The sequence below is a fragment of the Triticum aestivum genome, chromosome 2A (assembly GCF_018294505.1).
Source record: "Triticum aestivum cultivar Chinese Spring chromosome 2A, IWGSC CS RefSeq v2.1, whole genome shotgun sequence".
Taxonomy (NCBI): domain Eukaryota; kingdom Viridiplantae; phylum Streptophyta; class Magnoliopsida; order Poales; family Poaceae; genus Triticum; species Triticum aestivum.
In genome coordinates this window covers 768,633,090-768,742,730 of record NC_057797.1, presented here as the reverse complement: position 1 = coordinate 768,742,730, position 109,641 = coordinate 768,633,090, and the positions used below count along the sequence as shown (strand labels likewise).

General features: G+C 43.0%; 7 protein-coding genes and 3 pseudogenes across 7 annotated transcripts; 9 read left to right on the top strand and 1 right to left on the bottom strand.

Moving 5' to 3' along the window:
* The first annotated feature begins 892 nt into the window (after positions 1–892).
* On the top strand, positions 893–2,488 carry LOC123186602 (probable indole-3-pyruvate monooxygenase YUCCA10). Its single transcript, XM_044598337.1, has 4 exons — positions 893–1,504; positions 1,773–2,006; positions 2,093–2,215; positions 2,309–2,488. The coding sequence occupies exons 1-4, from the start codon at positions 893–895 to the stop codon at positions 2,486–2,488; spliced, it is 1,149 nt and encodes a 382-aa protein (XP_044454272.1).
* Positions 2,489–7,190: 4,702 nt separating this feature from the next.
* LOC123186601 (probable indole-3-pyruvate monooxygenase YUCCA10) lies at positions 7,191–8,787 on the top strand (annotated as a pseudogene).
* A 4,700-nt stretch (positions 8,788–13,487) lies between these two features.
* LOC123186600 (probable indole-3-pyruvate monooxygenase YUCCA10) lies at positions 13,488–15,082 on the top strand (annotated as a pseudogene).
* A 4,705-nt stretch (positions 15,083–19,787) lies between these two features.
* On the top strand, positions 19,788–21,383 carry LOC123186599 (probable indole-3-pyruvate monooxygenase YUCCA10). Its single transcript, XM_044598336.1, has 4 exons — positions 19,788–20,399; positions 20,668–20,901; positions 20,988–21,110; positions 21,204–21,383. The coding sequence occupies exons 1-4, from the start codon at positions 19,788–19,790 to the stop codon at positions 21,381–21,383; spliced, it is 1,149 nt and encodes a 382-aa protein (XP_044454271.1).
* A 4,967-nt stretch (positions 21,384–26,350) lies between these two features.
* On the top strand, positions 26,351–27,945 carry LOC123191072 (probable indole-3-pyruvate monooxygenase YUCCA10). The gene is made up of 4 exons (XM_044603838.1): positions 26,351–26,962; positions 27,231–27,464; positions 27,550–27,672; positions 27,766–27,945. The coding sequence occupies exons 1-4, from the start codon at positions 26,351–26,353 to the stop codon at positions 27,943–27,945; spliced, it is 1,149 nt and encodes a 382-aa protein (XP_044459773.1).
* Positions 27,946–34,640: 6,695 nt separating this feature from the next.
* LOC123191073 (probable indole-3-pyruvate monooxygenase YUCCA10) lies at positions 34,641–76,470 on the top strand (annotated as a pseudogene).
* A 784-nt stretch (positions 76,471–77,254) lies between these two features.
* Positions 77,255–80,838, top strand: LOC123191071 (bystin). The gene is made up of 10 exons (XM_044603837.1): positions 77,255–77,730; positions 77,821–77,947; positions 78,121–78,172; positions 78,269–78,596; positions 78,793–78,872; positions 78,954–79,001; positions 79,650–79,796; positions 80,072–80,144; positions 80,243–80,315; positions 80,458–80,838. Exons 1-10 carry the CDS (start codon positions 77,347–77,349, stop codon positions 80,535–80,537), a joined length of 1,392 nt encoding a protein of 463 aa, XP_044459772.1. The 5' UTR covers positions 77,255–77,346; the 3' UTR covers positions 80,538–80,838.
* A 3,772-nt stretch (positions 80,839–84,610) lies between these two features.
* LOC123186598 (uncharacterized) lies at positions 84,611–87,524 on the bottom strand. The gene is made up of 5 exons (XM_044598335.1): positions 87,289–87,524; positions 87,095–87,148; positions 86,124–86,227; positions 85,133–85,171; positions 84,611–85,005 (listed from the first exon to the last, which is right to left on the bottom strand). The coding sequence occupies exons 1-5, from the start codon at positions 87,362–87,364 to the stop codon at positions 84,856–84,858; spliced, it is 423 nt and encodes a 140-aa protein (XP_044454270.1). The 5' UTR covers positions 87,365–87,524; the 3' UTR covers positions 84,611–84,855.
* A 6,654-nt stretch (positions 87,525–94,178) lies between these two features.
* Positions 94,179–103,370, top strand: LOC123038261 (endonuclease MutS2). Its single transcript, XM_044462134.1, has 21 exons — positions 94,179–94,388; positions 94,482–94,578; positions 94,724–94,841; positions 94,928–95,001; positions 95,251–95,327; positions 95,439–95,475; positions 95,648–95,733; positions 95,869–95,928; positions 96,038–96,183; positions 96,325–96,451; positions 96,531–96,686; positions 96,788–96,898; positions 97,025–97,135; positions 97,298–97,396; positions 97,497–97,621; positions 97,989–98,032; positions 98,076–98,700; positions 99,419–100,346; positions 100,432–100,956; positions 101,056–101,514; positions 102,552–103,370. Exons 1-21 carry the CDS (start codon positions 94,299–94,301, stop codon positions 102,855–102,857), a joined length of 4,401 nt encoding a protein of 1,466 aa, XP_044318069.1. The 5' UTR covers positions 94,179–94,298; the 3' UTR covers positions 102,858–103,370.
* Positions 103,371–104,213: 843 nt separating this feature from the next.
* On the top strand, positions 104,214–109,341 carry LOC123191069 (MLO-like protein 14). Its single transcript, XM_044603836.1, has 15 exons — positions 104,214–105,106; positions 105,457–105,514; positions 105,617–105,864; positions 105,947–106,063; positions 106,168–106,228; positions 106,773–106,870; positions 106,994–107,068; positions 107,239–107,324; positions 107,432–107,481; positions 107,568–107,608; positions 107,700–107,864; positions 107,978–108,013; positions 108,114–108,181; positions 108,282–108,342; positions 108,517–109,341. Exons 1-15 carry the CDS (start codon positions 104,960–104,962, stop codon positions 109,033–109,035), a joined length of 1,830 nt encoding a protein of 609 aa, XP_044459771.1. The 5' UTR covers positions 104,214–104,959; the 3' UTR covers positions 109,036–109,341.
* The last annotated feature ends 300 nt before the right edge of the window (positions 109,342–109,641 follow it).

The window sequence follows — 109,641 nt, the reverse complement described above, 5'->3', positions numbered from 1 at the left end:
TTTTTAACAAAATACTTAGGGGTTTATGAGTATTCACACTCTGGTGTGCACAGTTAAAATACAATGAGCGCTCAATTTGATGTTCAGGCGTAGGACAATATACATGTACCAAAGTTGAAATATGGCCTCACATTAAACGAGTGTTCAGTATAGAAACGAAATTATATAAAAAAACTGGTTTCAAATATTTGAACTGAAGTTCCACTTTTTGTTTGTTCACAACATCGAACGGCTCGTTGTGTTGACACCAAAGATATTGTGGCAATGGTCGTCAACTGAACCGGAGGAAAAACTGGCCGTCGTACAACTGAACTGGAGGCAAAACTAGCCGGCAAAACCGGTTAACATGGTTAGTACCAAATCCTTCTTAGATGATTGTTTCACTTTGTCATCCATATTATGTTAACTTGAGAAAATGAAATAGGACTTTGCCTATAAATGTGTGTTTGGAAATCAGACTTATCCTTATCCTATATTGTATAGAAAGAGGAAGAAACACTTGAATATTAGAGCAGTTATTGTCATTGGTGACGATGCGAAAGGAAAGAAACACGAAGAATCTTTAATCTACACATCAAAAAGATGGTCGATAAGTTTCCAATAACAGCAATCGATCAAGAGTGTGTTTCCTGCCTATTTTGTATCAGTACACGCTTTCACACCAACAACGGCTCCATTTTTAGATGGAAATACTCCTACACACCAGGATTATGCCTCAATAAATATTTACCTTTTTCATCCCTCAATCCAAAACAGATTGGCCCATGAAAGATACCCGTATATATACGCCCACATAGGCGAGCATGTCATCCAAAGTTCATCGAGCTAACACACAAACATTGCAACCTACCACCAGACTTGTCCCACAACTTTGTCAACTCTTCCCTTTGAAATGGAGAGTGTTGCAGTGTTGATTGTTGGTGCTGGGCCAGCAGGCCTCGCAACGGCAGCATGCCTTAGCCAATTCGCAATTCCTTATGTCATAGTCGAGCGTGAGAGCTGTAGCGCGTCACTTTGGCGCAACCGCGCGTATGATCGCCTCAAGCTGCATCTTGCAAAGGAGTTCTGTGAGTTGCCACACATGTCATACCCTGTAGATGCACCAATATACATACCAAAAAACTTGTTTGTGAAGTACTTGGATGATTATGTTGAGCATTTCAACATTCAACCGAAGTATCTCACCTGCGTGGAGTCATCCACATATGACAATGATGAAAAATGTTGGTCCATTGTGGCAAAGGACATGTCAAAGTGCACCACAGTCAAGTTCACGGCAAAGTTTCTTGTTGTGGCAAGTGGTGAGAATAGTGCAGAGAATATTCCAATGATCCCTGGACTAGAAAGCTTTCCAGGTGATGTCATCCACTCCTCAAGCTACAAGTCAGGCAAGAGCTACTCTGGCAAGAATGTATTGGTCGTTGGATCCGGCAACTCCGGGATGGAAATTGCTTATGACCTTGCGACCCATGGTGCCAACACATCGGTTGTTATACGAAGCCCGGTATGTACATGAACTATATATTTTCATTGGGTTTATGAACGCAAATTCTTAGTATAGTTACTAATAGAAGAGATGCAATTTTAAGTGTTATTACTAATAGGAAGTATTTCACATAGAAAAGGAGATGAACTGTTTTATATTGCACACAAACAACTAAAAGACTAGAGGAACCACATGACAAAAATTGAATTCTTGAAAGAAGAAATTCTATGCAATTTTATTTATCATGCATACTTCAAAAGAGGTGTGACATGTTTTGTGGTTGCAGATTCATGTAATGACAAAGGAATTAATTCATTTGGGCATGACACTTGCTCACCATCTTCCATTGAATCTAGTGGATAAACTCCTTGTGATGGCAGCGTATTTAATATTTGGAGACCTGTCACGACATGGCATCACAAGGCCAAAAATGGGTCCAATGACCCTCAAAGCAGAAACAGGTCGATCTGCAGTGATTGATGTTGGGACTGTTGGATTGATCAAAAAAGGCATCATCAAAGTAAGTATATCCTTGACATGACATAACTTTATAACATATGTTGATTTGATATGCCAAGTTATCAATGTATTTTTTATCTTATACAGGTTCAACGGAGCATTAGTAAGATCAAGGGCAACATAGTTAAATTTCAATGCAGTAAAAGAATCTCATTTGATGCGATTGTGTTTGCAACTGGATACAAAAGCACGGCAAATATATGGCTCAAGGTAATATAGCTGGTGTTTGAACATGTCTGAGTTTGTTTTCTTGGTGTAGCCATTATTAAATCTGCTAACAAGCTCTATGTTTTTTTAATCCAGAATGGTGAGAGCATGTTAAATGGCAACGGACTGCCCATCCAAAAATATCCGAATCATTGGAAAGGTGAAAATGGGCTCTACTGTGCTGGGTTAGCGAGGAGAGGATTAGCCGGTATTGCAACAGATGCCAAGAATATCGCTAATGACATAAAATCTTTGATAGACTCTATGTCAAGTTAAATCATCTTTTAGATGTAGTTTACCATGGCAAGCATGCTAGAAGGTTGATTCTTTGAGAATATATCCATTATGTCACCTTTGTATCTAGCTTTTAGACAAGTAGATTTATGTTTATTTCAAGGTTCGTATGTACCCTGGAGAGAGATGTACTATTATACTATAATAAAGGGCTTTGTAATCTTATTGTGCAGAGAGATTTGTAATTCTGCTTGAACCTACAACTGTGTATTATATTTTATTTACTTGAAATTATATGTGCAAAAGGCATGCACTCAATACTCCATTGTCTATACCAAAATCTCTTGTGGCATGTTTACCCCATCAGTGTATGAGGTAGTAGTCACATCAACCCAAAAAAACATGCATAGTTCACTACATCCATTACAGTAGGTACTGTGGTGCTATTCAGTCTTAGAATGGCACTAATTATCAACCTGTGCAACTACATGTGCTAGCTGACTTACTATAGATCATTAAAAATATATGTGAACATATTTAAAAACTTAAAACTAAAGGTTAGAACACCATATGACGGAAAACTACTATGTAGAACATGTATTTGTGGTTACGTGATACGGGTATCCTTAACTGTTGTGGACACAGTTTGTTCTGACTGAAGAGCAGGGTTTGCAGTATGCAGTAAGTTTTCCATCGGCTGAGATCCAAGGTATCCATCCGTGTAGTCTTGGATATAAATTGCTTATGACCTTGCGACCATGGTGTCAATACTTCGATTGTTATATGAAGCCTGATATTTACAACATGCACTATATATTTTCATTGGGTACATGAACACAATTTTTTAGTATAGTTACCACTAGAAGAGATGCATTTTTTCAATATTATTATTAATAGAAAGTATTTCACACATATAAGAGATGGAATGTTTTATATCATGCACAAACAGCGAAATAACTAGAGGAACTACATGACAAAAAATTAACTCTTGAAAGAAGAAATTCTATGGAATTTTGTTTTATCATGCATGCTTCAAAAGAGGCATGACATGTCTATTGGTTGCAGATTCATGTGATGACAAGAGAATTAATTCAGTCGGGATGACACTTGCTCACTGTCTTTCACTAAATATAGTGGGTGACCTCTTTGTGACGGCGGAGAATGTCATATTTTAAGATCAATCGAGGCATGGCATCACAAGGCCCAAAACCAAAAATGGGTCGAATGACCCTCAAGTTAGGAACCAACCGACCTATCGATTGAGTTGGGACTGTTGGACCAACAAAAAAGCACCATCAAAGTATTTGCAATATTTGAAGGAATCCGCCTTAATTAGTTATATTTTTATAATTAAAAATAATAAGTAACTTTTTCTCTCATAATGTCAACTTTATTTTCTAGTTGGCACTTCTAGAGAGATCCAAGTTATCTACATAGATAATGTAGACCTGGCTCAAATACGCAATTATATATTTCACATATTAGGCACTTACATGATGAACAAGGCCGCTACTTGCATATATACCGGATGTTCATTATATTTGAAGGCATAGCAAGCAAGCAATCATTCCTTTTCTTTTTGGGGGAAACACCGATATTGTCAATGGAATAGATAGAACATCAATTGAATCAGTACAATAAGAAATGCTAAGTATTTTTTTACAAGGTGAACTGACGGAATAAAGCATATATAGGGGATGAGCTTCTCCCAATTCAGTCCATCACTTTTATCAACTGACTCGTTGGACTTTACTGACTTCCAACATTAAATATACTCGGATGGAAAAGATCGTTGATGCCAAAATTGAATTGGCTGAAAGCTACTATAACTTTTTTTGAGGGAAGAAAGCTACTATAACTAGTAACTGAAAGATGATCATAAGACTCGTGGATTGACGGAGTGTACCTCTGTATTTTATTTCCCCTTTTCCTATATTTCTTAACATTATATATTTTATATTATTATTTAATATATGTACACGAACTCCCTACTGTTCACAACAAAGAAGAAATGCAACGCTAACATCTATTATATATAAAACGTTGTTGATGGGTTAATCAGAAAAAAGATAAATAAGTTAGAAATTACCACAATAATTAGAAACATCTGGTCGTTCGTTTGGTGGACCCATAACTTAAACGACATAATTAACGGATTAGATCTAAGACCTCTAAAAAAACTAAAAAGAAAAAAAAAACTGCAGCTATCCTTAGATAAACAAAGCTAGGTACGACTTTCCTAAAAAGAGTAGAGAGGCGTGGGATTATGTTTTCTCTTGCTAGGCTAGGACTCTTTCCTTGCAAGACTAGGACTCTTAGAAAATGCTAGCGTGACATGGGCCAACACTTTTTTACGTGCGTGCATATGCATTCTTCTCTTGGTATATGGATGCATGCAAAAAACAAATACACGGCCAGCCGGCCAGGCGTGAGAGTCTATATCCACACATTAAGGACACTACTTTTTATACTTGCATTATGTATGTATCCAACCATTAAGGAGCTAGATCTGAGATATAAACTTTTTCCTTGGTGCTCATCCATATATGAACGAGAATCTATAGCTCTATATGTTGGACGAGTTGGATGCCCGTACATAGACGAAACAATCCGCCCATATTATTATTTATCTATTATTGTATATAAAAATACTTGACAGGATCACTAGAATAAAGATAATTAGTTTAGAAAATCCCACAATAATGGTTACTTACAGGGCCCCCATGTACTGAGGATTTCTTACCTCGCGATTGTAACTCGATAATTTTGGAATAAAACTCCCTTTACCCTGCAAAAAAAAGAAAAGAAACATCCAACCTTTAATTCGATGTGCCTATTTCTAATCAAAAAGGTATAACCGTTAGATATACGTAAACAAGGTGGGACGGTAACGTGAGGAAAAAAGGGCACTCCTTAATGTTCACAAAAGGTTGGACCATCCCACCAGGCCAGCATCCACAAAGAAGTAGCGATCAGTTTAACACAAAAAACTAACCCTCTAAAAAGATTAAGCGAATAGACTATTCAAAAGAAACTAAGCGACTAAGCCATTCCAAAAATACAAAACATAGGCGTACAGGTAAAACCTTAGCGATAGAAAAATGGGCGATCAAACCATCCCAAAAAAATCTAAGCGGCCAAAATATAAAAAAAACTGAGCAATTAGGTTATCCCCCAAAAAAACTTAGGCGTACAAATAAAATCTCAGTGATAAAATAATCAGCGATCAGACCATAAATAAAAAATTAAGCGACCAGACTATCCAAAAAAAACCTGAATGCTTAGGCCATCTCAAAAAACAAAAAATTAGTCGTCCAGATTGTACCATCCCACAAGCAATTGGACCATCCAAAAAAAAAAACTAACCCATACAGGGTAAAATCTCTCGGCAAGCAAACGTGACCAAAATTCTCCATGTGCCATCCAAATAAATACACTATCCTGTACATTGATGCTATGTCTCCAAATAAATCTGAGCGACCCCACAGCAAAAAAATGACCGAAAATAATGAACAATCAGCCATCCCCCCAGAAGAACTGAGTGTTTCTCATTTATAAAGATTCGACCACTCCAAATAGATTATCTCTCTACACGACCAAAATCTCACGGTGTCATACATAAAAGCCCTCGGCATCTAAAAACATATCTTTCCATCATGCAATATCTTAGTGTATAACTTCTATATCAATCTCTCCAAACAAATATAAATTCTCACCGGTTAATAAAGATGCAATCTCTCAAAAGAAAAAAAGTCCAAAGTCTCACTGATAATATATGGGGATTCAATCTCTCCAACAAAATATGTCTCTATTGTGAAAAAATCCTCTGTTTCAGTAAATTGGTTTAGTATCTTTTTAACAAAATACTTAGGGGTTTATGAGTATTCACACTCTGGTGTGCACAGTTAAAATACAATGAGCGCTCAATTTGATGTTCAGGCGTAGGACAATATACATGTACCAAAGTTGAAATATGGCCTCACATTAAACGAGTGTTCAGTATAGAAACGAAATTATATAAAAAAACTGGTATCAAATATTTGAACTGAAGTTCCACTTTTTGTTTGTTCACAACATCGAACGGCTCGTTGTGTTGACACCAAAGATATTGTGGCAATGGTCGTCAACTGAACCGGAGGAAAAACTGGCCGTCGTACAACTGAACTGGAGGCAAAACTAGCCGGCAAAACCGGTTAACATGGTTAGTACCAAATCCTTCTTAGATGATTGTTTCACTTTGTCATCCATATTATGTTAACTTGAGAAAATGAAATAGGACTTTGCCTATAAATGTGTGTTTGGAAATCAGACTTATCCTTATCCTATATTGTATAGAAAGAGGAAGAAACACTTGAATATTAGAGCAGTTATTGTCATTGGTGACGATGCGAAAGGAAAGAAACACGAAGAATCTTTAATCTACACATCAAAAAGATGGTCGATAAGTTTCCAATAACAGCAATCGATCAAGAGTGTGTTTCCTGCCTATTTTGTATCAGTACACGCTTTCACACCAACAACGGCTCCATTTTTAGATGGAAATACTCCTACACACCAGGATTAGGCCTCAATAAATATTTACCTTTTTCATCCCTCAATCCAAAACAGATTGGCCCATGAAAGATACCCGTATATATACGCCCACATAGGCGAGCATGTCATCCAAAGTTCATCGAGCTAACACACAAACATTGCAACCTACCACCAGACTTGTCCCACAACTTTGTCAACTCTTCCCTTTGAAATGGAGAGTGTTGCAGTGTTGATTGTTGGTGCTGGGCCAGCAGGCCTCGCAACGGCAGCATGCCTTAGCCAATTCGCAATTCCTTATGTCATAGTCGAGCGTGAGAGCTGTAGCGCGTCACTTTGGCGCAACCGCGCGTATGATCGCCTCAAGCTGCATCTTGCAAAGGAGTTCTGTGAGTTGCCACACATGTCATACCCTGTAGATGCACCAACATACATACCAAAAAACTTGTTTGTGAAGTACTTGGATGATTATGTTGAGCATTTCAACATTCAACCGAAGTATCTCACCTACGTGGAGTCATCCACATATGACAATGATGAAAAATGTTGGTCCATTGTGGCAAAGGACATGTCAAAGTGCACCACAGTCAAGTTCACGGCAAAGTTTCTTGTTGTGGCAAGTGGTGAGAATAGTGCAGAGAATATTCCAATGATCCCTGGACTAGAAAGCTTTCCAGGTGATGTCATCCACTCCTCAAGCTACAAGTCAGGCAAGAGCTACTCTGGCAAGAATGTATTGGTCGTTGGATCCGGCAACTCCGGGATGGAAATTGCTTATGACCTTGCGACCCATGGTGCCAACACATCGGTTGTTATACGAAGCCCGGTATGTACATGAACTATATATTTTCATTGGGTTTATGAACGCAAATTCTTAGTATAGTTACTAATAGAAGAGATGCAATTTTAAGTGTTATTACTAATATGAAGTATTTCACATAGAAAAGGAGATGAACTGTTTTATATTGCACACAAACAACTAAAAGACTAGAGGAACCACATGACAAAAATTGAATTCTTGAAAGAAGAAATTCTATGCAATTTTATTTATCATGCATACTTCAAAAGAGGTGTGACATGTTTTGTGGTTGCAGATTCATGTAATGACAAAGGAATTAATTCGTTTGAGCATGACACTTGCTCACCATCTTCCATTGAATCTAGTGGATAAACTCCTTGTGATGGCAGCGTATTTAATATTTGGAGACCTGTCATGACATGGCATCACAAGGCCAAAAATGGGTCCAATGACCCTCAAAGCAGAAACAGGTCGATCTGCAGTGATTGATGTTGGGACTGTTGGATTGATCAAAAAAGGCATCATCAAAGTAAGTATATCCTTGACATGACATAACTGTATAACATATGTTGGTTTGATATGCCAAGTTATCAATGTATTTTTTATCTTATACAGGTTCAAGGGAGCATTAGTAAGATCAAGGGCAACATAGTTAAATTTCAATGCAGTAAAAGAATCTCATTTGATGCAATTGTGTTTGCAACTAGATACAAAAGCACGGCAAATATATGGCTCAAGGTAATATAGCTGGTGTTTGAACATGTCTGAGTTTGTTTTCTTGGTGTAGCCATTATTAAATCTGCTAACAAGCTCTATGTTTTTTTTAATCCAGAATGGTGAGAGCATGTTAAATGGCAACGGACTGCCCATCCAAAAATATCCGAATCATTGGAAAGGTGAAAATGGGCTCTACTGTGCTGGGTTAGCGAGGAGAGGATTAGCCGGTATTGCAGCAGATGCCAAGAATATCTCTAATGACATCAAATCTTTGATAGACTCTATGTCAAGTTAAATCATCTTTTAGATGTAGTTTACCATGGCAAGCATGCTAGAAGGTTGATTCTTTGAGAATATATCCATTATGTCACCTTTGTATCTAGCTTTTAGACAAGTAGATTTATGTTTATTTCAAGGTTCGTATGTACCCTGGAGAGAGATGTACTATTATACTATAATAAAGGGCTTTGTAATCTTATTGTGCAGAGAGATTTGTAATTCTGCTTGAACCTACAACTGTGTATTATATTTTATTTACTTGAAATTATATGTGCAAAAGGCATGCACTCAATACTCCATTGTCTATACCAAAATCTCTTGTGGCATGTTTACCCCATCAGTGTATGAGGTAGTAGTCACATCAACCCAAAAAAACATGCATAGTTCACTACATCCATTACAGTAGGTACTGTGGTGCTATTCAGTCTTAGAATGGCACTAATTATCAACCTGTGCAACTACATGTCCTAGCTGACTTACTATAGATCATTAAAAATATATGTGAACATATTTAAAAACTTAAAACTAAAGGTTAGAACACCATATGACGGAAAACTACTATGTAGAACATGTATTTGTGGTTACGTGATACGTGTATCCTTAACTGTTGTGGACACAGTTTGTTCTGACTGAAGAGCAGGGTTTGCAGTATGCAGTAAGTTTTCCATCGGCTGAGATCCAAGGTATCCATCCGTGTAGTCTTGGATATAAATTGCTTATGACCTTGCGACCATGGTGTCAATACTTCGATTGTTATATGAAGCCTGATATTTACTACATGCACTATATATTTTCATTGGGTACATGAACACAATTTTTTAGTATAGTTACCACTAGAAGAGATGCACTTTTTTAATATTATTATTAATAGAAAGTATTTCACACATATAAGAGATGGGATGTTTTATATCATGCACAAACAACGAAATAACTAGAGGAACTACATGACAAAAAATTAACTCTTGAAAGAAGAAATTCTATGGAATTTTGTTTTATCATGCATGCTTCAAAAGAGGCATGACATGTCTATTGGTTGCAGATTCATGTGATGACAAGAGAATTAATTCAGTCGGGATGACACTTGCTCACTGTCTTTCACTAAATATAGTGGGTGACCTCTTTGTGACGGCAGAGAATGTCATATTTTAAGATCAATCGAGGCATGGCATCACAAGGCCCAAAACCAAAAATGGGTCGAATGACCCTCAAGTTAGGAACCGCCCGACCTATCAATTGAGTTGGGACTGTTGGACCAACCAAAAAGCACCATCAAAGTATTTGCAATATTTGAAGGAATCCGCCTTAATTAGTCATATTTTTATAATTAAAAATAATAAGTACACTTTTTCTCTCATAAGTTGAACTTTATTTTCTAGTTGGCATTTCTAGAGAGATCCAAGTTATCTACATAGATAATGTAGACCTGGCTCAAATACGCAATTATATATTTCACATATTAGGTACTTACATGATGAACAAGGCCGCTACTTGCATATATACCGGATGTTCATTATATTTGAAGGCATAGAAAGCAAGCAATCATTCCTTTTCTTTTTGGGGGAAACACCGATATTGTCAATGGAATAGATAGAACATCAATTGAATCAGTACAATAAGAAATGCTAAGTATTTTTTTACAAGGTGAACTGACGGAATAAAGCATATATAGGGGATGAGCTTCTCCCAATTCAGTCCATCACTTTTATCAACTGACTCGTTGGACTTTACTGACTTCCAACATTAAATATACTCGGATGGAAAAGATTGTTGATGCCAAAATTGAATTGGCTGAAAGCTACTATAACTTTTTTTGAGGGAAGAAAGCTACTATAACTAGTAACTGAAAGATGATCATAAGACTCGTGGATTGACGGAGTGTACCTCTGTATTTTATTTCGCCTTTTCCTATATTTCTTAACATTATATATTTTATATTATTATTTAATATATGTACACGAACTCCCTACTGTTCACAACAAAGAAGAAATGCAACGCTAACATCTATTATATATAAAAAGTTGTTGATGGGTTAATCAGAAAAAAGATAAATAAGTTAGAAATTACCACAATAATTAGAAACATCTGGTCGTTCGTTTGGTGGACCCATAACTTAAACGACATAATTAACGGATTAGATCTAAGACCTCTAAAAAAACTAAAAAGAAAAAAAACTGCAGCTATCCTTAGATAAACAAAGCTAGGTAGGACTTTCCTAAAAAGAGTAGAGAGGCGTGGGATTATGTTTTCTCTTGCTAGGCTAGGACTCTTTCCTTGCAAGACTAGGACTCTTAGAAAATGCTAGCGTGACATGGGCCAACACTTTTTTACGTGCGTGCATATGCATTCTTCTCTTGGTATATGGATGCATGCAAAAAACAAATACACGGCCAGCCGGCCAGGCGTGAGAGTCTATATCCACACATTAAGGACACTACTTTTTATACTTGCATTATGTATGTATCCAACCATTAAGGAGCTAGATCTGAGATATAAACTTTTTCCTTGGTGCTCATCCATATATGAACGAGAATCTATAGCTCTATATGTTGGACGAGTTGGATGCCCGTACATAGACGAAACAATCCGCCCATATTATTATTTATCTATTATTGTATATAAAAATACTTGACAGGATCACTAGAATAAAGATAATTAGTTTAGAAAATCCCACAATAATGGTTACTTACAGGGCCCCCATGTACTGAGGATTTCTTACCTCGCGATTGTAACTCGATAATTTTGGAATAAAACTCCCTTTACCCCGCAAAAAAAAGAAAAGAAACATCCGACCTTTAATTCGATGTGCCTATTTCTAATAAAAAGGTATAACCGTTAGATATACGTAAACCAGGTGGGACGGTAACGTGAGGAAAAAAGGGCACTCCTTAATGTTCACAAAAGGTTGGACCATCCCACCAGGCCAGCATCCACAAAGAAGTAGCGATCAGTTTAACACAAAAAACTAACCCTCTAAAAAGATTAAGCGAATAGACTATTCAAAAGAAACTAAGCGACTAAGCCATTCCAAAAATACAAAACATAGGCGTACAGGTAAAACCTTAGCGATAGAAAAATGGGCGATCAAACCATCCCAAAAAAATCTAAGCGGCCAAAATATAAAAAAAACTGAGCAATTAGGTTATCCCCCCAAAAAAACTTAGGCGTACAAATAAAATCTCAGTGATAAAATAATCAGCGATCAGACCATAAATAAAAAATTAAGCGACCAGACTATCCAAAAAAAAACTTGAATGCTTAGGCCATCTCAAAAAACAAAAAATTAGTCGTCCAGATTGTACCATCCCACAAGCAATTGGACCATCCAAAAAAAAATAACCCATACAGGGTAAAATCTCTCGGCAAGCAAACGTGACCAAAATTCTCCATGTGCCATCCAAATAAATACACTATCCTGTACATTGATGCTATGTCTCCAAATAAATCTGAGCGACCCCACAGCAAAAAAATGACCGAAAATAATGAACAATCAGCCATCCCCCCAAAAGAACTGAGTGTTTCTCATTTATAAAGATTCGACCACTCCAAATAGATTATCTCTCTACACGACCAAAATCTCACGGTGTCATACATAAAAGCCCTCGGCATCTAAAAACATATCTTTCCATCATGCAATATCTTAGTGTATAACTTCTATATCAATCTCTCCAAACAAATATAAATTCTCACCGGTTAATAAAGATGCAATCTCTCAAAAGAAAAAAAAGTCCAAAGTCTCACTGATAATATATGGGGATTCAATCTCTCCAACAAAATATGTCTCTATTGTGAAAAAATCCTCTGTTTCAGTAAATTGGTTTAGTATCTTTTTAACAAAATACTTAGGGGTTTATGAGTATTCACACTCTGGTGTGCACAGTTAAAATACAATGAGCGCTCAATTTGATGTTCAGGCGTAGGACAATATACATGTACCAAAGTTGAAATATGGCCTCACATTAAACGAGTGTTCAGTATAGAAACGAAATTATATAAAAAAACTGGTTTCAAATATTTGAACTGAAGTTCCACTTTTTGTTTGTTCACAACATCGAACGGCTCGTTGTGTTGACACCAAAGATATTGTGGCAATGGTCGTCAACTGAACCGGAGGAAAAACTGGCCGTCGTACAACTGAACTGGAGGCAAAACTAGCCGGCAAAACCGGTTAACATGGTTAGTACCAAATCCTTCTTAGATGATTGTTTCACTTTGTCATCCATATTATGTTAACTTGAGAAAATGAAATAGGACTTTGCCTATAAATGTGTGTTTGGAAATCAGACTTATCCTTATCCTATATTGTATAGAAAGAGGAAGAAACACTTGAATATTAGAGCAGTTATTGTCATTGGTGACGATGCGAAAGGAAAGAAACACGAAGAATCTTTAATCTACACATCAAAAAGATGGTCGATAAGTTTCCAATAACAGCAATCGATCAAGAGTGTGTTTCCTGCCTATTTTGTATCAGTACACGCTTTCACACCAACAACGGCTCCATTTTTAGATGGAAATACTCCTACACACCAGGATTAGGCCTCAATAAATATTTACCTTTTTCATCCCTCAATCCAAAACAGATTGGCCCATGAAAGATACCCGTATATATACGCCCACATAGGCGAGCATGTCATCCAAAGTTCATCGAGCTAACACACAAACATTGCAACCTACCACCAGACTTGTCCCACAACTTTGTCAACTCTTCCCTTTGAAATGGAGAGTGTTGCAGTGTTGATTGTTGGTGCTGGGCCAGCAGGCCTCGCAACGGCAGCATGCCTTAGCCAATTCGCAATTCCTTATGTCATAGTCGAGCGTGAGAGCTGTAGCGCGTCACTTTGGCGCAACCGCGCGTATGATCGCCTCAAGCTGCATCTTGCAAAGGAGTTCTGTGAGTTGCCACACATGTCATACCCTGTAGATGCACCAACATACATACCAAAAACTTGTTTGTGAAGTACTTGGATGATTATGTTGAGCATTTCAACATTCAACCGAAGTATCTCACCTGCGTGGAGTCATCCACATATGACAATGATGAAAAATGTTGGTCCATTGTGGCAAAGGACATGTCAAAGTGCACCACAGTCAAGTTCACGGCAAAGTTTCTTGTTGTGGCAAGTGGTGAGAATAGTGCAGAGAATATTCCAATGATCCCTGGACTAGAAAGCTTTCCAGGTGATGTCATCCACTCCTCAAGCTACAAGTCAGGCAAGAGCTACTCTGGCAAGAATGTATTGGTCGTTGGATCCGGCAACTCCGGGATGGAAATTGCTTATGACCTTGCGACCCATGGTGCCAACACATCGGTTGTTATACGAAGCCCGGTATGTACATGAACTATATATTTTCATTGGGTTTATGAACGCAAATTCTTAGTATAGTTACTAATAGAAGAGATGCAATTTTAAGTGTTATTACTAATAGGAAGTATTTCACATAGAAAAGGAGATGAACTGTTTTATATTGCACACAAACAACTAAAAGACTAGAGGAACCACATGACAAAAATTGAATTCTTAAAAGAAGAAATTCTATGCAATTTTATTTATCATGCATACTTCAAAAGAGGTGTGACATGTTTTGTGGTTGCAGATTCATGTAATGACAAAGGTATTAATTCGTTTGGGCATGACACTTGCTCACCATCTTCCATTGAATCTAGTGGATAAACTCCTTGTGATGGTAGCGTATTTAATATTTGGAGACCAGTCACGACATGGCATCACAAGGCCAAAAATGGGTCCAATGACCCTCAAAGCAGAAACAGGTCGATCTGCAGTGATTGATGTTGGGACTGTTGGATTGATCAAAAAAGGCATCATCAAAGTAAGTATATCCTTGACATGACATAACTTTATAACATATGTTGGTTTGATATGCCAAGTTATCAATGTATTTTTTATCTTATACAGGTTCAAGGGAGCATTAGTAAGATCAAGGGCAACATAGTTAAATTTCAATGCAGTAAAAGAATCTCATTTGATGCGATTGTGTTTGCAACTGGATACAAAAGCACGGCAAATATATGGCTCAAGGTAATATAGCTGGTGTTTGAACATGTCTGAGTTTGTTTTCTTGGTGTAGCCATTATTAAATCTGCTAACAAGCTCTATGTTTTTTTAATCCAGAATGGTGAGAGCATGTTAAATGGCAACGGACTGCCCATCCAAAAATATCCGAATCATTGGAAAGGTGAAAATGGGCTCTACTGTGCTGGGTTAGCGAGGAGAGGATTAGCCGGTATTGCAGCAGATGCCAAGAATATCGCTAATGACATCAAATCTTTGATAGACTCTATGTCAAGTTAAATCATCTTTTAGATGTAGTTTACCATGGCAAGCATGCTAGAAGGTTGATTCTTTGAGAATATATCCATTATGTCACCTTTGTATCTAGCTTTTAGACAAGTAGATTTATGTTTATTTCAAGGTTCGTATGTACCCTGGAGAGAGATGTACTATTATACTATAATAAAGGGCTTTGTAATCTTATTGTGCAGAGAGATTTGTAATTCTGCTTGAACCTACAACTGTGTATTATATTTTATTTACTTGAAATTATATGTGCAAAAGGCATGCACTCAATACTCCATTGTCTATACCAAAATCTCTTGTGGCATGTTTACCCCATCAGTGTATGAGGTAGTAGTCACATCAACCCAAAAAAACATGCATAGTTCACTACATCCATTATAGTAGGTACTGTGGTGCTATTCAGTCTTAGAATGGCACTAATTATCAACCTGTGCAACTACATGTGCTAGCTGACTTACTATAGATCATTAAAAATATATCTGAACATATTTAAAAACTTAAAACTAAAGGTTAGAACACCATATGACGGAAAACTACTATGTAGAACATGTATTTGTGGTTACGTGATACGGGTATCCTTAACTGTTGTGGACACAGTTTGTTCTGACTGAAGAGCAGGGTTTGCAGTATGCAGTAAGTTTTCCATCGGCTGAGATCCAAGGTATCCATCCGTGTAGTCTTGGATATAAATTGCTTATGACCTTGCGACCATGGTGTCAATACTTTGATTGTTATATGAAGCCTGATATTTACTACACGCACTATATATTTTCATTGGGTACATGAACACAATTTTTTAGTATAGTTACCACTAGAAGAGATGCATTTTTTCAATATTATTATTAATAGAAAGTATTTCACACATATAAGAGATGGGTTGTTTTATATCATGCACAAACAACGAAATAACTAGAGGAACTACATGACAAAAAATTAACTCTTGAAAGAAGAAATTCTATGGAATTTTGTTTTATCATGCATGCTTCAAAAGAGGCATGCCATGTCTATTGGTTGCAGATTCATGTGATGACAAGAGAATTAATTCAGTCGGGATGACACTTGCTCATTGTCTTTCACTAAATATAGTGGGTGACCTCTTTGTGACCGCGGAGAATGTCATATTTTAAGATCAATCGAGGCATGGCATCACAAGGCCCAAAACCAAAAATGGGTCGAATGACCCTCAAGTTAGGAACCGACCGACCTATCGATTGAGTTGGGACTGTTGGACCAACAAAAAAGCACCATCAAAGTATTTGCAATATTTGAAGGAATCCGCCTTAATTAGTTATATTTTTATAATTAAAAATAATAAGTAACTTTTTCTCTCATAATGTCAACTTTATTTTCTAGTTGGCACTTCTAGAGAGATCCAAGTTATCTACATAGATAATGTAGACCTGGCTCAAATACGCAATTATATATTTCACATATTAGGCACTTACATGATGAACAAGGCCGCTACTTGCATATATACCGGATGTTCATTATATTTGAAGGCATAGCAAGCAAGCAATCGTTCCTTTTCTTTTTGGGGGAAACACCGATATTGTCAATGGAATAGATAGAACATCAATTGAATCAGTACAATAAGAAATGCTAAGTATTTTTTTACAAGGTGAACTAACGGAATAAAGCATATATAGGGGATGAGCTTCTCCCAATTCAGTCCATCACTTTTATCAACTGACTCGTTGGACTTTACTGACTTCCAACATTAAATATACTCGGATGGAAAAGATCGTTGATGCCAAAATTGAATTGGCTGAAAGGTACTATAACTTTTTTTGAGGGAAGAAAGCTACTATAACTAGTAACTGAAAGATGATCATAAGACTCGTGGATTGACGGAGTGTACCTCTGTATTTTATTTCCCCTTTTCCTATATTTCTTAACATTATATATTTTATATTATTATTTAATATATGTACACGAACTCCCTACTGTTCACAACAAAGAAGAAATGCAACGCTAACATCTATTATATATAAAAAGTTGTTGATGGGTTAATCAGAAAAAAGATAAATAAGTTAGAAATTACCACAATAATTAGAAACATCTGGTCGTTCGTTTGGTGGACCCATAACTTAAACGACATAATTAACGGATTAGATCTAAGACCTCTAAAAAAACTAAAAAGAAAAAAAACTGCAGCTATCCTTAGATAAACAAAGCTAGGTAGGACTTTCCTAAAAAGAGTAGAGAGGCGTGGGATTATGTTTTCTCTTGCTAGGCTAGGACTCTTTCCTTGCAAGACTAGGACTCTTAGAAAATGCTAGCGTGACATGGGCCAACACTTTTTTACGTGCGTGCATATGCATTCTTCTCTTGGTATATGGATGCATGCAAAAAAACAAATACACGGCCAGCCGGCCAGGCGTGAGAGTCTATATCCACACATTAAGGACACTACTTTTTATACTTGCATTATGTATGTATCCAACCATTAAGGAGCTAGATCTGAGATATAAACTTTTTCCTTGGTGCTCATCCATATATGAACGAGAATCTATAGCTCTATATGTTGGACGAGTTGGATGCCCGTACATAGACGAAACAATCCGCCCATATTATTATTTATCTATTATTGTATATAAAAATACTTGACAGGATCACTAGAATAAAGATAATTAGTTTAGAAAATCCCACAATAATGGTTACTTACAGGGCCCCCATGTACTGAGGATTTCTTACCTCGCGATTGTAACTCGATAATTTTGGAATAAAACTCCCTTTACCCCGCAAAAAAAAAAGAAAAGAAACATCCAACCTTTAATTCGATGTGCCTATTTCTAATCAAAAAGGTATAACCGTTAGATATACGTAAACCAGGTGGGACGGTAACGTGAGGAAAAAAGGGCACTCCTTAATGTTCACAAAAGGTTGGACCATCCCACCAGGCCAGCATCCACAAAGAAGTAGCGATCAGTTTAACACAAAAAACTAACCCTCTAAAAAGATTAAGCGAATAGACTATTCAAAAGAAACTAAGCGACTAAGCCATTCCAAAAATACAAAACATAGGCGTACAGGTAAAACCTTAGCGATAGAAAAATGGGCGATCAAACCATCCCAAAAAAATCTAAGCGGCCAAAATATAAAAAAAACTGAGCAATTAGGTTATCCCCCCCAAAAAAACTTAGGCGTACAAATAAAATCTCAGTGATAAAATAATCAGCGATCAGACCATAAATAAAAAATTAAGCGACCAGACTATCCAAAAAAAAACCTGAATGCTTAGGCCATCTCAAAAAACAAAAAATTAGTCGTCCAGATTGTACCATCCCACAAGCAATTGGACCATCCAAAAAAAAAACTAACCCATACAGGGTAAAATCTCTCGGCAAGCAAACGTGACCAAAATTCTCCATGTGCCATCCAAATAAATACACTATCCTGTACATTGATGCTATGTCTCCAAATAAATCTGAGCGACCCCACAGCAAAAAAATGACCGAAAATAATGAACAATCAGCCATCCCCCCAAAAGAACTGAGTGTTTCTCATTTATAAAGATTCGACCACTCCAAATAGATTATCTCTCTACACGACCAAAATCTCACGGTGTCATACATAAAAGCCCTCGGCATCTAAAAACATATCTTTCCATCATGCAATATCTTAGTGTATAACTTCTATATCAATCTCTCCAAACAAATATAAATTCTCACCGGTTAATAAAGATGCAATCTCTCAAAAGAAAAAAAGTCCAAAGTCTCACTGATAATATATGGGGATTCAATCTCTCCAACAAAATATGTCTCTATTGTGAAAAAATCCTCTGTTTCAGTAAATTGGTTTAGTATATTTTTAACAAAATACTTAGGGGTTTATGAGTATTCACACTCTGGTGTGCACAGTTAAAATACAATGAGCGCTCAATTTGATGTTCAGGCGTAGGACAATATACATGTACCAAAGTTGAAATATGGCCTCACATTAAACGAGTGTTCAGTATAGAAACGAAATTATATAAAAAAACTGGTTTCAAATATTTGAACTGAAGTTCCACTTTTTGTTTGTTCACAACATCGAACGGCTCGTTGTGTTGACACCAAAGATATTGTGGCAATGGTCGTCAACTGAACCGGAGGAAAAACTGGCCGTCGTACAACTGAACTGGAGGCAAAACTAGCCGGCAAAACCGGTTAACATGGTTAGTACCAAATCCTTCTTAGATGATTGTTTCACTTTGTCATCCATATTATGTTAACTTGAGAAAATGAAATAGGACTTTGCCTATAAATGTGTGTTTGGAAATCAGACTTATCCTTATCCTATATTGTATAGAAAGAGGAAGAAACACTTGAATATTAGAGCAGTTATTGTCATTGGTGACGACGCGAAAGGAAAGAAACACGAAGAATCTTTAATCTACACATCAAAAAGATGGTCGATAAGTTTCCAATAACAGCAATCGATCAAGAGTGTGTTTCCTGCATATTTTGTATCAGTACACGCTTTCACACCAACAACGGCTCCATTTTTAGATGGAAATACTCCTACACACCAGGATTAGGCCTCAATAAATATTTACCTTTTCCATCCCTCAATCCAAAACAGATTGGCCCATGAAAGATACCCGTATATATACGCCCACATAGGCGAGCATGTCATCCAAAGTTCATCGAGCTAACACACAAACATTGCAACCTACCACCAGACTTGTCCCACAACTTTGTCAACTCTTCCCTTTGAAATGGAGAGTGTTGCAGTGTTGATTGTTGGTGCTGGGCCAGCAGGCCTCGCAACGGCAGCATGCCTTAGCCAATTCGCAATTCCTTATGTCATAGTCGAGCGTGAGAGCTGTAGCGCGTCACTTTGGCGCAACCGCGCGTATGATCGCCTCAAGCTGCATCTTGCAAAGGAGTTCTGTGAGTTGCCACACATGTCATACCCTGTAGATGCACCAACATACATACCAAAAAACTTGTTTGTGAAGTACTTGGATGATTATGTTGAGCATTTCAACATTCAACCGAAGTACCTCACCAGCGTGGAGTCATCCACATATGACAATGATGAAAAATGTTGGGTCATTGTGGCAAAGGACATGTCAAAGTGCACCACAGTCAAGTTCACGGCAAAGTTCCTTGTTGTGGCAAGTGGTGAGAATAGTGCAGAGAATATTCCAATGATCCCTGGACTAGAAAGCTTTTCAGGTGATGTCATCCACTCCTCAAGCTACAAGTCAGGCAAGAGCTACTCTGGCAAGAATGTATTGGTCGTTGGATCCGGCAACTCCGGGATGGAAATTGCTTATGACCTTGCGACCCATGGTGCCAACACATCGGTTGTTATACGAAGCCCGGTATGTACATGAACTATATATTTTCATTGGGTTTATGAACGCAAATTCTTAGTATAGTTACTAATAGAAGAGATGCAATTTTAAGTGTTATTACTAATAGGAAGTATTTCACATAGAAAAGGAGATGAACTGTTTTATATTGCACACAAACAACTAAAAGACTAGAGGAACCACATGACAAAAATTGAATTCTTGAAAGAAGAAATTCTATGCAATTTTATTTATCATGCATACTTCAAAAGAGGTGTGACATGTTTTGTGGTTGCAGATTCATGTAATGACAAAGGAATTAATTCATTTGGGCATGACACTTGCTCACCATCTTCCATTGAATCTAGTGGATAAACTCCTTGTGATGGCAGCGTATTTAATATTTGGAGACCTGTCACGACATGGCATCACAAGGCCAAAAATGGGTCCAATGACCCTCAAAGCAGAAACAGGTCGATCTGCAGTGATTGATCTTGGGACTGTTGGATTGATCAAAAAAGGCATCATCAAAGTAAGTATATCCTTGACATGACATAACTTTATAACATATGTTGATTTGATATGCCAAGTTATCAATGTATTTTTTATCTTATACAGGTTCAAGGGAGCATTAGTAAGATCAAGGGCAACATAGTTAAATTTCAATGCAGTAAAAGAATCTCATTTGATGCGATTGTGTTTGCAACTGGATACAAAAGCACGGCAAATATATGGCTCAAGGTAATATAGCTGGTGTTTGAACATGTCTGAGTTTGTTTTCTTGGTGTAGCCATTATTAAATCTGCTAACAAGCTCTATGTTTTTTTAATCCAGAATGGTGAGAGCATGTTAAATGGCAACGGACTGCCCATCCAAAAATATCCGAATCATTGGAAAGGTGAAAATGGGCTCTACTGTGCTGGGTTAGCGAGGAGAGGATTAGCCGGTATTGCAGCAGATGCCAAGAATATCGCTAATGACATCAAATCTTTGATAGACTCTATGTCAAGTTAAATCATCTTTTAGATGTAGTTTACCATGGCAAGCATGCTAGAAGGTTGATTCTTTGAGAATATATCCATTATGTCACCTTTGTATCTAGCTTTTAGACAAGTAGATTTATGTTTATTTCAAGGTTCGTCTGTACCCTGGAGAGAGATGTACTATTATACTATAATAAAGGGCTTTGTAATCTTATTGTGCAGAGAGATTTGTAATTCTGCTTGAACCTACAACTGTGTATTATATTTTATTTACTTGAAATTATATGTGCAAAAGGCATGCACTCAATACTCCATTGTCTATACCAAAATCTCTTGTGGCATGTTTACCCCATCAGTGTATGAGGTAGTAGTCACATCAACCCAAAAAAACATGCATAGTTCACTACATCCATTACAGTAGGCACTGTGGTGCTATTCAGTCTTAGAATGGCACTAATTATCAACCTGTGCAACTACATGTGCTAGCTGACTTACTATAGATCATTAAAAATATCTGTGAACATATTTAAAAACTTAAAACTAAAGGTTAGAACACCATATGACGGAAAACTACTATGTAGAACATGTATTTGTGGTTACGTGATACTGGTATCCTTAACTGTTGTGGACACAGTTTGTTCTGACCGAAGAGCAGGGTTTGCAGTATGCAGTAAGTTTTCCATCGGCTGAGATCCAAGGTATCCATCCGTGTAGTCTTGGATATAAATTGCTTATGACCTTGCGACCATGGTGTCAATACTTCGATTGTTATATGAAGCCTGATGTTTACTACATGCACTATATATTTTCATTGGGTACATGAACACAATTTTTTAGTATAGTTACCACTAGAAGAGATGCATTTTTTCAGTATTATTATTAATAGAAAGTATTTCACACATATAAGAGATGGAATGTTTTATATCATGCACAAACAACGAAATAACTAGAGGAACTACATGAGAAAAAATTAACTCTTGAAGCGAGGCCTCCACAAGTCCACATAAACAAAACCAGCCAATCCGCTATCCTCCACCTCCTCTAGGGTTTTAAGGCCAACTCCAACGCTCAACCCCATCATGTCCGCTCGCGTTAGTTTGGGGGTAAATGGACAGATCAGGCCTCCCAACGCGCGGCCGCAAACGGACTGTTGTTCGTTTTCTGTCCGCTTTCGACCCATTCCGGCTTAAGTTTGGGCCAAGATTGTGACCGAACGGATACGCATGGGTGCGTCGTGCCTGCCCATGTCCTCCCCTGGCCCGCCCGTTGGGGAGACAGACCCCTCCTTTTCTATCCCCACCAAACCCCCTCCAGCCGCACACCTCCAATCTAGTGCCTCGTCGCAACCGCCGCCATTGCCTTTGTGCAGCTTGGTCGCGTGCTCGCCCTAACCCTAGTCGTAGCCCCCGTTCCCTCGATGCCCCGAGCTACCCAACCACGACCACCTGATTTGCGCTCCCTGCGGTTGGATTTGGAGCGGAGCCGGCCGGACTTGAGCTCTCCCGGTTGCGGGAGGTCGTGCCGTGGCATGGACTGGCCGGGCACCAGGCGGAAAGGCCCCGGCAAGGCCGCAAGGCCGCATGCAGGTACTGGTTCCTCCTCTAGCCGCTCCGATCTACACCGTCGGCAGTTCGCCGAAAGATACACGAATGGCCATCGGCCGGACTCGTTGCTGGCTCAAAACCTCGTCGGTGCACCGTTGCCACTCATTAAGTGCGACGACTGCCGAAAGAAGGTCTTGCGTCGCGTGTCTACAACGCCGGAACATCCCAGATGGGTGTTCATCAAGTGCTCAACCGTTGGGGTATGTGCTACTTAGTTTCGGTTGTGCTCTTGGATTTGACAAGCTGTGCCAACTTAAATTTTTATTTGTAGAATGGATGCAACTTTTGGTATTGGGAAGAGGTGTAGATCGATATATTGATAGAGCGTAATTTAGTAGGTGTTCGTGCACTTGTAGCTAGAATAGAGGCTAGAGATGAGACTAGTGCACTTGTTGCTAGAGAATAGCGGCTAGACATGAGACTAGATGCGAGGAAGCAAAGTCTACTTCTTTAGACTCGAAGAAGAAAGAAGCACGCAAGATTGAGCCTCCACGGATCAACAATGAATGCATCGAGAAGGCACTAATCCAACTTACGGGAGCAGTTATAGAAGTTGGATATCTTCCTAAATGTCTTCTTGTGGTTCTTGTTTTCTTTGGTCTTGCTATTCTAGTTAAGATTTGGTGATGTGCTTCCATGTATCAAAAATCAATGATGAAAAACTAAAGGATGTGTTTGCGAAAAAAATGCATGCGGACGGGATGCGGCCGTGCGCCCACGCACGGCCGGTGCATCCACGAATCCGGGCGGACATGGCCCATTGCCACCCCAAACAGACGAAATCCTAACAAAGCGGATGTCCATTTGGGGTCGTGCGTTGGAGTTGGCCTTACCACACAGCCCGGCCGTCTCCGTCCTGTGTGTGTGTGCGCGCACGCGCCAGCACTTTAGCGGTTCTATACCGCTTCCAGATTGTTTTACCAAATCTGGCAGAACTGCATCGAGTGGCATTTTTCTATGCTAGTTCAGTTATTTGGATGCATGAACCTGAGAGCATTGGTTCGCTTTTGTTCTAGGCAGCAACTAGGGCTCCCGATCTTCTTTGTGAGATGCCCTGAATAAGCTAAGCAATGCCAAATTTCCTACCGGAGTCAAGCACTAAATCTAGGAATACAAAATGCAGCAAAATTGTATTACTTATTTGCTTGTTAGCTTATTAACCTAACTATGTATGGACGTCCAAGATGCAAAGCCCCTCAAAAATGTTGAACCCGACTCTGCTTGTGGCTCTAGTTATTGTCTTAACCCTCCTCAATTGAAAAGATTGTTCACAGTTGCATATGGTAGCTGTATTTTGTGAGTCCTTCATACCGCTCGTGCTCTGAGTTTCAATCTTTGCTGAATGCGCTTCAACAAATATGGTCCTGTAGGGTAGAGTATCAACTCCCAAACCTTATTGTGGAAAATATTACAAAAGAAAGTCTGTATGGTGCATTTGATAACGGCATCACTGCTAAACAGGTAATCATCTTAATCACACATTTCTACATGATTCATTGTTACATAGATACATGCAGTTATGCTTTATTCTTTTTCTTCGTCAGATAATTTCATTCCTTCAGCAAAATGCCCACCCTCGTGTCATCGACAAAATACCAATAGTCCCAGGGAATGTTACAGATCAGGTAACCACAACAATCCATCCCTCATAGACAGAACATCATCTGTTTCAACAGATGCATAAAACTGAAGAATGCCAATTCTCCGATGCAGATTAGGCCGTGGGAGAATGACCGTAACATGGTCGAGATGGTACTGTCACACATATACAAACATTCCGAGCAAGGTATAAACCCTTCACCCACCAAACACTGCCAGCTCCTTGCCGATGGACAGTGCTTCGACACATTTGAAAACCTGTACTCTAGTAGTCTGATTACCACTATACTTACATCTGGGTGCCGCTTACTTGTGTAGGACATGTTTGAGCAATGCTGTGACCATGCAAGGGATAACGGGTACTTGCTGTGGGAGGACGCGAAGAAGATGCGGTTGATAGTGAACGCGGAGTTCCACCAAGAAATGCGGGAGTTCCTGCGCAGGCAAAGATGATCCAAGGGAAGTGACCATCTTGGAGAGAAGAAAAAAGCAACTTGTCTGAACCACACGCTCCTTCATGTGAGGAAGGCCTGAATCCACCCACCAACCAGACAAGTCTTTACAAGATCCATCGGCAGGAGGCAGCGAGGCAGAGTGGTTGTCTGTAGATGTTGAAATCATTTGAACTCGATGGTCGTAAATCGAGTGTAATCATATGTTTGATAGGTTCAGTCTGCAGTTTGCGTCATGCTAAGTGTAGGTCACAGAAGGTAGTGGATTATCCAGTTAGTCAAATCAAAATCGGATGAACTGTACGTGCTCCACTTCTCCAGTTCAGTTTTGCATGGAAGTCGCGTACAATTGTGATTGGCCTGTGTCAGTCAGTTTGGAACCAGACAAGTTTGCAAAACTGCATCGAGACAGGATTGATAATTTGGATTTTCAGTAAAGTGGTTTAGTATCTTTTTAACAAAATATGTGGGAGTTTATGGGTATTCACGCTCTGGTGTGTAGAGTTAAAATACAATGTGCACTCAATTTGATGTTCAGGCGTAGGACAATATACATGTACCAAAGTTGAAATATGGCCTCACATTAAACGAGTGTTCGGTATAGAAACGAAATTATATAAAAAAAACTGGTTTCAAATATTTGAACTGAAGTTCCACTTTTTGTTTGTTCACAACATCGAACGGCTCGTTGTGTTGACACCAAAGATATTGTGGCAATGGTCGTCAACTGAACCGGAGGAAAAACTGGCCGTCGTACAACTGAACTGGAGGCAAAACTAGCCGGCAAAACCGGTTAACATGGTTAGTACCAAATCCTTCTTAGATGATTGTTTCACTTTGTCATCCATATTTGTTAACTTGAGAAAATGAAATAGGACTTTGCCTATAAATGTGTGTTTGGAAATCAGACTTATCCTTATCCTATATTGTATAGAAAGAGGAAGAAACACTTGAATATTAGAGCAGTTATTGTCATTGGTGACGATGCGAAAGGAAAGAAACACGAAGAATCTTTAATCTACACATCAAAAAGATGGTCGATAAGTTTCCAATAACAGCAATCGATCAAGAGTGTGTTTCCTGCCTATTTTGTATCAGTACACGCTTTCACACCAACGACGGCTCCATTTTTAGATGGAAATACTCCTACACACCAGGATTAGGCCTCAACAAATATTTACCTTTTTCATCCCTCAATCCAAAACAGATTGGCCCATGAAAGATACCCGTATATATACGCCCACATAGGCGAGCATGTCATCCAAAGTTCATCGAGCTAACACACAAACATTGCAACCTACCACCAGACTTGTCCCACAACTTTGTCAACTCTTCCCTTTGAAATGGAGAGTGTTGCAGTGTTGATTGTTGGTGCTGGGCCAGCAGGCCTCGCAAAGGCAGCATGCCTTAGCCAATTCGCAATTCCTTATGTCATAGTCGAGCGTGAGAGCTGTAGCGCGTCACTTTGGCGCAACCGCGCGTATGATCGCCTCAAGCTGCATCTTGCAAAGGAGTTTTGTGAGTTGCCACACATGTCATACCCTGTAGATGCACCAACATACATACCAAAAAACTTGTTTGTGAAGTACTTGGATGATTATGTTGAGCATTTCAACATTCAACCGAAGTACCTCACCAGCGTGGAGTCATCCACATATGACAATGATGAAAAATGTTGGGTCATTGTGGCAAAGGACATGTCAAAGTGCACCACAGTCAAGTTCACGGCAAAGTTCCTTGTTGTGGCAAGTGGTGAGAATAGTGCAGAGAATATTCCAATGATCCCTGGACTAGAAAGCTTTTCAGGTGATGTCATCCACTCCTCAAGCTACAAGTCAGGCAAGAGCTACTCTGGCAAGAATGTATTGGTCGTTGGATCCGGCAACTCCGGGATGGAAATTGCTTATGACCTTGCGACCCATGGTGCCAACACATCGGTTGTTATACGAAGCCCGGTATGTACATGAACTATATATTTTCATTGGGTTTATGAACGCAAATTCTTAGTATAGTTACTAATAGAAGAGATGCAATTTTAAGTGTTATTACTAATAGGAAGTATTTCACATAGAAAAGGAGATGAACTGTTTTATATTGCACACAAACAACTAAAAGACTAGAGGAACCACATGACAAAAATTGAATTCTTGAAAGAAGAAATTCTATGCAATTTTATTTATCATGCATACTTCAAAAGAGGTGTGACCTGTTTTGTGGTTGCAGATTCATGTAATGACAAAGGAATTAATTCGTTTGGGCATGACACTTGCTCACCATCTTCCATTGAATCTAGTGGATAAACTCCTTGTGATGGCAGCGTATTTAATATTTGGAGACCTGTCACGACATGGCATCACAAGGCCAAAAATGGGTCCAATGACCCTCAAAGCAGAAACAGGCCGATCCGCAGTGATTGATGTTGGGACTGTTGGATTGATCAAAAAAGGCATCATCAAAGTAAGTATATCCTTGACATGACATAACTTTATAACATATGTTGATTTGATATGCCAAGTTATCAATGTATTTTTATCTTATATAGGTTCAAGGGAGCATTAGTAAGATCAAGGGCAACATAGTTAAATTTCAATGCAGTAAAAGAATCTCATTTGATGCGATCGTGTTTGCAACTGGATACAAAAGCACGGCAAATATATGGCTCAAGGTAATATAGCTGGTGTTTGAACATGTCTGAGTTTGTTTTCTTGATGTAGCCATTATTAAATCTGCTAACAAGCTCTATGTTTTTTTAATCCAGAATGGTGAGAGCATGTTAAATGGCAACGGATTGCCCATCCAAAAATATCCGAATCATTGGAAAGGTGAAAATGGGCTCTACTGTGCTGGGTTAGCGAGGAGAGGATTAGCCGGTATTGCAGCAGATGCCAAGAATATCGCTAATGACATCAAATCTTTGATAGACTCTATGTCAAGTTAAATCATCTTTTAGATGTAGTTTACCATGGCAAGCATGCTAGAAGGTTGATTCTTTGAGAAATATATCCATTATGTCACCTTTGTATCTAGCTTTTAGACAAGTAGATTTATGTTTATTTCAAGGTTCGTACGTACCCTGGAGAGAGATGTACTATTATACTATAATAAAGGGCTTTGTAATCTTATTGTGCAGAGAGATTTGTAGCTTTGCTTGAACCTACAACTGTGTATTATATTTTATTTACTTGAAATTATATGTGCAAAAGGCATGCACTCAATACTCCATTGTCTATACCAAAATCTCTTGTGGCATGTTTACCCCATCAGTGTATGAGGTAGTAGTCACGTCAACCCAAAAAAAACATGCATAGTTCACTACATCCATTACAGTAGGTATTGTGGTGCTATTCAGTCTTAGAATGGCACTAATTATCAACCTGTGCAACTACATGTGCTAGCTGACTTACTATAGATCATTAAAAATATCTGTGAACATATTTAAAAACTTAAAACTAAAGGTTAGAACACCATATGACGGAAAACTACTATGTAGAACATGTATTTGTGGTTACGTGATACTGGTATCCTTAACTGTTGTGGACACAGTTTGTTCTGACCGAAGAGCAGGGTTTGCAGTATGCAGTAAGTTTTCCATCGGCTGAGATCCAAGGTATCCATCCGTGTAGTCTTGGATATAAATTGCTTATGACCTTGCGACCATGGTGTCAATACTTCGATTGTTATATGAAGCCTGATATTTACTACATGCACTATATATTTTCATTGGGTACATGAACACAATTTTTTTTTTATAGTTACCACTAGAAGAGATGCATTTTTTCAGTATTATTATTAATAGAAAGTATTTCACACATATAAGAGATGGAATGTTTTATATCATGCACAAACAACGAAATAACTAGAGGAACTACATGACAAAAAATTAACTCTTGAAAGAAGAAATTCTATGGAATTTTGTTTTATCATGCATGCTTCAAAAGAGGCATGACATGTCTATTGGTTGCAGATTCATTTGATGACAAGAGAATTAATTCAGTCGGGATGACACTTGCTCACTGTCTTTCACTAAATATAGTGGGTGACCTCTTTGTGATGGCGGAGAATGTCATATGTTAAGATCTATCGAGGCATGGCGTCACAAGGCCCAAAACCAAAAATGTGTCGAATGACCCTCAAGTTAGGAACCGACCGACCTATCGATTGAGTTGGGACTGTTGGACTAACAAAAAAGCACCATCAAAGTATTTGCAATATTTGAAGGAATCCGCCTTAATTAGTCATATTTTTATAATTAAAAATAATAAGTACACTTTTTCTCTCATAAGTTCAACTTTATTTTCTAGTTGGCATTTCTAGAGAGATCCAAGTTATCTACATAGATAATGTAGACCTGGCTCAAATACGCAATTATATATTTCACATATTAGGCACTTACATGATGAACAAGGCCGCTACTTGCATATATACCGGATGTTCATTATATTTGAAGGCATAGCAAGCAAGCAATCATTCCTTTTCTTTTTGGGGGAAACACCGATATTGTCAATGGAATAGATAGAACATCAATTGAATCAGTACAATAAGAAATGCTAAGTAATTTTTTACAAGGTGAACTGACGGAATAAAGCATATATAGGGGATGAGCTTCTTCCAATTCAGTCCAACACTTTTATCAACTGACTCGTTGGACTTTACTGACTTCCAACATTAACTATACTCGGATGGAAAAGATTGTTGATGCCAAAATTGAATTGGCTGAAAGCTACTATAACTTTTTTTGAGGGAAGAAAGCTACTATAACTAGTAACTGAAAGATGATCATAAGACTCGTGGATTGGCGGAGTGTACCTTTGTATTTTATTTCCCCTTTTCCTATATTTCTTAACATTATATATTTTATATTATTATTTAATATATGTACACGAACTCCCTACTGTTCACAACAAAGAAGAAATGCAACGCTAACATATCTATAATAGGTAAAGGCTGAAGTTCAAACTACGATGTGATACAAACATCAAAAATTCGTTGCCATGTATAGTGCTTAATTCACGTTACTCTGAGCCGTCAAGATGGAACAAATAACCAATTTCAAAAATAAATGACAATGCACTAACAAAGAACGACAATTAGCCATGGTAGATTCCGTTTTCTGCCATTGTCTTCTCACCTTCTATCTCGGAGTTTTGGAACTGATAAAAAAAATCATAAGACCAGCTGCTGCTATTTTCCCTCTGAGGTTACCTGCTGCCACATAGTAGTATATACTAGCTACTAGTAGATTATTTTAGCGACTATATATACTAATTCTGATTTTTTTAGAATACGTACAACTCCATTGTTCTTATTTTATTTGAGATAAGTATACTTTTTATATTTGTCTTGCAAAAAAATAGTTTTATATTTAGAATTTTGCCATTTTTTCATCTTATTTAGAATGTTTAACTTTTTTAGATAAATTTAGAATATTTACTTTTTATATACATTAATTAGAATGTTACTAGTTCCTATGAGCTGTCAAATATATCACATCTTTTTAGGGGTAAATAGCACATCTAACCTTTTTTAGCCAAAAATAGCACATCTAACTGAGGCATTGTTCCTAAAAAACTGAGGCATTTTTCGGCCAGCCTCCTGATTATTTATGATATAATGGGCCAGCCCCTTAAGCAAGGAGAAGGAAGCAAGCAGGCCCAGCAATGAGAAGCGAGGCCTCCACAAGTCCACATAAACAAAACCAGCCAATCCGCTATCCTCCACCTCCTCTAGGGTTTTAAGGCCAACTCCAACGCTCAACCCCATCATGTCCGCTCGCGTTAGTTTGGGGGTAAATGGACAGATCAGGCCTCCCAACGCGCGGCCGCAAACGGGCTGTCGTTCGTTTTCTGTCCGCTTTCGACCCATTCCCGGCTTAAGTTTGGGCCAAGTTTGCGACCGAACGGACACGCATGGACGGTGCGTCGTGCCTGCCCATGTCCTCCCCTGGCCCGCCCGTTGGGGAGACAGACCCCTCTTTTTCTATCCCCACCAAACCCCCTCCAGCCGCACACCTCCACTCTCGTGCCTCGCCGCCACCGCCGCCATTGCCTTTGTGCAGCTTGGTCGCGTGCTCGCCCTAACCCTAGTCGTAGCCCCCGTTCCCTCGATGCCCCGAGCTACCCAACCACGACCACCTGATTTGCGCTCCCTGCGGTTGGATTTGGAGCGGAGCCGGCCGGACTTGAGCTCTCCCGGTTGCGGGAGGTCGTGCCGTGGCATGGACTGGCCGGGCACCAGGCGGAAAGGCCCCGGCAAGGCCGCAAGGCCACATGCAGGTACTGGTTCCTCCTCTAGCCGCTCCGATCTACACCGTCGGCAGTTCGCCGAAAGATACACGAATGGCCATCGGCCGGACTCGTTGCTGGCTCAAAACCTCGTCGGTGCACCGTTGCCACTCATTAAGTGCGACGACTGCCGAAAGAAGGTCTTGCGTCGCGTGTCTACAACGCCGGAACATCCCAGATGGGTGTTCATCAAGTGCTCAACCGTTGGGGTATGTGCTACTTAGTTTCGGTTGTGCTCTTGGATTTGACAAGTTGTGCCAACTTAAATTTTTATTTGTAGAATGGATGCAACTTTTGGTATTGGGAAGAGGTGTAGATCGATATATTGATAGAGCGTAATTTAGTAGGTGTTCGTGCACTTGTAGCTAGAATAGAGGCTAGAGATGAGACTAGTGCACTTGTTGCTAGAGAATAGCGGCTAGACATGAGACTAGATGCGAGGAAGCAAAGTCTACTTCTTTAGACTCGAAGAAGAAAGAAGCACGCAAGATTGAGCCTCCACGGATCAACAATGAATGCATCGAGAAGGCACTAATCCAACTTACGGGAGCAGTTATAGAAGTTGGATATCTTCCTAAATGTCTTCTTGTGGTTCTTGTTTTCTTTGGTCTTGCTATTCTAGTTAAGATTTGGTGATGTGCTTCCATGTATCAAAAATCAATGATGAAAAAATAAAGGATGTGTTTGCGAAAAAAATGCATGCGGACGGGATGCGGCCGTGCGCCCACGCACGGCCGGTGCATCCACGAATCCGGGCGGACACGGCCCATTGCCACCCCCAAACAGACGAAATCCTAACAAAGCGGATGTCCATTTGGGGTCGTGCGTTGGAGTTGGCCTTACCACACAGCCCGGCCGTCTCCGTCCTGTGTGTGTGTGCGCGCACGCGCCAGCACTTTAGCGGTTCTATACCGCTTCCAGATTGTTTTACTAAATCTGGCAGAACTGCATCGAGTGGCATTTTTCTATGCTAGTTCAGTTATTTGGATGCATGAACCTGAGAGCATTGGTTCGCTTTTGTTCTAGGCAGCAACTAGGGCTCCCGATCTTCTTTGTGAGATGCCCTGAATAAGCTAAGCAATGCCAAATTTCCTACCGGAGTCAAGCACTAAATCTAGGAATACAAAATGCAGCAAAATTGTATTACTTATTTGCTTGTTAGCTTATTAACCTAACTATGTATGGACGTCCAAGATGCAAAGCCCCTCAAAAATGTTGAACCCGACTCTGCTTGTGGCTCTAGTTATTGTCTTAACCCTCCTCAATTGAAAAGATTGTTCACAGTTGCATATGGTAGCTGTATTTTGTGAGTCCTTCATACCGCTCGTGCTCTGAGTTTCAATCTTTGCTGAATGCGCTTCAACAAATATGGTCCTGTAGGGTAGAGTATCAACTCCCAAACCTTATTGTGGAAAATATTACAAAAGAAAGTCTGTATGGTGCATTTGATAACGGCATCACTGCTAAACAGGTAATCATCTTAATCACACATTTCTACATGATTCATTGTTACATAGATACATGCAGTTATGCTTTATTCTTTTTCTTCGTCAGATAATTTCATTCCTTCAGCAAAATGCCCACCCTCGTGTCATCGACAAAATACCAATAGTCCCAGGGAATGTTACAGATCAGGTAACCACAACAATCCATCCCTCATAGACAGAACATCATCTGTTTCAACAGATGCATAAAACTGAAGAATGCCAATTCTCCGATGCAGATTAGGCCGTGGGAGAATGACCGTAACATGGTCGAGATGGTACTGTCACACATATACAAACATTCCGAGCAAGGTATAAACCCTTCACCCACCAAACACTGCCAGCTCCTTGCCGATGGACAGTGCTTCGACACATTTGAAAACCTGTACTCTAGTAGTCTGATTACCACTATACTTACATCTGGGTGCCGCTTACTTGTGTAGGACATGTTTGAGCAATGCTGTGACCATGCAAGGGATAACGGGTACTTGCTGTGGGAGGACGCGAAGAAGATGCGGTTGATAGTGAACGCGGAGTTCCACCAAGAAATGCGGGAGTTCCTCCGCAGGCAAAGATGATCCAAGGGAAGTGACCATCTTGGAGAGAAGAAAAGAAGCAACTTGTTTCAACCACACGCCCCTTCATCTGAGGAAGGCTTGAATCCACCCACCAACCAGACAAGTCTTTACAAGATCCATTGGCAGGAGGCAGCGAGGTAGAGTGGTTGTCTGGTAGATGTTGAAATCATTTGAACTCGACGGTCGTAAATCGAGTGTAATCATATGTTTGATAGGTTCAGTCTGCAGTTTGCGCTGCTAAGTGTAAGTCACAGAAGCTAGTGGATTATTCAGTTAGGCAAATCAAAATCCGATGAACCGCACGTGCTCCACTTCTCCAGTTCAGTTTTGCATGGAAGTCGCGTACAATTGTGACAGGATTGACAATTTGGATTTTCAGTAAAGTGGTTTAGTATCTTTTTAACAAAATACGTGGGAGTTTATGAGTATTCGCACTCTGGTGTGTAGAGTTAAAATACAATGTGCGCTCAATTTGATGTTCAGGCGTAGGACAATATACATGTGCCAATGTTAAAATATGGCCTCACATTAAAGAGTGTTCAGTATAGAAACGAATTTATATTAAAAAATTGGTTTCAAATATTTGAACTAAAGTTCCACTTTTTCTTTGTTCACAACATCGAATGGCTCGTTGTGTTGACACCAAAGATATCGTGGCGATGGTCGTCAACTGAACCGGAGGCAAAACTGGCCGTCATACAACTGAAGCGGAGGAAAACTAGCCGGCAAAACCAGTTAACATGGTTGATACCAAATCCTTCTGAAATGATATCATTTCCCTTTGTCATCCACATTATGTTAACCTAAGAAATTGAAATAGGACTTTGCCTATAAATGCGTGTTTGGAAATCAGACTTATCATTATCCTATATCGTATAGAAAGAGGAAGAAACACTTGAATATTAGAGTAGTAATTATCATTGGTGACGATGCGAAAGGAAAGAAACACGAAGAATCTTTAATCTACACATAAAAAAGATGGTCGATAAGTTTCCAATAACACCAATCGATCAAGAGTGTGTTTCCTGCCTATTTTGTATCAATACTTGTTTTCACACCAACAACGGTTCTATTTTTAGATGGAAATACTCGTACGCACTAGGATTAGGCCTCAATAAATATTTACCCTTTTCATCCCTCAATCCAAAAAACAGATTGGCCCATGAAAGATACCAACATATATATGCCCCCATACTCGAGCCTGTCATCCAAAGTTCATCGAGCAGACACACAAACACTGCAGCCTACCACCGGACTTATCCCACAACTTTGTCAACTCTTCCCCTTGAAATGGAGAGTGTTCCAGTGTTGATTGTTGGTGCTGGGCCAGCAGGCCTCGCAACGGCAGCATGCCTTGGTCAATTCTCAATTCCTTATGCCATCGTCGAGCGCGAGAGCTGTAGCGCGTCACTCTGGCGCAACCGTGTATATGATCGCCTCAAGCTGCATCTTGCAAAGGAGTTCTGTGAGTTGCCACACATGTCATACCCTGTAGATGCCCCAACATACATACCAAAAAACTTGTTTGTGAAGTACTTGGATGATTATGTTGAGCGTTTCAACATTCAACCAAAGTATCTCACCAGCGTGGAGTCATCCACATATGACAATGATGAAAAATGTTGGTCCATTGTGGCAACGGACTTGTCAAAGTGCACCACAGTCAAGTTCACAACAAAGTTTCTTGTTGTCGCAAGTGGTGAGAATAGTGCAGAGAATATTCCAATGATCTCTGGACTAGAAAACTTTCCAGGTGATGTCATCCACTCCTCAAGCTACAAGTCAGGCAAGAGCTACTCTGGCAAGAATGTATTGGTCGTTGGATCTGGCAACTCCGGGATGGAAATTGCTTATGACCTTGCAACCCATGGTGCCAGTACATCGATTGTTATACGAAGCCCGGTATGTACACGCGCTATATATTTTCATTGGGTACATGAACGCAAATTCTTAGTATAGTTACTAATAGAAGAGACGCATTTTTTCAGTGTTATTACTAATAGGAAGTATTTCACATAGAAAAAGAGATGGACTGTTTTATATTACACACAAACAACTAAAAAACTAGAGGAACCACATGACAAAAATTTAATTCTTGAAAAAAGAAATTCTATGAATTTTTATTTATCATGCATATTTCGAAAGAGGTGTGACATGTTTTGTGGTTGCAGATTCATGTAATGACAAAGGAATTAATTCGTTTGGGGATGGCACTTGCTCACCGTCTTCCATTGAATCTAGTGGATAAACTCCTTGTGATGGCAACGTATTTAATATTTGGAGACCTGTCACGGCATGGCATCACAAGGCCAAAAATGGGTCCAATGACACTCAAATCATAAACAGGCCGATCTGCAGTAATTGATGTTGGGACTGTTGGATTGATCAAAAAAGGCATCATCAAAGTAAGTATATCCTTGTCATGACATAAATTTATAACATATGTTGATTTGATATGCCAAGTGTTGGGGAACGCAGTAATTTTAAAAAATTTCCTACGCACATGCAAGATCATGGTGATGCACAGCAACGAGGGGAGAGTGTGATCTACGTACCCTAGTAGATCGACAATGGAAGCGTTTGGTTGATGTAGTCGTACGTCTTCACGGCCCGACCGATCAAGCACCGAAACTACGGCACCTCCGAGTTTTAGCACACGTTCAGCTCGATGACGATCCCCGGACTCCGATCCAGCAAAGTGTCGGGGAAGAGTTCCGTCAGCACGACGGCGTGGCGACGATCTTGATGTACTACTGTCGCAGGGCTTCGCCTAAGCACCGCTACAATATTATCGAGGACTATGGTGGCAGGGGGCGCCGCACACGGCTAAGAATAAGATCACCTGGATCAACTTGTGTCTCTAGGGTGCCCCTTGCCTCAGTATATAAAGGATGGAGGAGGATGAGGCCGGCCAAGGCAATTGGTGCAGCCAGGATGTGGAGTCCTACTAGGACTCCAAGTCCTAGTAGGAGTCCATCAAGAGGGGAGGAAGGGAGAAGGAAGTAGAGGAGAAGGAAAGGTGGCCGACCCCCTTTTCCCTAGTCCAATTCGGGCCAGAGGGGAGGGGGGCGCAGCAGCCCCTTGGCCCTTTCTCTTCTTCCCACTAAAGCCCATCAAGGCCCATTGCTTCTCCCGTAACTACCCGGTACTCCGAAAAATACCTGAATCACTCGGAACCTTTCCGATGTCCGAATATAGTCGTCCAATATATCGATCTTTACGTCTCGACCATTTCGAGACTCCTCGTCATGTCCCTGATCTCATCCGGGACTCCGAACTCCTTCGGTACATCAAAACTCATAAACTCATAATATAACTGTCATCGAAACCTTAAGCGTGCGGACCCTACGGGTTCGAGAACAATGTAGACATGACCGAGACACGTCTCCGGTCAATAACCAATAGCGGGACCTGGATGCCCATATTGGCTCCTACATATTCTACGAAGATCTTTTATCGGTCAAACCGCATAACAACATACGTTGTTCCCTTTGTCATCAGTATGTTACTTGCCCGAGATTCGATCGTCGGTATCCAATACCTAGTTCAATCTCGTTACCGGCAAGTCTCTTTACTCGTTCCGTAATACATCATCCCACAACTAACTCATTAGTTGCAATGCTTGCAAGGCTTAAGTGATGTGCATTACCGAGAGGGCCCAGAGATACCTCTCCGACAATCGGAGTGACAAATCCTAATCTCGAAATACGCCAACCCAACATGTACCTTTGGAGACACTTGTAGAGCTCCTTTATAATCACCCAGTTACGTTGTGACGTTTGGTAGCACACAAAGTGTTCCTCCGGCAAACGGGAGTTGCATAATCTCATCGTCATAGGAACATGTATAAGTCATGAAGAAAGCAATAGCAACATACTAAACGATCGGGTGCTAAGCTAATGGAATGGATCATGTCAATCAGATCATTCACCTAATGATGTGATCCCGTTAATCAAATAACAACTCTTTGTCCATGGTTAGGAAACATAACCATCTTTGATTAACGAGCTAGTCAAGTAGAGGCATACTAGTGACACTCTGTTTGTCTATGTATTCACACATGTATTTGTTGGAAATATGACCTAGAGGCAATAATAAATTGATTATTATTATATTTCCTTGTTCATGATAATCGTTTATTATCCATGCTAGAATTGTATTGATAGGAAACTCACATACATGTGTGGATACATAGACAACACCATGTCCCTAGTAAGCCTCTAGTTAACTAGCTCGTTGATCAATAGATGGTTACGGTTTCCTGACCATGGACATTGGATGTCATTGATAACGGGATCACATCATTAGGAGAATGATGTGATGGACAAGACCCAATCCTAAGCCTAGCACAAGATCGTGTAGTTCATTTGCTAAAGCTTTTCTAATGTCAAGTATCATTTCCTTAGACCATGAGATTATGCAACTCCCGGATACCGTAGGAGTGCTTTGGGTGTGCCAAACGTCACAACATAACTGGGTGACTATAAAGGTGCACTACGGGTATCTCCAAAAGTGTCTGTTGGGTTGGCGCGAATCGAGACTGGGATTTGTCACTCCGTGTGACGGAGAGGTATCTCTGGGCCCACTCGGTAGGACATCATCATAATGTGCACAATGTGATCAAGGAGTTGATCACGGGATGATGTATTACGGAACGAGTAAAGAGACTTGCCGGTAACGAGATTGAACAAGGTATCGGGATACCGACGATCGAATCTCGGGCAAGTATCGTACCGATGGACAAAGGGAATTGTGTACGGGATTGATTAAGTCCTTGACATCGTGGTTCATCCGATGAGATCATCGTGGAACATGTGGGAGCCAACATGGGTATCCAGATCCCGCTGTTGGTTATTGACCGGAGAACGTCTCGGTCATGTCTGCATGGTTCCCGAACCCATAGGGTCTACACACTTAAGGTTCGATGACGCTAGGGTTATAAAGGAAGTTTGTATGTGGTTACCGAATGTTGTTCGGAGTCCTGGATGAGATCCCGGACGTCACGAGGAGTTCCGGAATGGTCCGGAGGTAAAGATTTATATATGGGAAGTCCTGTTTTGGTCACCGGAAAAGTTTCGGGGTTTATCGGTAACGTACCGGGACCACCGGGACGGTCCCGGGGGTCCACCAAGTGGGGCCACCATCCCCGGAGGGCTTCATGGGCCAAGTGTGGAAGGGGACCAGCCCCAGGTGGGCTGGTGCGCCCTCCCACAAGTCCCAAGGCGCAAGGGAAGAGGAGAGGGGGCAAACCCTAGGGCAGATGGGCCCTAAGGCCCATCCTGGTGCGCCTCCCTCTCCCCCTCCCCCTTGGCCGCCTCCCTTAGATGGGATCTAGGCTAGCCGCCACCCCTAGGGGTGGAAACCCTAAAGGGGGCGCAGCCCCTCCCCTTCCCCTATATATACTTGGCCTAGGGGCTGCCCAATACACGCGATTTGATCTCTCTCATTGGTGTAGCCCTCCCTCTCTTTCTCCTCATATCCCGCGGTGCTTGGCGAAGCCCTGCAGGATTGCCACGCTCCTCCACCGCCACCACGTCGTTGTGCTGCTGCTGGATGGAGTCTTCCTCAACCTCTCCCTCTCTCCTTGCTGGATCAAGGCATGGGAGACGTCATCGGGCTGTACGTGTGTTGAACACGGAGGTGCCGTCCGTTCGGCACTAGGATCTCCGATGATTTGGATCACGATCAGTACGACTCCTTCAACCCCGTTCTCTTGAACGCTTCCGCTTAGCGATCTACAAGGGTATGTAGATGCACTCTCCTTCCCCTCGTTGCTGGTCTCTCCATAGATAGATCTTGGTGACACGTAGGAAAATTTTGAATTTCTGCTACGTTCCCCAACAGTGGCATCATGAGCTAGGTCTATTGCGTAGATTCTATGCACGAGTAGAACACAAAGTAGTTGTGGGCGTTGATTTTGTCAATTTACTTGCCGTTACTAGTCTTATCTTGATTCGGCGGCATCGTAAGATGAAGCGGCCCGGACCAACCTTACACGTACGCTTACGTGAGACTGGTTCCACCGACTAACATGCACTAGTTGCATAAGGTGGCTAGCGCGCGTCTGTCTCTCCCACTTTAGTCGGATCGGATTCGATGAAAAGGGTCCTTATGAAGGGTAAATAACAATTGGCATATCACGTTGTGGTTTTGCGTAGGTAAGAAACGTTCTTGCTAGAAACCCATAGCAGCCACGTAAAACATGCAAACAACAATTAGAGGACGTCTAACTTGTTTTTGCAGGGTATGCCATGTGATGTGATATGGCCAAAAGGATGTGATGAATGATATATGTGATGTATGAGATTGATCATGTTCTTGTAATAGGAATCACGACTTGCATGTCGATGAGTATGACAACCGGCAGGAGCCATAGGAGTTGTCTTTATTTATTGTATGACCTGTTTGTCATTGAACAACGCCATGTAATTACTTTACTTTATTGCTAATCGTTAGCTGTAGTAGTAGAAGTAATAGTTGGCGAGCAACTTCATGGAGACACGATGATGGAGATCATGATGATAGAGATCATGGTGTCATGCCGGTGACAAGATGATCATGGAGCCCCAAGATGGAGATCAAAGGAGCTATATGATATTGGCCATATCATGTCACTATTATTTGATTACATGTGATGTTTATCATGTTTATACATCTTATTTGCTTAGAACGACGGTAGTAAATAAGATGATCCCTCGTTAAAATTTCAAGAAAGTGTTCCCCCTAACTGTGCACCGTTGCGACAGTTCGTGTTTCGAAGCACCACGTGATGATCGGGTGTTAGATTCTGTAAGTGCATCTAGTGCCACCCCTAGTTGGTTTTGGAGTATTGACGACAAACCTAGTTGAGGGACTAATGTGTTTGTGAGAATTGCAGGATAACACAGGTAGAAGTCCCTCATTGATTCGGTTTCACTACCAGAGATGACCCCTAAAAAATGTACGAAGACATTGAAGACAATGGTGGTTTATGAAGATATTCATATTGAAGACAATGACATGTGAAGACTCCCTATGAAGCTTATGGAACTCGAAGACTTAGATCCTTCGTAGTTTTACTTCATTCATGTTGTGTCATAGGAACCACCGTACTGTTAAGTGGGGTCCAAGAGAACCAGTCAGGATGACTGAAGTGATGCCTAATTCAAATCCTATGTCTTCGAGCGAAGACTATGAGAGCAAATCTTGTCCATAGACGGACAAGTCAGCTTTGCTTGTAGCCCAAGTAAAGTTGCCGTGTGAGTTTGAAATCTGACCGTTGGTACACGTGTCAGTTCCTTAGTGACCCAGGGTCATTTCGGACAAATCAGGTCGGGTTGCCAAGTGGCTATAAATAGTCCACCCCTACAACCATAAACGGTTGGCTGCTCAAATTTCAGTGCACGGCTTTTGTCGTTTGAGAGCAACCCACCTTGAAGCCTTTGAGAGAAAATTCCTAGCGAGGAGAAAAGCCCTAACCACCCAGAGCTAGAGTAAATTGGGCATCACTTAAGTCTTCTTGTCTAAGTGATCTGAAGACTTATTACACTTAAGGACTGTGCATCCTCCAGCCGGTTAGGCGTCGCGTTCTGAGCATCCAAGAGAAATTGTGGATTGCCGGTGAACGAAGTCTGTGAAGGTTTGGGAGTCTACCTTGAAGACTTACCAGAGTGATTGGGCGAGGTCTGTGTGACCTTGGCTCAAGGAGAAAACGGTGAGGACTGGGTGTCTTGAGCTGCGTGTTCAGGACTGGGTGTCCGGGACTGTGTGTCCTTTGGTTTAAATACCTAGCCGCTCCAACCAGACGTACAGTTGTCACAGCAACTGGAACTGGTCCAACAAATCATTGTCTTCAGCGTGTCACTGGTTTCATCTTCACTTCCTTTTACTTACCGTTACACATTGTGAAGCCATTGCATGCTTGCTTTATCTTCTGTCTTCACAACTTAACTTTATGATTTGTTTGGCTTCATAACTTCTTCCTACCTGATCCTTATTACACTGAAGCTATTTGTCACTGTGCTTTCACTATATTGAATACTTGACCATGGCTTGCCTTGTGTAATCTAACTTCCGCTGCATAGTGATAGGCTTGTCTATTCTGTTTGTCTTCATAACTTCCACGTTTTGAAGACTTTCATAAAAATCGCCTATTCACCCCCCCTCTAGTCGATATAACGCACTTTCAATTGGCATCAGAGCAAGGTGCTCCCTTATTCTGTGTGATTCGGTTTAACCACCTGGAGTTTTAGCTATGTCGACTGCAGGGATAATTAAAGTCTCTGCTGCGTGCCCCGTCTTTGATGGAACTGAATATCCCTACTAGAAGAATAAGATGCGCATGCATCTTGAAGCCATTGACGTCGACCTATGGTATGTCATCGAAAACGGCGTTCCCAAGGCTGGAGAAGGTGTCACTGCTGCTGATGTCAAGAAGTTCACTCAACTGGACTCTACTGCCAAGAATATCATCTGTGGTCATCTGACCAAGGGACAGTACGGCCATGTAAGTGCCTTGAAGACATCCAAGCTGGTCTGGGACTGGCTCTCCAAAGTCAATGAAGGCATCTCAACCCAGAGAGATCAAAGAATCAGTGTTCTTCGCAATCTCTTCAACCGCTTCAAGCGAAATGACAATGAGAATGTCCAGCACACATTTGACCGGCTCACTGACATCACAAATGAGCTTCAAGCCATCGGCGCCACTGAGATCACCAAACATGAAATCGTCAAGACGCTGCTGAGATCACTTGACAGTTCGTTTGACATCCTAGCCCTGATGATTCAAGAATGTCCAGATTTCAAGACACTCGATCCGTCTGACATACTTGAGAGGCTCAACACACATGAGTTTCAGCTTTCTGAGAAAAGAGATATCTACGGTCCAAACTATGGGCGAACTCGTGCCTTGAAGGCAGAAGTTGTGTCCTCATCTGAAGAAGAATCTGATGGCTGTTCTGATGATCCTGAAGACATTGGACGGGAACTTGCAATGCTAGTGAAGAAGTTCCAGAAATTCACCAAGAAGAAAGGCTTCAGAAAGTCTTCACGATCAAGCTCAAGGAATGATGAAGCTTCTGCTCATGACTACAAGAAGAAAACATGTCACAAGTGCAAGAAAACTGGACACTTCATCTCTGAGTGTCCACAGTGGGACAATGAGAGCAGAAAGAAGAAGAAGAAGAGCAAGGAATATGACTCCGACGACAAGAAGAAGAAATATTCAAAGTCTTCTTCCAAGTCTTCCTCAAAGTCTTCATCACACAAGAAGAGCTCAACTGGCAAGGCTCGTGCGTTTGTTGGCAAGGAAATGGATTTAGAGGAGGAGTCCGCTTCTGAGCAGGCAGAGGTGGAGTCTGAGGAGGAGTCTGATTCTGGCATTGCGAGTCTGGCTACAGCCTACGTCGCCAAGTCCATCTTCAACACTGAAGACAATGACTTCATCACCAACACCAATGCAAATGACAAGGACGACTCTACTCCTACCTACTGCTTCATGGCACGCGGTGTTGGGGAACGTAGTAATTTAAAAAATTTCCTACGCACACGCAAGATCATGGTGATGCATAGCAACGAGAGGGGAGAGTGTTGTCTACGTACCAACGCAGACCGACTGCGGAAGCGATCACACAACGTAGAGGAAGTAGTCGTACGTCTTCCTGATCCGACCGATCCAACCACCGTTACTCTGGCACCTCCGAGTTCTTAGCACACGTACAGCTCGATGACGATCCTCGGGCTCCGATCCAGCAAAGCGTCGAGGAGGAGTTCCATCAGCACGACGGCGTGGTGACGATCTTGATGTTCTACCGACGCAGGGCTTCGCCTAAGCACTACAACGATATGACCGAGGTGGAATATGGTGGCAGGGGGCACCGCACACGGCTAAGGGACGATCTCAATGATCAATTGTGTGTCTATGGGGTGCTCCCTGCCCCCGTATATAAAGGATGGAGGAGGAGGAGGCCGGCCAAGGCCATTGGTGCGGCTAGGATGGGAGTCCTACTAGGACTCCAAGTCCTAGTAGGAGTCCATCAAGAGGGGAGGAAGGGAGAAGGAAGTGGAGGAGTAGGAAAGGTGGCCGGCCCCTTTTCCCTAGTCCAATTCGGACTAGAGGGGAGGGGGGCGCAGCAGCCTTTTTCCTCTTCCCACTAAAGCCCATCAAGGCCCATTACTTCTCCCGTAACTACTCGGTACTCCGAAAAATACCCGAATCACTCGGAACCTTTCCGATGTCCGAATATAGTCATCCAATATATCGATCTTTACGTCTCGACCATTTCGAGACTCCTCGTCATGTCCCCGATCTCATCCGGGACTCCGAACTCCTTCGGTACATCAAAACTCATGAACTCATAATATAACTATCATCGAAACCTTAAGCGTGCGGACCCTACGGTTCGAGAACAATGTAGACATGACCGAGACACGTCTCCGGTCAATAACCAATAGCGGGACCTGGATGCCCATATTGGCTCCTACATATTCTATGAAGATTTTTATCGGTCAGACCGCATAACAACATACGTTGTTCCCTTTGTCATCGGTATGTTACTTGCCCGAGATTCGATCGTCGGTATCCAATACCTAGTTCAATCTCGTTACCGGCAAGTCTCTTTACTCGTTCTGTAATACATCATCTCACAACTAAATCATTAGTTGCAATGCTTGCAAGGCTTATGTGATGTGCATTACCGAGAGGGCCCAGAGATACCTCTCCGACAATCGGAGTGACAAATCCTAATCTCGAAATACGCCAACCCAACATGTACCTTTGGAGACACCTGTAATGCTCCTTTATAATCACCCAGTTACGTTGTGACGTTTGGTAGCACCCAAAGTGTTCCTCCGGCAAACGGGAGTTGCATAATCTCATAGTCATAGGAACATGTATAAGTCATGAAGAAAGCAATAGCAACATACTAAACGATCGGGTGCTAAGCTAATGAAATGGGTCATGTCAATCAGATCATTCAACTAATGATGTGACCTCGTTAATCAAATAACAACTCTTTTGTCCATGGTTAGGAAACATAACCATCTTTGATTAACGAGCTAGTCAAGTAGAGGCATGCTAGTGACACTCTGTTTGTCTATGTATTCACACATGTATTATGTTTCCGGTTAATACAATTCTAGCATGAATAATAAACATTTATCATGATATAAGGAAATAAATAATAACTTTATTATTGCCTCTAGGGCATATTTCCTTCAGTCTCCCACTTGCACTAGAGTCAATAATCTAGTTCACATCGCCATGTGATTTAACAGCAATAGTTCACATCACCATGTGATTAACACCCATAGTTCACATCGTCATGTGACCAACACTCAAAGGGTTTACTAGAGTCAGTAATCTAGTTCACATATCTATGTGATTAACACCCAAAGAGTACTAAGGTGTGATCATGTTTTGCTTGTGAGATAATTTTAGTCAACGGGTCTGTCACATTCAGATCCGTAAGTATTTTGCAAGTTCTATGTCTACAATGCTCTACACGGAGCTACTCTAGCTAATTGCTCCCACTTTCAATATGTATCCAGATTGAGACTTAGAATCATCTGGATCAGTGTCAAAAACTTGCATCGACGTAACCCTTTACGACGAACCTTTTTGTCACGTCCATAATCGAGAAACATATCCTTATTTCACTAAGGATAATTCTGACCGCTGTCCAGTGATCTACTCCTATATCACTATTGTACTCCCTTGCCAAATCAGTGCAGGGTATACAATAGATCCGGTCTACAGCATGACATACTTTATAGAACCTATGGCCAAGGCATAGGGAATGACTTTCATTCTCTTTCTATCTTCTGCCGTGGTCGGGCTTTGAGTCTTACTCAACTTCACACCTCGTAATATAGGCAAGAACTCTTTCTTTGACTGCTCCATTTTGAACTACTTCAAAATCTTGTCAAGGTATGTACTCATTGAAAAAACTTATCAAGCGTCTTTATCTATCTCTATAGATCTTGGAGCTCAATATGTAAGCAGCTTTACCGAAGTCTTTCTTTGAAAAACTCCTTTCAAACACTCCTTTATGCTTTACAGAATAATTCTACATTATTTCCGATCAACAATATGTCATTCACATATACTTTATCAGAAATGCTGTAGTGCTCCCACTCACTTTCTTGTAAATACAGGCTTCACCGCAAGTCTGTATAAAACTATATGCTTTGATCAACTCATCAAAGCGTATATTCCAACTCCGAGATGCTTGCACCAGTCCACAGATGGATCGCTGGAGCTTGCACATTTTGTTAGCACCTTTCGGATTGACAAAACCTTCTAGTTGCATCGTATACAACTCTTCTTTAATAAATCCATTAAGGAATTCAGTTTTGTTTATCCGTTTGCCAGATTTCATAAAATGCGGCAATTGCTAACATGATTCGGACAGACTTAAGCATAGATACGAGTGAGAATCTCTCATCGTAGTCAACACCTTGAACTTGTCGAAAACCTTTTGCGACAATTCTAGCTTTGTAGATAATAACACTACTATCAGCGTCTGTCTTCCTCTTGAAGATCCATTTATTTTTATTGCTTGCCGATCATTGGGCAAATCCATCAAAGTCCATACTTTGTTCTCATACATGGATCCTATCTCAGATTTCATGGCCTCAAGCCATTTATCGGAATATGGGCTCATCATCGCTTCCTCATAGTTCGTAGGTTCGTCATGGTCAAGTAACATGACCTCCAGAACAGGATTACCGTACCACTCTGGTGCGGATCTCACTCTGGTTTACCTACGAGATTCGGTAGTAACTTGATCTGAAGTTACATGATCATCATCATTAGCTTCCTCACTAATTGTTGTAGTAGTCACAAGAACATATTTTTGTGATGAACTACTTTCCAATAAGGTAGAAGGTACAATTACCTTATCAAGTTTTCTACTTTCCTCCCACTCACTTCTTTCGAGAGAAACTCCTTCTCTAGAAAGGATCCATTATAAGCAACGAATGTCTTGCCTTAGGATATGTGATAGAAGGTGTACCCAACAGTCTCCTTTGGGTATCCTATGAAGACATATTTCTCCGATTTGGGTTTGAGCTTATCAGGATGAAACTTTTTCTCATAAGCATCGCAACCCCAAACTTCAAGAAACGGCAACTTTGGTTTCTTGCCAAACCATAGTTCATAAGGCGTCGTCTCGACGGATATAGATGGTACCCCTTTTTAACATGAATGCAGTTGTCTCTAATGCATAACCCCAAAACGATAGTGGTAGATCGGTAAGATACATCATAGATTGCACTATATCCAATAAAGTACGGTTATAACGTTCGGACACACCATTATGCTGTGGTGTTCCAGGTGGCGTGAGTAGTGAAACTATTTCACATTGTTTTAACTGAAGACCAAACTCGTAACTCAAATACTCTTTTCCATGATCAGATCGTAGAAACTTTATTTTCTTGTTACGATGATTTTCCACTTCACTCTGAAATTCTTTGAACTGTTCAAGTGTTTCAGACTTATGTTTCATCAAATAGATATCCCCATATCTGCTCAAATCATCTTGTGAAGGTCAGAAAATAATGATACCTGCTGTAAGCCTTAATATTCATCGGACCACATACATCAGTATGTAAGATTTCCAATAAATCTGTTGCTTGCTTCATTGTTCCGGAGAACGGCGTTTTAGTCATCTTGCCCATAAGGCATGGTTCGCAAGCATCAAGTGATTCCAAAATCCCATCAGCATGGAGTTTCTTCATGTGCTTTACAACAATATGACCTAAACGGCAGTGCCACAAATAAGTTGCACTATCATTATTAACTTCGCATCTTTTGGTTTCAATATTATGAATATGTGTATTATTAAGATCGAGATCCAATGAACTATTTTCATTGGGTGTGTAACCATATAAGGTTTTATTCATGTAAACAGAACAACAATTTATTCTTTTACTTAAATGAATAACCGTATTACAATAAACATGAGCAAATCATATTCATGCTCAACGCAAACACCAAATAACACTTATTTAGGTTCAACACTAATCCCGAAATTATAGGGAGTGTGCGATGATGATCATATCAATCTTGGAACCACTTCCAACACACATCGTCACTTCACCTTTAACTAGTCTCTGTTTATTCTGCAACTCCCGTTTCGAGTTACTAATCTTAGCAACTGAACTAGTATCAAATACTGAGGGTTTGCTATAAACACTAGTAAAGTACACATCAATAACATGTATATCAAATATACTTATGTTCACTTTGCCATCCTTCTTATCTGCCAATCAATTGGGGTAGTTCCGCTTCCAGTGACCAGTCCCTTTGCAGTAGAAGCACTTAGTCTCAGGCTTAGGACCAGACTTGGGCTTCTTCACTTGAGCAGCAACTTGCTTGCTGTTCTTCTTGAAGTTCCCCTTTCTTCCGTCTGCCCTTTTCTTGAAACTAGTGATCTTGTCAACCATCAACACTTGATGTTTTTCTTGATTTCTACCTTCGTTGAGTTCAGTATCACGAAGAGCTTGGGAGTTGTTTCCGTTATCCTTTGCATATTATAGTTCATCACGAAGTTCTACTAACTTGGTGATGGTGACTAGAGAATTCTGTCAATCACTATCTTATCTGGAAGATTAACTCCCACTTGATTCAAGCGATTGTAGTACCCAGACAATCTGAGCACATGCTCACTAGTTGAGCGATTCTCCTCCATCTTTTAGCTATAGAACTTGTTGTAGACTTCATATCTCTCAACTCGGGTATTTGCTTGAAATATTAACTTCAACTCCTGGAACATCTCATATGGTCCATGACGTTCAAAACGTCTTTGAAATCCCGATTCTAAGCCGTTAAGCATGGTGCACTAAACTATCAAGTAGTCATCATATTGAGCTAGCCAAACGTTTATAACGTCTGCATCTGCTCCTGCAATAGGTCTGTCACCTAGCGGTGCATCAAAGACATAATTCTTCTGTGCAGCAATGAGGATAAACCTCAGATCACGGATCCAATCCGCATCATTGCTACTAACATCTTTCAACACAATTTTCTCTAGGAACATATCAAAAATAAACACAGGGAAGCAACAACGCGAGCTATTGATCTACAACATAATTTGCAAAATACTACCAGGACTAAGTTCATGATAAATTTAAGTTCAATTAATCATATTACTTAAGAACTCCCACTTAGATAGACATCCCTCTAATCCTCTAAGTGATCACGTGATCCAAATCAACTAAACCATAACCGATCATCACGTGAGATGGAGTAGTTTTCAATGGTGAACATCGTTATGTTGATCATATCTACTATATGATTCACGCTCGAACTTTCGGTCTCCGTGTTCCGAGGCCATATCTGTATATGCTTGGCTCGTCAAGTATAACCTGAGTATTCCGCGTGTGCAACTGTTTTGCACCCGTTGTATTTGAACGTAGAGCCTATCACACCCGATCATCACGTGGTGTCTCAGCACGAAGAACTTTCGCAACGGTGCATACTCAGGGAGAACACTTCTTGATAATTAGTGAGAGATCATCTTAAAATGCTACCGTCAAACTAAGCAAAAATAAGATGTATAAAAGATAAACATCATATGCAATCAAAATATGTGACATGATATGGCCATCATCATCTTGCTTCTTTGATCTCTATCTCCAAAGTACTGTCATGATCTACATCGTCACCGGCATGACATCATGATCTCCATCATCTTGATCTATATCAATGTGTCGTCACGTGGTCGTCTCGCCAACAATTGCTCTTGCAACTATTGCTATCGCATAGCGATAAAGTAAAGCAATTATTGGATGCTTGCATCTTATGCAACAAAGAGACAACCATAAGGTTTTTGCCAGTTGCCGATAACTTCAACAAAACATGATCATCTCATACAACAACTTATATCTCATCACGTTTTGACCATATCAGATCACAACATGCCCTGCCAAAACAAGTTAGACGTCCTCTACTTTGTTGTTGCAAGTTTTACGTGGCTGCTACGGGCTTAAGCAAGAACCAATCTCACCTACGCATCAAAACCACAACGATAGTTTGTCAAATAGACTCCGTTTTAACCTTCGCAAGGACCGGGCGTAGCCACACTCGTTTCAACTAAAGTTGGAGAAATAGTCACCCGCAAGTCACCTATGTGCAAAGCACGTCGGGGAAACCGGTCTCGCGTAAGCGTACGCGTAATGTCGGTCCGGGCCGCTTCATCCAACAATACCGCCGAACCAAAGTATGACATGCTGGTAGGCAGTATGACTTATATCGCCCACAACTCGCTTGTGTTCTACTCGTGCATATAACATCAAACCATAAAACCTAGGCTCGGATGCCACTGTTGGGGAACGTAGTAATTTAAAAAAAAATCTACGCACACGCAAGATCATGGTGATGCATAGCAACGAGAGGGGAGAGTGGTGTCTACGTACCAACGCAGACCGACTGCGGAAGCGATCGCACAACGTAGAGGAAGTAATTGTACGTCTTCCTGATCCGACCGATCCAAGCACCGTTACTCCGGCACCTCCGAGTTCTTAGCACACGTACAGCTCGATGACGATCCTCGGGCTCCGATCCAGCAAAGCGTCGAGGAGGAGTTCCGTCAGCACGACGGCGTGGTGACGATCTTGATGTTCTACCGACGCAGGGCTTCGCCTAAGCACTACAACGATATGACCGAGGTGGAATATGGTGGCAGGGGGCACCGCACACGGCTAAGGACGATCTCAATGATCAATTGTGTGTCTATGGGGTGCTCCCTGCCCCCGTATATAAAGGATGGAGGAGGAGGAGGCCGGCCAAGGCCATTGGTGCGGCCAGGATGGGAGTCCTACTAGGACTCCAAGTCCTAGTAGGAGTCCATCAAGAGGGGAGGAAGGGAGAAGGAAGTGGAGGAGTAGGAAAGGTGGCCGGCCCCCTTTTCCCTAGTCCAATTCGGACTAGAGGGGAGGGGGGCGCAGCAGCCTTTTTCCTCTTCCCACTAAAGCCCATCAAGGCCCATTACTTCTCCCGTAACTACCCGGTACTCCGAAAAATACCCGAATCACTCGGAACCTTTCCGATGTCCGAATATAGTCGTCCAATATATCGATCTTTACGTCTCGACCATTTCGAGACTCCTCGTCATGTCCCCGATCTCATCCGGGACTCCGAACTCCTTCGGTACATCAAAACTCATGAACTCATAATATAACTGTCATCGAAACCTTAAGCGTGCGGACCCTACGGTTCGAGAACAATGTAGACATGACCGAGACACGTCTCCGGTCAATAACCAATAGCGGGACCTGGATGCCCATATTGGCTCCTACATATTCTACGAAGATTTTTATCGGTCAGACCGCATAACAACATACGTTGTTCCCTTTGTCATCGGTATGTTACTTGCCCGAGATTCGATCATCGGTATCCAATACCTAGTTCAATCTCGTTACTGGCAAGTCTCTTTACTCGTTCTGTAATACATCATCTCACAACTAACTCATTAGTTGCAATGCTTGCAAGGCTTATGTGATGTGCATTACCGAGAGGGCCCAGAGATACCTCTCCGACAATCGGAGTGACAAATCCTAATCTCGAAATACGCCAACCCAACATGTACCTTTGGAGACACCTGTAATGCTCCTTTATAATCACCCAGTTACGTTGTGACGTTTGGTAGCACCCAAAGTGTTCCTCCGGCAAACGGGAGTTGCATAATCTCATAGTCATAGGAACATGTATAAGTCATGAAGAAAGCAATAGCAACATACTAAACGATCGGGTGCTAAGCTAATGGAATGGGTCATGTCAATCAGATCATTCAACTAATGATGTGACCTCGTTAATCAAATAACAACTCTTTTGTCCATGGTTAGGAAACATAACCATCTTTGATTAACGAGCTAGTCAAGTAGAGGCATGCTAGTGACACTCTGTTTGTCTATGTATTCACATGTATTATGTTTCCGGTTAATACAATTCTCGCATGAATAATAAACATTTATCATGATATAAGGAAATAAATAATAACTTTATTATTGCCTCTACGGCATATTTCTTTCACGCGGTGCCAAGGTAAACACACGCACTACTCACTATCAAACATCCAGTGACGATGACTCTGATTGTGATTCAAAACCCAGCTACAAAACACTTGCTAAAATTGCAACTGAACAACAAAAGGCTATGGAACATATTCAAAAACTATTAGACAGAAGCGATGATCTGTTGGGTGCTGAAATGACTCGTTCCGAATCCTTAATTGAAGACATAAAAAATCTTCATGTTAAGTATCAGGAACTTGAAGATCGTCTTGAGACTCTCTCAACTACTCATGAAAAGCTTTCCTATGGTTATCTTCAAAAGAAGCAAGATCTTGAGAAGTTGAGAGCGGATCATGAAGATGTTCAAAAGGAAAATGAGTCACTCCGAGCCGAACAGATCAGTTCCGCTCAGGAAGGATTTGAACCACCATGCCTTAAATGCATTGAGCATGATAATGCTACTTCTGTTGCTGAATGTTCCACTGCTACTGCTGTTGCAATATCTTCAACTGTTGAAGTGGTAACTAACCCCTCTGCTGAGGATACCACTGCTATCGCTGATGAGAATGCTAGGTTGAAGACATTGCTTGAAACAGGGATGCACAAAAGTCTCAAAGGGCATCAGACATTATGTGATGTCCTCAAGAAGCAGATTCTGAACCGAAACCCTAGGAAAGAGGGTGTTGGGTTCGTGAGGAAAATTAATGCAGATGGCTCTTACTGGAAACCTGAGCAGTACCCCAAAACCACATGGGTTGCTGCAAAGGAATCCTCAGCAGATCCATCCAATCTATCTGGCTTCACTTGTGATGATCCTATTATCATTGATGAATCCTTTGATGCAAACTATAAACTATTTAAAAATCAGAATGGTGAAGTATTTGCCAGGTACATTGGTACTAACTGCAGGAATGGACCGCCTATGAAGAAGATCTGGGTTCCAAAAACGTGTCTGGAGAATCTTCCTGTGAATGTCCTCATGACACCTCACATGAAGAAGACAAACCTCAGACCAAAGGCTTCATATGGTCCAAAGGCTTCATACAGGCAGAGGACTCACATGAGTCGCACTAACGCAAATGTTTTGCAGGGAAACCATGCTCAGGCATATGAGAGCGGTTCTTCAAACCGTCATGTTCATATGACCAAGAACTATTCTTATGAGTACTATTGCCCGCCTGCTAGACTGTTTGCTAGGGCTCAAAAGCCAAAATTCTCAGATGCTGCACTTAGACTTATTGCTTCTAAGCCACCCTTGAAGATGTGGGTGGTTAAGAAAGCTTAACTCTCTTTTGCAGGGAAAGGTCTCCAGCAGAAAACCAAAATCTTCTGACGCTATTGCTGGGGACCTTAAAAATCTTATGGGGCGCAAGATCAAATGCCCGAATGGCATCACTATGTATTTCGTACCTGAATCGCATGCTACTCTCCCTATTAGCCCTAACCTGGATCTAAGTTTTCATGACCCACTGGTTCGTCAAATGTTTTTGCTTCACAATACTCTTCGTGAAGCCTATCCCCCTAACTGCACTGTAGGGTACGACACCAGCGTCTTCAGAGTCTTCAGAATGGATTATTGACAGTGGGTGTACAAATCACATGACTGGCAAAAGAAGTCTTTTTATGGACTCAACCTTACGTCCATCCGACAAGAGCCACATCACATTTGCTGACACTGGTAAAAGTAAGGTATTGGGTCTAGGTAGAGTTGCAATCTCAAAGGATCAACACATGGATAAAGTCATGTTTGTTGAATCCCTTGGCTTCAACTTAATGTCTGTCTCAATGCTTTGTGATTTGAACATGATTGTAATTTTTGGAAAATATCGTTGCCTGGTACTAATGGAATCTGACAAGTCTCTAGTGTTTGAAGGGTATCGGAAAGATGATTTGTACGTGGTAGATTTCTCAGCAGGGCCACAGCTTGCAGTATGTCTTCTGGCAAAGGCTTCAGAATGCTGGCTTTGGCATCGGAGGCTTGGGCATGCTAGCATGAGGAACCTCCACACCCTTGCGAAGAAGAAGCATGTCATAGGCATCGAGGGTGTCAAGTTCAAGAAAGATCACTTATGCGGTGCCTGTGAAGCAGGGAAGATGACAAGGGCAAAACATCCTTCGAAGACAATCATGACCACTACTCGACCCTTCGAACTGCTTCACATGGATCTCTTTGGTCCCACTCACTACTCAACTTTTTCCACTACTGCTTGCCTCTATGGCTTTGTCATTGTTGATGATTACTCTAGATATACTTGGGTGCACATAATCCTTTACAAGACTGAAGTGTAGGATGTCTTCAGACGCTTCGCAAATCGGGCTATGAACAATTATGGCGCCAAGATAAAGCACATCAGAAGTGACAATGGCACTGAATTCAAGAACACTGGCCTTGACACATATCTTGATACATTGGGCATCACTCATGAATTCTCAGCTCCTTACACGCCACAGCAGAATGGCGTCGTCGAACGCAAGAACAGAACACTCATTGAGATGGCCAGAACAATGCTAGATGAGTACAAGACTCCAAGAAAATTCTGGACTGAAGCCATTGACACTGCATGCCATACAATCAACCATGTCTATCTTCACAAGCTTCTGAACAAGACATCTTATGAACTTCTAACTGGCAAGAAGCCAAATGTCAGTTACTTCAGAGTATTTGGCTCAAGATGCTGGATCAAGGACCCTCACCACACCTCAAAATTTGCACCAAAAGCACATGAGGGCTTTATGCTTGGATATGGAAAGGATTCGCACTCCTACAGAGTCTTCAATCTCTTTCACTACAAAGTGGTTGAGACAGTGGATGTGCGGTTCGATGAAACCAATGGATCACAAAGAGAGCAACTGCCAAATGTGCTAGATGAAGTTCCAGCCAGTGAATCAATCAAGCTAATGGGAACTGGAGAAATTATACCTTCTGAAGCTCATCCTGAAGAAGAACTTATCATCTCAGCACCTGATCCACATGAAGACAATGCTCAGCCTGAAGACATTCCTCCCCACGACAACATAGATCAGCAAGAGCAAAGTCTTCGACCCATACATCCTCGTGTTGCCAATGAAGTGCAGATTGACAGAATAATTGACAGCATCAATGCACCTGGTCCCCTCACTCGTTCAAGGGCAACTCAACTGACAAATTTCTGTGGGCACTTCGCATTCGTCTCAATCTCAGAACCCAAGAAAGTTGAAGAAGCCTTTATGGAACCTGAATGGATTCAAGCTATGCAAGAAGAGCTTCAACAGTTTGAGCTGAACAATGTATGGGAACTGGTTAAGCGTCCTGATCCACGGAAGCATAACATAATAGGCACAAAATGGATATACCGCAACAAGCAAGATGAGCATGGACAGATCATCAGAAACAAAGCTCGACTCATTGCTCAAGGATATACTCAAGTGGAAGGCATTGACTTCGATGAAACATTTGCTCCTGTGGCTAGACTTGAAGCCATACGCATACTGCTGGCCTATGCAAATCATCACAACATAATTCTGTATCAAATGGATGTGAAGAGTGCCTTTCTCAATGGCAAGATTGAAGAAGAAGTGTATGTTGCACAATCACCTGGGTTTGAAGATCCAAAACATCCTGACATGGTTTACAAGCTCAATAAGGCACTATATGGCCTCAAACAAGCCCCTCGGGCCTGGTATGACACACTCAAATACTTCCTGAAGAGCAAAGGCTTCATACCTGGCTCCCTAGATCCCACTCTCTTCACGAAGACATATGATGGTGAACTGTTTGTGTGCCAAATATATGTGGATGACATTATCTTCGGCTGCACCAATCAGAAGTACAGTGAGGAGTTCGGATATATGATGCAAGAGCAATATCAGATGTCTATGATGGGGGAGCTGAAATTCTTCCTCGGTCTTCAGATACGGCAACAACGCAATGGCATCTTCATATCTCAAGAGAAGTATCTCAAAGATTGCCTGAAGAAGTTCGGTATGCAAGACTGCAAAGGGTTCACAACACCAATGCCAGCCAAACATCATCTGGGTCCTGATGACAATGGTAAAGAGTTCGATCAAAAGGTATACCGCTCCATGATTGGTTATTTGCTTTATTTATGTGCATCTAGGTCAGATATTATGCTTAGTGTTTGCATGTGTGCTCGATTCCAAGCGGCACCAAAGGAGTCGCATCACTTAGCTGTGAAGCGAATTCTTCGATATTTGGCTCACACCCCAACTCAAGGGTTATGGTATCCAAAGGGCTCGGAGTTTGATCTGGTTGGATTCTCGGATGCTGATTACGCTAGTGACAAGGTTGATCGGAAGTCCACGTCAGGCACATGTCACTTTCTGGGACGATCACTTGCATGTTGGTCTTCAAAGAAGCAGAACTGTGTATCTCTCTCCACTGCTGAATCTGAATACATTGCTGCTGGATCCTGCTGCGCTCAGCTTCTATGGATGAAGCAAACCCTCAAGGATTATGGCATTCATCTGAAGCAAGTGCCACTTTATTGCGACAACGAAAGCGCCATCAAGATCGCCAACAACCCAGTTCAGCACTCGAAGACAAAGCACATTGAAATTCGTCATCATTTTCTCAGAGATCATGTTGCAAAGGAAGATATTGATATCATACACGTCAACACTGAAGAGCAATTGGCAGATATCTTCACCAAGCCCTTGGATGAGAAGAGATTTTGCAAGTTACGGTGTGAGCTAAATATCTTGGAATCCTCAAATGTCCTGTGATCAGGCACACATCCTAACACTTATGCATGTTGATGACTTAGATGTGCAACACACGAAGTAACGTATATCTTCAATCAATGAAGACATGCATTCTAAGTGTGAATACATTAACATGGAATTTGACTTCGGAGCGCCACGATAATTGTGCGCCGTGTCTAAGTCTAATACTTCCTATACGGTGGATAACGCCACCACCAAACGTTCTATTTGAAGTGTTTCACTCATGGCGTTACCTTGCAATGTCTTCACATTTGGTTTGGCTTCAATCAATTTGTCTTCATGATTATCTTCACTGCGTTAATTATATAGACATATATATATATATATGTACTAGTGTTCTGTCCTCTACAGCATTCACTTATAGCTATGTCTTCTTGTTTGAATCTTTTGAACTAAGTGAATGTGATCGGACCCTAACCTCTCCATGCTTCCTACCTCAAACTCTATCTCTCCAAGTCGTATGCATTCTATTAAAACTGTCGAATGTCTTCACTGCATCCTTGTCAGCAGAAGACACAGAGACAAACTTTAAAACCGTTTTCAATGTTCCTTTTTCATCAACAAGAAATCCGGAGTAGTAGGAACGACACCCGTCAATCAAGGCGTGCGTGGGATGTGGAACTGCCCCCACAATACCGCATGATGGCCACGTGCTGTTCAGATGCGAATCGCCAGGGGCACCTGAGTAATAGCGCAGTGCCGCCTCTATCCCTATAAATACACGATTCACTGCGGTCATTATCTCTTCTTCCACCTTCGCACGAACCCTAGCGCCACCGCTAGCTCTCGACGACGCCGGCGACGAAGCACTTCACTGCCGCAACCTCTCCGACGCCGTTTTCACACCGACAGCGGACATCGCTCTCTCCGCCGTCGCCGTAGGTGTCTTCCGTCGCCAAGTTAGGGCACGGAGGATCGAACTGCTCGGCCTCAACTCCCACTTCGTCTAGTAGTTCCAAGTGGGGTAAATAAAACCTCTTTTAGCCTCTTTTGATCCCATAGTTCAGTCACCTACTGCCATAAGAAGTTTCTGCTCTCACAAGTTACATCTCTCTCAATCTGCATCTCATAACCTGCCTAGAATATTCACTTGTGCATCATGAAGTAGTTAGATTCCTCACTTGTACTGATCTATGGGTTCGTATAAATCTGGAACCAACTTCTTTTCTATAAAGTGAATGTCTTCGCATGATGAGGTCAATATCTTCTAAACTGATTTATCTTCAAAATCTTCTGAGAATGCATATGACCTCTTCCCCTTCCCTCGCACCTTAATGCTGTCATAGGTACATGTCCGTGGGAGAATCTTTTGGTTCTCATAGTCTGCATTCATTTGCAGAGTTCTTACAGCGTCACATCAATTCTCCTGAAGCCAGTTCCTGTTGGTCCAGCAAAAGAAAACCTTTGAAGCCTTTGAACGCTTTGAAGCCTTCCAAGTTAAGCTTCATGGCAGCAGAAAAACCAGCAAGGAAGGGAGGCAGACAGAGACGTGGTGAAACGTCTAAAGATCTGCCTGATGACTTGGCAGAAATGTACAAAACTGATCCTGAAGAGAGCTATGGTCAGCGCAAGACACGAATCCAATGGATTCGAAGATATTGGGCAGAGCAGTGGTTCCAATACCGCTTCATCACTCAGGAATATGCAGAAAAGTGCGCCATCAAGAGACCGTGGGGAGACGTATTGTACAAAAATCTCGTACCCCGGTCCAGAGACGAAGCCATTGCTCAAGGCTTCTATCCATGCATGGTCAGAGGACCACAGCCAGCTGAAGCACATCCGTCATCACTTCTCTGGTGTCGCGATGACAAGCTGTTCAAGCGCAACTTCCAATTTGCTCAGAACTCTGCGAAGCAAAACAAGAAGGAGCTGGGGTTGGACTTCAACCCTGGTCCCTCTAAACCAAGGGTGGATGGCACACGCGACGCCAATCCCAATATCATCGGGCCGTATGCCAATCTCGCAGGCCTCATCACTCGCATTCTAGTCCAAGGGACTGCCGTGAACGACCCTCCAGCAGACACTGAGTCTGATGACGCTCTTGCTGCACCGAAGCCGGAGCAGACGAAGAAGCCAAAAGCTTCAAAGCCAGCCGCTTCTCCCAAAATCTCCAGAGCGAAGCCATTGGCAACTGCACCTCCTGAAGCCAGTGTGCAGTCTGAAGACTTATCATGAGTCTCCAAGCCCCAAGAAGCCAAGAAGCCTCAGCCACACACAGGCAAAGAGCTCACCGCTGCTGCCATTCTGCGCAGCGAGACCATTGATCTGTCCAGTGACGAAGATCTTGGAGATGACGCTCTTGAGCAGCTCATCAAGAGCAAGGAGGAGGCTGAAATCTTCAACAATCTGCCTCTGTTTGATGCAGCAATCATCCACAACTTCATTGATGAGTGGTTTGCTACACCAAATGTCAGCTTCGATGATCTGCAGCTGCCCATTGGCCTCAGCGTTGCCTTCCAAGGCGCTATTGCTTCAGAACTTGCAATTGCCCAGCGCATTGTTGAACTGAAGCAGAAGATTGATTTTGAAAAGGCCCAGTTCAAGCAGAATATGGCCAGGCTCAGCGTCCAAGAAGTCAAGGACTTCAAGATCATGTTGCACGAGTTAAAGGAAAACTTTCTGAAGAAACATGCAGAAGCTCAGGGTTCGCGGGAGCGAATGAAGATTCTGGTTGATCGTTGTGTGCAGGCCTACAATAAGGCCGAGAAGCGCAAGGCACTTGGGCGTCCCGGCATCGACCCCAGGATGGCCGCGAAGAAAAAGAAGAAGCCCGTTGTGGCTGAACCAGAGGCACCAAGGCAAGAAGCTGTTCCGATTGTCTTCCCCACTGCTACGACTGGCTCGAAGCCAAAGAACCGGTCAACCGCTTCAGAGCTCAAGAAGACACGGACAGCCGAAGCTAAAGCAAGGAAGAGGAAACACTCTGAAGCCTCTCCTTCTGACCCCACCAAAAAGAAGCGCAAGACCAAGAAATCTCGGGCTGCTCCCACAGAGCCCTTGATAGTCGAACCCCTCTCCGTCCGCTATCCTGACGAAGATCGTCAGTTGACAGTGCATGAGCCTGCTTTCACAGAGGCTCCGCACGCTGAAGACATTCCAGCAGCCGACCCCAATGCTGGTGAAGACATTGGTCTCCAAGACAATGTACAAGATGATACAGCCCTTCCTCAGCTTGAGACAAGCGAACTGGTCAGCATTGGTTGTCCATTGACACCAATCACACAAGATGCATCGTGGGCAGATCGCCCACAGGAGGAAGATAATGAGCCCCAGCCCACTGCAACTCCACCGGCGTCGCCTACATTCCGTAGGCTTCGCAAAGGGCCAAGGGCTCAGGCTGCTGACAACACTCCGGCTGCATCCGCCGAAGATATTGAAGAAGAACCTCAAGCTCCATCTCCCCCGCACCAACAAGAAGCAGTTTTCCAGGAGAACGTACCTGAATCCGTCCCTCTCACTACACGTGTTGAGGCTGAAAATGTTGAGGCTGCCACAATCAACACTGAAACAATTGTGGAGCCCTTTCCAACAACAGCTTCAAGAGACACTGAAGCTACTGCACCTGAACCTTCTGTGCCTGAGTATGCTGCCGGTCCACAATTCAACTATCATGTTGCGCACAGGCCCCAGGTCCAGAAGCCGATCCCACGACTGCCAAGGTTCCCAGGTCCTGCATCAGCTCCTGGCTCCTTCAACATCAACAGCTTCAGGGCAGATAACACGTTCTTCAACCGCTCCAAGAACCCTTATTCAAGGGAACGGATTGTATCAGATAGGTTCTGGAGCTACCCACAACGCAGCTACTATTCATGCATCCTATACAACCAAGGCCGCATCTTTCCTCACCAGCGCCTTGAGGTTGAAGCTATTGTTGGTCTGCCTGGTCTGGAAGAAGCACTGGATTGCTTCAAGCAAGTGGGTCTGCTGCTGTTTATCACCGATGAAGAGCACTGGAATGAAGAGCTTCTGCTCCATTTCTATGCCACCCTGCATATCAAAGGCTATAACAGAGATCCGAAGACTTGGGTCCTGGAGTGTATAACCGGCAATGTCCATCATAAAGCTAATGCATTCGATATCATTGAGCTTACCGGCCTACCCACTCCTGGCGAACTCTTCGAAGAAGGCTGCCAACTCCATGCTGAAGCAATTGAGAGCATATTCCAGCGGCCTGAGCCAAATATGAGTCAGATGCTCTCGATGATGAAGCCATTGCCTCATGATGCACCTTATCCAACTGAGTTCTTTGTTGAAGACTTAGAGTACCTGCCCAGAACCATATATCACATCGTCAGGCGGACTCTATGGCCCATTAAGGGGCACTCTCCATATGCCAAGGTTGAAGGTGCAATGAAGACTCTCATCTTCTGTATTCTGCATGGCAAATGCTTCAACGCACATGATCTCTTTATACGCCAACTTGCAGCGTCTGGCTCAGATCTCTTTGGTTTGAAGTTTTATGCTCCTTGGGTTATGAGGCTGATCAAGCTTCACTCTGCTATCTCCTATCAGCCCTCAGCCCGCAACCATAGGATCTTCTTACCCGATGTGGACACCTCTGCTGAAGCAATATATCCTGAGCCTGCCAAGCAACCATTAAGTCTTCAGAATGCAGAACACCAGAGCTTCACTCAGAATGATGAAGGTGTTGAAGCCATCTCAAGAGTGTATCCAATGGCTGGCACCACACGTGCCCCTGCATCAACTGAAGCCACTGACAGCACTGCTGCACCGAGACCCAAGAAACGCGCTCGTGCACTAAATGACCGAGAACTTCTTGTGGCTCTACACCAAAAGCAAGATAGGCATCACGACTGGCTCAAGAGGCAGATGAGAAGTATCATGCAAGACGTCAATTGCATCAGAAATTTGGCCACCAAGAATGCATTCGTCACACATGAAACCTGTCGCCGCACTTGGAAAGGCCTCACAATGATGTGCACTGAAGCTGAACTTCAAGAGGATGGCTTCAGAGAGAGATTCAAGTTTGACTCCACACCCCCCAGAAGAGCTGTGCTGCGCGGAACTCCATCTCTTGAAGATTCTGAGTTCTCTTCCTCTGCTGCCACCGTGACTGGAAGAATCATTGAGGAAGAAGACGACGCTACATCACCACCACCTTCTTCAGCGCGCGTCGACCCTGCACCAAGCTCTTCAGCACCACCAAACGCATCCACCGACCCTGCTGCGCCTGGGAACGCGTAGAAAACTCTATGTCTTCAAACCTTTTTGGTCATCACTGACAAAAGGGGGAGAAGCATATGATGTTTATAGTCTTCAAGCGGGTCAATATGGGCGGGTGCTTTATATTTTGCTACATTTTGCTTCGTGCTTACAACTCTCGTTTTGCTACATTTGGTTCTTTGAGTTGTAACACTTAAACTTGATGGTCGTCTGCTACTTGTTTGCCACTATGTTTTTGCAAAGATAAATTCCGCATGTACGACGATAATTTCCGCACTTATATCATTCCACAGACATCCATTTTTCATTATGCATGTCATTCTCTTCATATACTTTTACATGCATAATGAATTGTCATCATAAGTTGAAGTGGATTTCCACAAGTACAACCTGCCATGTGCATTTGCGTTCCAGAAGCAAATTACTTATATGCACATCTTCAGGGGGAGCCCTTGCAGCTTATGAAGACAATTCCTTTACAATTTCACAAATTATATTCCCCGTTGAAAACTTCAACTAGTTTGTCATCAATCACCAAAGAGGGGGAGATTGTAAGTGCATCTAGTGCCACCCCTAGTTGGTTTTGGAGTATTGACGACAAGCCTAGTTGAGGGACTAATGTGTTTGTGAGAATTGCAGGATAACACAGGTAGAAGTCCCTCATTGATTCGGTTTCACTACCAGAGATGACCCCTAAAAAATGTACGAAGACATTGAAGACAATGGTGGTTTATGAAGATATTCATATTGAAGACAATGACATGTGAAGACTCCCTATGAAGCTTATGGAACTCGAAGACTTAGATCCTTCGTAGTTTTACTTCATTCATGTTGTGTCATAGGAACCACCGTACTGTTAAGTGGGGTCCAAGAGAACCAGTCAGGATGACTGAAGTGATTCCTAATTCAAATTCTATGTCTTCGAGCGAAGACTATGAGAGCAAATCTTGTCCATAGACGGACAAGTCAGCTTTGCTTGTAGCCCAAGTAAAGTTGCCGTGTGAGTTTGAAATCTGACCGTTGGTACATGTGTCAGTTCCTTAGTGACCCAGGGTCATTTCGGACAAATCAGGTCAGGTTGCCAAGTGGCTATAAATAGTCCACCCCTACAACCATAAACGGTTGGCTGCTCAAATTTCAGTGCACGGCTTTTGTCGTTTGAGAGCAACCCACCTCGAAGCCTTTGAGAGAAAATTCCTAGCGAGGAGAAAAGCCCTAACCACCCAGAGCCAGAGTAAATTGGGCATCACTTAAGTCTTCTTGTCTGAGTGATCTGAAGACTTATTACACTTGAGGACTGTGCATCCTCCAGCCGGTTAGGCGTCGCGTTCTGAGCATCCAAGAGAAATTGTGGATTGCCGGTGAACAAAGTCTGTGAAGGTTTGGGAGTCTACCTTGAAGACTTACCAGAGTGATTGGGCGAGGTCTGTGTGACCTTGGCTCAAGGAGAAAACGGTGAGGACTGGGTGTCCTGAGCTGCGTGTTCAGGACTGGGTGTCCGGGACTGTGTGTCCTTTGGTTTAAATACCAAGCCGCTCCAACCAGACGTACAGTTGTCACAGCAACTGGAACTGGTCCAACAAATCATTGTCTTCAGCGTGTCACTGGTTTCATCTTCACTTCCTTTTACTTACCGTTACACATTGTGAAGCCATTGCATGCTTGCTTTATCTTCTGTCTTCACAACTTAACTGTATGATTTGTTTGGCTTCATAACTTCTTCCTACCTGATCCTTATTACACTGAAGCTGTTTGTCACTGTGCTTTCACTATATTGAATACTTGACCATGGTTTGCCTTGTGTAATCTAACTTCCGCTGCATAGTGATAGGCTTGTCTATTCTGTTTGTCTTCATAACTTCCACGTTTTGAAGACTTTCATAAAAATCGCCTATTCACCCCCCCTCTAGTCGATATAACGCACTTTCAGATTCTTACGTTCGCATACAATGGGTGTAAGCCAGATTTACACATGCGAAACACTTAGGTTGACTTGACGAGCCTAGCATGTACAGACATGGCCTCGGAACACAGAAGACCGAAAGGTCGAACATGAGTCATATAGAAGATACGATCAACATGAAGATGTTCACCGATGTTGACTAGTCCGTCTCACGTGATGATCGGACACGGCCTAGTTGACTCGGATCATGTAATGACTTAGATGACTAGAGGGATGTCTATCTGAGTGGCAGTTCATAAGATGAACTTGTTTATCCTGAACATAGTCAAAAGGATTTTGCAAATTATGTCGTAGCTCGCGCTTTAGTTCTACTGTTTAGATATGTTCCTAGAGAAAATTTAGTTGAAAGTTGATAGTAACAATTGTGCGGACTAGGTCCGTGAACTGAGGATTGTCCTCATTGCTTCATAGAAGGCTTATGTCCTTAATGCACCGCTCAGTGTGCTAAACCTCGAACGTCGTCTGTGGATGTTGCAAACATCTGACATGCACATTTTGATAACTACGTGATAGTTCAGTTAAACGGTTTAGAGTTGAGGCGCCGAAGACGTTTTGAAACATCGCGAAACATATGAGATGTTTCGAGGGCTGAAATTGGGATTTCAGGCTCGTGCCCACGTCAAGAGGTATAAGACCTCCGACGATTTTCTTAGCCTGCAAACTAAGGGAGAAAAGCTCAATTATTGAGCTTGTGCTCAGATTGTCTGAGTACAACAATCATTTGAATCGAGTGGGAGTTGATCTTCCAGATGAGATAGTGATGTTTCTCCGAAGTCATTACCACCAAGCTGCTAGAGCTTCGTGATGAACTATAATACATCAGGGACATATATGATGATCCTTGAGATATTCGCGATGTTTGACACCGCGAAAGTAGAAATCAAAAGGGAGCATCAATCGTTGATGGTTAGTAAAACCACTAGTTTCAAGAAGGGCAAGGGCAAGAAGGGATACTTCATGAAATGGCAATTCAGCTGCTGCTCTAGTGAAGAAACCCAAGGTTGAACCCAAACCCGAGACTAAGTGCTTCTGTAATAAGGGGAACAGCCACTGGAGCAGAATTACCCTAGATACTTGGTAGATTAGAAGGCTGGCAAGGTCGATAGAAGTATATTGGATATACATTGTGTTGATGTGTACTTTACTAGTACTCCTAGTAGCACCAGGGTATTAGATACCGGTTCGGTTGCTAAGTGTTAGTAACTCGAAATAAAAGCTACGAAATAAACGGAGACTAGCTAAAGGTGAGCTGACGATATGTGTTGGAAGTGTTTCCAATGTTGATATGATCAAGCATCGCACGCTCCCTCTACCATCGAGATTGGTGTTAAACCTGAATAATTGTTATTTGGTGCTTGCGTTGAGCATAGACATGATTGGATTATGACTATCGCAATACGGTTACTCATTTAAAGAAAATAATAGTTACTCTGTTTATTTGAATAATACCTTCAATGGTCTTGCACCTAAAATGAATGGTTTATTGAATCTCGATCGTAGTGATACACATGTTCATGCCAAAAGATATAAGATAGTAATGATAGTACCACCTACTTGTGGCACTGCCACGTAAGTCATTTCGGTATAAAATGCATGAAGAAGCTCCATGTTGATGGATCTTTGGGCTCACTCGTTTTTGAAAAGTTTGAGACATGTGAACTATGTCTATTGGTGTATATGCATGAAGAAACTCCATGCAAATGGACCGTTTGGACTCACTTAATTTTGAATCACTTGAGACATGCAAATCATACCACATGGGCAAGATGACTGAAAGCCTCGTTTTCAGTAAAATGGAACTAGAAAGCAACTTGTTGGAAGTAATACATTTTGATGTGTGTAGTCCAATGAGTGCTGAGGCATGTAGTGGATATCGTTATGTTCTTACTTCACAGATGATTTGAGTAGATGTATATTTACTTGATGAATCACGAGTCTGAATTATTGAAAGGTTCAAGTAATTTCAGGGTGAAGTTGAAAGATAGTCATGACAAGAGGATAAAATATCTATGATATGATCATAGAGATGAATATCTGAATTACGAGTTTGGCACAGAATTAAGACATTGTGGAAATTGTTTCACAACTAATACAGCCTGGAACACCATAGTGTGATGGTGTGTCCTAACATCATAACTGCACCCTATTGGATATGATGCATACCATGATGTCTCTTATCGAATTACCACGATAGTTTATGGGTTAGGCATTAGAGACAACCACATTCACCTTAAAAGGGGCACCACGTAATTCCGATGAGATGACACCGTATGAACTATGGTTTAGAGAAACCTAAGATGTCATTTCTTAAAAGTTTGGGGCTCCGACGTTTATGTGGAAAAGTTTCAGGCAGATAAGCTCGAACCCAAAGCGGATAAATGCATCTTCATAGGACACCCAAAACAGTTGGGTATACCTCCTATCTCATATCCGAAAGCAATAAGGGATTGTTTCTAGAATCGGGTCCTTTCTCGAGGAAAAGTTTCTCTCGAAACAATTGAGTGAGAGGATGGTGGAGACTTGATGAGGTTATTGAACCGTCTCTTCAACTAGTGTGTGGCAGGGCACAGGAAGTTGTTCCGATGGCACCTACACCAATTGAAGTGGAAGCTTGTGATAGTGATCATGAAACTTCAGATCAAGTCACTACCAAACCTCGTAGGATGACAAGGATGCGTACTACTTCAGAGTGGTGCGTAATCCTGTCTTGGAAGTCATGTTGCTAGACAACAATGAACCTACGAGCTATGGAGAAGCGATGGTGGGCCTAGATTCCAAAATGGCTTGAGGCCATATAATCAGAGAGAGGATCCATATATGAAAACAAAGTGTAGACTTTGGAAGAACTACTTGATGGTCGTAGGGCTGTTAGGTACATATGGATTTTAAAAGGGAAGACGGACAATGATGGTAAGTATCACCATTAAGAAAGCTCGACTTGTCATTAAGATGTTTTCCGACAAGTTCAAGGAGTTGACTACGATGAGACTTTCTCACTCGTAGCGATGCTAAGAGTCTGTTGGAATTATATTAGCGGTTACTGCATTATTTATGAAATCTTGCAGATAGGATATCAAAACATTGTTTCCTCAACGTTTTTTCTTGAGGAAAGGTTGTATGTGATACAACCAGAAGGTTTTGTCGATCCTGGAAAAAGGCTAATAAGTATGCAGAGCTCCAGCAATCCTTCTAAGGACTGGAGTAAGCATCTCGGAGTTGGAATGTATGCTTTGATGATGATCAAAGAATTTTGGGTCTATACAAAGTTTATGAGAAACTTGTATTTCCAAAGAAGTGAGTGGGAGCACTATAGAATTTCTGATGAGTATATGTAGTTGACATATTGTTGATCAGAAATGACGTAGAATTTCTGGAAAGCATATAGGGTTATTTGGAAAGTGTTTTTCAATGGAAAGCCTGGATTAAGCTACTTGAACATTGAGCATGAAGATCTATAAGGATAGATCAAAACGCTTAATGGTACTTTCAAATGAGCATATACCTTGACATGATCTTGAAGATGTTCAAGATGGATCAGTCAAAGAAGGAGTTCTTGCCTGAGTTGTAAGGTGTGAAGTTAAGACTTAAAGCTCGACCACGGCAGAATAGAGAGAAAGGATGAAGGTCGTCCCCTATGCTTAAGACATAGGCTCTACAGTATGCTATGCTGTGTACTGCACCTGAAGTGTGCCTTGCCATGAGTCAGTCAAGGGGTAAAAGAGTGATCCAAGAATGGATCACAGGACAATGGTCAAAGTTATCCTTAGTAACTAGTGGACTAAGGAATTTTCTCGGTTATGGAGGTGGTAAAAGAGTTGGTCGTAAAGGGTTACGCCGATGCAAACTTTGACACTAATCCAGATTATTCTGAGTAGTAAACTGGATTCGTATAGTGGAACAGTTATTTGGAATAGCTCCAAATAGAACATGGTAGCTGCATCTAGGAGATGACATAGAGATTTGCGAAGTACATACGGATCTGAATGTTTTAGCTCCGTTGACTATAACCTCTCTCACAAGCATAACATGATCAAACCCAGAACTCTTTGGGTGTTAGTCACATGGGGATGTGACCTTGGGTGTTAATCACATATCGATGTGAACTGGATTATTGACTCTAGTGCAAGTGGGAGACTATTGGAAATATGCCCTAGAGGCAATAATAAATTGATTATTATTATATTTCCTTGTTCATGATAATCGTTTATTATCCATGCTAGAATTGTATTGATAGGAAACTCAGATACATGTGTGGATACATAGACAACACCATGTCCCTAGTAAGCCTCTAGTTAACTAGCTTGTTGATCAATAGATGGTTACGGTTTCCTGACCATGGACATTGGATGTCATTGATAACGGGATCACATCATTAGGAGAATGATGTGATGGACAAGACCCAATCCTAAGCCTAGCACAAGATCGTGTAGTTCATTTGCTAAAGCTTTTCTAATGTCAAGTATCATTTCCTTAGACCATGAGATTGTGCAACTCCCGGACACCGTAGGAGTGCTTTGGGTGTGCCAAACGTCACAATGTAACTAGGTGACTATAAAGGTGCACTATGGGTATCTCCGAAAGTGTCTGTTGGGTTGGCGCGAATCGAGACTGGGATTTGTCACTCCGTGTGACGGAGAGGTATCTCTGGGCCCACTCGATAGGACATCATCATAATGTGCACAATGTGATCAAGGAGTTGATCACGGGATGATGTGTTACGGAACGAGTAAAGAGACTTGCCGGTAACGAGATTGAACAAGGTATCGGGATATCGACGATCGAATCTCGGGCAAGTATCGTACCGATGGACAAAGGGAATTGTGTACGGGATTGATTAAGTCCTTGACATCGTGGTTCATCCGATGAGATCATCGTGGAACATGTGGGAGCCAACATGGGTATCCAGATCCCGCTGTTGGTTATTGACCGGAGAACGTCTCGGTCATGTCTGCATGGTTCCCGAACCCGTAGGGTCTACACACTTAAGGTTCGATGACGCTAGGGTTACAAAGGAAGTTTGTATGTGGTTACCGAATGTTGTTCGGAGTCCCGGATGAGATCCCGGACGTCACGAGGAGTTCCGGAATGGTCCGGAGGTAAAGATTTATATATGGGAAGTCCTGTTTTGGTCATCGGAAAAGTTTCGGGGTTTATCGGTAACGTACCGGGACCACCGGGAGGGTCCCGGGGGTCCACCAAGTGGGGCCACCAGCCCCGGAGGGCTTCATGGGCCAAGTGTGGAAGGGGACCAGCCCCAGGTGGGCTGGTGCACCCTCCCACAAGGCCCAAGGCGCAAGGGAAGAGGAGAGGGGGCAAACCCTAGGGCAGATGGGCCCTAAGGCCCATCCTGGTGCGCCTCCCTCTCCCCCTCCCCCTTGGCCGCCTCCCTTAGATGGGATCTAGGCTGGCCGCCACCGCTAGGGGTGGAAACCCTAAAGGGGGCATAGCCCCTCCCCTTCCCCTATATATACTTGGCCTAGGGGCTGCCCAATACACGCGATTTGATCTCTCTCATTGGTGCAGCCCTCCCTCGTTCTCCTCATATCCCGCAGTGCTTGGCGAAGCCCTGCAGGATTGCCACGCTCCTCCACCGCCACCACGCCGTTGTGCTGCTACTGGATGGATTCTTCCTCAACCTCTCCCTCTCTCCTTGCTGGATCAAGGCATGGGAGACGTCATTGGGTTGTACGTGTGTTGAACACGGAGGTGCCGTCCGTTCGGCACTAGGATCTCCGGTGATTTGGATCACGATCAGTACGACTCCTTCAACCCCGTTCTCTTGAACGCTTCCGCTTAGCGATCTACAAGAGTATGTAGATGCACTCTCCTTCCCCTCGTTGTTGGTCTCTCCATAGATAGGTCTTGGTGACACATAGGAAAATTTTGAATTTCTGCTACGTTCCCCAACAGTATTATGTTTCCGGTTAATACAATTCTAGCATGAATAATAAACATTTATCATGAAATAAGGAAATAAATAATAACTTTATTATTGCCTCTAGGGCATATTTCCTTCAGTCTCCCACTTGCACTAGAGTCAATAATCTAGATCACATCACCATGTGATTAACATCGATAGTTCACATCATCATGTGATTAACACCCATAGTTCACATCGCCATGTGATCAACACCCAAAGGGTTTACTAGATTCAGTAATCTAGTTCACATCGCTTATGTGATTAACACCCAAAGAGTACTAAGGTGTGATCATGTTTTGCTTGTGAGAGAATCTTAGTCAACGGGTCTTTCACATTCAGATCCGTTATGTATTTTGCAATTTTCTATGTCTACAATGCTCTGCACGGAGCTACTCTAGCTAATTGCTCCCACTTTCAATATGTATCTAGATCGAGACTTAGAGTCATCCAGATCAGTGTCAAAACCTGCATCGACGTAACCCTTTACGGCGAACCTTTTTGTCACCTCCATAACCGAGAATCATATCCTTATTCCACTAAGGATAATTTTGACCGTTGTCTAGTGATCTACTCCTAGATCACTATTGTACTCCCTTGCCAAACTCAGTGGTAGGGTATACGATAGATCTGGTACACAGCATGGCATACTTTATAGAACCTATGACCAAGGTATAGGGAATGACATTCATTCTCTTTCTATCTTCTGCCGTGGTCGGACTTTGAGTCTTACTCAATTTCACACCTTGTAACATAGGCAAGAAACTCTTTCTTTGACTGTTCCATTTTGAACTACTTCAAAATCTTGTCAAGGTATGTATTTATTGAAAAAACTTATCAAGCGTCTTGATCTATCTCTAAAGATCTTGATGCTCAATATGTAAGCAGCTTCAGCGAAGTCTTTCTTTGAAAAACTCCTTTCAAACACTACTTTATGCTTTACAGAATAATTCTACATTATTTTCGATCAACAATATGTCATTCACATATACTTATCAGAAATGTTGTAGTGCTCCCACTCACTTTCTTGTAAATACAGGCTTCACCGCAAGTCTGTATAAAACTATATGCTTTGATCAACTTATCAAAGCGTGTATTCCAACTCTGAGATGCTTGCACCAGTCCATAGATGAATCGCTGGAGCTTGCATATTTTGTTAGCACCTTTAGGATTGACAAAACCTACTGGTTGCATCATATACAACTCTTCTTTAAGAAATCCATTAAGGAATGCAGTTTTGTTTATCCATTTGCCAGATTTCATAAAATGCGGCAATTGCTAACATGATTTGGACAGACTTAAGCATAGATACGAGTGTGAAACTCTCATCGTAGTCAACACTTTGAACTTGTCGAAAAACTTTTGCGACAATTCTAGCTTTGTAGATAGTAACATTACTATCAACGTCCGTCTTCCTCTTGAAGATCCATTTACTTTCTATGGCTTGCCGATCATCGGGCAAGTCAACCAAAGTCCATACTTTGTTTTCATACATGAATCCCATCTCAGATTTCATGGCCTCAAGCCATTTTGCGGAATCTGGGCTCATCATCGCTTCCTCATAGTTCGCAAGTTCGTCATGGTCTAGTAACATGACTTCCAGAACAGGATTACTGTACCACTCTGGTGCGGATCTCACTCTAGTTTACCTACGAGATTCGGTAGTAACTTGATCTGAAGTTTTATGATCATCATCATTAGCTTCCTCACTAATTGGTGTAGTAGTCACAGGAACAGATTTCTGTGATGAACTACTTTCCAATAAGGGAGAAGGTACAATTACCTTATCAAGTTCTACTTTCCTCCCACTCACTTCTTTCGAGAGAAACTCCTTCTCTAGAAAGGATCCATTATAAGCAACGAATGTCTTGCCTTAGGATATGTGATAGAAGGTGTACCAAACAGTCTCCTTTTGGGTATCCTATGAAGACATATTTCTCCGATTTGGTTTTGAGCTTATCAGGATGAAACTTTTTCACATAAGCATCACAACCCCAAACTTTAAGAAACGACAACTTTGGTTTCTTGCTAAACCACAATTCAGATTGTGTCGTCTCAACGGACTTAGATGGTGCCCCTTTTTTAACGTGAATGCAGCTGTCTTTAATGCATAACCTCAAAAACGATAGTGGAAAATCGGTAAGAAACATTATAGATTTGCACTATATCTAATAAAGTACGGCTATGACATTCGGACACACCATTATGATGTGGTGTTCCGGGTGGCACGAATTTGTGAAACTATTCCACATTGTTTTAATTGAAGACCAAACTCGTAACTCAAATATTTGTCTCCGCGATCAGATCGTAGAAGCCTTATTTTCTTGTTACGATGATTCTCCACTTCACTCTGAAATTCTTTGAACTTTTCAGATGTTTCAGACTTATGTTTCATCAAGTAGATATACTCATATCTGCTCAAATCATCTGTGAAGATCGGAAAATAATGATACCTATCGTGAGCCTCAATATTCATCGGACCACATACATCAGTATGTATGATTTCCAACAAATCTGTTGCTCGCTCCATTGTTCCGAAGAACAGAGTCTTAGTCATCTTGCCCATGAGGCATGGTTCGCAAGCATCAACTGATTCATAATCAAGTGATTCCAAAAGCCCATCAGCATGGAGTTTCTTCATGCGCTTTACACCAATATGACCTAAACGGCAGTGCTACAAATAAGTTGCACTATCATTATTAACTTTGCATCTTTTGGTTTCAATATTATGATTATGTGTCTCACTATGATCGAGATCCAACAAACTATTTTCATTGGGTGTGTAACCATATAAGGTTTTATTCATGTAAACAGAACAACAATTTATTCTCTTACTTAAATGAATAACCGTATTACAACAAACATGATCAAATCATATTCATGCTCAACGTAAACACCAAATAACACTTATTTAGGTTCAACACTAATCCCGAATTTATAGGGAGTGTGCGATGATGATCATATCAATCTTGAAACCACTTCCAGCACACATCGTCACTTCACCCTTAACTAGACTCTGTTTATTCTGCAACTCTCGTTTCGAGTTACTAATCTTAGAAACTGAACTAGTATCAAATACTGAGGGGTTGGTATAAACACTAGTAAAGTACACATCAATAACATGTATATCAAATATACTTATGTTCACCTTGCCATCCTTCTTATCTGCCAATCACTTGGGGTAGTTCCGCTTCCAGTGACCAGTCCCTTTGCAGTAGAAGCACTCAGTCTCCGGCTTAGGTCCAGACTTGGGTTTCTTCTCTTGAGCAGCAACTTGCTTGCTGTTCTTCTTGAAGTTCCCCTTCTTCCCTCTGCCCTTTTCTTAAAACTAGTGGTCTTGTCTACCATCAACACTTGATGTTTTTCTTGATTCTACCTTCATCGATTTCATCATCATGAAAAGCTCGGGAGTCGTTTTCGTCATCCCTTGCATACTATAGTTCATCACGAAGTTCTACTAACTTGGTCATGGTGACTAGAGAATTCTGTCAATCACTATCTTATCTGGAAGATTAACTCCCACTTGATTCAAGGGATTGTAGTACCCAGACAATCTGAGCACATGCTCACTAGTTGAGCGATTCTCCTCCATCTTTTAGCTATAGAACTTGTTGGAGACTTCATATCTCTCAACTCGGGTATTTGCTTGAAATATTAACTTCAACTCCTGGAACATCTCATATGGTCCATGACGTTCAAAACGTCTTTGAAGTCTCGATTCTAAGCCGTTAAGCATGGTGCACTAAACTATCAAGTAGTCATCATATTGAGCTAGCCAAATGTTCATAACGTCTGCATCTGCTCCTGCAATAGGTCTGTCACCTAGCGGTGCATCAAGGACATAATTCTTCTGTGCAGCAATGAGGATAAACCTCAGATCACGGATCCAATCCGCATCATTGCTACTAACATCTTTCAACGCAATTTTCTCTAGGAACATATCAAAATAAACACAGGGAAGCAACAACGCGAGCTATTGATCTACAACATGATTTGCAAAATACTACCAGGACTAAGTTCATGATAAATTTAAGTTCAATTTAATCATATTACTTAAGAACTCCCAGTTAGATAGACATCCCTCTAATCCTCTAAGTGATCACGTGATCCAAATCAACTAAACCATAACCGATCATCACGTGAGATGGAGTAGTTTTCAATGGTGAACATCTTTATGTTGATCATATCTACTATATGATTCACGCTCGACCTTTCGGTCTCTGTGTTCCGAGGCCATATCTGCATATGTTAGGCTCGTCAAGTTTAACCTGAGTATTCTGCGCGTGCAAAACTGGCTTGCACCCGTTGTAGATGGACGTAGAGCTTATCACACCCGATCATCACGTGGTGTCTGGGCACGACGAACTTTGGCAACGTTGCATACTCAGGGAGAACACTTCTTGATAATTTAGTGAGAGATCATCTTATAATGCTACCGTCAATCAAAGCAAGATAAGATGCATAAAAGATAAACATCACATGCAATCAATATAAGTGATATGATATGGCCATCATCATCTTGTGCTTGTGATCTCCATCTCCGAAGCACCGTCATGATCACCATCGTCACCGGCGCGACACCTTGATCTCCATCGTAGCATCGTTGTCGTCTCGCCAATCTTTATGCTTCCACGACTTCGCTACCGCTTAGTGATAAAGTAAAGCATTACATCGCGATTGCATTGCATACAATAAAGCGACAACCATATGGCTCCTGCCAGTTGCCGATAACTCGGTTACAAAACATGATCATCTCATACAATAAAATTTAGCATCATGTCTTGACCATATCACATCACAACATGCCCTGCAAAAACAAGTTAGACGTCCTCTACTTTGTTTGTTGCAAGTTTTACGTGGCTGCTACGGGCTTAAGCAAGAACCAATCTTACCTACGCATCAAAACCACAACGATAGTTTGTCAAGTTGATGCCGGTTTAACCTTCGCAAGGACCGGGCGTAGCCACACTCGGTTCAACTAAAGTTGGAGAAATAGTCACCCGCAAGCCACCTATGTGCAAAGCACGCCGGGAGAACCGGTCTCGCGTAAGCGTACGCGTAATGTCGGTTCGGGCCGCTTCATCCAACAATACCGCCGAACCAAAGTATGACATGCTGGTAGGCAGTATGACTTATATCGCCCACAACTCACTTGTGTTCTACTCGTGCATATAACATCAAACCATAAAACCTAGGCTCGGATGCCACTGTTGGGGAACACAGTAATTTCAAAAAAATTCCTACGCACACGCAAGATCATGGTGATGCACAGCAACGAGGGGAGAGTGTGATCTACGTACCCTAGTAGATCAACAACGGAAGCGTTTGGTTGATGTAGTCGTACGTCTTCACAGCCCGATCGATCAGGCACCGAAACTACGGCACCTCCGAGTTTTAGCACACATTCAGCTCGATGACGATCCCCGGACTCCGATCCAGCAAAGTGTCGGGGAAGAGTTCCGTCAGCACGACGGCGTGGTGACGATCTTGATGTACTACTGTCGCAGGGCTTCGCCTAAGCACCGCTACAATATTATCGAGGACTATGGTGCCAGGGGGCGCCGCACACGGCTAAGAATAAGATCACGTGGATCAACTTGTGTCTATAGGGTGCCCCTTGCCTCAGTATATAAAGGATGGGGGAGGAGGAGGCCGGCCAAGGCAATTGGTGCTGCCAGGATGTGGAGTCCTACTAGGACTCCAAGTCCTAGTAGGAGTCCATCAAGAGGGGAGGAAGGGAGAAGGAAGTAGAGGAGAAGGAAAGGTGGCCGGCCCCCTTTTCCCTAGTCCAATTCGGACCAGAGGGGAGGGGGCGCAGCAGCCCCTTGGCCCTTTCTCTTCTTCCCACTAAAGCCCATCAAGGCCCATTGCTTCTCCCGTAACTACCCGGTACTCCGAAAAATGCCCGAATCACTCGGAACCTTTCCGATGTCCGAATATAGTCGTCCAATATATCGATCTTTACGTCTCGACCATTTCGAGACTCCTCGTCGTGTCCCCGATCTCATCCGGGACTCCGAACTCCTTCGGTACATCAAAACTCATAAACTCATAATATAACTGTCATCGAAACCTTAAGTGTGCGGACCCTACGGGTTCGAGAACAATGTAGACATGACCGAGACACGTCTCCGGTCAATAACCAATAGCGGGACCTGGATGCCCATATTGGCTCCTACATATTCTACGAAGATCTTTTATCGGTCAGACCGCATAACAACATACGTTGTTCCCTTTGTCATCGGTATGTTACTTGCCCGAGATTCGATCGTCGGTATCCAATACCTAGTTCAATCTCGTTACCGGCAAGTCTCTTTACTCGTTCCGTAATACATCATCCCACAACTAACTCATTAGTTGCAATGCTTGCAAGGCTTAAGTGATGTGCATTACCGAGAGGGCCCAGAGATACCTCTCCAACAATCGGAGTGACAAATCCTCATCTCGAAATACGCCAAACCAACATGTACCTTTGGAGACACCTGTAGAGCTCCTTTATAATCACCCAGTTACGTTGTGACGTTTGGTAGCACACAAAGTGTTCCTTCGGCAAACGGGAGTTGCATAATCTCATAGTCATAGGAACATGTATAAGTCATGAAGAAAGCAATAGCAACATACTAAACGATCGGGTGCTAAGCTAATGGAATGGATCATGTCAATCAGATCATTCACCTAATGATGTGATCCCGTTAATCAAATAACAACTCTTTGTCCATGGTTAGGAAACATAACCATCTTTGATTAACGAGCTAGTCAAGTAGAGGCATACTAGTGACACTTTGTTTGTCTATGTATTCACACATGTATTATGTTTCCGGTTAATACAATTCTAGCATGAATAATAAATATTTATCATGAAATAAGGAAATAAATAATAACTTTATTATTGCCTCTAGGGCATATTTCCTTCACCAAGTTATCAATGTGTTTTTATCTCCTAAAGGTTCAAGGGAGCATTAGTAAGATCAAGGGCAACATAGTTAAATTTCAATGCAATAAAAGAATGTCAGTTGATGCAATTGTGTTTGCAACTGGATACAAAAGCACGGCAAATATGTGGCTCAAGGTAATATAGCTTGTGTTTGAACATGTCTGAGTTTGTTTTCTTGGTGTAACCATTTATTAAATCTGCTAACAAGGTCTATGTGTTTTTAATCCAGAATGGTGAGAGCATGTTAAATGGCAACGGACTGCCCATCCAAAAATATCTGAATCATTGGAAAGGTGAAAATGGGATCTACTGTGCTGGGTTGGCGAGGAGAGGATTAGCTGGTATTGCAACAGATGCCAAGAATATCGCTAATGACATCAAATCTGTGATGGACTCTATGTCAAGTTAAATCATCTTTTACATGTAGTTTTCCATGGCAAGCATTCTAGAAGGTTGATTCTTTGAGAAATATATCCATTGTGCCTAGCTTTTAGACAAGTAGATTTATGTTTATTTCAAGGTTCATATGATGTACTATTATACTATAATAGGAAAGCGCTTTGTACTCTTATTGTCCAGAGAGATTTGTAATTTTGCTTGAAACTAAAACTGTGCATTGTGTTTTGTTTAATTGAAACAAGAGGCATGCACTCAATACTCTATTATCTATACCAAAATATCTTGTGGCATGTTTACCCCATCAGTGTATGAGGTAGTAACCACATCAGCTCAAAATAACTGCATAGTTCACTATGTCCATTACAGGTACTGTAGTGCTATTCAGTCTTAGAATGGCACTAGTTATGAACCAGTGCAATTATATCATATTGAGAATGTTTACCTTTTTTATCATGTTTAGAATGTGTTACATTTTTTCGAGATAAATTTAGAATGTTTATTTTTTTTAGAAACATTATTTACAATGTTACTAGTTCTGATGATTTGTCAAAAATAGCACATCCTTTTTTTAGGGGTAAATAGCACATCTAACCTCTCTATTTTTTAGGTAAAAATAGCACATCTTTTTTTGTGAGATATAAAAATAGCACATCTAACTGTGGCATTGTTCCCAAAAAAAAAACAGAGGCATGATGGGCCGGCCCCTTAAGCAAGGGGAAGAAGCAAGCCGGCCCAGCAATGACGAGCGAGCCCTCCACAAGTCCAGAGAAACAAAACCCGCCAATCCGCCATCCTCGTTCCTCCTCTAGGGTTTTACCACGCAGCCACCGCCGTCTCCCTCCGTCCCCCGCCGCCCCGCCGACCACCGAGGCCCGAGCCAGCGGCCATGGCCGGGAAGAAGCGCAAGTCCGCCGAGAAGCAGCCCAAGGGCAGCCGCCTTCCGCTCGGCGCCGACGCCGACGCGGTGGCCGACGCCGGCAAGCGCCGCCGCTCCGGCGCCGCCAAGCGCCACCAGGCCGAGGAGGAGGAGTCCGTGCCCTCCTCCATCAGCGCCAAGATCCTCCGCGAGGCCCTCAAGCAGCAGCAGGAGGAGGGCCTCGCCGACTCCCGCGACCTCGTCGCCGCCGCCGCCACACCAGCCGCCGCAGCTGTTTCCGCCCCGTCCACGTCCTTGCCGTTCCCCGTCCCTGCTGCCGACGGCGACGATGACGACGAGGACGTCGACGAGTTCGACGGCTTCGACGCCCTGAGCGAGTACGACGGCGGCGTGGTGCGTCCTCTTGCCTTGCTTCGTCAGTCGTCATAGTAAAATGGGACTGTTTTTTGGGTGTTGCTGACTTCAGTTTGCTGGTTTTGGTAGCCGGAGATCGACGAGGAGGATGAGAAGGCCCTCGCCGCATTCATGTCCAAGGACACCTCCTCCAAGCGATCGCTTGGTGATATCATCCTCCAGAAGATCAGGGAGAAGGACGCCACTGTCTCAACAGGTAGGCATCCATTCTCAACTCTGACGCCTCTTATCAATTATTGACCATTGCACCGATTAGGAACCCTTTTGAGTAAAGTTTAATCGCATTTTGGATGCCGAGTAAATTGAAATAGGATGTCCAATGTGTATGTTTTGTGTATGGAATTCCTGAGTCTGTGTGTGCTTGTGCAGAAGGACGGCCTGCTGTCAAGTTGGACAGCCGAATTATTGAACTCTATAAAGAGTATGTGCCATGCTACTTGCTCCGTTCCAGTGCACAGATGAGCTTCTTCTCGTTGTTTTTATACGGGGTGCTGATTGTTGAATTTGTCATACGCAGGGTTGGCCAGCTCTTGAGCCGATACACCAGTGGCAAGATTCCCAAAGCATTCAAGCGTATCCCATCGTTGGAATGCTGGGCAGATGTGCTGCAGTTAACTGAGCCTCAGAACTGGTCTCCTAACGCAGTGTACCAAGCAACACGGCTCTTCTCTTCAAACATGAACGCGAAGAACGCCGTGCGGTTCTACGAAGCTATTCTGCTGCCGCGTCTTCGCCATGACATAAAAACTAACAAGAGGCTCCATTTTGCACTTTATCAGTCTATGAAAAAATCCCTCTACAAGCCTGCTGCCTTTTTCAAAGGAATTTTGCTGCCACTCTGTCAGGTAAGACTTTAGAGTAGAGAATTTTCTAGGACGTGTGGCAAATTCATTGTGTTTCATTTTGTATGGTGTATGATTGTATTGCTTATGCATTGGTCGTACCATAATCCACATTTAGTGCTAGTTAGACTTGCATCTGAATGAAGTTTGTATTGTTTCCTTTCCTCTTCACTATATAAGCTCAAATTTCTGACTGCAGGAAGGAAATTGCACTCTGCGTGAAGCAGTAATTATTGGTAGTATTATCCAGAAAGTCACCATTCCTCCACTCCATGCGAGGTTAGCTTAATGTGGTGTAAAATTCTTGTCTAAGATGGTTGTGAAGTTGATATCTTATCTCTACTTATCATTTTGATGCAGCGCGGCATTAATGAAACTAGCAGATTTGGAGTACTGTGGCACCACTAGGTGAAGTGTGGCACCTTATAATCTGTTCTTTTGTGTGTGTGTGTGTGTGTGTGTGTGTGTTTGCGTGTAGTATAAGAACATCCACAAATTTTGCCCAATGAACTTTATACTTCTGTGACTAAGCATTGCCTTTTCTTGATAATACCAATTACTAGTTAAATGACACTTCTTGATAAGTAAATAAAATTTTGCTGCAGTAAAAGATATTATAGCTAGTCAGATGTTATATTATGCAGAAAAACAGCAGCACTTCCTTTACTACGTCCTTTCATGTGTGTCTGTCTGCCAATTTATACGACTTGGCCTTTTTGACCAAAGGGTTTTCACAAGCCTGTTATTACATTGTTCCAAATAGAGACCACCATGCTGTCACTAGGAATTCCATCATTTTCGCCTCAAAATTTAGGATCTTGTTCTACAGTATCTCAGGGAGCTCCGGAGCAGTGTTCATATTTGAATTTTGAAGCCAAGTAGTTCTGTCATGCAACATGATGGATTCGACTGAGGTGCCTGATACTTTCTAAGAGGATAGTTTGTGTTATATTTACTTGCTGAGATGCCTGGATTCTTGTAGGACAGTGGTTGAAATGTATCTCCTTTTCTGTATTCCCTGAACATGTTGTAAGCTAATTAATATCTCTCTTGCAGTTACTTTATCAAGCTGTTTCTGGATAAGAAATATGCTTTGCCGTACCGTGTACTTGATGCTGTTTTTGCCCATTTCATGCGGTTTCTTGACGATGAGAGGAGCATGCCTGTTATATGGCACCAGTCACTGCTCGCCTTTGTGGAAAGGTTAGTGATGGATGTGTAAAGTTTGAAGGCATATTTTGGTTAATCTGAAAAGCATCACTCTTAATTCAGCAAAACAATTACTGTGCTTGTAATATAGCAGGTTCTCTTTACCTGCTTTTCTTCTCTGTGAACCTTTTCTCATAACTGGGGCAAAGTGCTTAATGGGAAAAATGTTCATATACGGAAATCCTCTCATTTCAAATTGTTCCATTATGGACGCCGTTGCAAAGTTTCCACTTGTTCATCCATGTGTTGCTAAATATTTTTTTAAACAGATACAAGAATGAGTTGGAGAAGAAAGACAAGGAGCAACTCTTGCGCTTGTTAGATAACCAGAAGCATTATTTGGTACGACTCTCATTTCGCCATTCGCATGCCTGCATCTTGGATTTTGGAATGCTGCTTATTTTACTGAAATACGCTCGCCGCTGTCCATGTATATACAGGTGACTCCAGAAATTCGCAGGGAGCTCCGGAGCAGCGCCAACAGGGGAGAAAAGCCAACCGATATGTCGATATATATCCTTCACTGCCTGCACCATTAATTTCCAGTTCTTTGATTTGCATGTTAATATCCGCTCAAGCAAATGATTTCATTCCTGTGCAATCAAAGCCTTTCTACTGTCCTGTGACACGGTTGTGTCCTTAACTCTGCCCTTACGCTCACCTGTTTCCGTGATCACCAAGCCGATTGAAGAGGACAGGTGGAATGTTCCAGAAGTGCCCATGGAGGAGGATTAATTGCCGCGGCGAGCGCCATTGTTTGTTTGCTGTGTGGACTTCATCGGCGCTTCAGTTTTTGATCATAGAGTGTTTTTGCTGTGTGTACCTTCTTTTTTTGCTGTTGAGGAGAGATATATATACCCTGGTTTGTAAGAACAAAAGAGTTGAGATTGAATTTCAACATGTATTCATGGTTCCTGAATCTGGCATAGTGTAGATGAAGGGCGTGAACAACGCAAACAGAACTTTGGGTATCACTGGAACACAACACAATTTTCTGACACTATGTCGAATGTTGGGGCTGCCCTTTGTTTGGATACACACTACCGTAATTTTTGGTTCTAATTAGATCTTTGTTGAGCCAGTTGTAAAAAATAAAAATCTTTGTTGAGACCCTTAAAAAAAGGGACCAAAGTCGTAAGCGAAACGAAATGTCCAAACGTTATTGGTATAAAATAAAAAAAACAGTTTTGCTAGTACTGTATTTCTCATCTAGATGAGAATTGATTCTCAAAAAGAAAAACTAGATGAGAATTGGATATCTCATGAAAGGTTATAAGTGACATATATGTAACTTAAGGGAATAGAAGCTCACCTACTAGATCCCCAAGTGTTTCGACACTAGGTATTTTTCACATTAAAAGTGCTACAATAATACCATGCTTGGTGATATCATATCACCCTCCGGGGATGATGTTTACGGTCGAGTTTGGACACCTTCACGGTGCCGGTCCCAATGTTGAACAGTACAATTGGATATTGTTGTTTCCGCGTGCTCAGGGTACGTCCGGCTCCCACCTCCAAAACTCTCCACCACCGAATGGTCAACTTGTTTGTTGGAAGAAGAGAGAGAAATACTGCCCAAGTTGTCACTTGATTTCACTTGATCAATGCATCGTACCAAGCAAATGATCGAATTCCTGAGAAATATGGTCCTCTCATGCTCCTTCATTTGTTGCAACATGAGGTACCAAAGCTAAAAACAACAAAAATATGAGTTTGCAACAGTGAAAAAAAATCCATCTGCAATGCTAGATGTGAACAGGATTCACATGCGATTCAAGCAAGCCGATGACCCGTTTGCTCCTCAACAACTCGATGTCCACAACCAGCCATTGCCGCAGCTGCTTCCCGTCGCCATCCATCCACAACTTCTTCGGAACCATCCCATGGATGAATCCAGGGGAGGGGGGGCATGCCCCCCCCCCCCCCTAAACGATTTTGCATTTTACTTGATAGCAATTAGCAAAATCCTTGTTACAAGGTGCGCGTGACTAATTTTGCCACCCCAGACGCCAGCTTGAAACCAAACCCGTTTTAAAGCACACCTGAATGCCAGACCAGCCCCCTGGTGATGTCGTCATCCCAGCTATCAGACTCATTCAGCCATACCGACAGCACACATCAATTGTTGCGCGCTTCTAAGAAGGAGTTGGACGCTTACGTGTGGTCGTAATCAGAGCGGCACCAGGTCCAGCAATCCTCGATGCTTCGCTAGCCGTCCACCTCTGGCGAAAAGATGCCAGTCGCATCATCGTACCGCCCGACAACCTAGTAGTCCTCCGTCGTGTTCATCACGCTCGGCTTCAGCACGTGCCTCACAACATCGCTCGCCGTAACACGCGGTCTCGACGCACCTCCTCCATTTCGGACTCCATCACCAGCAACAGGTCCGGGCACTCAACCATGCCAGCGACGCTTGACACGTACATCAGCAATGCAAATCATCGGAAGCTACGCAAGATCAAGGCAATCCTAAATGAGTGATCACTGACTGTTTAATGTTAAGTTGATGTTGATCGAGTACTTATATTTCTTAATTAGTTGTAAAACTGCTATGTGCTCAGTTGATTACCTATCTAACTTGTTGAATCTTCTATGCTAAGTTGTTAAACTGTTGTGCAAACGCCAGTGATGTTGTTATGTTAGTCGTCATTCTGTGTTGCTGATGGAGGGAAACGTCATTTTTTTATTGTATGGTATATTGGTGGCGTGTTGTGAAAAATCAGTTGTGGTGTGTCTAACCCACACCACCAGTATATATGTTAATGATGGCACGGGGTCAACGCGCCATCACTAGCCTTTACTGCACTAGTGCGAAACTCAACTGACACAGTTGCCACCACCAACAAGCAACTAATCCGACCCAGTTTGCTTGTCCACCTTTGATATTCAAATTTGATTATTTTATTTTTTGCCCTTTCTGATACTGATTTTGAATTTTTTGTATTTTCAAAAATGGTCACCACATCTAAAAAAAAGTTCACCGCATATTTGTAAAATGTTCATCTTGTTTTCTATTAAAAGTTTTCAGTGTATCTTGAAAATGTATTTTTTAGACCCACAAACATTTTCAAACTTGTTAGCATTTTTAAAATTCACAATCATATTATTTTTTTTCACAAACAGTTTGCAAATCATGAACATCTTTCAAATTCATGAACATTTTTTTGAATTCGTGAACCTTTTGTTTAATTCTCAAACATTTTCCAGTTCTTTGTTTTTTTAATTCACGAACATTTTTTTATCTCCGTGAAGGCGCGGACTATTTTGGAGTTTTCTGAAATAGCAATTTCTATCCCAAATATTTTAAATTCATGGTTTTTTATGAATTCAAGAACTTTTAAAAAATTCTCAAACACTTCCAAATTCATAAAACATTTTTATATCAACGATATTTTTTCATACTCGTGACCTTTTTTTGGAATTCATGATCATTTTGAAAATTCATGAACATTTTGTGAGTTGATGAAATTTTTTCAAATTTGTGAATGTTTTAAAAATTCTCAAACACTTTCAATTTTATAAGATTCACGAATATTTTTTATGTCTGCAAACTGTTTTGCAATTCATGAACATTATCTAAAATAACATTTTTTTACCGCAAATATATCAATTTGTTTGAGAAAGAAAAAGGGAAATCCTTTTACATGCCCATGTACACGCTGCCTTTTTTTGACAATGCTTTTTCAGAGGACCACAGGCATAGCTATGGTCTGGCCTGAAGGAAATCGCGAAGAAGAAATAATATAAGCTGTGAGGAAGGAGGGAAAACTGACAAAAAGGAAAAAGTTTGTAAGTTTTTCTTTTAGTTGCAAAAAATGTTTGTAAGTAATAAATACTCCTTTTGTTTTGTCCGCTAGCGATGGGCTTCTGCTGGGCTAGCGAACGCAGCGGAGCGAGCGAGAGTACGGTAACAAAATGTGAAAGAACAATAATGATGACGATACACAAGGGCCACAATCCAGACGAGTCTTAAGGCAAGAACATTTTTCTAAATTTAAGAACAATTTTGGAACATGAACCTAGTTTAAGAAAGAGAAAGTATCCTTGAAAAGGAAAAAAAGAAATCAAAAAAAAAAGAAAAGAAAAGATAAAGAAACAGAAACAAAAAAACAGAAAAACCGATAAAAGAAGAAAAAAACGTCTGGCTGGAGGCGGTTGTACGCGCGAAATCTTCGAGTCGGTGCTCGGTCGCTCGCCTGTGCGAAGCTCCGGCAGTTTGACGCAGGGCGCGGCGAATAGGGATTTCCCGCGGCGCCACTGCCACCGCTTTGTTATGTGACATGCCCAATCCGGGCCGGCGGACCCGGCTTCCCCGCGGGAGGATGGCCGGCCGCACTTGAACCCTTGCCAGGTACGCAGGGCAGCCTCCTCCGATCTCCTGACCTCCGGCCGCACTTGACTAATAACAAGTGGATCGTGCTACTGCTATGGAACAATGGGCTTACTGCTGTGGTATGTTTGGTTATGATGCAGCTTAAATGTATGTATACGTATCTTCTATTTGCAGCGCGGGACGATAAGCACCTTGCTTGTTGACAGTGATTTTAGTAAAACGCCCTTTTCCAGCTAACATTTATAGATAATGTGCCAAATTCTGAAATCATTTTTTTCTATACTGGTAATAGTTTCTTTTTTAACAAAAACTCTATACATGCGGCATGTTTCAAATGGAGAATTTTGTTAGCAACGTGTGCCTGGATAATAATGTTGATGATATTGTTGGGAATTTCATATTCAACGTATGCCATCTTTGTTTGTGCTTTTGTTCAGCAGCTGGGTAGCTAGGTTAAATGAAAAGAGTAAGCAACGCCCAAGATGAAGACTGCTCCTTGGACAACAACAGGTTTAACTGGGTGGAACTGGAACACCCGTTCCCTTCCATATACGCTTGCTTTGCCATAGTTAGCATCTACTCCTCACCCACCAGGGTGAGGTTGGAGTTGGGCCAAACATCCCAAACATACAACATCCATCACAACCAAGGTCAACGGTGGGTAATTTGACGACGGCAGTTACCACAGTTTACACGAAAATTTGGCATCATCATAGACTACGCCGATGTGCCAGGCACGTCTTCACCGCTCCCGGCAGGAGGCCCTGAGGCTGGCTTGGCCCGTTCGACCGCAGGAGGAGGTGGTGGTGGGGGCTTGGAAGGCCTGTTCGGCTTGATGAGCCCGACTTTCTCCGCCGGTATGTCAAACTGTCATTATCACACAAGCAAAACACAACACCACAAATGTGAGACATCTGGTGTCATGTGGTTAATTATATCATCACAATAAACAAAGAGGAAGCCATATTGCTCGCGCGGAACCCCGTTAACTTACCCTGTATCCACACCCAGAGATGCACGCGTTGAAGCACTCCTGGTGAGCAGAAAAAAAATTGAATTCATTAGGAAAGAAAAACACTGGTCACCGAATCTGTCAGAAAAAAAAAGAAATCACGGAGAAGCAAATACTAATCTGTTGTTTAAAAACTATTTAATGCAGAGCTTTCAACAGTAAGACAGAATCATACAGACTTGCAGATATGGAAACTGCACACCATTCAGGAATTAGCAGCAAAACAACTTGCACATTAAACTGGCATAGAACTATGTATAAAAATGATCCCCATAAGTAACCAGCCAGCTGATAGATACTGAGCAGACTATCCATGTCACATTAAGATTTGCATGCCATATTTTCCAAAATAATCAAACAAAACGGACTATGGCATTCTAACTTGACAGTAAGTAACAATTCAGAGTTATCTACCTGCTGATTTGTGTTCTGCATGTTAACAGAAAAATTGAGGGCTCATGCTATCACTTGGGACAAATTTTAAATACAGGGAAAACCAAGGATTCAGTGATCCCAACAAAAAATTCCCAAAACTAACATATGATGCATAGCAATCCCAAGTGTACGCATCTAAATGATCCGGCCACGAACAGAAAAATGGTAAGCAGAAGGGCAATATACTGCACGGAAAAAAATGTGTACTGTACGGCACATACTTATCAATGTTTACTAGTATTTGAAATCACTTTTCACAGCATAGTATCACATTCCTATTCAACCTAATTATGTATGATCAGGTTAATTTTGTGAGACTCTCACAGTTGCAGTGCAGGCGCCGAAAATTGCAACTTAGTACTTCTGCTGCTGTAAGGACATGGGGTTAGGGCCAGCATGAGTATGTATAATCTAAACAGATTTATAGGTAAATGGGTTGTTGCATAACAGATTTTGTATTTATAGTCAAAGGGGTTCAGTGATGAGAAGACATCTGAAACAATTTAGAAGATGTTATATTAACAGATCAAGAACTCACCAAAGAGTAACTGTCCTCTCCTGGTGACCGGTCGATATAGGCACTCCACTGGCGATCTTCCAACACCGGATCCTTGTAGCATATTTCAGTGCATTTACCTATGCCTGAGGATTTGACAGCGTGTGAGTTAGCTTGCACATTGACAGAGAGTACAAACTAAAAGGCAACAATCTGCTATTTTACACTCACCCAAAAAACACAATAATCTGCTATTTTACAGTTACTCAGAAACACAACAATCTGCTATTTTACAGTCACCCAGAATCAAATTTTTGCATATGCAAGTAATGAAGATGACCTTACTGTAACAAAAACAGAGCTTGTTTCAATAAGAGAAACAAGTTTTCTCAATAACAGAAACAAATTATTTCAAAAAAAAATCAAGCTTTCCTAGGCCATGGAAATAATGGAGAAAATGCAATTTCCTAAGCAAGCAAGGCACCAAGAATGGAAAACAAATAATAATCCACTGATTACAACTACAATTTAAACACACAGCCATATTTAAAAATAACGAGCGTCTACGCTATACGACAAGGAGCGCGTCCTCGGATACAATAACGAACATCTACGCGTTACGACAAGAAGCGCATCCCTGGATACAGTAACGAACATCTACGCTATACGACAAGAAAAGGCGTCCTCCAACAGTTCGCAGTCAACCACGATTGTTACGTGTGCGAATAGAATTGTGGTAATGACTATTGCCGAATGCTACTAAACTCTGAACCAGGAACAATGCCAATTCAACAACACATACATAATTCACTCTATTTTCAAGGGCAATCGCTTCAGGAAGGCAACAGATAATACTAAACTAAGCACATTGCATATATCAGATTTAAAACTGACGAGGAACATAACCAAAACAAATCTAAAACCAAGAACAAACCAGCGGATCAAATAATCAATTAAACAGATAACTGTGGCAGGCGCATTCGGCGGCTGGTGGTTGGCATAGGGGCACTCACACTCCTCCCAGGTGTCGCCGTCCGCGTTGCACCCCTTCTTGCAGAACACCCTCCCTGCGCGTCGGCGAAACGGCAACCGCCCGACCAACCAACCAAACAAACCAACCGTCAGTCTCGATCAGCCACAGACAAGAACCCGCTTTGCGCGGGGAGAGATTGGGAGGGAGAGGGAGGGCGCGCGGGGGGCAACCGACATGGGATTTGGACGAGGGTCGCGTACTTCTTGGTGCAGCAGCTGCCGCACGGCGGCGTCCAGTCGCCGGAGAACATCGCCTTACCCTGTTCACGACGGCGCGCCGGCTCGTCCGGTCCGGCGGGCGTTCGCGCGTACGGCGCGTTCGGCGTGAGGGGGGTGGGTGGGTGGAGGATGCGTGCGGCGGCGCCGGTCACGGGAGGGGCAATGGGGGGTGGGTGGGGGTGGGGTGGAGGGGGGAGCGGAGGCGGCGGAGGCCTTGCGCTTTTGAGGTTGTCTGGTTCGGAGGAAATGGGGGAGGCCCGGAAACTGTCGGGAAGGCCCCTCCACGCTTCTCTGTTTGCGGATGGGCCCTTGGTTGCCACCAAGAGAGAAATTTATTGGATTTATAGGGAGTAAAGCACAAATGTGCGCTTCATCTATTTATTCTATGTATACATAAATAAAGTATTTAAAAAAAGATTAGTAACTCATTTGGCATATTGGTCTGTGGTTATTTTTGTTGCTCTATTACCTAGAATTAAAGTTCTATGAAAACAAAATATCGAGAATTCTCGGTGGGAGAACCACGGATCTTTCCTATGGCATGTAGATAAGGTGTGGATAGCTAGGGCTTCGGTTGGCATCGTTGTGGAGGCGGAGGTGGTGCCGGAGTGAATAAGGGTGTCGCCACTCCTTCCTCTATGTGTTTGTCTTATGGGCTTCGATGGGGAGCGTGCAGCTTGTGGGGCTCAGGGAGCTTCGGATTCGACAAGGTTAATTTTCCTCTGAGGGGTCAACACGACAATGTCGACAACCGCTCATGGTAGGGATCTCATCCTTAGGCCCCATCGTAGTCATGTTGCCTCCTACTCTAGCGGTGGTGCAGTGTTGGTGAGGAGGTGCGTTGGAGGAGGGGCACGCCTGCTAGATCTTGGGATGGTGCGGGCGGTGTCTCCAGTGATGACGGCGGGTATAATCCACCTTTTTCAGGGGGTGTAGGTGATGGTCTCGACGCAGGCATCTATTTCATAGGGCGCTAGTTTGGAACCATAGCTTTGGTAACATCTCGCCCGCGGGAGAGGTTGGCGCTGGTTACAAAGCTGAAGAAGAGAGGAGCATTGGCGCACCACTCTCTCATCCCAGGCATTGATGATGATGGGATCCCGAGGATTGTCTTGTAATTTTTGCTTGTTTTTGGATTTCCTTATAAGGCCGAGGCTTGAACAAAATTACTTATTCCCCGCAAACAAAAAAATCAATGGCAGGGTGTGGCATGTATTAAAATGGCATAGAAACTTTAGCACTGTACATGATATATTTCTTAGTTTAGCACCATGCTTTAATAACATGCTAATTTATTTCGTTATTTGAATAGAAGTCCATATTAAGCCTACATGGTTGTTGACCATATCTTAGTTTCCAAGAGGTAATAGTAGTACTACCATCGGATGACACAAACATGGACAATTAATATAAATTTATTAGAGGAGCATCCTAAAAATTGTCTTTACAACGAGATATATTTGTCTAGAATGCTGACCTCCTCATCTCCTCATAGTCATGGATATGGGGAGGGCAAATACAAGCAACGACTATTGGTCCACACCTTAGAGGGAAAAGGCATATTACCGACCAGTACAAGATGATCTTGCTAAACACCGCAGGAAGGTTGAATTCCATGCGGTAATGTACATCTGTCGAAACATGAATCGCGGGAAAAACATTACTAACTTTGGCAACCACATGAAAGCCAATTAGTACTATCAATTACTACAAGTTGTGGGTTTGACTTAGTGTGGGATGTCCATTGACAGAAATAGTGTTGCGGGAAGGGGGCAGTGGAACAAGTAGGAAGAAAAACAAAAATAATAATGAAAGAGACGCCCATGAAGGTAGGTTGCGGTTGGGGTGAGAAATGGGAGAGAAAATGACAAAATTAACCCATGACTGAATGAGTGAGCAATAAAGACTTCAACAATGGGTGGGAGACGGCGGGCGATGGCCGACGAAAAATTTCAGCAACATTTTCCCCCTCTCTTCTTATTAGGTGACACAGACCAACAAGATCCAGTGCGCCTGCTGGTTGATTCGATGAATCTAGTAGGTCAAGTGTCCATCCTCGTGTCTTGAAGTCCGAGCAGTCCCGTTATGAGTTGTCACCCTTCCCCGTGTCACACATGAAGAATCTCCTATTTATTTCTCGCATAAGAGGAAAGAATCTCGGCCTATTTTAATGTCTAGAAAGATCCTCAAATCCCCAAAGGTCCCAACCACTCGGATCCATGAAAATCGTGACCACAAACCTAGCCCCATCATGAGGCCGCTCCCATCATCCATTCATCTGAATCCATTCTGATGGAAGGACTCGTGACAAAGTTCTACGTAAATGTGAAACTTGTTTTCTTAATGCAATAATAGGCTATTTAGTCAAGGCTTTCTTTTTCACAAAATTGGCCATAATACTGATAATATTATGCCAATTTGAGAATTAATAATTTAGGCAATGCCTCCACTTATACAAGTCTTTTTTGTGTTCTTGTTTTGAAGACGGGAAAACACTAACATGTAGAGCACAACCAAAAAAAGGAACATATCGAATCTAGTACTCACATGCCTTCTAGTGTAATGGCATCTCTAATCCAATCCCCAAAACTTAATTTCTAATAAATTCCTGGGTGGGATGGTATAACTTAATCCATCATCAAAAACTTAGTGCCCAATGTTTTTCCCATACTCAATAACAAATGAGACCCAAACAAAAACTTCCAACCACCTCACCAGGCATGTCCCATTTTTCATTAAGTGTGGGAGAAGGAGAGGATGTGTTTTGGGCACTAACAAAAAATGTTGGTTTGCTCTGATATATGAGGTTGGAGGGGCTGGCTTTAGCTTGATACAAAACTTGTTGGGCACTAAAGAGCTTTTGGGGATCGGTTAGATGTGTCTTTTCCCTTCAGACAAAATATTTTTGGTACTTGAGGCTTTTTCAGATGGATTGGAGTTGTTTAAGAGCATGTACTACGCTCCAAGGTGGACTACTACCTCACAGATGCATTCTTGAGGGGCAACTGCCATGGAGGATAAAACGCAAAAAGGCGACTGCCTGTAGAGCCAAACAAGTTCTTGCAGAGGAGCCGACTTCCTCACCGAAAAGTGCTTGAGAAAAGCAAAAAAACAAGGGAGGGAAAAGACGAGAGAGACCTAGAACTAGACCGGAACGAGCCATGGATGAAACAAAGATAATGATGGAGAGAGATAGGTGGTCCACAAGGAGACATTGCTTCCGTTGGGTGTGGGTTATCAATACAGTGGCCTCACTAATTTTTCTTTCTTATGTGGAGTTAAGACCACACCTAGATTCTACCTGTCTGCCTCCATGCTTCATTCTATGAGAGTGCTCAAGCACCATAGTATGACCAAGATGTCTTTGAAACTCCCGAAAAGGTTATTAGCTTCATAAAACTTCGGCTTTAGTTTTGGTATGAACACTGAGAAATACGGAAAATGTATCGACTCCTTATTATTAGTACTACATGTCAAAAAACATATCCTAACTTTGTCAACTTGTTTGTTGTAACATGAAGTTTCAAATTTCATGTGGATCTCCTAAAATGTTTGAAGAATTTGAAGAATGTGTGTTAATCTTTCGATTGTGCTCCACTATTGGGGAGTGAGTCTTTGTTTTCTTTTACCTTTGCTCAGTGTTTAGCATTTGAACTCAGTTGTGACAATCTGCTTGCCTCAAGGTAGTGTGAAACTATTTGAGTTTTGTGAATGAAGTTGGGTGAGACTTCTTATCAAAGAGAAAATGTACTAGTGCTCACTGCTGAGATGCATAATCACATGATGGACGGACCCTAGTTGATGTCATGGTCACGTCAGATCACACACCATCCATAGCTCATGATCCATTTGATCATAAACATCTCCACCGCAAGCGAATCATGAACTAGTGAAATCTCAAAAAGGAGAACATAAACCAGTAAAAGGTGCAACGAAACTAACTTTGCATGATGTGGTGTCAAACAACTGCATCTGTGAGCTACGGTTGTTGTATTGTTGTTTTCTTATATCTTTCACCGAACATACGAGGGAGGAAGAAAGGTGGGCATCAACAATGTTGGGTGGGAGACGGCGTGCAATGGCCAGAGAATAATTTTGGCGGTGATTTAGTGTGACTGTGGAGAATCTTGCATCTTTGCTTAGGAACGATGAATCTAGTATCAGGTAATACACGTCAAGTGCCCATCTCCAAGGCCAAGCAACCAGTTGTGAGTCGTCACCTCCCCATGCCCATCTCGCATCATACACCACGCAGAAAGAATATCTGATTTATTTCTCTCAAAATAGAAAAATAAGCTTGGGCTATTTTTAACCCAAATCCAAAAAGGGGCCCAACCACTTGAATCCACCCAAACAGATCCTGCCTCATCACGCAGTTTCCCGACACCAGGTCTTGCAAATATAAAAAAAACATTTTCTCTCTTTGAACTAGTGGAATCTCAAAAAGGAAAAAAAAACATCAACCAACGAAAAGTGCAACATAATATCAAAGCAACGAGCAAAAATGCGGCTGGCAGTTTGGTACCACATCATGCAATGGCAAGTTGACGCAGCACGAAATAAGCAAGGCAAGAAAAAGAAAAAGGAAAAAAAATGTTTGAGCCGTAAGAAGCATGTTGTAAGAAAACAACAGAAACACAAGTGGTAGTGCATCATCTTCTGCTCTTCCTCTGCTAGACCTAAGCCTTCCCAACAGGCAAAAATGCCACAAAAAAGGAAAAAAAGAAGAAGCCGTGCTGAATTTAGCGTAAACACTGCCGGTAGTATGAATGTGCCCTGCTTATTCATGATATAAAATATCAATAACTTGTGCAGAAAAATACAAAAAAAACATCCATAATAATAGTACAAACATTGCATTGGACATATATGGGATCGGTGAATGTAGCCTAGTACGAGTTGTCGCTTCTCTCCGTCTTAAAGTACCGGCTGTGATATGACGCCGACGAGCGAAAGAAGGAGGGGAAAAGAAGGAAGGACGCCGACGAGCGAAAGAAGGAGGGGGAAAGAAGGAAGGAGGAAGAGGACGAACAAAGAAGAAAGAAATGCACAACATGCATGTGGGTTGAACGTGGTTGTTGGGTCGACCATGTGGTCATGGAGATTGATGCTTTGTGAATAGTCCGTGTGTGGCATGCTTGTATCGTTTTTGACCGGGCAATTCTCTTCTGTTTAACTAATCAATAAGATAATTCCTTTTGCCGCCGTTGAAAAAAATGCGGTCGGACGAGAAAGAGGGGAGAAAAGGATGGAGTTTCCCGGCAAGAAAAACGAACGGAGTTGACCCAGGGACGGCCGGCCGGCCGGATGGACGAGCGAGATACAAAGACGGGCGAAGGACGCTGTGCCGGAGACGGCGTGCGATGGCCGGAGAAGAGAAGAATTCCGGCATCATTTTCATCTCTCTTTCTACGGTGACGCAGAGCGGCGAGATTCAGCGCGGACGCCGGCTGGTGCGCTGAATCTAGCAGGCCAAGCGCCCATCCTTCCGTTGCGTCTGGTAGGGCGAGCAGCCAGTCGCGAGGCGTCACCTTTCCCGGCTGCCCATCCGCATCACGCGTCACTCCAAGGGAATCTCTGATTTGTTTATCTTAAAATAAAGGACAGAAAAGGGAATCCCGGGCCTATTTCCAGCCACGCATCCAAACAGACTCTGCCTCACTGGGATCTGGGCCTAGGTGGCTAGGTCCTGTGCTATTGATGGATGTCACAACGCCTGGGATTACAATCACCGGAGGATTCCAATCAACAATGTTCAGCTCAATCACATTAGGAGGGCCATACCCAACCATGGCATGGTTCCACCCTTCGTACGAGCAAAAACAGCTAAATAATATTGTGCCGTATCTACTTTTTTTTATATAGCTGATCCTCACAAAGTCTAATTCTCTCAACATGCGGCCTTTCACCTCAACAAGTGTGCCATGCCATCATCCACTAACACTATTTTACAACCCCAAGCAAACCACATGCATACTCTTTGTTTACACATAGTGCACGTATGAAACGTTTCTACATTAAAAAATAGCAGCTCTTGATTTGAACAATTTTCTTCAAAGATAATACATTAAAATTAATCTTCAAATTCTCATCGCAACGCCCGGGAAAATCACCTAGTTTTTATAGCGTCCGTGCATTGAAGATGCCCTAAGATTTGTTGAAACAAGCAGGTTGCTTCAGAGGGCGAACTACAACAAAACATTTGTTGCAAAGATGGTTAGTGGGTAGATCAAACAGCCATCTGCAGCTCCATCCAATGGCCAGGCAGGTGATCGATCTTTTTCTGTTATCCGCCGGCAGACGCGTAGTGTCGCCCTAAATTATCATGCAAAACGTTTGATTTGTCATGTCTAAAAACTTGACCACAGATTTTTAAATTTTTCTTGAAGAAATGGATTAAGCATTTGGGTTGCGTGAATGTGGGCGCACGAGTCGTCGCTTCTCAAAAGAAAAAAAAAAAGCCTCCGAGTCCCGGCAAGGGGCAACCAATGAAGAGCCGTCACACGACGCCCACCCGCACAGGAATCTCCCATTTATTTGCTTTTTTTTTTCTCGGAATGGAAAAGAATCTCGTGTGCCTTTTTTTGACGCTTGCTTAGAAAAAGATTCCAAATCCCCGTGGGCCCCGGCCAGTTGGAGGGATCCAGCCCGCACCCAGCAACGACGTACCCGAACAAACTCTGCCCCCACGCCCCTCCATGAACCCCGTCCACTGGACCTCACTCACCTCCACCCGGAGCCCACAAGAATCCACGCTCAAACAGGGTCCAGTGCACCGAGCCCACGGCGCGGTGCCCGAGGCGGGCGATGCCCCCGCGCGTCCGCATCAGCCGCGCACGCAAGTCGCCTTGGCCTTGGCCAGTGGTGGCCGCGCACGGGACCGAGGCGCACGCACGCACGCAGACGCAGACGCAGACGACAGGACTCTCGCCATCAGGGGAGAGATAGAGAGGGAGGCGACGAGCGATGGCGGCTGGGACGGGCAGGGTGCTGCCGCTGCTGGCCGTGGCGGCGGCGCTCGCCGCCGCGCTCCTCTACACGGCGCCCTTCTCCAAGGTGAGCGGCGCCTGGCGCCCCCCTCGAATCCGCATGCGGCGGTAATGGTACGGTGGCGGAGACTGAATGGTGTTTTGTGGCGCGCTCTTGCAGAGCCTGGGCGGGGAGGGGTGCAGCCTGCTCCCGCACGGCCACTTCTGGATCGCCAGCCAGCGGGTCGTCGCGCTCGGCCGCGTCGGCCCCGCCGCAGGTAACCCGCCCCTTCCTCCCTCCCTTCCATTGCGCCTCCATCGTCCCGGCGTTGACGGTTGACGCCCCGCTTCCATGCATATCTGGTGAAAATGCGCGAGAAAAAGTCAAACTGATACGTGATTGGTGTGTATGTGTGTGTGCAGTGGAGGTGAAGGAAGGTCTGATCAACGCCATCGCCGTCGGGGACTACCGGAGCTTCGTGCTCCGCCGCCCGCTCGTCGACTACGGGGACGCCGTCATCATGCCCGGGCTCATCGACGTGTAAGCCAAACAAACTGTCACTGAATGAATTACTATCTCTGAAGATAATTACTCGCCTTGAGTTTCATGGTGGCGTTCTCTTTCAGGCACGCGCATCTCGACGAGCCTGGACGGGAGGAGTGGGAGGGGTTCTCCACCGGCACAAGAGCCGCGGCCGCAGGTGCGAATCCGCTATAATTAATTAGTTCAGAGCCACACTCCAAAGCACCTCCGCCTGTATCTGTCTGTGCTAATCAGGATTCAGGAGTAACCTGATATGCTAAGTACAGTAACTATCGTTTTCCTCTTAAGTTAACAAACATATATAGAAGCAACATTACTGGCTCTTCCAGTTTTGGATTACGACTGATTTAGAGGTTGGATCAGATGTATGCTCCGTAGCTCTGCAAATTGATTCCTCCATTTTCAGGTGGCATAACTACGTTGGTGGACATGCCTCTCAACAGCTTCCCTTCAACAGTCTCTGAAGAAACTCTCAAACTCAAGGTTCAGAGTGTTCCCTTCTTGGACGTTTGAGTACTAGTACACTAGCCCATAACGTGCTCATGGTTGCTCCCAGCCTTTTCTGTTACTAACACCAACATACTTGATTTTCAGGTGGATGCAGCTCGAGATAAGCTATATGTTGATGTCGGTAAGTGGCACGGTTCAGTACCGCAGCAAACTAGCAATGTTAAGAGTCAGAACAGAGAATTTACTTTATCTACCATATGCATAGGATTTCAGCACTTCTCAGTTGTGCTTCATCTGAACCTGTTTCATGTCCAGTTCTGAATATATCTGACTTGCTTTATCTTCTCATGTAGGGTTTTGGGGAGGCCTTGTACCCGAGAACGCCTTGAACCCAAGCAAATTGGAGAGTCTACTGAATGCAGGAGTGCTAGGACTTAAGGTCAGTTTCTCAACTAACACATGCTTCATCATTTCTGGTTGACACTATTGTCAACCTCTGTTTCTTCTTTCCTTTTCTAAAAATGCTGACATTACAAGGAGAAACTGACTGAATTTTCTTCTTCTTTTATTCCAGTCTTTTATGTGCCCCTCTGGTATCAACGACTTCCCCATGACAAATTCAACTCACATCGAGGTACGCTGCTTCATCAGCTCTGCCATATTTAGCTTGGCCACAACAAGATTTTCATAATTCTGCTTATGGAGTCCCTAAACTAGTTCATCGTCCTGTTTTCGCACTATAGGAGGGCCTCGTTACATTGGCAAAGTACAAAAGACCCTTACTTATCCACGCAGAGCGCATACCGGATGTCACAAGTGACGAGGAGCTCGATGGCGAACTAGATCCTCGATCTTACGCAACATATCTGAATTCTAGAACTCCAGCATGGTAATTTACATTTTGCCAGAATGTACTTGGTCACTACTCTCTCCGAGCCGGAGTGCGCCACGCGTTTCCTTTTGACTGTACAATTCAGAGTGAATGCATTACAGAGATTCACTAATTAATTCTATGATCTCCTATACCCAGGGAGGAATCAGCGGTTAGAGATTTGAACCGTGCCATGAAGGACACCGAGGTTGGAGGCCGGTCAGAAGGAGCTCATCTTCACATCGTCCATCTCTCAGATTCAAAAACTACCCTCGACCTTCTGAAGGTGCGACGACATACTAGTTTACCCACCATTTCCCCGGTTCTCTTGGTCTGTGTTTTACCGATATTTTTTGTGCTTGCAGGATGCAAAACACAGCGGCGCAAAAGTCACTATAGAAACCTGTCCTCATTACCTCGCATTTTCGGCTGAGGAAGTTCCAGATGGGGACACTCGTTTCAAGTGCTCTCCTCCCATACGTGACGCCGCCAACAAGGAAAACCTCTGGGAGGCCCTGCTTGTATGCCATCTCCCATCCTCCTCGATTCCGACTCACTACGACCTTGTGATCAACAGTTCTAGGCTTCTAGCTAGGCTAACTTTTGCGCGAACGAATGCCAGGATGGTCACATCGACATGCTCAGCTCAGACCACTCGCCGTCGACTCCTGATCTCAAGCTAATGGAGGAAGGCAACTTCATGAAGGCATGGGGAGGTATCTCATCTCTGCAGGTTAGTTTGCTTAAACTGTTTGTGTAAGCATGCACGTTTCACTTTCAGCAGGATCATAATGCTAAACTACTGCATGCATACAGAACTGATGAGAACCCACTCTGTTTTTTCCACAAATTTCTGCAGTTTGTCCTCCCTGTAACATGGTCACATGGGAAAAAGTATGGCATCACCCTGAACCAGCTAGCCTCATGGTGGAGCGAGAAGCCCGCCGAGCTCGCGGGGCAGAAGAACAAGGTAAGCAGTGCATCTTAGCAGAGATCGGGGGAGTTCCACTATCTGAAAGAAAAATAAAACAAAGACAGTACATAGCATATTTATTTGCTCCAAATGTAATGTTGATCGCGATGATAGGATCAAAATCGTAAAACTCAAGAGCTGCATCACTTATTTCTGCAGGGGTCTATTCTGCCGGGGTACCATGCCGACATCGTGGTGTGGAAACCTGAGGCGCAGTTCCATCTCGACGACACCCATGCCGTATATCACAAACACCGGGTTCGTTTCCCAACTACCAAAAACACTATGAATCTTTACACTGCCCCAACAGTCCTACAATTCGAACCAAAACCATACTCATTTCACACTTCGTTTGCAGAACATCTCAGCTTACCTAGGGAAGGAGCTATCCGGCAAGGTCCTGTCGACGTTCGTGAGGGGGAACCTAGTGTTCGCCGAAGGGAAGCACGCCGGGGCCGCCTGTGGCGCCACCATCCTCGCCAAGTAAAACTGTAGAGCTACAATATCGTCGCTGATTTCTAGCGTATATGATCGTGTGCGCTGTGTAGTATGTAGTATGTATGTATCCAGATTCGTAGCCGTTTCTCTGTGTATAATTGGCCCATCGCATGCATCCATTCCCCACCATTGTTGTATATCCATCCATTCATTGGACAACACAGTGTAGGTTATTTCTCTGAAATATTCAGATGTACTAGTTTTGAACTTCTGAGTTGTGATAATATCTACAGTATGAGAGGAATGTGAATTATTCTGCTACTCTTATAACTTTCCGACGAATTTTCAGCTGCAAAAAAAAGTCTTCCTGGATTATTCAGACACTCTGTTTCTACTGTATTCGAATTTTCAGAAGCTCAGGCGTGCGTAAACGATGGGAGAAGGCGTATTCCTCGTGTACGTTAAGCCCTCTATGAAGCGGAATGGGGTTTTGGATAAGGCTGGCTGAACGCGGCCGCGTGTTCCAACTCCCACCTCCGTCTCCGGCGGGAAGCGGAGACCTCCCGCTCTCCCACTACCATTCCGGCGGCCATGGCCACCGCCTCCGCCGCCGCCGCAAACCTCTACCTCCGCCTGCCGTCGACACTCCCCTGTACAGTTTCCTTCCCCACCCGCCTCTCGCGCATTCCACGCGCTCCGCCGCGACGCCTCAGGACGGCCGCCTCGCGAACCCTAGCACCGCCCGCCACATCGGAAGTCCCGGAGGCGGAGGAGCTGCGGCTGGAGGCTGAGTCCGCGCTGGAATGGGACGGCGTGTGCGCGCGGCTGGCCGACTTCGCCGCCACCGCCGCGGGCCGCGCCGCCTGCGGGGAGGGCCGAGTCCCCGTCGGCCGCAGCCGGGAGGAGAGTGAGCGGCTGCTCGAGCAGACCGCCGCCGCGTCGCTGCTTACGGCGCCGCTGGATTTCGGCGGCGTGGGCGACGTGTCCGCCGTCGTCGCCGCGGCCGCCCGTGGCCGGCTGCTCGCCGTGCGGGAGATATGCGGCGTAGGGCGCAGCCTGCGGGCCGCGCGCGGGGTGTTCGACCAAGTGAAGAGGCTCGCCGAGGAGATGCCAGCAGATGGGAGGTAAGGGACTGCTTCAGCTTCATTGTTGGCTGGGAATGGAATCGAGCTAAAATGTAGCAGTGATTTGGTAGAAATGCAACATTTTCTTTGCATAAAATCTCCCCGGTTCCATTTCATCAGACACAAAACCTACCAAAACACAGTAGGTTCAGCGCAAAGCAGTATCGGAACACTGAAACACAACATTGATGAAATGAGTTCGAATCAGTGTAGCTCATAAGGGTTCTTTGTGCAAGTGACATGCAATTTTGGGCTAAAATTCTAAATGCAGATCCCTGTTTGGACTATATCCAGTTACGCAAATCAGCTTGATGAACAATTTTCTGTATGTAGGGAACATTGAAACACAACATTGTTGAATTCGAATCAGGGTAGTTTCAGCTTGTAGCTCACAAGGTTTGTTTGTGCAATGACACACACTTTGGGGCTAAAATTTTGAATGTAGTGCCCTGTTTGGACTATACCCAGTTATGCAAATCAGCTTGATGAACAATTTTCTATATGTAGGGAACATTGAAACATAACATTCTTGAATTCGAATCAGTGTAGTTTCAGCTTGTAGCTCATAAGGTTTGTTTGTGCAATAACACACACTTTGGGGCTAAAATTTTGAATGTAGTGCCCTGTTTGGACTATATCCAGTTATGCAACTCAGCTTGGGTTGTATTATTTTTACCGATGGCATCTTAAGATATTTTGTTGGTTCATCCTCCTGCAGGTACTCCTCTCTTCTGGATATACTGCAGGGCTGCGACTTCTTGACAGAACTTGTAAAAATGATCGAGTTTTGCCTTGACTCCAATCTCTCTATGGTCCTTGATCGGGCCAGCGAAAGACTAGGAGCGATCCGCAAGGAAAGGAAGATGAATGTCGAGATGCTAGAATCCCTGTTGAGAGATACATCCGTGAAGATTTTCCAGGCAGGCGGGGTTGATAGTCCTGTGGTCACTAAGCGCCGCTCTAGAATGTGTGTTGGTGTTAAAGCTTCGCACAAACATTTGGTGCCTGGTGGAATTGTTCTGAGTTCAAGTGGCTCTGGTGTGACCTACTTTATGGAGCCAAGGGATGCTGTCAAGCTGAACAACACTGAAGTAAAACTCTCAGGAGATGAGAGAGCTGAGGAGTTGGCGGTATTGGGCTTACTAACTTCAAGAATAGCAGAGTCCCGGATGAAGATCAGGCATTTGATGGGGAAAATATTGGAGCTGGACCTGGCTTGTGCCAGAGGTTCATATGCCCTATGGATAAATGGCGTGAGGCCTGCCTTCAGTGACAGGGATAGCAGTAGTGAATCGGACCCAAGTGGCGCATATTCAGTATTTATTGAAGGCATTCAACATCCTTTGCTCCTTGAACAGTCCCTTGGTACTGTAGAAGAATTGTCCACTGAAGCAACTGAAGTGGGGAAAGAACAGCTATCTGAAGACCACCCTGTCCCTTCAATGCCTGTTCCATTGGACATGCATGTGAAGAACAATACTAGGATAGTTGTGATCTCCGGACCTAACACTGGAGGCAAAACTGCTACTATGAAGACCTTGGGACTGGCCTCTCTTATGTCAAAAGCTGGAATGTTCTTCCCGGCCAAAGGAAGGCCTAGGCTTCCATGGTTTGATCAGGTTCTTGCAGACATTGGTGACCACCAGGTAGTCTTTGTCTTTTGAAGAGAGTTTCTCTAACCACTTGCGGGACAAATATGCTTATTGATGCAAACTGTTTTCTGGATTGAAGTCTCTGGAGAATAGCCTCTCTACCTTCAGCGGGAACATATCACGTCTTCGCAAGATTGCACAAGTTGTATCAACAGATTCGCTTGTTCTTATTGATGAGATTGGCAGCGGTACTGACCCATCCGAAGGTGTATCCCTTTCAACTAGCATTTTGAAGTATCTTGCTAGTAGATTAAACTTGGCCGTTGTGACAACCCATTATGCTGATCTAAGCCGTCTTAAGGCTGTTGATGATCGATTTGAGAATGCTGCAATGGAATTTTGTTTGAAAACTCTGAAACCAACATATCGAGTATTATGGGGAAGTACCGGTAATTCGAATGCATTGAGCATTGCAAAGTCAATTGGCTTTGATCAGAAAGTACTCGATCGTGCACAAGAATGGGTTGAGAAACTATTGCCTGACAAACAAAAGGAACGCCAAGGTTTACTTTATGGCTCTCTGCTGGACGAAAGAAACCTTCTGGAGTCCCAGGCAAATGAAGTAGCATCTGTTCTTTCAGAGGTTGAGGATCTTTACAATGAGGTACATCTCTTTACTGTTATTATCTGTTTTGACATTTCCACATTTGTGATTCTCGTACTTTCAGTTGAAACCTCACTTGATAATAATTTGATTTTGAAGATTCGCTTAGAAGCTGATGAGCTAGATAGCCGAGTAGCTGCTTTGAAGGCAAAAGAGTCTCAAAAGGTGCAACAAGAGTTGAAGTCTGTAAAGTCTCAGATGGACCTTCTAATCAAGAACTTTGAAGTTCAGTTAAAGAATTCAAAACTTGAACAGTACAACTCAATAATGAGGAAAGCAGAATCTGCGACCGCCTCATTGGCTGCTGCTCATCAGCCAACTGAGTTTGCTGTCAGCGACGATGAAAACAAGAGTTCATATGTTCCACAAATTGGAGACAAAGTGTATGTGGAAGGCCTGGGAGGGGGGAGTATGGCCACTGTTGTTGAGATACTCAGTGAAGATGGGAGCTGTATGGTTCAGTATGGAAAAATAAAGGTCCGGGCCAAGAATAACAAGATGAAGTTGGCCCAGAGAGACACGAAGGAAACATCGGCTTCTTCCTCGGCACAAGGAAAGGTGCGCTTTACATCTGCTCTATAATAGATTATCCAGCTGCATTTATTTTGGTTTTACTCATCATTTAGCTTGCAACATGGTAAACATATTCGGAATGCTGGAAACCACTTATAGTGTAGCTTTTGACATTGTTCATACAATATATTTCGTCAACATAACTGTGGTTAAGGGCCAATGGTGTCTCTTTGACTGCCGTGTCCGTGATAAAATGTAGTATGAAATGATATTTTGATGAGGTTCTCACTGGCATCTAGGTTCTCAGACCCTATTCAAGTATCTGTAGGCTGAGTTGGGTAAAGCAGGTCTCGTTAACACTCATCAGAAGTCCCATCATGTGCTGTTGTGCATAGAAACATGGTGTATTCAATGCTAGTTCGTTCTAACCGTTTCAGAAAATCTGCACTGCCCGACGCGCTAGGCTAGCACATCCAGTTTCTCCGAAGGACGGACTCAACTTTAGGCTTGCATATATCTTTCCTTTCCATCGAGTTGGGTCGTCGGATGCCCCATTAGACGACTGGTATCATGTGTTCCCCAGCCAACTGGCCATTATCTTTTGAGCCACGCACGCACGTACGCACTGATGGCATATCCACCATCCTACTTTATGTCGGTACGCTCCTCGTCCCACACGTGGCATGTTAGCATGTCAATCTTGGGAGGGAAACGGAGTTAGCTCGAGCCCTACAGGATGCATTGAATCTGACATTGCTGGTACTATTGATGATTCCGGCTTTAGTTCGGGTAGATGCAGCGCAGCAGTGTGGAGCAAGCTAGGCTGGACTGGGCACACATTGGTCCATGCAAAGCTAGACCGGTGGAGTGGATCCATGCATGCACCTTAATTAAGTGAACTCCCATCATATATCATGTAGGCAGCGTATGATTGGTGTATGGCCAACATTGTCTATTATCACGTTGATTTTTCAATCCTGCCCTGTAATGTTCTCCCTCAGTATAAGCTAGACTCTATTATTCAGCAGGCCCTGTAATGTTCTGCTAAGTTAATGTTTGACATCTATGGTGGCATTTGGCAGGGACGAGCGCAGAAGCGGTCTCCGGCGGGGACTGCGGCTACTGGCAGTGTGTCCTTTGCCCCGGCGGTGCAGACGTCGAGGAACACGGTGGACCTGCGGGGGAGGCGGGTCGGGGAGGCGTCTCACGAGCTGGAGATGGCGATCGACGAGTGCAGGCCATACCAGGTCCTCTTTGTGGTCCACGGCATGGGCACCGGGGCGGTGAAGGAGTGCGCGCTCGACGTGCTCCGGAGCCATCCCCGGGTGGTGAGGATCGAGGACGAGAGCCCGCTCAACTACGGGTGCACCGTCGCCTACATCGAGTGAATGAAGATACAAATCGGTGGCGGCATCGCTACCTACAGCAGGGACAGCTCGTCAGCTCTACATCACAGATCACACACAACAGAGTTCTCCTGCGTGTTGTAGAAAAAAAAATCACACACACACACACACACAAACACAGTAGAGTTGGAACTTCATACAGAAGGAAAAGAAAATAATGCAACAGAGTTTCCCTGGCCCTGTTTACAATCCATCCACGAGGTGGAAATGGAATTGAGCCGGCCTGGTGACATTGGAAAAAGAGGTTAGAGGGACACGGGCTGTGGTGGCCCAGCCAGAGTCAGGGATTAATGTAATGGGCACTGTGCTGGTTGATTCTGGTGGATATACGATGGCGCCATTCAAGTTTGCCCCGCAGAATCAAAATCGAACTAGATGCAGATTGGTGGGTAGGTTCATGCATGCACATGCGCTTCTCTGGACCGATGCGATGCATGGGCGCACGCATTCTTTTTGTATGCCGAGGTCTCATCTTTCATCAGTTTGTTTACTATACCAGGGGCTATGTTTCACTCACAGCTCATGTGAGGGCTGCACAGGAACAAAGAGGTAAATTCACTCACTCAAGGTCAACGGCCCAGCGCGTAACCAGTTGATTCTATGATGCTAAGCGAGAGACACTTGAAAATGATGCTCCACGGCTGATGCTAACCTTTTTTTTTCAACTACAATACACATCCAATGTCAGATTTTTAGAGTTAAAAATCTGGCGCCCTCAGGCACGTCACATGACATACTTGCTGACATTTGTTTTCTTATATTAGACTACTCCCTCTGTACAGAAATATAAGAGTGTTTATATTTGTTTAGAGATTGAGAGAGAGAGAGAGTAAACGGCAGTGTTCACTTTAGAACACGATAAATCTTAAGCAGCATCATAACAAATATATTTGTTTCTGCGTGGCGATCTCTAGACAACACTTACTAATTTTATAGGTTTTATTTCGCAAATAATAATAATAGTTCTTGATTGGCCTGAGAAGGGAGTTGACCGTGCGCCCCACGCAGGCCAGGCGAGGCGAAGGTTTGTTTAGGCAGCGCATCAAATCCGGGCCAAATTCCGGGAGCACGCACGTAGGCGCACACCTAGGGTTGCTAGGCCGGCGGGGCAACGCCTTCCCTTCGCCTTTGAATTAAGCCTCCAACCGCCGCACCGGACACGCACGCAGGCTGCATCCATCGGCACATGCAGCGACGCTGACCCGCCGGAGCCCACCCCCGCCGGCCCCAGGTGGCAGCCGGAGCACGTCAGCGTCTACGTAGCTCACGGCGAGGGAGTCAGTCATGTGCCCCGCCCCCCCTCGTGCTCCTGTCAGAGCTCCCTGTACCTGTACTTGCAGAAGCAGCGAGGAAGGAAGGCAGCCCCACCCCGCCTCCGAATCTTCTTCCCGCATCATCTCATTTGTTTAGTTTAACGCCCAATCAGCGGCTAATGATTCATTCCATTCCATCCATGCGAGCGAGGTCTGTGAGATGCCAAGAAGATTAGTAGGAGTACCACTACGCCATGTGACAGTGCAGATCCCCTTTCAATCTGCTGGCATTTAGCTGCTGCCTCCACTGCTCCTCCTCCTTCTTCTTCTTCTTCCTCCCGTGCTCACTGTTGCCGCCATTCTCCAGCCTCCGTCCATCCACTTCCTTCCTAGCCAGGCTCTGCGCCGGGCTCCCAGAGGAGGCCGATCCGCTCCTGCTCCTGCTCCTGCTCTGCGTTCTCTCCTCACTTTTGTTCTTCTTCTCCCGCCGTCCGCGGCGCCATTGGGGAGAAGCAAGCAGCAGCAGCCTAGATATACGCGCCGTGGCCGCCACGGCCGACACGGAGAGCGAGAGAGAAAGAACAAGGGGGGATAGGATATCCATTGCTGCTCCCCCTCCAAGATCTCCGTCCCCTTTCGAGCTCCCCGCCGCCGACCGGCGACGTGTCGCGCCCCGGGCCCTCCCTGACTGGTGAGCAATGCGGCGGCGCGCGCCGGGCCTGGGAGAGGAATAGGAGGCGTCCGTCTGCGCATCTCTCCAGTGTCGGTCTTGGTTTCGCTCGCGCGGGACACAAGGAAGTGGGAGCAAGAAGAGAGTGAGGGCAAGGCAAGATGGCCGGGGGCGGCGAGGGCGCGGCGGGCGGGACGGGGGAGATGCGGTCGCTGGCGCTCACGCCCACCTGGTCCGTCGCCACCGTGCTCACCCTCCTCGTCGCCGCCTCGCTCATCGTCGAGCGCTCCATCCACCGCCTCAGCAACGTCAGTCTCTCTCTCTCTGCAATTTTTTCCTGTCCTTTTCTTCCCTTTTTCACCAAACACCAAACAGTTGGTCTCAAGTGCTCTTCTGAATACTAACAACCCAAACGGCTCATTTTTTCCTCTGTTACGGAATTTTGTCCTCTACTTTCTTCTAGAAAAGGGAACGAAATCCCTATTAGGAGTATCCACTATTACTTTTCCTAGTACTGTACTGTGTGTGTGCCACACCGAATTCCAACCATAAGCGAGCAGAAAGTTGCGCACTGAGTTCCAAACATAAAGCACCCGATTTTAATTTTTTCTCATTATCACTTGATGGACTAATTCATGGCGTTCTTGTGCTTGTTCAGTGGTTGAAGAAGACTCACCGGAACCCGCTCCACAAGGCAATGGAGAAGATGAAAGAAGGTACCTGCCCATCTGCTGTTCCTTTGTTTGTCCTCTGTTCTCATTCCTCTTCTCTGAATGCTCTGAAATGTTAGCTAATGCTTTGCTCTGTTTTTCCTGTAGAAATGATGTTGCTCGGCTTCATATCCCTGCTTTTAGCGGCGACGTCGAGGATGATCTCCGGTATCTGCATCGACTCCAAGTACTACAACAGCAGGTTCTCCCCGTGCACCAAAGAGGAGGTGGAGGATTCATTGAGCACCGAGCACATGCTGACTCGCAAGCGCAACCACATAATCGATGCCATCCTGCATCGTTCTCTCAGGAGGAACCTTAAGGCGCAGTCCCATCAGGTGGAGAGCTGCCACGAGGTGTGTTTGCAAAGCTTCCTTGGAATGCCTAAACTTGTTTGGGAATCCTTTGGGTGATTGAGGAAGCTCATTTCGGTTGCAGGGCTTCGAGTCGTTTGTTTCACATGAGGGTCTGGAGCAGCTCCACCGCTTCATATTTGTCATGGCGGTAACCCATGTGACTTACAGTTGCTTGACGATGTTGCTAGCTATACTCAAGGTTTTTCCCCATTATCATGTGGATTAGCATTTTCACCTTCGTTTGTTATATTTAGAAGACGGGCATGAATGTGGGCTTGATGCCTATTCTTTGGATGTTGGCAGGTCCATACATGGAGAAAATGGGAGGATGAAGCATTTAGAGATAATCACGAATCTTTTTCCCGTAAGTGTACTTATCTTTACCCCCTTCATCTTTCAGAAGAAAGGACATGATACAATGTTGAAACACATCTGAATTCATGACGCAAAGAAGATCTGTGAGCTTCTCAAATTTAGAATGCATAACTTAAACAGAAGCAATTCAGAATGCATGACTTAACAGAAGCAATTGAGGACGATGAAATCAGTATAAGTTTCTTATATGGTCCCATCGAAATAGCAGATCCTGAGATAATATTTGTTACATGGTTTGGTTAGGAAGATTTTAAGCACGTCTTTTATGCTTGCTTTAGCAGTTCCTCTTGTCTGAATTTTGCAACCACGTTAATTCCTCTAAATATAATTTTGTGATCATATTTGTTTTCTTTTCCTAAACAAATGTTTTGAGAATCTAGGTAGGAGAAACCTTCTAATGCATCAAATACACCGTTGTTTTACTTCTGTAACTGTAGCAAGCAATATCCTCGTGTTATTGGTGCCACTGTATACTTAGCCATGTTGACATTAACCTCCATCTGACAGTTCCTCTTCTAATTTGTCTGTAACAGAGATTGCGTATGCATCAGCAACTAGAAGGCAACCACCAGCACTTACCAAATCCTCTTCATTCAGATTTTGGAGTCAAAATAATGCGGTCATGTGGGTGGTATGTTGAGGAAAATAATTCTTGTTGCTCATCTTAGGCATAAATTTCTCCTTTCATGTATAGAGCTACTGTTATTTCACTGTTATAGCCACCACTTAAGATTCTTGTTGTGTCATTATACAGTTTTGCTTCCTCGCACAATTTGGCCAATCTGTTGTTCGAGCCGACTACCTTATCCTTCGCAAGGGTTTCATAATGGTAAGATAGTTATCCTGGGCCATCTTGGATAGAAATGTTGTATCTATCGGGCAGATACTCTGTTTATTTGTTTTGTTGAACTTATACCTTATGAGAAAGGCATACTGAAGTTACACCGAACTTGATATTTATTAGTCACACACTCGTGCTCGACTTGTTAATAATTTCAGAACCACAATCTTGCACCAACATACGACTTCCACACTTATATGATACGCTCCATGGAAGAGGAGTTTGAGAAGATTGTTGGAGTGAGGTTAGCTTGTCTGCATGCTTGCCTGCTTATGAATGTTAACTGTGCTCTGTTTTATTTTATTCTTGCATTGGAGAAATCTTATCAGCTAACTCGATCCTTTGATGCAGTGGAGTGCTGTGGGGCTTCGTTGTTGCTTTCATGCTATTTAATGTTGATGGTAAACTTTGAACTACTTTTTCTTCCAGCGATATATTTCTGCTTCCTCGTTTATCTAACGTCAGACATGGTTTGATTTTGTCGCAGGATCTAACCTCTACTTTTGGATAGCCATCCTCCCTGTTGCTGTAAGTCGCAGCCTGCTTCTTGTATATTCAGTAATGTAGGTAGTTTCCCCTCAAATTTTGATGGTCTCAACTGGATTCAAATGCTCCATAGCTTGTTCTTCTAGTCGGTGCGAAACTGCAGCATATAATAGCGATTTTAACATCAGAGGGTGCAAAGCTGACTGCATTTGGACCAAGGATAAAGCCACGCGATGATCTCTTTTGGTTCAAGAAACCAAAGTTTCTCCTGTGGTTGATTCATTTTGTTCTCTTCCAGGTAATTATTACCTGCAATGCTTTTTAATGTGCTCAAATGACACTCCCTCTGGTTCGAAACAAATAAAGCACAAACCTAAACTTATGCATGCCGTGGTTTAAAAATTTCTGCAGAATGCATTCGAGCTGGCCTCTTTCTTCTGGTTCTGGGTACCACTTCTTATTTGGCTACTGTTAACCATATATATTTATGGGAAATTCTGCTAGAAGTGTCATGAGGAGTTAACATACCTGTATCCTTGTGCTGCAGTGGCAATTTGGTTATGAGTCATGCTTCATCAAAAACCACCTATTGGTTTACTGCCGCCTTGTATTGGGGTAATGAAGCAGTTTGGACAAGCTACTACTTAGTTTCTCGTTGTTCCCTTCATTTTATCATGTCCCTCATTATGATATAAGCCACAATCTATAATTTCAGGTTTGCCGGACAGTTCCTCTGCAGTTACAGTACGTTGCCCGTTTATGCGCTTGTCACGCAGGTAACAATTTGTTTATTCACATGCCACGCCACAAGAACATTTTAAACTAGTTGAATGAATCATCAAGATCCGATTATGCATCTGGGGATGCATATAGTTCCACGTTCACATCTGCTGTTTTTCAGCAAAAAATACGGCTAATACACTGTTTGTTGCCGATACGACAACATACAGATGGGATCAAAGTACAAAGCCGCCCTGATCCCCAACAGGATCAGAGAAACCATGCACGGGTGGGGCAAGGACACAAGGAAGAGGAGGAAGAAGCGGCGCGGCGACGATTCCACCATCCGCACAGAGACCAGCACCGTGTGCTCCCTCGACTACGAGGACGAAGACGACGACGGCCATGGCCATTCCGATTATGCCACGACACCCAGGTTGCCGCCATACCTCAAGATCGAGCTGCGTCCCATGCAGGGCGGCGGTGCCACTCCGGGACAGGGCATGCCAAGCCACCATCTTCCGACGGGCGGCAGCAACTGGACCCCCGGCGGCAGCTCTCAGCATGCGCTGCTCCAGCGACAGGGCTCGGCCTCAGCCTCCGCGCCGTCGTCACCGCCACCGAGCAGCCATGACCGTGGCGTCTCAAGGTCAGCGTCGATGCCGGGGATTGCTTCTGTGGCAACGATAGCCTCGACGATAGGCCTTAGTACCCCACCGCCTCGGCTCAACGATGACGCCCATGCATAGGACACTGGACTTATTTTGTGTTACTATAGGATGATGATGACGATGATGACTGATGAGAGAAAATGCTAGGATCATATCATAGATGAGAGAAAGATATAGTACTTCATTTTGTGGTCATATAAGAAAAGATGGTGTATAGTTTTACATACATGATCAATTATACTAGTGCGTGTCATCAGAACTTAGTAGAGACGGTTTGGTTTAAAGGAATTTCAAAGGACTTCATAGAGGAAAGTTAATCCCAGCGTCAGCATTGATCTTCACAATATCTGCCCCTGATGAAATCCATTTAGTATTTACTTGGTTTCTTCTTTCTCCTGGAAGCTTCATGATGAAGGCCAAGGGTGGATAGTGGGCTACCAAGATTTTTGTGAAAGCTTTATGCAGCACCCTAATCTGCTTACCCCTGCTGCCCTGACATTTTATTTACAAAAATATCTCTTTTGAGCGATCGAACATCTTCTAGAAATTATTATATTGTTCCTTAGGTCAGCATTTCTCTCTAAACAACAAATATTTTCACCATTAGGTGAATATTTTTTATGCAGATAAAAAAATCATAATGTTCTATACCGGACGCAAGTGTAACTAAAATTACAAGACCCC

Bases quoted from the DNA above. Each gene is read 5' to 3' on its own strand.
- LOC123186602 (XM_044598337.1), top strand. From the start codon at position 893: ATGGAGAGTGTTGCAGTGTTGATTGTTGGTGCTGGGCCAGCAGGCCTC. The intron at 1,505-1,772 runs GTATGTACATGA...TTGTGGTTGCAG, and splicing joins CGGTTGTTATACGAAGCCCG to ATTCATGTAATGACAAAGGA. The intron at 2,007-2,092 runs GTAAGTATATCC...TATCTTATACAG, and splicing joins TCAAAAAAGGCATCATCAAA to GTTCAACGGAGCATTAGTAA.
- LOC123186599 (XM_044598336.1), top strand. From the start codon at position 19,788: ATGGAGAGTGTTGCAGTGTTGATTGTTGGTGCTGGGCCAGCAGGCCTC. The intron at 20,400-20,667 runs GTATGTACATGA...TTGTGGTTGCAG, and splicing joins CGGTTGTTATACGAAGCCCG to ATTCATGTAATGACAAAGGA. The intron at 20,902-20,987 runs GTAAGTATATCC...TATCTTATACAG, and splicing joins TCAAAAAAGGCATCATCAAA to GTTCAAGGGAGCATTAGTAA.
- LOC123191072 (XM_044603838.1), top strand. From the start codon at position 26,351: ATGGAGAGTGTTGCAGTGTTGATTGTTGGTGCTGGGCCAGCAGGCCTC. The intron at 26,963-27,230 runs GTATGTACATGA...TTGTGGTTGCAG, and splicing joins CGGTTGTTATACGAAGCCCG to ATTCATGTAATGACAAAGGA. The intron at 27,673-27,765 runs GTAATATAGCTG...TTTTTAATCCAG, and splicing joins CGGCAAATATATGGCTCAAG to AATGGTGAGAGCATGTTAAA.
- LOC123191071 (XM_044603837.1), top strand. From the start codon at position 77,347: ATGGCCGGGAAGAAGCGCAAGTCCGCCGAGAAGCAGCCCAAGGGCAGC. The intron at 78,597-78,792 runs GTAAGACTTTAG...TTCTGACTGCAG, and splicing joins TTTTGCTGCCACTCTGTCAG to GAAGGAAATTGCACTCTGCG. The intron at 79,797-80,071 runs GTTAGTGATGGA...TTTTTTAAACAG, and splicing joins CTGCTCGCCTTTGTGGAAAG to ATACAAGAATGAGTTGGAGA.
- LOC123186598 (XM_044598335.1), bottom strand. From the start codon at position 87,364: ATGTTCTCCGGCGACTGGACGCCGCCGTGCGGCAGCTGCTGCACCAAG. The intron at 87,149-87,288 runs GTCGGTTGCCCC...GCCGACGCGCAG, and splicing joins GACCCTCGTCCAAATCCCAT to GGAGGGTGTTCTGCAAGAAG. The intron at 86,228-87,094 runs GTGAGTGCCCCT...TCAAATCCTCAG, and splicing joins CGGCGACACCTGGGAGGAGT to GCATAGGTAAATGCACTGAA.
- LOC123038261 (XM_044462134.1), top strand. From the start codon at position 94,299: ATGGCGGCTGGGACGGGCAGGGTGCTGCCGCTGCTGGCCGTGGCGGCG. The intron at 97,136-97,297 runs GTAAGCAGTGCA...TTATTTCTGCAG, and splicing joins TCGCGGGGCAGAAGAACAAG to GGGTCTATTCTGCCGGGGTA. The intron at 97,622-97,988 runs GTAAAACTGTAG...TCGAATTTTCAG, and splicing joins GGCGCCACCATCCTCGCCAA to AAGCTCAGGCGTGCGTAAAC.
- LOC123191069 (XM_044603836.1), top strand. From the start codon at position 104,960: ATGGCCGGGGGCGGCGAGGGCGCGGCGGGCGGGACGGGGGAGATGCGG. The intron at 106,064-106,167 runs GTTTTTCCCCAT...GGATGTTGGCAG, and splicing joins TGTTGCTAGCTATACTCAAG to GTCCATACATGGAGAAAATG. The intron at 107,482-107,567 runs GTAAACTTTGAA...ATTTTGTCGCAG, and splicing joins CATGCTATTTAATGTTGATG to GATCTAACCTCTACTTTTGG.